Below are 109467 nucleotides of genomic sequence, written 5' to 3' on the forward strand. Positions count from 1 at the left end.
GATCGTAACCGACGGAGTCATAAGCGGAATGGGTGTTCTTCTTCCGACTCCGTCGGTTTGATTTCCACTAGATCGTATCGCTTTACGCTTCTGATTATGACTCCGACTACGACTCCGTCGCTAATGAAAACCAGCCTTAACAGCTTATAGACAAGTAGGCCATTTTTCTTTTATCAACTGGCGTCGTTTTGTCGTTGTCGACCTCTTGATGTTGTCCCAGATAAATTTCGCCTCAGAGCCCGTAACCTTTGTCGCAGCCGCCACATACCGCTGATTTTTAAAGCGGATATAACAGTTATTTACAGGGGTTATTTCCGTCTGCAACGCACGCTACTGGGTCCTGAGAGACAGAACGCTACCAACAGACCCATACCTTAACCCCTCGCAGAGCCCTGGAAAGGAGTTCGGGAAGGAAGAATCCTCTGACTTGAACAAAGTGCAACAGATCAAGGATCCAATGTCCGCAACAGATCAAGGAGCAAGCATATATAGCCCTGGAAAGATCACATGTAGAGTATGCATCAGCTGTGTGAGATCCCCATCCAAAGAAAGATGCGAAGAGCGTGGAAACCATCCAGAGGCGGGCAGCCAGAATACAGAAGGGAAGATGGCATAGTGATACAGTTGTTAAACGATCTTGAATGGCCACCACTTGAATTAAGAAGGAAATGTCACCGCATAGTTTTTTCACGAATCGTTACATGGCAGAAACACTATTTCCATCCCAGGTCACCTGAGGGTGCCTTCAAGTTACAACACAAGATCACAGGCAACCTACATCAACCCACAGATTTACAAGAACAGCTTCTTCCTAAGAACAATGACAGAATACAACAGCCAGCCATCATACGCCCAGTTCAAACCTGGGACCCCTCTCAGACTGTCCCTACGGGCACATTTTAACATTTGACAAATTTGATTTATTTTTTTTTGTAAGAGCACCATGCACAGCCCAGTATTATATTAATTTGCACTATATAATACACTCCTTGGCGGGATGGGCAACCTTTGCCATGTAAAAATCATGTAATAAATGCAGTTGCAAGCATTTTCCTCCGACAGCCTTGCATCTGCACTCTCCTCGACTAGCAGAATTCACCCTCAGTCCTTTCGACCTTCTGTAACTCAGTTTGTTCTCCAGATAATATTGGTGAGAGTTCCTTGCCTAGCTCACGGCTTTCTCCCAGGCCTTCACGTTCAATTGATTTCGGTGACGTATCCGGAAACGATTGACCGCGGAAAAATATTGAGGCCTAGGAACTTGGCAATTGCCTTCCGTGAACGGTGATACAGATATTTTTTAAGGAACTGTTCTCAACTTCACATCGATGGTCTGTCACAGAGGGCAACAAATACACAGACTAAATTGAGTCCCGCACTGATCTATTAAAAAGCTCCGTGCTAAGGCCAATGGTATCTATTTCACAACGCTTGCTAGTGGGGCTGCACGTGGGAAGGAAAGAGGATTGCTCGTTCCATCTTGTTCGTATGCAAAATGTGTGCATGTCACACACATTCCAGAACAGAGCATTACGAAAATCTAAGTAAGCACCATGTACCATGGACTGCCCTCCGCTCGCAGGGTAGGGCTGCCCTCGATCGTCCTCGAGTAAGACGACAGTATCACGCCGACAAGAGAGCAACCTCCTCCCCAGGGTCATCTCTCTCATCTCCCTCAGGCTCATCGTCGAGGAGAAGGCCTTCGAGACGGTGCAGAAAATCAACCCATTAATTTCTACAACTGTCTCACTCGCTGACGTTCGGCCTGTTGCGCAATGCTTTTGGCGTTGTCTAACCACCCAAACAACGGCTGAGAAGGAAGAGGGCGGAAAGCAAGCAAAATTCAAGGATGAAATATTGTTGCCATGTGTCAGAAGAGGGGGGAGATTGAAACGGCTGCTTAACTTGTACCCACAAGACATAGTGACTTGATGGGGGAATTGTTTCCAGTGAGCGGCATACTCCAACAAAAGAAAGATAAATAACTGATGCCCTGGGGATGGGGGACTCCCACATATAAAGGGCGGGGGTACTTGTCGTACCCTTTTCGGGCTTAAAAACATGATTTTGGTACTCTTAGGGTGTTCAGCCTCAAAAGGTCCACACAGCAGGAGCTTTTGCAGTCCCTTTTAGGGTATTGAGCCGAAAAAATGACAGTAGAAAATGTGCTGTTTTAGAAATGGTACCTTTTAGGGGTGAAACCAATTTCAAGCCACGTCCACATAGCAGGATCTTGGTACCTCTTAAGGGCTCTTTTAAAAATAATTTCTGACAAGCACCCCCATCCTTCATATATGGGAGTTCTCCGCCCCCCCCCCCCCTCCAGGAACCGACAAAGTTGAAAGAACAGAGAGTATACTGCCACAATTTTGAAATTTGCATTTAATTGGTCTACTCTACAGTGCACACATTCCCATATCTTTTTAAGGTAACGGATTGGCTGCTTCGCCGGTTATACAAGGAGTTTTACGTACATACCCTTATGGGAGATGCCCTTGTATAAAACGTCATCTAAGAGATACTTTAAAAACTTCAATGATACCATAGATAAAAAATAACATGTAAAACGGTACAATAACAGCATTTTCTTCTACTATTTCCCTCTACTTCTACCTCCAATGCCACACAGAAAATAGATTCAGGTGCAGGCCAAGGAAGAAAAGCAAAATAACATTTCCTATTTCATGCTAGGAATTTGAGCTTGTCTGCAGTTTCCTTGACTTCTCCACATTAACTTGTCAGAAAAATAATCACTGGATGTCAAACTTCCTTGTACCCTGTAAGGGAGCACTACTGCACAGTGTACATTCCCGTATCTTTTTAAAGTAATGAGTTGGCTGCTTTGCAGGTTATACAATGTGTTTTTAGTACATACCCTTTACAACTTGGGTTAATGAGACATGCCCTTGTATACAAAATCATCTAAAAGAGACTTTAAAAACTTCAATGATAACATAGATCAAAAAAACATGAAAAACAATACAATAACAGCATTTTCTTCTACTGGTTAACAGCTGTTCTTGGTTTCAGGCAGGGCTTCATGGAAACTTTGAGTAGGCAGGCCCAACAACACGGATCTGTAAGTGACAATAAATAAATAAATAAATAAATAAATAAATAAATAAATAAATAAATAATAATAATAAGATAGAATTAAAACTAAACTAGACTAGCTAGACTAGATCAGAATAGAACAGAATAAACTAGACTAGACCAGAATAGACTACACTAAATTACACTACACAGTACAAGCCCCTACTAGACTAGATGAGACCAGATTAGACTAGAATGCAATACTCAATACTTTACACCGTATAATCCAATGACTCGTTTGCAGCCAAGGATACTAGTTCCACACAGAAAATAGGTTCAGGTACAGGCCAAGGAAGAAAAGCAAAATAACATTTTCTATTTGATACTAGGAATTTCAGTTGTCTGCAGTTTCCTTGCCCTCTCTACATTAACTTGTCAGAAAAATAATCACTGGATGTCAAACTTCCTAGCACCCTGTAATGAAGCACATGGCAAAAGAAGCACCAGCTGCTGATGCAATGATGGCATAGGGAAAGAAAACTTACATTCAGTATAATCTCAACAAATAAACTCATTTTACTTCCTTTTTCTTGCAGTGTGCTCTAAAAGCACTGGTAATATAAAAAGGTTTTTCATGTGAAAGCTTGGAAGAACTTGAAATGCTCTGGGAACAATCCCCTGTGGCTCATGTTTACACTGACAGCATTTCTTGTTCACCCAAACCCCCCCATTAAACAATTAGATTATGAGTTCAAGATTTCGATCAAACATAGAAATAAAGAACAAATAATCTAAATGTCTTAGTATAAATCTAGTAGTCGTTCTAGACTCTATCTAAATTCTCTTTACAGACACTTTGAAAACACAAAGAAGCTGCTGCCATTTTCTTAACAAGCACTAGCTCACTGCTACTCACCATCTACAACAGAAAAAATAGTGAGTAGCTTAGCTAATCAGAGAACGCCAAATGTTCATGATAGATTCATACTAAATATTGATAAAATCATGGCCAATGTTCTCTATTTGTTAACTAGAAAGTTCAGTAAAAAGCATGCACATGACTGGAAGTGGCAATTGTCTAACAAAATTTGACTTTTAAATTTTGCAGCAAAATAATAACCAAAATATTATCGCATGCCTTACATAGATACCTTGAAGATGGCACTTTATAGTGGCCCCCTTATAATAAGTGAGGAGGTCTACATTAAGTCCATATTTGGCCTTGCATAACTTATAACAGGAAAATTATTTAAATGATGATGGTTACCATGGTATCAGATGGAAACCCAGCTAAACCTCCTGAAGGGTCTTCACGAAGAGCCTCAATGTACGAGAAAACCACGATGATGAAATAGATCTAAGAAATAAAGAGCAATAAACAATTAAAAAATCACCTATAAACTTGATAAAATTCTTCCCCTTAGCTTATAAATATCACACAATCCCCCCCCCCCCCCCGTAAGTAATGATCACTTAAAAGTAAAAATAGATCAGAACTTACCGATAGGACCCATCCAAGGATTGTTCCAATGAAGATATAAGCAAACTAGGAATAACAGAAATTTAGTAAATTTGTAAATAGGGAGCTCAGTCACAGTACTTTGAGTCATTTTGGCCACCTACAAAATTACCTTTAAATTGAAGGAAGCCTGAAAATAAGAGTTTACTATGACAGAAAAACACCAAAAAGATAATAATAATAAAGGAACAAGGACAGTTAAGGATGGAGAAGATTAACATGGATTACAAATGATGAACTTGAAAAATATAGACTGAACTTTTCAAGATGTGCCAACTGTGACATAGCTTTAAATACATTCATACTTGAGTCAGCTGAAGGTGCTTTTTATTCAATAATTTACTAATTGCAAAAACTCACTCCATTCCAGATGGCAAGAAGGAAAATCGTTGTTCCCAAAGTGAACAGAAGTTCAAAGAGACTCCACAACACCCACGGAAAGGCCAAAAATCTGTTCCTCTGCATAACATAAACAAAAATAAGTTGATAATAATTAATAATACACAAAGAAGGAAGGAAATAAAAATAAACAAACAGTATTGGTCACATAAAAAACACTGCTACAGAGACCAAGAGATAGAGAAAGGTAGACATACATTGGACAGTATAAAGTATGCAGTAATAGAGTGTTTCTAGCAGGATGTCTGGAAAACCAAGGGGTATCTGAACTTCTCAAAAATATATGATTTGCATGTAAAATAACTCTAATTAATTTGGAAATGTCAGTTATACATGGCCTTAATTTATTTTTCAAAGTTTACTTTAATACATGTATATGATAGTTTTCTTAAAGGGACTGTGTCACATTTAGTCTCATTTATTTAGTTTTGCCAAATACTTGTGATGAAACTTGATGTTAGCACAGAAATTAGTTCTATGGATCGAAATTGCTGAACCATAGAGGCTCTTCGTTACAAACAATATGTCTCCCTGGAATTATAGTAATTAAAGGTGATAAAGACACAAGATTAACTTTAAAAATTATTCAGCCTAACAATTTTTCAAAAAAAAGTATTTTGCCACCCATAACTTTTAATCTTAATTTCTGACTATCCATAACTAGTGTTATTGAAATATTTATCTACTGTTTAAGTTGGTTACCCTCACTCAATTTGGCAGCCATTTTCTACTGTCTTAATTTGGCCTAAATCTGTGACACAGTCAAGTTTATATTTAACTCTCCTGATTGGATTTATGTGTAACGATTTTGTGCAGAAAATTGCATTGGTGATTGGTGACTTACCATGCCGTAGGATGCCAGTAGGCACAAATTTACCAACAGCGAGATCGCTCCAAAGGCAATGCCAGCATAGCCCAAGTTGATGACAACTTAGAAGACAAAAAACACCTCAGTCAGTAGTTGTTCCTTAGATATTCCATCAGCCACTGGGTGTGTGTGTGTGGGTGTGTGTTGGGCGGGGGAACACTTGCGTAAATTTCGAATAGGTGTGTGCCACAAAGGGTCTTAAATCCTGACCGTACGCTATTTAAGGATTAAGCAAACACTAAATAAATACAAATACAAATACTGGTATTGTTTCTAAGGAACATGCCAGAAAAATGACACGCTGTTCTTAAAAGGAAAAACAAAAACTAAGAATGGCGTGTAGGGGTAAGCTTTGTCTCATTTCTGTAACATTGAAAGTTAAGCATCAAGCATAGGATTTCAGTTGTTTTTTGTTTAGCTGGGCATTTAGGCACTGGAATTTTAGCTTTTACAATTTAGGTACCCTATCTAAGGATCCCACTGGAAACACAATACCAACAGGGGCAAAAATGATACCCCATTTAAGGGTTGGGAACCTCAAATTGCATACCTATCCTGCGGCACAATAATATAGGGGAATAACCCCATATCCCCTGGATTAGCCATCAGTGCCATAAAGAGCTGCATGGCCATTTAGCTCAGCCTGAACAGGATTTAATAAATGTAACATTAGGCAAGAAAAATAAACATACTATTAACATATTTTTCATCCACAGGAAGGTCTGTTGGGTCATCATTAATTTCCTTCTTGTAATCAGAAAGAATCTTATAGGAGCGAAATCCTGAGTACAGAGAATATGCTGATCCAAGCTGTAAAATGGAAATGATACAAATATATCCACAGTTAAGTTTAGTCTTGTATATATAAAAAAGTCCTAAGTTAGAGGAGTGTGGTGTGGGGTGGGGGTGGGGGTGGCGGTGGCAAGGCAGGGGAGGGCAAGGGTAGTGGGTGGGCAGCTGTGTGTGGTAGGGTTTCATGTGAACACTCCACTAGGTTTTCATTGCTATTAAATATGCAAATAGTTGATAACAAATAAGAAGGGATGCTAAAATGAACGTCTAATACGGCAAAGTTATAGCAGGAAACTTGTAAAAGATCTTTACAGTGAAAGCACGGAAAAAAATTCCACCTTGTATGATTCAGAGAGTGATACACTAGACAGAGTTGATTACGTGAATTATGCTCGGAATCAGTCATGCATTTAGAGTAGCTATTTATTACCCGGGAGTTATCAAGCATTTTGTCACGTCCCAACAAACGACAAGAAACCAAACTAGCTGTTATTCAAGAACTACAATCTATAAATGATGATAAAACGGCAAAAAATGAATGTCAAGTGTTTTCAGGGAATGCTGAGAGCAGAATTCTTTTTAACATAGGCATTGAAAGTTGTACATGCAAGCTTACAATGCGTACAAAGTATGGTTAATTTATGAAAGCAGTATCATTCGAAAATGCAAAGAAGACGTACAACACCCAGATAACTGTAAAATTATAAACAGATGGACAAAAGCGTGGTATATCTGGCAACAATATAAATGTATTTTCACGTTTATCAAATTATCAAGGATTGAAACGAGTTGTGGAACGATGTTGATGGAAGAAAATATTTTAACAGCTAACTTCAGCCTGCGCTGTAATGGTTTTCACTCGCATTGTTCATTTCCATTACTGGATCAAAACAGGATGAAGTATCGGTGGACTGTCGAAAGCTAATTCATAATTCCTTCTTTCCTTTTTTGACGAAAAAAGCTTAAAAGCTGAAGGCAGCTAAGGCGACTGTTCGTAAACAATGCTTGAACACGCAAGACCGGCCAACAACCACAAGGCTAAAGTCCGTTAACATCACGGCTTTACAGAGGTTGAGGTCAGAAAACGCTAAGCCTATATAGAATGAATTCACGGAGAAATAGCTTCAGCTTTTTTATTATTGCACACTATATTTATATAAATAAACAGATAAATAACTTCATCAAAAACTCTTGCGAAACGGTATGTGAGAAATATGAGAAGACATATGCACATCTGCATGGCTGTATGAAAACCATGCCGTGTACACGCACATGCATGCAACTTGACACAAATTCATGAAAAACACTCACCAATCCAAATATCCCGATCAGGAGAATGCCTGTTCGCAGATCACAGCCGCAACAACAAGTCCGTACAATAATCGCCATGGCTTATGCGTTGAAGTTACCGTTTGGGCAAGACACAGACAGCAAGAAACCTCTACGTTCACCTTGGGAGGTTTCAATGACGTCTGCAAGTTCGAGAAAATCACGAAATTTACAGTCGTACCATTTGGACCAATCAGATCGTGCGTTAGATTGCGCTTGCTGAAAGAGCTGGGGCGCTTTCTATTCGACCAAAATTTTCCACCAAAAATTCCGAGATTTCCGGTCTGAAATTGAATGGAACGGTAAAAATTCTGGGAAAAGTTTTCGAAAATTTAGGAATACGTTTTGAGTGCACCCTTTTTGATGGAATTTCCGGAATTATCGAAAAGTTTGTGTTCCATTCGCAAGAGAGGTCGGGTTTGCCACCCTCCAAAAGAACAGCAGTATTTGTTTTTCTAGCAAAATTGCGGGCCGCCCAGATGAATTGCCAGTTGCAATCCGCCCAGTGTGCATTATTGGTTGTGTCCTGGTGTACCGGTACACAGAGGGAATCACCATTGTACTCCTTTCTTTACGAACCTTTGTTTAGCTGTTGCTGACATTGTTGGCTCTTTTGTATCGATTCTTGTGAACCGGTACAAGAGGACAGAACCGCATTATTTCTTGTGTCAATAACTGACACGTTTCCTTAGTCATCCGGAAATGGTTTTCGAACTCCCCCGACAAATACGCTGAAATAGTTACTTCGAAGTACCCATTTACACGAGTTAATTCCCTCCGCATAAAGCAGGCAACTGCAGCCAGAAGTATTACGTCGTCGTTGCTATCGAGAACGGTACAACTTATTGTTTCACAGTCATCCTGCTCTAAAGCCGCGAAAATGTTCAAAAAGTCCGCCATCTTCAAACACAACAAAGTTTCACCCAGCATGCCTTGTGTGTGTTGCAGAGCACGTGACCTCGAATTCTGGGAAGTGGTCGGACGCGTTCCATTCGACGAGCGAAAATTCCGAAAATTTGAACCGGTGATTTTTGTTGAAAGGAAAGAGCCCCTGGCCGGCCGGAATCCTGCCAAGACGGGCGCTAAGACGGCTGCGCCGTACCAGAGAAATTCCCGTGCGTGCTTATGCGTACAGTTTTTTTGTATGGCGTGGCTCGATCATTCCACCTACTGAAGAAGGGTCAAGCCCGAAACGTTTAGTTTACAAGCAACTATTGTACACTTTTAAGAGCCTTTTGAGCCTCATATTTATTTTATTGCGTAGTGTCACGCGTCTTATGAGATGTTTGCTCATTCCTACTGACTTTTGAAGGATGTAGTTTGGCTAGAAGACGCTCAGTTAATTTTTCTAATTTTCCATACATTTGTCTGTAAATTTGGCTTGCTAGAGGCGGTTCGCGGGAAAACAATTTACAGACAAATGTACGGAAAATTATGAAAATTAACTGAGCGTCTTCTAGCTAAGCTATATCCTTCAAACTTGGTGAATAAAATCTTGATCAATCCTCCACCTAGTATTTTAACGTTGCGATTTCCAAATTGTATAAAATTAACTTTCTAAATGGAAAAAGTTATTTGCCATCGATTCCCATACGAACACTGTAATTCTGACCGCTTTGCGAACCCGTCAAGACGGCGTATAAACGGTAGGTGATAAAGGGAGCATAAATTATGAAATATTGAAAAGCGTAGGGACATCTTTTAAATCTGTCCTCAAAACATTCTTGTTAATTTTATTTTTGATATATTATATGAGGGACTGTACCTAGCTTCCATGTCACCTAATTTTTAAATTAACTACTTCATTTATTTTACTTATTACTGTTATAAGAAACATTGTGTCAGTTTTAACTAATTTATTTTTTCTTGTATAGTAATGAAAGCGTATTGAGTTTTCTATTTGCGCCCAAAAAACTTTATTAGTATTATTATTAATCAGATCTTAAAACAAAAGTGGTCTGGAACTGAGAAGAGTTTGGACATCAAGGTGGAGCTCCCCCCCCCCCCCTCCGACTTCCAACCCAGGGCAAGACGTTGCGATCTCCCAGGTGAAGTCGTTTTTGGCCGCTAGTGGCCGTCTGGTTTCCCTTATCGCTCATCAATAGAAATGTCTTGAACTCTTTTGATGAGTAACAATGAACTTGGAGCACATCAAAAAACCATACATTCTTGGTATTTCAAGAAACTTTTCGGAAGAATGTCCGACGAACCAGAAGAAAGCACGACAATCACAATTTCTGTTTTTCCTCTTCGCAGGCTGCTGGCAAAGTCAAAGAAGGCTGGATTGATTGACTGAAATTTCGGCGAAGAAAATACAGCTTGTGATTAAACAAGATCAAATCTCCAGAAACTATTTGATGACAACAGCTCCACAAAAAAGCTGTATTCCCGTAATGTATTCATTAGCCAAGATAAAAACTGCGAAATGGTTGATATTTTCATTCATTTCAAGTTTGATTAAGCGAATTACCGGTAACGGCTATCACTAATTAATATCCTCTGCTTGCAGCAGTAAATTTTCCCTTACACAACCCGATTAAGCCTTAAGTTTAATTTCTAATTACAATCAAGAAATTCGCCGTTATAGGAGAGGTGAAGAAGACATATTCCGACCAGCCTTGTTTCGTTTTCCAATGTGTTTTTCAGAGCAGCTTGAGTGCTGTGATTCAGTCCCACGAACTCGTCCCCAGGGTCTCTACCTCATCTTCCCGCCCTCCCGGAGCGAGAGAGGCGGGAAGATAAGAGCTCCTGGGAACGAGGTTGCGTTATTGCATTACAGGATTACGTGTTGCCATGGCAACAGAACAATTACAAGTACTGCTCAGGGGAGCTCAAACGCTTATGGTTGCTAAGCAATATCACAGGCGAGTCCACTGAAAGTTCGTTCTTGAGTTCTTCATTTTCCTTGATTTGTTGGATCAAAGAGAAGGCAACAATGAAACAGGCAATCTGGAAATGGCAAAAAACCGTTCAATTAGATCAGAATAGAAATCAAACCTCTTGTTGCCATTGTAATGTAAAGGAACGAGAGAAAAATCGCGACTCACGGTAAGAACAAGGTCGACCAGCAGAATGATTCCAACAGGAGGCACCTGGGTAAAAAAAAGTAAGACCATGGTAACTAAGTGAATGAATGGATGAATGGACGAACGAACGAACGAACGAATGCATGAATGAAGAAGTTTTTAACGGCTTTTTAATTATTGTTTATTTAAGAGGGAAACAAGTTTATTAATTGTGTAACTATTAGGTGTTATCAAAAGCCTCGTGGTGTTACCATTGCCATTGCCATTATCATTATTATTATTATCATCATTATTATTATTATTATTATTATTATAAATATTGATTGATTGGTTGAATGATTGAATGACTGAATGAATGAATGAATGAATGAATGAATGAATGAATGAATGAATCATCAGTGATTGTGCAACAAATGAATGAATGAATAATGAAATAGTAAATGAATAACTAACACAGGAGAGTAGCATCCATAACTTATGTTAATCTTATTCCATAGTTACAGATTGAAGGGATGCGGTAAATACATCCGTTACGCATGAATACCCGGAGAACAATGGAAAAGAAGGCTTACATTGTACTGTAGGAGAACTATGCACAAATTGAAAGATGCGCAATTTAGTTCAGTTCTTGTTTTCTTTCAGCATGCTGCAGGCGTTCTGTAAGTTGAGGGACAACCTGAAGGACCCCGATATGCAAAGGCTTAGAGAGAGGGAGGTTCCGTGGTCCCCTCTACGTATATTAACCCACGCGGTCCGCATGCAACACGTTGCTTAATAAGTCCTAGGCTTGTCGGATTCCTGAAAAAGGCAAATAAGGTTTTTTCACTTACTTTTTCCCACACAATGAAAAAGAAGACTGCAACTGCGACAAGATGGGCAAACATCAACAATCGCCAAACAATCCAAGACCAGAGTATACAAGGCTTGAGCTGCAGGCGTTTTAAGGAGAAACGAATGAATGAATGCTATGTTGAAACTGAGCATGTCAGAACAATGTGAGTAACCTAATGTCGAATACTTGAAGTATCTGGTGTCTTACAGCTAACATGCAATAAAAGGCTCAAATGGGTTGTGATTTCGCCTTTAAAATTCTGCCAATTCCACCAAAAAATTAGCATATAAAAAATAAGTTTTAAAAGAAAACCATGCAGTTTACAGCTCACCAAATAGCCTCCCTCAAACGGAAGACTAAGATAAGCTCATTCTTGATGATGAAAATTAAGGAGGTCTCCACTGTTGAATTACTGTATTAAACACATAGAGCTATCAAATTTAATAAACGAGAGCGTCTTATAATTACCTGGCATGCTCCACAAACCAGGATCATTGTCATGACAATATCTGCAGCAAAGAATCCTATGCCAGCATATGAAACTTGAATAGTTTCTGAAAGAAAACACTTTTTTGTCTAAAATATAAATTAAACCCCTAAAGTACACGAATCTGGGCATAACCCAAGCTTTATCTGCCCTTTAAAGACGCTAACGACATGATCATCCAATCAGTTGATTTTAGCTATGAAGAAATTCTAACTGACGATTTCACAGGGGCAACTCAAAAAGGTACCTCGGCAACGTTAAGTCTGCATAAGAGCCAAGTGCCCGTCAGACCACACCCTATCTCGGTTTCTGTAGCATGAAGTTACTAGGAATATTTCTACTCCCCCCTGGATGGGATGCTAGTCCATCGCAGGGTTAGCCCCAGCCTTAAATTCTCTGGCACCAATTGGCACACCTGGGCGGAGAGGGGCATTGTGAGAGTTAAGTGTACCTTTACATTGGAGAAAGAGTGGCGTTTTGCCCTAAACGCTGAAATTATGCTAGGATTGGCAATGTACGCCCCTAAACGAGACTAGCCCCGTCTCCATCAAACAAGAGTTATATCCTTTATAGTTTCTACAACCCTTACCTTCTGTCAGATTACTTCGCACCAGAGAAACATCTTCAGCGTGAGCTGTTTCCAGTTCGTGTTGAACGACTTTGATGGCTTGAGCAAATGTCAAGATATTCACTGCAGCTAGAGCCTAAGAGACACGTTAGTGCGTTATCCAAATCGCCTCATTACACGACTAGGTAATGTAAAATTGGCTTATTCGTATAACGTTGTAGAGTGTTTTTCAATTAAATATCTCAAAGCCAAAACCAAACCAGTTACTCACCAATTAGACTACTCAGCCAATCTCAAACCGTTGTAAAATCAAGACAAAAACCAAAGTAATTGTCTGATTACTATCGACTCTCAATTGAAAAACCGCTCTCTCTCTAACTCGTTCTTATGACGTCATCAACACTGGTGAGAACGATTTTTGTTGGATTTGAGTCACTCATTAGAGTATTATAGTAACTTACTTTATCCACGTAATGACAGTAATCAAAGTTGGGAGACAAAACGTATTTAGAGATACACTTGATGAGCAGAATCATTAATAGTAAGTCTGTCTCTTTATAGTCGAATACAAACCGCACAATTCAGAGTTATACAGTTAAGGATCAAAAAGTGTATTGCAATTAATAATCTGTCATGTGCAAACAAGATTGTCGTGAAACAGGAACTCTGATTGAAGGTACAAAAACAGGATCGACTGTTGGTCTTATTCTATGACGAGTTCGTGATATATTATCGGCGAAGACAGGATCTTTGGTCCATGAGCTTTCAGAGACCGGAAGATCATATCGATTCGCAAAACAGTAATAAGCTAAGACGTTCTTTAAGTGTTCTTAAATTAGTTTTTAAGTTCTTCGAATTGAAAAAAAAGGTCTTAACTTACCATGGAAAACACAGCTACAAAATACGTTCCCATTTGCAAATCAAAGCAGAAAAATCTTCGTATAATACACATCCACGCCATCTTTTTTTAACTCTAAGGATTAAAATCAGTTTTCGTCTGGCTGTGAAACCAAAAAAGAAGTTTTCTGGAGTATTGGCTTTTCTCCTTAACTGAAAATCATTTCACAAAACACGAGAACAATACTCGTTTATATTGATTCCATGCAATGCTTAACCACGTTACAGAAACAATCTGAAAACTTCCATCCCTTAACTGATTGCAATGCAATCTCTCTAATATAATGGTAGCTCGGAGAATTTGGCGGTGATCAGGATGATAATGTCTTTTTGACGAATTTCTAAATTCCCACTACTTCTTTGTTTGGCAATGTATCGGTAAAGTAAGGATATAATATAACGGGTTTAGTCTATGAGTTGGATTACAGCCAGAACTGATTTGAAGGTAAATATTCAGGTGAAGGCAACATAATATCGCTCACGCAATTCAATTCACGAAAAATTAAGATCCGGGTAAGCTAACAAAAGTATTTCTCTCTTGCCAGTTGTTTTGTTGTTGGCCTCTATGCAAGCGTTGTTACAATCAGTAGTTGGTAGTTTTTATCTTTTAAACTAATTCTTATCTCATTTTTAAGCATATTGTAAAGTTTATAATTTTTTTTTCAATACTTAGCAGGGCCTCTATTGATAGCAGTATTATTTATAGAGCTCACAGAGTTACCCTGAGAAAACAAAGGTTTACTTTACTTTACTATTGGCTACCGTAAAATGCATGTTAAGGCCTATAATTGTCTGGCCTTCAAACGACTAAAGCCTGTAGCGATTTCACTAATGGTTAATGTGCCAGCAACAACAAAACGTGTCATTTTATTATAAGTTTCATTATGTGACTTATTTTAAGAGAAAGCCGGTAAATATTTTTTCTAGCTTTGGAGTATAACGCAGGCCTACATTTACTGGATGTCTCAAAAATATCTTTAACAACTTTAATATGAGTATGTCATTAAGGTGAAATTATTCAGTAACAGATCTATTTCTTGGCCATGGAGTAGGTGAAAAGCCTGACTTGGCCGTTCGACATGGACCAGATGAAACAAACATGCTTCATTCCCCTTGTAACGCTCAATTTACTCTCATGTGATATAATTACAAGTTTTGGGTTTTTACAATATTATCTACATCTCAACCAACTGTCTACAGAAGCCCAACGTTAATTCTTTCCAGTCTCCCGGTCAAACAGGGCTTTAGTTTGCGTGATCAGTTTTAACCATGTTTCGAATAGCACCCTTTAAAACTCGTTATACAGCTGGAAATCCCTTAAAAGTCTTTGCGTGTTCCATTAAAAAGACAAGACCCGCCCTCCGTGTGTATATTTTTATTGTAGAGTCAGACGATACAATACTTTCAGGCACAATCAGGCACGCGAATTAGCGAAATTACTCGTCGTGCATTGCGTCAAAAGAGAGCGATAACCAACATAGCAGTTTTCCTAGCTTCTTTTCTACGCATTAAGCTAGACTAGAAGTTTCTTTACCGATTGACTATTTCGCTAGAAACATGCACATTTTCATGACCTTCCCTCTTTTCCCAGAATAATGTTATAGCTAGAGAAAAGAGGATACGACTTCATCGGTTAAAAAAACATGAAGTTTGTGATGCCTCTGGGAGTGCATTGCAAGGCAGTTATCACCATCGTAGCATTTTTGATAGTTTCTTTTTCATTTGGTAAGTTCAGAATTAACGGTTCTTCCATTTCTCTCAGCATAACAGTGTTTGTCAAATAATTAGTCTCGCGAAAGAATGCTTCAGTGATTTTGTATTCAAGTTGGCAACACTTCGAAAATTAAGTTCTATCATTAATTGCCTTCTCACTCTGGCGAAGCCCGCTATGAAGAAATAACTGAATTGAATTTTGCGTCGTCAAAAATTTTTTTACAATAATTTAACTGCAAATGATCATTTTAATGCACAGGTTTCCTTTACCTTTTAAGGATGTTTATGGTTGCTGCACAAATGAATATCAATGCTAGAGATACACAACTAAATTAGGAAGCCTGAAAAGATACTTTGTACGTAGGAACGGACCAAAACGAACTATAGTTTCATTTCCTGCTTCGTAAAGAAGGGGAAGACCGTAAATCATAGAATTAGCGCTCCCCCTCGAGTAAGCGCCCCTCTCATCGGCCAAAATTTGAAATAAGCGTCCCCTCCCCCTCGAATAAGCGCCCCTCTCACCTTCGCCCATTTTGTGGACGAGTATTGAGCCGACAAAGGATTTACGGTCTTGGTCGTGTAGTATTAGATTTGTGTATTGTTTCAGTTTGAGAACACGTTAAGTGAACACGTTGAACACGTTTAGTACTAACGATACCGCGTTTTTTAACTTAAGGATCAACCTTTGTTGTTGTTTACACGCAGATGATGTATACAAAAAAATGATCATGTCAGGCCACGATTTGGGAGAAATTAAATAAGCGCCCCCCTCGAATAAGCCTCCCCGGACGCCAGTTCGAAGATTTACAGTACTTCATTTTTTATACACTACTCTCTCTTTATTTCATTTTAAATTTATTAGAAGAACGTTCTTTCAATTCCATCGAGTTTTATTGACACCAACCTCGCTCAAAGTACTCCATGTTGCCACAAGAAAATGCGCGTATTTGTGATCGCAGGAATCGTTGTGTATGACCCCGCCTAACCATTCAAACACAATTTTAGAATTTGTATTACTTCTAAGTACGGAATCCCTTGTCAACCACGTCCTTGTAACGACATTAAGAAACAAATGTTAACCTATTGAGCGATAAATCTCTGGCGTGATATCCCGCATTACCTGAAAGACCTCAGTACATTTTCCTTTATGAAGGAAGTAAAACATTATTTACTGTCAGAACAAAACTTTAAGAAATTTGAATAGTAGTGCTACGTATCATTTATTACAACACTAACAAGAACTATTTTCCAGGTCTGGTTTTCTTTCCTTGTACTCTCCTTTTTATATAAAAATAACTTTAAATAACTAACTAACTAATAGGGGCTAACTTGAAAACCTTATAATAATTACTTTCTTTCTACCTTACTAATTAACTTTTAATGCACTAAATATCCTCCATGAAAAGTTTTTTCGGAGCAATAAAGATTATTGGTTATTGATATTGTTCAAAAATATAAGTCAAAAATAAAATGGAGAACAAGTGCTGAAAAGAAAACGCATTTAATTTGAAGTCCGCTGTAGTGTTCCTACCATCGAACAGGCCACACCCTTTCTGGTCCTCCCCTCCGGTAGGATAGAAGTCAAGATGTCCTAGTGGTTGCTCCAAGTCGCTGCATCACGTGAGTCCAATCGGGCGTCAGGGAGCGCGGCCTCAAAATACTTGCCTGCTGGATCCAGTGCTACAACAAAAATAATACTACTTGTTCAATTTAATGGAACTATTTTCAGATAACAATGAGCCACGCCAAAGCCTATTGTAAGCATTTTCTCCCAGGAGTGTATAGAGGATACCACATGGCCGCGCGGAGGTACGAAATTTATCTTCGAGCGTTGAAAAATATTTCACAAGGTCACACGAACGTTTCCGAACATTTTCCAAAAACCCTCTTTGTCTCGGCTATTGCTATCCGATATAGATATAGTTTCACAAGATAACTTGGACAACAGTTGTGAAAACATGAACAGTCGAAGCTATTAGCGCAGCTGTTTGAAAGCAAATTTTTAAACATGTTGGCTTGAGATATTGATCAGTTCATTAGCTGGCGTGAGCGAATCTGGCTTGATTTTTTTGCGTTCGAAAACATGTTATGTGATTCAAATCCTGTGTCGGAAGTTCATTTTGATGAAAGAGTTCAAAGAAATAAACCTCAACCAATATAGACCTTCAGACACCATTGGTTGTCTCCACAACTGAGTCAACACTAAATAGTTTGAGTGTCAGGTGTCCAACATAACACACTCTCTTTTCGGCAAAAACTATTACACCGCTATTATTTGATCCCACAACCCATCAGTCTCTTGCAGACACTACACTTCACGTGGGGACAAAATATATCAAGGTAATGTCACATATTTGGTGGTTCTTGTCTCCTATAGTCAAAGTGTTTTTGTTTCAGTATGATTTTCTCGCATTTCGCGCTGTAATATTGTCTTTTTTTCTGCGGTTTTCTCGTGGAAACGTGAAGCACGGCAGGTACATAATCGATGCCTGGAAAAAACTTGCATTCTTGTTCTTGCGAAGTGAAACAGTTTTGCTTTTAGAACATTTTAAACGACTAGTAATGGTCTTGATATAAAAGCAAGTGAATTTTGTTATCTAGCTACTGCTTAGGGCAGTTTAACTTCTCACAACCTTTATGTTATTTAAACATTATGTCCAAGTTTACATCGGAAATAAAATAGGCGAAGACGTTTCTTTTTTGTGTTCGGGTAAAAAGGTTTTCAAACCATCGGGGCAAATTCGCATAGAAAAACTGATCCTCGGCAAGTAAACATCAAATTTAATTTTTTTTTAACAATTTACTAGCCGTTCTCCTTGTTAGCGGTGAAATAAATTGTACGCCGCCCACATTTAATTTCTTACTATGAACAAAAGTCGAATGATATGCTTGAAATAGTCTATCTTTTTGTCATTCGAGGGAGGAGCTCAGCCTGACCGTCACATATTTCAAAAAAGGTTCTTAAGCAACCCGAGACCTTGAAACTTTGCACATAGAAAAGGTTCATCATGTATGTTGAACCTACCTCTGACAGAAAACTTTAGTTAGTGAAATTACTAGGCAAACCTTCCCTGTCCTCGTTGGTCACGGCCGGTAGACCAAAAAAATCCTTATTTTATTAATTGCAGGTGAGTGTGTGCTAAAAGCTAATGAGAGCCGGGTCCAGGAATAAAAAGGAACCCCCCGTATAAAGATTCTTAAATGACAGACTCTGGGTAATTGATATAATTATTTGTGATAGTTTACAGAGCTCGAGACATCAAGAAAAAGCCAAACAAGGGAACAATGTTGTCAAATGGAGTGCTTTTCCTGTTGATGACACTAACGATCCGAACATATGGTATAGCTTACATCATATTAATTACAATATACCAATAAACACATGGTATATCTTAGTACATCATATTACTTGGAATATACCTCCGGGAAAAAGGAAATTGCAGAGTAGTGAGAGCGCTCCCATCCCACCCTGGTTCAATTCCCGCACCCGGTGCCATAGGTGGATTGAGTTTTTTGTTGGTTCTTGCCTTGCTCCTTAGGTTTTTCTCCGAGTATTGCGGTTTTCCTCCCTGCACAAGAACTATCATCTCTAAATTCAAATTCGACCAGGATAGAGGACCTGCATGAAAATCAACTAAGGCTGATGTGGCTTCATCTCTAAATATTTTAATTTTTCTAGCAATCCTCCCCCCCCCCCCTACAAAGTTTGAGGAAAACAACTTTCCTACTCCCTTTTTACCTTCTTACCTACCCCACCCACGGGACTAACCACCAACCCAACTACTCACTCACCCACCCACCCTTCCAACCACCCAACCACCCACTCAACCACTCACCCACCCACCTACCCACCTACATAACCCACCCACCCAGCCATTCACCCTCCCACCTAACCTACCTACATAATTGAAGTTGCCACTACGCTTCAACGCAGGGACTGGAGGATATAAGAGAATTATAATATCATTGATATGTACGCGTTTTGGGATCTATTTAGGTTTTTTATTTCCAAAAGAAATCTGCTACGGAAAGTACGGCTGCTTTAAGCGACAACCCGGTTTGTACGCTTTTACCGTTAACTTGCCAAAAAGCCCTTCCGCCGTTGGAACAACGTTTCAAATGTTCACCAGGAGTGGTTCTGGGTTTGTCAATGATGTCGATGTAGCAAAACTTAGAGCTGCAAAGTTCGACATCTCACGGCGAACTATATTCATAATCCATGGTTACCAAGGTAAGTGTCTCTTTGTTCAATTTAACTGAATATTTTGAATTACATTGTTAACATTAGAATGAAGCAACAACAGAAAAGAAGTACACGAGGTAAAAAATGACAGAGACGGGGGGGGGGGGGAAGGGAAGAGGGGCAACAGGTACTCCCTATAATGGCCAATGCGGGGAGGCTCCGCCCAAAAGAGGTACCGGCCTTTTTCAGCCTTCAGGTATAAAAGGGTAGGGATTTTACAAGTTGAGGTATATGAGAGGTAGGGAAAACTGTCATTTAGATATAACGTGAACGGGAACTGAACTTATGAAACCTGTTTTTTGTGGTTAACATTTCTTCTGGTAATGCTTAATGTTGTCCCGTAGTATTGTTCATTAACTTTATTCCGAGGGTTACGAAAAGAAATGTACTGTTCTTAAGTAGGTACGTGAAACGGGTACCTTTTTTCGAAAGGGGTAGCTTTTCTGTCCAAATGGTATACAAAAGGGTAAGCGGTTGGACCGTACAAAACGTTTTAGAGTAACCCCATTCCTGGAGAGAGAGAGCCGTGAAAAATATTCTTGATATAAGGGAACGCTTATTATGGTCAGATAACTTGAAGTGAATGTTGTAGGGCAATCTTTTTCACCGGAAACGAAAAGTCGTCTACACAGATTCTCACGCAGGCTCTTCAACGAGAACGATGGCAGTTTTTGATATGTAAAACATGTTTCGATGTAGCTTATGTAATCATCCATTTAAATTAATGTGTATTATATTACGGAAAGAAAAACTACGTTTTTCTTTGATTAACTCGCCACATTATTTTTTAATATCGCATCTGCTTTTCCCTGTGATCATAATTGTAGGTGCTCTACAGGATTTCGTTAGAAACTTTCTTTCATAGGACATGTTTGTTTTTATTTAGGACGGGACCGCGTACGTACTTATCCTACACGTATGAAAAACGCCTTGCTGAAGCGAGAAGACTGCAATGTAATTGTGGTGAACTGGAATCCAGGAGCGAGGGTTATGTATCCACAAGCTGCTGGAAACACTCGGCTTGTAGGGGTTCAGACAGCAGTGCTTATAAGGTTCCTGATTTCCAGTTCGTCCGGCTTTCCCAGTTTTGCTGATCGATTCTACATTGTGGGATATAGTCTTGGTGCTCACGTGGCAGGATACGCTGGGACTTATCTGAAAGACCGCGGAATGACTCTTGGTTGCATAACAGGTTGGCATTGGTTGATTGATTGATTGATCTATTCATTCATATATTCATTTGGTCAGCAGTCATTCATTCATTCATTCATTCATTCATTCATTCATTCATTCATTCATTCATTCAGCCAGCCAGCCAGCCAGCCAGCCAGCCAGCCAGTCAGTCAGTCAGTCAGTCAGTCAGTCAGTCAGTCAGTTAGTCAGTCAGTTAGTAAGTCATTTCTTTCTTTTTTTTTTTGTGAACAAATACAGTCGAAATCATATGCCAAGAATTAACTAATTGCTTGTACTGTTTACATCAAGCTAGTAGGAGCTTACAGGTCCGATACAGTAATGCCTCTTCATTGTATTTATCAAGCTTTATCAATTTCTTCTTGTTCACAGCGTTAGATCCTGCTGGATCTCTTTTTAGGAAAAATGACCTCCGGTTTCGTTTGGACCCAGGTGACGCCGCGTATGTCGACGTTATACATACCAGTCTGCTGGGCATCGGAAAAAGCCAAACGAACGGGCACACGGAGTTTATCCCAAATGGTGGCAAGAAACAAAACGGTTGCAGCATACTAAGTAAGCGAATCCTTTGTTAGGGCAGAGTACAACGTTTGGAGATGAACTGAACGCCCGCTCATCCAAAAATATGTGGAGGTGCGGTGGCCTAGTGGTTAGGGCGCTGGAATCTGGAGCGCGCGGTCCGGGTTCGAGCCCTGGCTGTGGACACTGTGTTGTGTTCTTCGGCAACACTTAACTCTCACAGTTCTTCTCTCCAGCCAGGTTTTATGCTGGGGGGTAGCCCTAAGATGGATCGAGGACCAACCTGGGGGAGTAGAAATATCCCTTCTCGCCTCATGCTTCAGAAACCGGCATAAGCATCCACCTGATGGGCCGCTTGGCTCGTATGCAGACTTTTTCCTTTTTACCATCCAAATATTTTGTAGTGAAACGCACTTACAATTAGGCTATTTTGCAAGAGCAGCCTGCTTCCAATGCATATTCTCTCATGCATTAATACCGACCTCTTTTTGCCCTGGAATTTGAAATAGCTCCTCGCTGCGTGTTTGACGATCATAAATTACACAGCCCTTGCTAAACGCTTTGCAGAAAGTGCACATTTACATGTTATGTACATTGTTTACTGTTTTCAGTCATACATTTATTGGTCATAAATGACTTTCTCCAGCAGCAGTTGTTCGTCGATTAGCAGTCAGTTCACCTGGTGCAAATGATTTCTTTTCAGTGCTCGTACTGTAATCTGGTACTCGGCCAGGCCGGTGCCAATAATGTCTCACTGCAAGACTATCCCTACCTAGGTATAGGTTAATTCCCTGAGCTTATCCCTACAGGCCCGGGTTCTTCGAAAGGTGGATAACGCTCTCCACCGGATAAATCACTATCCAGCGGATAGTGTAATTTGTTTGGCAACCTACTTTACTTCTCTTAGTGCGCTTGGGTGTGCTTTTTTCGTTTCTTTCGTCCGTTGCTTTTGCGCATTTGCGCGTTTAGTTTTTCTTAACTACTGTTAATCCTAAATTGTGATCAATGACAATGACAGCATTTTTATTCTTTTGTTAAGTCTTAGGTATCTTTAAGGTAGGCCTTTACATAAGCCTCATTAGCTTCCCTGCGCTTCCTTGCCTTTTAAATTGATATGTTGACTTGTTAATATATTTACAGATGGCAAAAATGAAACAAGAACAAGAACAAACACACTTACACACTAGATAGCGATTTATCTGGTGGATAGCGTTATTCAGCCTTCGGACAACTGAGGCTAGGAGGACACCGTTTTTGTTGTGGCAATCATAATTTAAATAGCCAGGAATGAACAATGACCCGTGTTTTTTCACTTTACACAGACTTATCCTGTAGCCACAGAAGAGCTTATGAATTCTACATCGCCTCGGTACAAAACCTTTGTTCCTGGAAAGCATATCCATGCAGAAGCTTCTCTGACTTTGAAGACGGAAAGTGCAAAACGTGTAATGGCGCATGCCCAACTATGGGGTATGGTGCTGACCTCACCAAACGCGTTGGTTATTTTTTTCTGAGAACAAACAGTGCACTTCCATTCTGTGGTGAGTATATTTAACAATTAGATTATTCACTCTCGATTTCTATCGTGTGATAGTTGACAAGGGCGCAGCCCGAGTCAACTATCACACATAGAAATCGAGAGCGAATAATCTAACTGTTTTGGTACAAATCTAAAAGTTGTTTAAAGCTTTATCTAAATTCTCTTTCACAGACACTTTGAAAACGCAAAGAGGTGATTGCCAGTTTGTTAACAAGCGTTCAATGCTACGCTACTCACTATCTTCAAGAGAATAGATAGTGAGCAGCGTAGCCAATCAGAGAGCAGCATTCGTGATAGAACGCTAATAGGTCTACGTTAAATAAGCATGGAGTTTGAGGAGCAGGGATGGCGCACTGGTCAGAGCGCTCCCCTCCCACCAGTGTGGCCCGAGTTCGATTCCGACCCAGTGTCATGTGTGGGTCGAGTTTGTTGTTGGTTCTCGCCTTGCTCCGAGGGTTTTTCTCTGGGTTCACCGGTTTTCCAACCTTCACAAAAACCAACATCTCCAAATTCCAATTCAACCAGGATAGAGGACCAGCATGAAAACCAGGTAAGGGGTGATGCGGCTTTACCTCTAAATATTTTTATTTATTCATTCATTTATTTTTTTCTTTATCTATAAAACAAACAGCGCAGCTCCATTCTGCGGTGAGTGCGCCTTTCGTGTTATGTTGGATGTTCCCTCAAGGACATTTTATTGTGCTTTTTCTTTTTCCCGAATTTTAGTTTTTGTTTTTTTTTTTTTTATCTTGTTTCTATCTAAAGGAATAGCATCTTCGGGCGGCCTTCTCAAACAATGAACGCGTATGGGAGGTTTCCTTGAAAGATTTGAAGAATAGAGAAAGAAGAGAAGAAAAGAGTGTTAAGAATAATTAGTTTGCTGTTTGGTTATGTACAACTTTTTTTCTCTCTTCCGTTATTTTTACTTAGGATCGAGTTAAAGCTCAGTGAGGGATTACTCAGAGTCAAAGTGAGTGAATGACTTCAAGTGGTGTGATGCACTCAAGAGGATGTGTTTCTAGATATCCCTATGATTAAAATATGAAGTCAAAACCTTTCTACCGTCTCATTTTTTGCGTTTTGCCAGTCCTTGAAAACCTGACGTCATTTTGCACCCGTCGATATTCCCAGGCAGAAATATGGTGTTTATATACTGGTGAATATGACTTTCTTTGGAATATTGCACCAATTTGGGATTTAGATTAGGGATATGTTATGAGGGTGCCATACTTGTGACCGGAAAAAAGATTGTAATAGTTTTAACTGTTTTGTCGTTGAAAGAAAAGAAGACCAATGCAAATGATCCTCTATATTCAAAATCTCACACGTCGGCAGAGGAAAAATCCCGGCTTATTTTAGCTCAGATATTTTTTTGGCTGAACTATCAGCAGCCGTCATTATAATGATGGATGGGAACAAATGATTTGAATACTTTCGGATACGTTTTACTGAAACGAAATACGATCCCGATAATTTTTTTTTTTTTGTATTCAAATGTCGCGCTACTTCTGAGGGGAAAAATTTTGCATGCTTGTGAAATTTCTCATGATAACATAACAAAAATGCGCGCTATTGTAATGCACGAGAGAGCGATTTGATCGATCACTAGCCGACCCGTTGATGTTCGAGCCTGTGTCTACTTGCGTAGCTTTCACTTCGTTTGGATTCTAAGGTTGCATTTATCTCTTCCCTCTTTCTTCAGATAGCATGGGACCCCATCTTCTATTTGGTACATTGCTATTGCACAGGGCTTGCAGCTATTCATAAATTTTGTCTTTTTATGGGCGCAACCACTGCCAACGCAAACAAATGTTTATGAAAAACTCTCAATGTTAGGGACGTTTGTACTAACACAACCAAGCAAAAACGGCTAATTAGAATTCAGAAAAAAAGACATAGTTTGCTTTAGTCGGAAAACCCATAACTACTTGTATTTTAATTTTTGTTCATAAAGTAAAAAGAGGCTGTTTACTTTACCTATGTCAAGAAAACTCATTTTATAACCGACTTTTTTATTACACAGAAGCGCTAAAACTGACTATTGTAGTACACAGAAATTTAAAACGTATCTTATTACGAATTATGGGGATTTAAAGTTGTTTGAAACAACAGTTATCTCCTTTTTCCCTTGTTTCGAATTCGGCAGACGAAAGAATACCGACATTTTTGAAGTGATTTCTTCCACTTTTCTTGATATAATTTTGCTGACTTTTTTCAGGTCAGACATTCAATTGCTTGCTATCGTGTAAGGCAGACAGCATTGAAAGGGTGTAAATATTTTTGATAATATTTTTATATATTTAGTGAAGCAAAATTAAAGTTGACCCCCAATGAATTTTCTTTATTGAATTTCCACAGAGAATCATTTTGCATGCTTGTGAAGTTTCTCCTGATTGCATAGTAATACGACTACGATAATTTTTTTACGAAATTGCCAAGTCTTTCGTCGTGCGGGATAATTGAACGAACAAGACCTAAGGTAGGAGCGTACATTAGGAGAATACCTATGGCAGCATTTTCAGTTTCACAGCGGATTGTGGTTTCCTATATTTAACATTCGCAAATCTTGTCTTATCACACTTATAGAAAAGTGATCTCGCTTTAGGGTATTATTAACAGTGTGAGTGCAATAATATAAATTCTGAGATGATTTTTGATTGGTCTGTTCGAAGCACATGATTCGCAAAATCGTCAAAACACCTAGCCACGCAATACGTAATTTAATTATCAACAATATCTTGCCGGACTCAAAGCATCAAGAAGGACAATGTTCAGGAAGGGAGTTATCGCCCTGCTTATGATACTGACTGCCCAAACACGAGGTTTGTATTGCCTCACATCAATTCTTGCGGTATATAGTTGTGGAGCAGTGATGGTGCAGTGGTGAGAGCGCTTGCATCCCACCAGTGCGGCCCGGGACTTGATTCCAATTCCATATGTGGATCGAGTCTGTTGTTGGTTCTCGCCTTGCTCCGAGGGCTTTTCTCCGGATTCTCCGATTTTCCTTCCTCCACAGAAACCAACTTTCTAATTCGACCAGGATATAGAGGAGCAGCGTGAAAACCAGCTACGGCCGCTGTGGCTTTTCCTCTAATTACTGACATTTATTTATTCGTGTAGTTTCAATGAGGTTGTTTCGGCTTAACGTTGCATTTAGGATTCGTTTAAAGTCCCAATAACAAAAGTGTGAATAACTTGAATTCTTAAGACAGACAGTCAGGAAGACGTTGTAAATTTTGGTCTAGTTCAAGTTGCAAATTGGACCAGCTTTAGTTAGAAAATATGTATGATCAGTGACTAAAACAACATCCGTTTCAGGTCCGAAAGTGAGTCCGACTTAAAAAGCGGTTCTATGTGGGGGTTATGGAAATTAAGTTAATCAATTAAATTTTCAGTGATTTCTAAGTTATCAGTGAAAATTTCCGCACGTTTCACAGCCGTTAGTAAGTTTTGCAAATCTCAAATCAGCTAAAAAGCCCATCATTTCTCTGCTGACTAATAATTACAGTTTTGACCGTTCTAAATACCACATTCCATGCACTAATGTATGTATCTATGGTAGCCGGATAATTACATAATAGATCGTTCAGTGAAAATTTTGACCAGTTTTCAGCAATTAGTTAAACCTCGCGATCTAGAAGTTGTATCTTGAACAATGCTGTGCGGAGGCCTATTCAGCAGCTGTTCTGAATGTTCACTTCATCATTAAACAGTTTCGTGTCGGAAAGTTGAAATAAGAAAATTTGTATAACAGTACTAGTTGTGAAAATGCCAACCATCGGCGAAACAGCTGTATGGCAAAGCTTACTTTTTGGACGTCAAACACTTCACGAGCTCGAAATATTGGTCCGCTCAAGACATCAGTGAGTCTGACTAAATTTGTGTGCGTTTGAAAATATTTAATGATCCCAACACTGCCTCCTGAGTTTAATAGCTTAGTATTGGTCTCGTTATTAAGATTTTCGTTAAATTTGCAGATCGCCCTTTTTCACTAGTTTCATTTATTTTTTCTTGCATCCCATCAGTGCGGCCCGAGATTTGATGCCGATTCCATATTCGGATCGAGTCTGTTGTTGGTTCTCGCCTTGCTCCGAGGGCTTTTCTCCGGGTTCTCCGATTTTCCTCCCTCCACAGAAACCAACATTTGCAAATTCTAATTCGACCAGGATATAGAGGAGCAGCGTGAAAACCAGCTACGGCAGCTGCTGTGGCTTTCCCTCTAATTACTGAAATTTATTTATTCGTGTAGTTTCAATGAGGTTGTTTCGGCTTAACGTTGCATTTAGGATTCGTTAAAAGTCCCAATAACAAAAGTGTGAATAACTTGAATTCTAAAGACAGACAGTCAAGAAGACGTTGTAAATTTTGGTCTAGTTCAAGTTGGAAATTGGACCAGCTTTAGTTAGAAAATATGCATGATCAGTGACTAAAACAACATCCGTTTCAGGTCCGAAAGTGAGTCCGACTTAAATAGCGGTTCTATGTGGGGGTTATGGAAATTAAGTTAATCAATTAAATTTTCAGTGATTTCTAAGTTATCAGTGAAAATTTCCGCACGTTTCACAGCCGTTAGTAAGTTTTGCAAATCTCAAATCAGCTAAAAAGCCCATCATTTCTCTGCTGACTAATAATTACAGTTTTGACCGTTCTAAATACCACATTCCATGCACTAATGTATGTATCTATGGTAGCCGGATAATTACATAATAGATCGTTCAGTGAAAATTTTGACCAGTTTTCAGCAATTAGTTAAACCTCGCGATCTAGAAGTTGTATCTTGAACAATGCTGTGCGGAGGCCTATTCAGCAGCTGTTCTGAATGTTCACTTCATCATTAAACAGTTTCGTGTCGGAAAGTTGAAATAAGAAAATTTGTATAACAGTACTAGTTGTGAAAATGCCAACCATCGGCGAAACAGCTGTATGGCAAAGCTTACTTTTTGGACGTCAAACACTTCACGAGCTCGAAATATTGGTCCGCTCAAGACATCAGTGAGTCTGACTAAATTTGTGTGCGTTTGAAAATATTTAATGATCCCAACACTGCCTCCTGAGTTTAATAGCTTAGTATTGGTCTCGTTATTAAGATTTTCGTTAAATTTGCAGATCGCCCTTTTTCACTAGTTTCTTTTATTTTCCGTGATTTATAGTTTTTCTGTATGGATATTACCTTCGTTATTCTCACAAGAAAAGGTATTTTCGTCAGATTTTTCTGGCTATACTGCATTGAATAATTCGCTCAAATCATTTGCATAGAATTGCTATTTGGCCGCGGATGCTCCTAATTTTTTCAGTAAGAATATCGTTTTTCCGACCGAGGCTGAATATTCTTATTTTTCTGCCGATTTTAGGCTGAAAATATTTTTGTGAATATTCTTAGATTATAGCGTTTGACATTTCTGCTTTTGAATGTTTTTGGTGTCTGGATGATGTTAAAGCATTTGGAGCCAGCCTGCAGGCATAGAAGCCTAATATGATGTACATAACTTCTTGCAGAAACGCTACTAGCATCGAACATGCGGCTTAAGTGCTGTTGTTTTTTGCTTTTTGGCTAGTCCTGCCATTTAGGGGAGGGTGGAATTTTATAAGGTTTAGTTAAAAACATATAATTGTGTTGTATTTTCAAAATTTCAACACAAAAAAAGTATATTCTTTTCAAAATCTCAGCCTCGGGTTTATTATTAAAATTTCGCAAATTTCAGCCTCAGTACTTGTTGGTGATTGTCCGCGTTTCTTTAACGAAACTCTAAAAAGCCTTAAAGTGTTTTCTTTTAAAGTTTTAAAACGAGTTTTACTAAAGTATTTAACAACCGAAACTGAAAATATCACGCTTTTTTGTCTGGGATCAGAGCGCGATATTGTCCGAACCTTCTGAACTTACGAACATGCTATAAACTAAATGCGATTTTGGGACGGCATTCATTACCATATTATATTGGCGGCTCCCTGGTCAGTGGGAAATATATTTTCTTCCAACGTATTGTTCCTCCCAGCCCCGGGCCAAGGTTACTCAGACTTGACACAACATTTTGCTTGTGGGAGTGGGGGGTTTCTATAGATTTCACTCGTTTAATTTTACTTGCGAGGGTGCGGTGGGGATTTGACTCGTGCCCAGTTTTCGAGCGATTGGTACAGGACATTGTGACAAGTACAGATTATCACTGAAGTGTTTACAGCCTGAAAGGTATAAATTTTCGCCATTTTGATTTACTTTTTTCCTTGCCCTTTTCTTTTCTTTGTCATTTGGAGTTAATTTTTCTTATCTGTTAATTGTTTGGTTCCATTCAGTGTCGACACTTTTTTTCTCTGAGAAAAATCACTTTCTTGGTATTTTCATGTCAACGAGCAAGTTCTTTTAATGAAAAGAGTTTAATAGAATCGATTTGCTGTTGTTTCTTTGTGAACATTTGGAAGATATGTAAGAAGCTTACGTTTTATGGATATGAATTTGGATATAAACACTGTAGCGTACTGGTAAAATTTTAGTTTTCTTTTCATTGTTCTCGCAATGAAATAACATCTCTATCTACTCGTGTTAAGCCATCTGAATTTTTTCCCTGAATTTTAGTATTTTTTTTTTGATCTTGTTTCTGTCTAAAGGAATAGCATCCTCGGAATGGCCTTCTCAAACAATGTACGCGTATGCGAGGTTTCCTTGAAAGATTTGAAGAATAGAAAAAGGAGAGAAGAAAAGAGTGTTAAGAATAATTAGTTTGCTATTTGGTTATGTATAACTTCTTTTCTCTCTTCCGTTATTTTTACTTAGGATCGAGTTAAAGCTCAGTGAGGGGTTACTCAGAGTCAAAGTGAGTGAATGACTTCAAGTGGTGTGATGCACTCAAGAGGATGTGTTTCTAGATATCCCTATGATTAAAATAAGAAGTCAAAACCTTTCTACCGTCTAATTTTTTGAGTTTGGCAAGTCCTTGAAAACCTGAGGTCATTTTGCACCCGTCAATATTCCCAGGCAGAAATATGGTGTTTTATATACTGGTGAATATGACTTTCTTTGGAATATTACACCCATTCGGGATTTAGATCAGGTATATGTTATGAGGGTGCCATACTTGTGATCGGAAAAAGATTGTAATAGTTTTAACTGTTTCGTTGGTGAAAGAAAAGAAGACCGATGCAAATGACCCTCTGTATTCAAACTGTTACACGTCAGCGGAGGGAAAATCCTGGCTTATTTTAGCTCAGATATTTCTTTGGCTGAACTATCAGCAGCCGTCATCATATTGATGGATGGGAGCAAACAATTTGAATACTTTCGGATACGTTTTACTGAAACGAAATACGATCCCGATAATTTTTTTTTGTATTCGAATGTCGCGCTACTTCTGAGGGGAAAAATTTCGCATGTTTGTGAAATTTCTCATGATAACATAACAAATATGCGCGCTATTGTAATGCGCGAGAAAGCGATTTGGTTGATCACATATCATGACCATTGATGATCGAGTATGTGTCTATTTGCGTAGGTTTCACTCTGTCTGGATTCTAAGGTTGCATTTACCTCTTCCTCTTTCCTCAGAGAATATGGAGCACCATCTTCTATTTGGTAAATACCTACTACATAGGGCTTGCAGCTGTTCACATATTTTGTTATTTTGTGTGCGAAACCACTACCAACGCAAACAAATGTTTATGAAAAACTCTCAATGTTAGGGACGTTTTTACTAATACAACCAAGCAAAAACAGCTAATTAGAATTCAGAAAAAAAGACATAGTTTGCTTTAGTCGGAAAACCCATAACTACGTGTATCTTAATTTTTGTTCATAAAGTAAAAAGAGGCTGTTTACTTTACCTATGTCAAGAAAACTCATTTCATAACCGACCTTTTTTAATATACAAAAGCGCTAAAACCGTGGCTGACTATTGTAGTACACAGAAATGTAAAACGTATCTTATTACGAATTATGGGGATTTAAAGTTGTTTGAAACAACAGTTATCTCCTTTTTCCCTTGTTTCGAATTCGGCAGACGAAAGAATACCGACATTTTTGAAGTGATTTCTTCCACTTTTCTTGATATAATTTTGCTGACTTTTTTCAGGTCAGACATTCAATTGCTTGCTATCGTGTAAGGCAGACAGCATTGAAAGGGTGTAAATATTTTTGATAATATTTTTATATATTTAGTGAAGCAAAATTAAAGTTGACCCCCAATGAATTTTCTTTATTGAATTTCCACAGAGAATCATTTTGCATGCTTGTGAAGTTTCTCCTGATTGCATAGTAATACGACTACGATAATTTTTTTACGAAATTGCCAAGTCTTTCGTCGTGCGGGATAATTGAACGAACAAGACCTAAGGTAGGAGCGTACATTAGGAGAATACCTATGGCAGCATTTTCAGTTTCACAGCGGATTGTGGTTTCCTATATTTAACATTCGCAAATCTTGTCTTATCACACTTATAGAAAAGTGATCTCGCTTTAGGGTATTATTAACAGTGTGAGTGCAATAATATAAATTCTGAGATGATTTTTGATTGGTCTGTTCGAAGCACATGATTCGCAAAATCGTCAAAACACCTAGCCACGCAATACGTAATTTAATTATCAACAATATCTTGCCGGACTCAAAGCATCAAGAAGGACAATGTTCAGGAAGGGAGTTATCGCCCTGCTTATGATACTGACTGCCCAAACACGAGGTTTGTATTGCCTCACATCAATTCTTGCGGTATATAGTTGTGGAGCAGTGATGGTGCAGTGGTGAGAGCGCTTGCATCCCACCAGTGCGGCCCGGGACTTGATTCCAATTCCATATGTGGATCGAGTCTGTTGTTGGTTCTCGCCTTGCTCCGAGGGCTTTTCTCCGGATTCTCCGATTTTCCTTCCTCCACAGAAACCAACTTTCTAATTCGACCAGGATATAGAGGAGCAGCGTGAAAACCAGCTACGGCAGCTGTGGCTTTTCCTCTAATTACTGAAATTTATTTATTCGTGTAGTTTCAATGAGGTTGTTTCGGCTTAACGTTGCATTTAGGATTCGTTAAAAGTCCCAATAACAAAAGTGTGAATAACTTGAATTCTAAAGACAGACAGTCAAGAAGACGTTGTAAATTTTGGTCTAGTTCAAGTTGCAAATTGGACAAGCTTTAGTTAGAAAATATGCATGATCAGTGACTAAAACAACATCCGTTTCAGGTCCGAAAGTGAGTCCGACTTAAATAGCGGTTCTATGTGGGGGTTATGGAAATTAAGTTAATCAATTAAATTTTCAGTGATTTCTAAGTTATCAGTGAAAATTTCCGCACGTTTCACAGCCGTTAGTAAGTTTTGCAAATCTCAAATCAGCTAAAAAGCCCATCATTTCTCTGCTGACTAATAATTACAGTTTTGACCGTTCTAAATACCACATTCCATGCACTAATGTATGTATCTATGGTAGCCGGATAATTACATAATAGATCGTTCAGTGAAAATTTTGACCAGTTTTCAGCAATTAGTTAAACCTCGCGATCTAGAAGTTGTATCTTGAACAATGCTGTGCGGAGGCCTATTCAGCAGCTGTTCTGAATGTTCACTTCATCATTAAACAGTTTCGTGTCGGAAAGTTGAAATAAGAAAATTTGTATAACAGTACTAGTTGTGAAAATGCCAACCATCGGTGAAACAGCTGTATGGCAAAGCTTACTTTTTGGACGTCAAACACTTCACGAGCTCGAAATATTGGTCCGCTCAAGACATCAGTGAGTCTGACTAAATTTGTGTGCGTTTGAAAATATTTAATGATCCCAACACTGCCTCCTGAGTTTAATAGCTTAGTATTGGTCTCGTTATTAAGATTTTCGTTAAATTTGCAGATCGCCCTTTTTCACTAGTTTCGTTTATTTTCCGTGATTTATAGTTTTTCTGTATGGATATTACCTTCGTTATTCTCACAAGAAAAGGTATTTTCGTGAGATTTTTCTGGCTATACTGCATTGAATAATTCGCTCAAATCATTTCCATAGAATTGCTATTTGGCCGCGGATGCTCTTAATTTTTTCAGTAAGAATATCGTTTTTCCGACCGAGGCTGAATATTCTTATTTTTCTGCCGATTTTAGGCGGAAAATATTTTTGTGAATATTCTTAGATTATAGCGTTTGACATTTCTGCTTTTGAATGTTTTTGGTGTCTGGATGATGTTAAAGCATTTGGAGCCAGCCTGCAGGCATAGAAGCCTAATATGATGTACATAACTTCTTGCAGAAACGCTACTAGCATCGAACATGCGGCTTAAGTGCTGTTGTTTTTTGCTTTTTGGCTAGTCCTGCCATTTAGGGGAGGGTGGAATTTTATAAGGTTTAGTTAAAAACATATAATTGTGTTGTATTTTCAAAATTTCAACACAAAAAAAGTATATTCTTTTCAAAATCTCAGCCTCGGGTTTATTATTAAAATTTCGCAAATTTCAGCCTCAGTACTTGTTGGTGATTGTCCGCGTTTCTTTAACGAAACTCTAAAAAGCTTTAAAGTGTTTTCTTTTAAAGTTTTAAAACGAGTTTTACCAAAGTATTTAACAACCGAAACTGAAAATATCACGCTTTTTTGTCTGGGATCAGAGCGCGATATTGTCCGAACCTTCTGAACTTACGAACATGCTATAAACTAAATGCGATTTTGGGACGGCATTCATTACCATATTATATTGGCGGCTCCCTGGTCAGTGGGAAATATATTTTCTTCCAACGTATTGTTCCTCCCAGCCCCGGGCCAAGGTTACTCAGACTTGACACAACATTTTGCTTGTGGGAGTGGGGGGTTTCTATAGATTTCACTCGTTTAATTTTACTTGCGAGGGTGCGGTGGGGATTTGACTCGTGCCCAGTTTTCGAGCGATTGGTACAGGACATTGTGACAAGTACAGATTATCACTGAAGTGTTTACAGCCTGAAAGGTATAAATTTTCGCCATTTTGATTTACTTTTTTCCTTGCCCTTTTCTTTTCTTTGTCATTTGGAGTTAATTTTTCTTATCTGTTAATTGTTTGGTTCCATTCAGTGTCGACACTTTTTTTCTCTGAGAAAAATCACTTTCTTGGTATTTTCATGTCAACGAGCAAGTTCTTTTAATGAAAAGAGTTTAATAGAATCGATTTGCTGTTGTTTCTTTGTGAACATTTGGAAGATATGTAAGAAGCTTACGTTTTATGGATATGAATTTGGATATAAACACTGTAGCGTACTGGTAAAATTTTAGTTTTCTTTTCATTGTTCTCGCAATGAAATAACATCTCTATCTACTCGTGTTAAGCCATCTGAATTTTTTCAGTGCACGTACTTTAATTAAATCTTGGCACCCAGCAAGGGTCACAAAAAAACTATTAACTCCTCCAAGACATCATTAGCTAACATTTGAAGAGAATATCTCAAATTTTCAGAAACGCCTTTTCTCTAGAAATCAATTATCCCAACGCTTTTATACTCATGTGTTAAAGTGTATATGACATGAAAAATATTTTCGCTTATTTGATAGGCCTTTCAAATACACAAGAATGGCGTTTTTCTTTTTGAAATATTTTTTTTCGTTTTAGAGTTACTGACGTTTTTCTTTTACGCAAATTAGATCAGTGCTGACGTCATATTGTTTGCAACTAAAAAGTGGTAAAATACTGAATAAACAATATCTCTAGAAATATTGAAACAGTGTTCTGGAAACTTGGCACAACAAATGTGCGTCACAAAGGAAACAAAATGACACCCTTACTGCTGTTGCCATAGCAACTCTTTCGGCTCCAGTCTCTTTCTGTCAAAAAGCCAAATATCCCGATTTGCAACCTCTTAAGTGAGACAAACGGTCCTACTTGGAACAGACATAGTTCCCATATTGTCTTAACTCCCACCATTAGATTGCGTGGGGTAGATGGTTCTTGGTTTAAGACAAAAACTGGGAATTTCAGTTTTTATTTAGACAGCACCAGCGGCAAAACTGTTGTCATGGTAACAGCACTAAGAGTGTCATTTTGTTTCCTTTGTGATGCACATTTGTGGTGCCAAGTTTCAAGAACACTGCTTCAATATTTTCAGAGATATCGTTTATTCAGTATTTTACCACTTTTTAGTTACAAACAATATGACGTCATCACTGATCTAATTTGCGTAAAAGAAAAACGTCAATATCCCTAAAGCGAAAAAAGATATTTCAAAAAGAAAAACTCCATTCTTCTGTATTTTGAAAGGCCTTTCAAATAAGCAGAAATTATTTTTCATGTCATATGTTAAATTGTCTAACAGGAAATGAAAGAGGAGGTTAAATTCTAAATTCTAAATTTAAAACGTGGTGAGTAACACATTTCAGTGCCGCAATGCCAATTTAAATTTTTGAACCAATCACGCGCAGCAAAGCACTTTTCGAAGGTTTAAAAATAATTCTGAGGTTTCAAGGCAAGATGAATTATCTAAACAGTGTTTCAGTTTTGATTTCTTATCATTCGACTGCATATCGTACTATGTTGACAACACATTATAAGAACGGCCGTATAGCAATATTCGATTGAAGCGTATTGTATTGTGTCCATGGTTTTTATTGGCTCTCTTACACCCTCGTGGATTACGCAAGACAGACGTAAGAGCAAGTAAAAAAAAGGTCGTTCATAATTGCTAGGAGAAGGTTTTGTAAACATTTAAAGCCCTACGCCCGATTCATCATTCAGATCAGCGATACATCTTGCCAAAGGACAATTACCTGTGAAATAGAGAGGCAAAGCAGGATAATGAAGCTGGTGGTACTCTTTTTGTGTATCACCATGTCGGCACTGGCTCAAGGTATGCAGTGAATCACATATTCCGATATAGTCATATCTGTCATAGATGGTAAACGAAATCACTTTCGAAGCTTTAGTTATCACGATGAATCATAAGTTGCTGGTTTAATACTATGCACTGATTTCGCAAACCATTAGCCTGTGAAGCATAACAACGGCTAGCATCATTAGTAAGGAACGGTTTCGTATTTCGCAAGTATCACAGCTTTCTTATGCTCAGTTGCTCATAGGGTCAGCTTGGGTTTTATAGTCAGAAGAAGCTTTGAAAGTTTATGTGAAGATATCTGCTAACCAATCCTCAGCGCACGTAGATATTAGCCTTGTTTTGATATCTTCTCCGAAAAGATATTGCTTCTCTGAAAGAGAGTAAATATGAATCTCTGAAAAAAAATATCGGTGCATATTTTTGGGCTAAAAATAATCCAGTGTTTGCATAAAGTGAAACCATGCATTGAGCAATAAACATAAAATGATGCAAATAATACTTCGTCGAGCGTGAATTTTAGCCACGTTTTCAAGACTGAATCAGCTGGATTCTAACTGGAAAGCCGTAGATGATACTGAATTGACGAAAAGCTACCCCGCGAAACCGGTCAGCTTCACCATCTCGCCAGGACGGCTAATTTCCTTTTATTAACTTCAAGTTGATAAATTGCTAAGTGTTTCACTTGCTCGTCGACGCAGCCTTTCAGTTTCCTTGTAATACTGCAAAATATTTCACAAGATTTGCAAAATTACGACCACGTTGGAAAGAAAATATAGGGTAAAAGGGAGCAACTGGCCTCATTATAGAATAAAATTTAAGAAATGGTTTTGGGAGACAGTCCAAAAGGTTAAAGGGAAACTGATCTACGCATCAGCTATTTTCCTAAAATATTAGTCTGCCAAGTCTGCCTGCCTCCCTACCTACCTCCGTACCTTCCTATCAAGAATATAGCCACCCAACTATCCACTTATCTCCTTCTTTCTCTATCTCCCCCCTCTCTCTCTCCTTCCCTCCCTCCTTATCTACCTACCCACCCACTCACCCCTCCCTCTGTCTCTTCCTACCTCCCTAACCCTACCTTTGAGACAAATAGAAACAATTTCTAACTGTGTTTCTACACGGGGGATACTGACATTATTTGATGACGTCATTAATTTTTTTAAACCTACTTAGGTTGGCTGTTTCCAAAGCCTGAGGTCTGTTTTAACAAGTACGGCTGTTTTAAGAAAACACGTGTCCTCGCAAAGTTGCCACAGGATCCATCCGTCATTCTGACAAAGTTTCATCTGTTTACCAGAGGCTCTTCCCAGTCGACTCTCATTGATGATAACAACCAAGCCAAACTCAGAGCTTCTAATTTTAAAATCGCTAAACGAACGATTTTTGTGATTCATGGGTTTTTAGGCAAGTATCTGTAATATAATTTCAATTTGCTAAAAACTTGTTATTGATGCATAAAATTAACAGTTTGAAATCAGTAAATGGCGGAGTTTTTTTATTAGTATAGGTAAACGTATGAATGGAATGCAATTAATTAAGGATTTACATTACAAGTGATATTTGAAAATTCTCTCAAAATTGCACGAGCCTTAAGAACGAGTGCAATTTTCAAATATCACGAGTAGTGTAAATTTTTAATTGATCAAGCTTTTATACAATTACTCATTCTCATACGACTGAGAAAATTACAAATGCTTGCGCGTTAATGTACACTGCAGTGCAAATTAAGAATTAACGTTGAATTGGCCTGCTCTCGGCCAATCACAACGAAATAATTTTCTCAGTGAAACAATACAATTAATTATTGAAACTTTCAAATCATCATAAAAATTAACATAATCACAATAATTATAATGGTCACAAAAATGAGACATCCTACCTACTTCATTACGAAATTATTTATCAACTATTCCACGTTTATTTTTCATGATTGACAAGGTAACTCTGTAATGTCTACTGAAGGCTTGTTGGTTTTTAATTCATGGTAGGCCAACCAGATAGTCGCCCTGCAGTTTGCTTGCGGTTAGTGTTTATTTACTGCTGTTTGCTTCCGGTTAGCATTTATTAACTGCTGTTTGCTTGCGGTTAGCATTTATTTACTGCTGTTTGCTTCCGATTAGAATTTATTTACTGCTGTTTGCCTCCGCGGTTAGCATTAATTTACTGCTGCTTGCTTGAGGTTAGCATTTAGTTACTGCTGTTTGCTTGCGGTTAGCATTCGTAGGGCGACGGGTAAGGAAACCATATGTGTCCTATATGAAGTTCTTACCGGCTTGTTGTGACCGGGTCAGCTCCTTTGCAGGACTAAATCTTACTACATTTGTTTCTTACTCTCCAGAAAGTATTAAAACTTGGGCTCAACCAATGAAAGATGCTCTTTTGGAGCGAGAAGACTGTAACGTTATACTGGTAGACTGGTCCAAGGGAGCTGGCAGTGGGCCGCTCGATTATGCACAAGCATCTGGTAATGCACGGCTTGTCGGAGCTCAGACAGCAGTGTTGATAAAGTTCTTGATATCCAGTGCTACCGGCTCTTCTGGGTCTAAGAATTTGGGCAAGCGATTCTACATCGTGGGGTTCAGCCTTGGCGCACATGTTGCAGGGTACGCTGGTCGCCATCTGCAGGCTAATAACGGAATAAAGCTCGGAAGAATTACAGGTAACACTTTAAGGTGGCTGAACACAGTTCTTGATACCTGTGTTTCATTCACCTTTTTCTCTATAACCCTTGATCTCTCGGTCGCCAAAAATGGCAGCAAGCAAGCTAACAACACAAACTTTGGTTTTTTGATGTTTAAGCTGACGTATGTGCCGTTGCCATGGCAACACGAATAAAAATAAACAGGCCTTTAAAATCGGTTTTGTTTATTTGTAGAAAATCTAGTGTTTAGATTTTCTTTATAATTTGCATGCAACAAGCTTGTAACAATTCTCACAAGTTAACACCATTTTGCAAATAATGTAAGAGAGAGATCTTTAATTATCCCTTGTTGAAGGTTTACTGGAATATCTAGAGTTTCCTTTGTTAAAGTTCAGTTATTTTCAATACTCCAGTTACTTATTTCCTAAAGTATTTTCGTGCCAAATTTCGTGAAATTCTAATGAGTGGCTCTCGAGAAATAGGCGTATTTCCGAGAGTGCAAATTTTCATTCAATCGCAATTTTCTTACTTATTACGCATGCGCTGCATTTAACTGGATTCTTTCGGTAACAAAGAAAAAGCTGAGAATTGCTGAGTTCTTTGCATCTTTACCTTTTCTAACGTATATTTGTGATAAAAGACTAAAGCCATCAATACACTGCTTTCAATTATAGAGAAAAATAGTACAGATAGTAGGGGTGTTGAGTAAATATTGACGGCATGTTTGTTTTTTGCAATCCTTGTGCGCGCGCTAAATTGTATCAGCAAAAGCGCGCGCGAAAACTGTGTTCGGCCACCTTAAAAGGGGTTCGGAAAGATAAGCCGTTTTCCAAACTCGAGCCAGAGAACATCTCCGAAGTCACTCTTAAATTTATGGTGCCCAGGCTTTAATCATATTCTCAACTTCAATATAAACGTAATACGGTCTTACGTAAATTAAAATCGAAACAGGCAATGATCTGAAGAACTTTGTAATTGTGTGAGCAAATGAGAGGGGCGTCCATTTAAGTGGGCTCTTGTCGGTTCATTTCTGAACGGCTCTTTTTAAACTTTTTTTCCATCTAAGCCTTAGTTCATCTTTCCATCAGCAGCCCGTGGTTTCAGGAGTACTAATTCACCTTCGACAAGACTTGGCAGTTCCTGGTGATCGCTGTTACGCTTTAAGTTCTATTCCCAGATATAAGCTACTGCAGTCAAAGCCCAGCCAGCCCCTCCCCCCCCCCAAAAAAAATGTCCTTGTATGTTACCCAACCCAGCTACCCTATCCTTTGTTTCTCTCATCTACGAGGACCGTATATTTTTACAACGCTTTTTTAAAGGAGTAACGCTCCTTTCGAAGGAGATGCATTATGGTTTGCACATCTCGAAAAATTTAGCCTAAAGTTTTCAAGTTCGTCGTTTGTAATCCGTGCCAATCTTCTCCATCTTTAACCATCCTTGTTCCTTCATGGTTTATTTATATCTCTATGGTGTGTTTCTTTCTTTGTAAATTATCATTTTCAGGTTTCCTTTAATTTTAAAGTAGTTTTGAACGTAGCGCAAATAACTCAAAATACCGTGACTGAGCTTCTTTGATGTAATGTCCTTTTCATAACTGAAACCCTGAAAAATTATTTTACAATTATTTCACGAACGTGCATTGGACATGAGCTGGTAGATAGCTATAATCAACTCATATCCGACAAAAGGTGAGTAGAATATATATATATATATATATTTATTTATTAAAAACGCCCCCAAAATATAGAAGACAAAAATAAAATAAAAAACCACGTATACGCTTACCATATTTGTAGAGCATGGTGTAATGGCTCATTACCATGATGGCTGAGCAAGTGAAAACTCTCGAATTGCTTTATGCAATGATTCATTTTTTTTTTTATAATGTCATTTATCCATGTCCTTTTCAATAACAGGTTTGGATCCTGCTGGTCCACTGCATATAAATGTAGATGCTGATTTGCGATTGGATAAAAACGATGCTGATCAAGTTGACGTCATTCACACAGATACTGCAGGTTTCGGGACGAAACGGGCTGAAACAGTCGGGCACATCGACTTTTTCCCTAACGGTGGTGACAAACAGCCTGGTTGTGATTTTGACATACAGGGTAAGTTAAGTTTCAGACTCGGCAAATGGCGCGTCCATTATACCAGTTACCGTAAAGTGCCGCTTATATAAGCCCCCTCCCCCCTCCCCTCCCCTGGTTATAGGCCCGTCTACCTGAAAACCAAAAATTACAAACATCCGGATATAACCCCTCTCCGTTCGGATTTGAATCTCCACTAGCTTTCCTTGTTTTGAATTCATTTCATTATGATGTTTTAAAAATTAATTGCCAGTAAATAAAAAACCTATTTCAATCAACATGAGCAGCTATAGTTCGTTTCGAAACGGTTTTTTTATTCCGGTTATAAACCCCTTCGGATATAAGCTCCTCCGTTTATGAGCCCATCTAAAAACCCTTACGAAGTTGTATAAGCCAAGGGCTTATGAGCGGCAGTTTGCGGTATTCAGGGCTAGTGTCACATTTAGACTGAGTTATTTCGATCTCTTCGATCGGGGAAGAGAATATTGTCTATTGGTTAGGGGAGTAGATTCCTGGACCTGGGTTTAAATCGTCTTAGCTTTCGGCTACTACTTGATACCACACATGCACACGGCCGGATTTGTGTTTGGTGGTCCCGAATGTTACAGTATCTCCTCACTCTTTATATGCAGTTAACTTGTCGACTTCCGGCTAGTTAAGGTTCCCTAGTAGAAATTTTATTCTTCCAGATAACCTTTGTTTCAGGTATGCGGCCAAGCAAGCGTTTAGCTTTATGCACAATTAACAGTGTAAAAACTTCACTCAACCTATTCATCTGTTGTTGTCTCCATACCAGATGTTGTGTCTTCAGTTTCATGTGACCACATGCGGGCTACTGAATACTACATTGCATCTGTTGGGCAATGCTCATGGAAAACACATCGCTGCAAAAGCTACAAGGATTGTAGAGATGGAAAGACCCTGAACTGCCCTACTGGTGGATGTCCCTCTATGGGTTTCGATGCAGATTCTGCTAAGCACGCTGGGAGATTCTACTTGCAAACAAAATCGAAAGCTCCATTTTGCTGTAGGTTGGATTAGAATACAAAATAGTTCGAAACACTACTGCTCAGCTCTTTTACATCCGTTCCTAATCCATTTTACTATCAGGAGTCCCTTCCGCTTTGTTTTGACCCTTTCGCCTTGTTTGCATACCTTTCCAAACAAAGCAATATTTGACCGCAGACTCAACTGTAATAACAGTTACTCTTGTTGATCTTTTATAGCTATGGAACGCCCCTTGGTAACTGTCTGATCAAGTAGCAGTTGGTATACTACAAAATGCATTTGCTTGTAAAAGCTTGCTTCCTTTCTCTTCCATGACCACCACGTCCTCTTATTTACAGTAAAATTGCGATCTCAGCCTTTAAGATAAGCGTCCCCCTTGAGATTAGCGAGGAGGTGTGACTTCCTTCTGAGGTGCGGTGGTTCAAGTCTCGGTTAGGGTTTTTGTAGTCGTATTCTAACCTCGAACCCAGATCTCGGACCCACGACCAAGCGTCAATCAGAGTGAGATATGGGTACGATATTAATCGTATTCTTGAGGAAGACACTACTTTCGTAATGCCGCTCTTCAAGAGAATAAATTGTTAACGGGTTCAACGTCATGGCAAACTGATGAAATGAGGGCCGTAAATTCATGATTTGCGGGGGGAGAGGGAAGGGGGAGACCGGAGTATAAGCCACCCCACTGTTCCCATCCCGGGGATTTTAATTGAAGTTACTTCCTTGCAGTCTAAAAGAGGACAAAGCAAGGCGGTGGTCTTCTATGAAATCAATAGTTTTAATCCTTTTTCTTGGTCTTTAATAAGTTTATTTAAATTTTTCTTTGCAGGAGAGAGGAATACTCTACTGACGAATCATTGTACTACAGCTCTATAATCTATGTGCATGCAAGTAGTACAGATCTATAATCTAGATGTATGCATGCAAGAGCTAAATTAACTTAACTGAGGTAGAAATGTAACAGTCAATCCTTAAAAGCATTTTACGCACAATAAACTTCCAAGTTTGAAATAGTAAGTCTACTTTTTATGGATTCATTTCAGGAAAGAATATCTAGGCATGCGTGGACGTAAACAACATTATGTACAACATCCATTCTCGTCCCCAGAGGCCGCGCTCTTTTTGGTAAGCACCAAGAATCGCGACCTCTGGGCCGGTCCAACGTCGGAAGTCCGGGATTCACGGACTTCCCGTGAAATCTGGCAAATCTGATCGGCTGAAAATACGAAACGAATACCCTATGCATGCTCAGAAAATCGGGTCAGACCAGAGGTCGCGATTCTTGGTGCTGACGGCCCCTGGGGACGAGAATGTACAACATCATGTACAAAATTATGTGAAAATCAGTCATTGATTGCAACCTGCGTTACTGGAATTCCTTTTCTTATCAAAATTAGCCCAGCAGTAAAGGAGAAAATACTACAAAAAATTGACTCGTCATCGCTGCGTTAGGAAATCAACAAAGTTTTCATCAATTTGAAGTGTTAGTTTTTCGTTCAAGAAAAAAAATCGAACTGGATCGATTGTTTAGCTGGCTTTGTTTCGTGGGAAATGATTACATGATGTAACTTCAACCATAAACTTCCAGTTCCAGTTTTCCGCGCGCCATCCTAAACTGGATAACATGACTGCTTAATTAGCGCTACCCCTAGTAGAAAAAGTTCCCTATGATACGGTTTAAATCACTACAATCATTTTAGCTCGATTATATATATAAAATATATATATATATATATATATATATATATATATATATATATATATATATATATATTTTTTTTTTTTTTTGTATAACGACAAAAGGAAATAACACTCAGATATCAGACCTACTTGTGGGCAGCCCAAGATAAAGCAAATAATTTTATGGGTTGATCTTTCCAAATTTTCGTATGTTTTCTCTTAAGCTGTGTAAATAAGTTACTTTTGTATCTTGTCGTGGGTTTTGTTATTCAACCACGCAAATTACTTGTGCAAAGATTGAACTGACCCGAAGATAAGAACCAGTCTGAAGTTCAAACGACTCCGATAACAAACAAACATAATTAGCAAAGTTTTAATCTGGTGGAAGTCAAAAAACATTAAATGGAGATTGGAATATGTCAGTTTTTACGCAACCCTAAAAGAGATATACAAGTTATAATATTGCTAAAGGAAACAAAAATATATAATGATAACATTGTCTCTCTGGGGTGAAAATTTGAAGATATTTTTAGGGTTCACATTTTTCTACCGAGGGCAGACTCCAAAGTCTTAATTGGGGTTCAATTTGGTGGAAATCTAAAAATCATCAAATGAAGATGAAAGAAGTTCTGTCGAAACATGTCTTATAAACTTAAAAAATTGGTCGTTTTCCTTAAAATCTTTACGTGTCTGCTGTTATCTAGACATGTTAGTAATAATATTGCAAAAAGAAATAAAATTGAATAATGATAACGCTGTTTTCTGTGGTGAAAATTCGAAATTTTTTTTAAAGGTTTGCATTTTTTATCGATCGTGGGAAGACCCAAGCTTTTAGGATGAATAAATGTCCCATTGCACTTTTTACAATGCGCAGAGTAAAGCTAAACGTAAACACTTTTCACCGATTTAAGTGTTTGTTTTATCTTTTCCAAACAATCGATTTTGTTAAATTACTCAGCTGACTCTTTCATGATAATACTGTTGATACCACGATTATTTAACCAGCAAAGTTTATTGTTTCGAAACACAGCAAGCTAGAGCAAGCATCGCATTGGAGTCAAAGTTTGACAAGTAGAGATGATCATCCTAGGTTTACTGGTCTATTTCCTGGCTAGCTTGGCAAACGGTGAGTGTGGAATCTTTCTAATGAGCTGCGGATTACAAAACTCTTTTCCAGATTACTTTCGAGGTGAAATGAAATGGCACAAAAAAAAAATCAAATGTTTTATGAATTAATTCTACGAAAGGTGAAAGCCAATATTTATGAACGTTTTCAGCAAAGCTGATAAATTCAACATTGGTGGCAACTTTGTGTTTTACTCTCCACAAAAGGTGTCGAGTAAATCTACTCTTTGTAACTTCTGATGCCCTTGTCCCAAACCTAGAGAAACATTGATTTAGACCATTCTTTAAAGACTGAAATCAAAAATCATTTCATTTGCGCATCGATGAGTGAATAATATTTAGGCTAAAGAGAAACTCATAATGTAGACAGGATTTGCTTTCTCTCCCCCCCAAAAAACCCCGACAATTTTGAACTGGAGGATGACCACAAATTTCGGGCTGTTTATCTTAAGTTAACAATTTTATCTATAATTACACTCTACCAAAACCGGTGCAAGATCTTTCCTCGCGTTGATGTGTGGGATTTTGCCATAACAAAAAAAATAAGACATCGCAAAAATAACTTAGTCAGTTTGTTAATAATAAAAACGATCGGTTCTATCTACTAGAACACTTTGTGTATTTATTAGCTGAGATGCAAGTCTGTTATGGAAAGTATGGATGTTTCAGTAACAAAGAGCCTTTCAAGAAATTTGTTTTGTTGCCGTTTCCGCCAGCCCTGATTGCTCCAAACTTTCGCCTCTACACCAGGCTCAACCAAGACAAGCCGCAATTTATTGACGATTATGACCTAGCTAAACTTCAAAACTCCAGCTACAACGGTTCAAAAAGGACTGTTATCGTTGTTCATGGATATATTGGTAAGCTGAAAAAATTATACATGGAAAGGAAATTAATGAAATTCTATCATATTCTGATCTTACGTTCACAGGGTTACCCATAAAAAATCGGAACCTCTAGACCGGCATAACAGCTATTGCTTTCTCTACGCATGTTCAGAAACCATTGTCGAGCTTGGACGTATTCACATAATCAAACCGAGACCATGCAGAAATTTCTACTTCCGGGTTTTGATTTTGTCCATAACGAGGGGCGTCCGGTAACTGCTGACCGAGAATGCGCGGGCTCTTAGGGCGAGATTGAGCCTCACTATTATTGGTCTCTTCAACTCAAGCACGTTTTTCCAGAGTCTTCACATGCACTCTGACGGACGACCGTCAGAAGGAAAGTTTTAAAATGCAATATATAATATTTTGCCAATAATGTAAGTTTTAATGGTTTGAAATTGAAACCGTTATTTCCACAGTTTATCAGGATTAAATTTATATGTAGTAGAATAATGGAGTTGCTTTTAATTCACGTCTTTCTTTGTGTTGTTGCAAAAACAGTGAAATTACCGGTGAATGATAAGAAAAAAAATTCGGCACTCTATCTCTTCCAATGGAAGTTTTGTTTCCTAAAACTACCTCTCGTTGAAAACAGATTTCACTCTCATCGACCACATATGTAGCACGAGAATCCTGCCAGTTACTTTTTTGTCCGGGGGGAGGGGGGAATATTTCTAGTGGCTCTTTTTTCAATATATTTCATCATCTGTATAATATAAAAGTATGATTACAGTGATTACCAAATTAAATTGCACTGTTGCTCGGATGATATGTTCGATACGTTTACTTTTACTTTTGAACAAGAGACCATTTTCTCATTTTCTCTTGTTTTAAATCACTGTACATGCAGAAATAAGGCCCGAATGGATGGAACGCATACGAGATGGCTTACTAAGGAACGTTGACTGCAATGTTATTTTAGTGGACTGGTTCAGAGGTGGCTTCCCGCCCTATCTACAAGCGGCAGGGAACACACGCCTTGTGGGGGCCATGATAGCAGAGCTGATTAAGTTCCTCATCTCTCAGACCCGAAGCTCACCGGACTTTTATCACGTCGTGGGGTTTAGTCTTGGCTCTCATATCGCAGGGTACGCTGGGAGCAGACTGCAACAGGACGGACTAATTTTAGGTCGGATCACAGGTAACTGTCACTCGTCTGAGCGCTTTTAAGTTCAGAAAGGTGTCTAACGTAATTTTAATCGCTTTTCTTCTGCTTTGCATGGTGAAACATTCACTGATTAATTAACAGAGTCACCAAATCACTCCAGGCATGTTTTACTGCCCCTTAGCGAAGTGGGTAATGGGCGCATACCACGCCTTCGTGTTCTCGTCCATGGCTCCCGGGCGCTCTCTCGGGCTCGGCGGACTATTGTTTTACTGCGCTTATTTTGCGCACGCTTTCGTCGACTACATTGTTGTTATGTACGCTTTCCCATGCTTGTCTCGTGCCCTTTTCTTGCGTAGATGCTGCGTTTCTGCGTATGTACTTTGGCTTTGCGTTTGCATGCGTGTGTTCTCGCCCTTGGTTCACGCGCGGCCTTTCCGGGCTTGGCTTACTGTCGTTTTTCCGCGCCGTTTCGACACGCGTAGTTTACACGATGATCGTGCGTCTGTACACACGTATATCTTTTTTCACTACCAGCGTTTTATAAACATGTGATAAGTAAGTATAACTAGAGGCTAAATTGTACTTCTTTAGTGATTTTTTTTTCGCATTTTCTATTTCATAAATTCAATAGGACTGGACCCAGCTGGACCACTATTTTCAGCGACAGATCCTGCGGTAAGACTGGACCCAACTGACGCTCAATTTGTAGATGTAATTCACACAGACGCCGATCGCTGGGGAACTTTCCAAGCCTCAGGTCACATTGATTTTTATCCTAACGGAGGATTAGACCAAGTGGGATGCTTAAGTGTCACAGATGGTAAACTTATCCTGCTCTGAGTCCTTATAATTATTATTTGTCATTTCGTCATCAGCAGTTATTTCTTATAACATCACAAGGAAAGTAGATTGCCTATTCTAATCATTAAATAAATTGGGAAATGGAGGCAAGGTAAGAGGCACTGCATGGACACTACATTTGTGTTCTCTACATTCACAGTGTCCCTCTCCACCCAGGGGTAAAAGAGTACCAGTGAACTGGTAGGGCAACCGGATCCAACATGATGCGTGTGGCTAGCATCCCATCACGAGGTGTAGCGACAATCCTAGCTGGCACATGGTTAGGGAATTGGAATAAGAACCGATTATGTGGGTTATCATTTAAGGCCCGACTAAGTGGTCAGTACAGCCGAAGCTTATCCCGGTTTCCATAGCATGAAGCGACTAGGCGTTTTTCTACTTTCCCCTGGATGGGATGCTAGTCCATCGCAGAGTTACCCCCAGCATTAAATTCGCCGGTACCATTTATACACTTGGGTGGAGAGAGGCACTGTGAGAGTAAAGTGTCTTGCCCAAGAACAAAACACAGTGAACCCGTCCAGGCTTCGAGCCTGGACCACTCGATACGGAGTCAGCGCGCTTACCACTGGGACTGTACTCAGTACCTCTCACAAATTAGGATGCAGCCCGGTTAAATTGAGCACTACTGAGAAATTAAAGCTCAAGATAAAATTCGTGTGTGAATCTTTTTGCGGCTTATTGTGGGAAAAACTGAGAAGCCAAGGTTTATGTTATGTACGTCAAGGCCATATCATTAACGCCCGACGCTATACAACGCAATGACGTCTTGGATTATTTTCTTTTTTCACGCGACAGATCTTGGTCCAATAGGTCCTTTGGTGTGCGATCACTTGCGAGCTCCAGCTTATTTCATTGAGTCCTTGTCACCACAGTGTCTGCACAATATGAGAGGTTTCCCTTGCCCTGACTCCAATGAATTTGATCGTGCTCGCTGTCTTGCCAATTGCAAAAATGGAGCATGTCCTGAGATGGGATATACCGCTGTACAAAATGGGAGTCAAATGGTTGGAAAGCACTTCTTGTATACCAGAGCAAGCGCGCCATTTTGTGGTAAATATAACATATGTCCATAAAAAGTATAAAAAATTAGAAATTATTTTTAAATGCATCAAATACACAAGCTGTCTGATCTAGGTTACGAGGTGCATTCTAAGCTTTTAACTAAACTATGTCTTCCACGCTCTTTACGTACCCCATGCATATAAACTAGTTTATGTAAAATATCATCATAGCTTAGGTACGTTCCTTCTCTTTTTTTTTGTGGGCGGGTTTTATTCCATTATGACATATTCGGGAAATTCAGAAAGCCGTGGACTTTGGACTAATTTAGTAAGTGAAGGCAGTTTAGTCTGCAGTTTAATCGGGCAAGGCTGGGAGACAATACTGCCTTCACTTACTAGATTCAGAGCCGGTCCACCTGTGCACGGGGCTTGATGTTGTTAGTGTTTGCAGTTCCCCTTTTTGTGTAATAATTAGTTTCACTGGTTTCATTTCAGTTCCCTACTATACAGCAATCACATTCAAGACTACTTGGTCGTCTCTGGTCGGGCTATTTCGGGCTCAAATTGTGGTCAAGTTGTTTGGGTCTAATGGAGAATCAAATTTTGTTCAGCTTCAAAGGTATTCATGTTTCAGTTTAAATTGCTAGAGCACAAAAATTGATACAACTCCACGTTTCTAAACCGGAAATATGCTTAGACTATATTTGAACCTATATCGGTCCTCCATGACAAAAAGGGAATGGTTTAGTGAAATTAAAGCTAAGAAGGTGGTATATGAATATTACCGTGATGGAAATATGTTCTGGCATGTTCCTTCCCAAAAGCCTTTATGCCAAACCAGAAGACAGAAGACAAAACCCACACACAGTTCTAAGCAAAAATGGTGCAAACAAATCTGACTAATTTTCAGGCCATGTAAAGCACCTTAATACCTATAACCTTGAAGTTGTTCATACCTATAAATAAAGGGAGTATAACCCTCCTGGACTTTGACGCGAAAACACGCGGTACGTTACATTAAAAGCTCTCGAATGATTATATATGTTTGTCTTATTTCCCTTCAAGGCGTAGTCTAAAAGGTGGTAGCTGCGAAACATTTGTGATACCAGGTTCCAAGAACATAGGAACACCGCAGAGAATCCAAGTGCAACAGAAGTACTTATCCTGGCTGCTGAAATGGAAACTAAATAAAGTGTTGATTGAACCCGGATGGACTGGGACACATACAGACGGGAACAACAAAGAGCTGTGAGTTGGAATAAGTGACGTCAAATCAATGAATATCTAATAAGCTTGCCTGACAGAAAAAAAAAATACACGTAGCGATGTAAATATTGCGATTTTTGTTTTTGGAGATGAAAACGTTGCATTTAGTATTTGTATTTAGCGAACAAGCAAGCAAGAAACCAAACAACCAAACAAACAAACCACCAAACAAATATACAAAGTAAAATTTGCGATTTTACTGTTTATTTTGGGATGACAAAATTGTGTTTATTCAAGTTGTCTTTAGAAAACAAGCAAGCAAGCAATAACCAACCAACCAACCAATCAACCAAACCGAAACAAACAAACAAACAAACAAACAAACAAACAGAAAAATAGGTTTCATTTGGTTGGTTGCACTAAAATTAATGAAATTCCCTTCAAACACAGCCAAAAGTTTTGACACTTTGTTGACCTAAAACAGCCTCCGTCTCATCGTTCATTTACAGAGCTTGTGCGTTAAAATTAAAACTCCACCGGGCAGCAAAATGTTATTTCCCTTTACTTTGATAATAACATACAATATAGTTTCACCATTTTTTTCCTTTATTTGTCGCACAGGTATTCAGCTTGTTTCGATGCCTATGTGGGAAGTGAAGGTGTTACCAGAGATCTAAGACAAGGAAGTATTTCTTGCTGATTGTCCTGTCCTTCCAAAGTATTCGCATTATTGCAGTGCAGCTAGAGCCGGCAATCGACACCTGTTAAACGGAAATAGCATTGTTTTGATATAGTATCTGTTCAGCATTGTAGTATCTGTTTAGAAAACGTAAATGGAAGAACAATGTAGAGGGCATACGGTGATAACTGGTGTGAATTTAAAAAAAAATGCAAATACAGAACCTGAGTAGTTTTGAGGCTAAAGAGGTCCTTGTCAATTGCAGTAGACCATATTCGTATTCTCGGTACCTACGTAGCTTGCAACTGAGGCTAACACGGAGAGTCTTTTCAAACGTAAATAGCCGCTTATCTCTTTTTAATGATATTGCCCCACATGAGCGTCCACTACAAGCTAGTTCCAGTCTAATACCGAGAATACGAATATGGTCTATCGAGATTTGTACTTTCACGCAGGAAGTGTATAGTAAAATGAAATCTTTCCACTAGCCTATTTATGCTTCAAATTGAAGAAAGGGGAAAGGGCTATCCTCATAGCCAAGGCTTTAACACTACTACTTACTGAGCCTCACCTTGACTGACTGAAGGTCTCGATGGAAGTCAGCTAGCATCCCCTGAGTTAAACTGTCAATGATTCTCTGCGGTCAGTTAGAATTTTAGACCCGATCTAAGCTATCAATAAGTTTCGCAGATATCAGATCTCAGGAATTGGATAAAACAAGAATCGTTTCTCAGCAGACAGTTTTGGAAAATTCGACCAATCCTCAGTTTTCAGTTTAACCGACATCCAAACCTCTAGAATTAATAAACTTAACAGGTTAGAGTAGAGTGTCTGGAAATGCAAACTAGCCTGTTTCTGAGAGGTTTATCAGTCCAATTTTTTCGCTATTTCTCCATCAGTTCATCTCACAGCTCGCTGCTCGCTATCCCCTCGAGCTACTGCTCTTCATTCTCTTTTTATTGCGATTAATGAGACCCAAAACGGAAACGTGATTGCCGGGCAATTTGAATTATCGACTAATGAAAAATGCGGTTAGCAGAGGAATGTTTCACTAAAAATGCATCCTTTTGTTTAGAGAGTGACTTAATGGCGTAATTTTAAATTTGTGGCATCTGTATCTACTGAACCGATGCTAAATGAAACCTTGGGAGACCATGGGAACGTAAGGCAACGCTTTTGTTTCCGGTTGTTAGTCTCGACAGTTATTGCCTGATCGTGCAGTACGTTAAATATTTTCCTGTGAGGAATGGATTTCGAACCGCGTCCTCGTGTTCTGAGTTTTCAGTCAGTACAGTCATCAACTGATGAAGACTACGGAGGATATAGTGGTTCAGGAAGGCGGACGTCTGAAGCTGGTAGCACGACTTCATCGCGACGAATATCGATTAATCCTCAAGGCAGGAAAGCTTCCAAAGTTCCAGCTTACATCTCTCCGTACCGTCATTGGAAGAATCTTAGCGATTCCGCCCGCGAGAAGTCGGAAAAAGCCGGCCAAGAAGAAGAGAAAAAGCCGGAGGTAGAGAATACTTACCGTACCGAGCCAAAGAGGAAATTTCCTGAGAGAGAAGTGAAAGAAATTATCCAAAACAGTTTGGAAGCTATGCTGGGTGAGCTGACCTACAACGCTACAGAATGTGGCTTTCTGACAAAGCTGCTAAGTTCAAGGATTATGGAGCAAGTTAAGAGTCTCAGTATAGAACGCTATAAACTTGTTTGTTTGGTCAATGTGGGCTCAAAACACGACCAAGGCCTCAGGGTTGCCAGTAGGTGTCTTTGGAACGCGGATTTCGACACACACGTCTCGGCAAACATCGAGAACGGAACTCTATTCGCTGTGGCAACAGTGTATGGGGTATATTTTGAATAACTGAACGAATCTCGGCTGTCATTGATATAGTTTATAGACACCCATTTAAAACTATTTTAATCACAGAGAAACAGCGGGATATCTGCAATTATCTTGGCGATATTTACCCAGAGTGTCGCGATGATGAAACACATACAATTTATCCATGCAATCTTGTTTTTATCCTTTTCAACAAGTAGTTTACATCGCACATGCTAACAGCAACAAAGATTTTACCGAGTGCCAAAGAACAAATGGAAGCCAGAATGACACTGTTACAAAGATACATGAGTTTACGTTATCGTTTGTTTCGCACGCTAGCTCCCTGACAACGAATTTTTTCTAAACGATAGTTACATGTAAACTATCGGAGAATAATTGTCATAGTGTTTCTAGAACAACAAGAACTGAATGCAAAGTTTTAAAGCAACCATAGTGGAATCGACGAAAGTGTGGAACAGAGAAAGAAAATTATAGCGTGACTCGAAATAAACAGTTATGTAAATTTCACTTGTACTGCTCGGTGACAACATATATCATCGATTCGCTTAAATGACTTCAAAGTCGATTTGCAATTTGTTATACGCGCCAGAGTTGTTGAAATCGATATTCGCTAAGTTAGCAAGATTCTTTTATTTTCTATCATAAAACTAAAAGCACCAATCATTACATCAACAGGTTGCAGCCAAGATAGTCTAACTCAAGAACATTAAAAGACAAAACAAATGTATGTCTTTCATTGGTCTTACAACATTTCCTGTCTAATTTTCTTTTTTATGCAGATGACGTGAAAACTTCATTTTCTCTTGATGACGTAGATAACAATTTTTTGAGTCAAAATAAAATTTACGTTACAGAACTAATTACAGTATTTCTGTATTCAGTTGAAATTCTATTTCGAGTGGAAGACTATATCAGTGTTCGTCCCCAGCCCGACAAGATAAAACTTTTAAAAAGAGCTTCTTCACGGTTTTCGCATCTTGAAAAGTTTATCCTTAATTTTTCACGTTCGTCGTTTGTAATCCGTTTTAATCTTCTCCATCCTCAACCATCCTCGTTCCTTTATAGTTAATTATTATCTCTTTTCGACACAGAGGAGACGAGCGCTAGCTGACACGCTCCTTGCGGTCAGTGTTTGAATAGTTAGGAAAGCAAAGTACAGGCTACCTTTCAAGATATAATATTTTTGTGTACGAATTGCTTTCCTCTCGAATTCTCCTTGACCCAAGCTGGAAAACTCTAGCAGTTTAAAATTGATAAGCCACTAAACTGGTGTCTAAAGGTTTAATTTTCTTTTCATTCCTTCCGCCATGTTTTAAGCAATTTAAGTGTAAACTGATGCCGCTCTTTACTTTAATGCATTAATAGAGATCAGGGAATCCATACATGTTTATTCAAATTCAGAAATATGAAAAACTGTACATAAATTCGAAAAGGGAGTTTAGAGGTTAACCCTATTAATAAAATTGCCCTAAAAAAGAGACTAAGGCCCAGTTCAGACGTCGTGCTTCTGCCGTGCCGAACGTAATTGCAATTTGGTTCGACTGTAGCACGGCAAAGAAACAACTCTGATTCAGGCGTCGTGCCAGAGTCGAACCAAATTCAGCATTTAGCGATGCCTCGTAGCAATTCTCCTCCTAACTCCCCGTGGGAACGCAATCTCGCCAAAATACATTAATATAATTTATGAATTTTGTTTAGCGTGGCAAAAGCACGACGTCTGAATCACTGCAGTGCCAGAGTCGTGTAGCACGGCAGAGCTTGTCGAACTTAATTGCTTGCCGAACTTAATGCAAAAGTTTGATTCAGACGCCGTGCTTCTGCCGTGCTTTTGTCGAACTTAAATCCTGAATTTAGTTCGGCACGGCAAAAGCACGACGTCTGAACTGGGCCTAAAAATTACAATTACAGTTACGTTAAAAAATATTGAAAGAAGAAAAAATACATATATTTGGTAAATAGTTACAATTTTAGGATACTACCGACGAATTTCTCGTTTAGATGTTGCAAAGTTTCGTTATAAAAAAACGAAAATAACAACACTCGTACGGCGCTATTTTGTAAAAATGTTCTGCCTAATTTTTAAATTGTAAGAAGTACAATTAGTTTGACATCCTTTAGGTATAGTACTTAGAAGATAATTTTCTGCCCCAAAAGATATCATTGCAAAAAAAATTAAGATATGTTTTGTCAACGCAAATCTTACATTGATCAGTTCAGTAGTGTTAAAACCTGGTTTGGCGATAAGCATTTTCACCATTCCGTCCACACAATCCGCTATCACTCCGACGGGGAAAACGTTTTGGAAGGACCAGATCTTGTCAGTAAAAATCTTACTTTATGATTCACACTTTTAAGCCAGATTAACATTTTTATTCAACATTTCTCTGTTGTGGTTTGATCCTCAAGCCGATCCATTCAAAATGCATCGTGCTGGATTGAAAACTTGTTTCCCGAGAACGATTGATAAAACTAATATAACGCGGCCAGAATTTGCCTTGTAAACCAGATATACAACATATCTCTGTTCTAGATATGCACATCTTTGCTAATTTTAGTTTTGATTTTAACGAGTCGTTCGTTTTTCGTTTATAACAGCTTTTAGTAGATATCACTTCCTTTGTGATGTCCTTGAATTTCGAGTGTTGTTCAGTACTAAATTGGTCTTTGCGGAATTCATGTAATAAACAATCAAAAAACAGACACATGCAGATGTGTTTTCATCCAATCGGCATAAGGCCGATTAAACTTAAAGTCTGTCAACGGATCTTTATTGCTGAAGAGGTATGCTTAGTTCACATGCATAAAAAGTCCAAACTTGTGTGAACAATTCAGCTGCAGTCTCGCACGAACACAGTTTCACCTAGGTATTTGGAAAACTCGCGCAATGTGAGTTTGTCTTACGAACAAATGCCTCAAAATATACTTTTCCCACAGTAATCAACTGCGTAACTTACTGTTTGCTTGCTTTCTTCTTAAGTAACTAGACATTAACGCTTTCCGCAGACATAAAATGGTAAATGTTTCCTACTTCAGGCGAAAAAAAAAAAAGAAATGTACAATAAAATGATTTAGGGGAAAGGGAAATATAATTTGCATATTTAATGGTTCATGCTCGAGATGAAAGGGTAAAAATAATCTGCAAATACTTTTTCTTTTCGGTTTAATCTCTGAAATTACAAAACATTAGTATCATCCATTACGAAAAAAGATAACGCCAAATCCTAACAAATTCACACATTTACTGAAAATGGGTTTTATTCAAGAACAAGGCAGTTACACAAGTTTGTTTTGTCTTTTAACGCCGCTTTTAAACGTTATGTTATTTCCTTCCTCGCAGTTTCAACACTTTCGCCTTCTCGTTATCTTTTTTTTATCTGTTATGCAATCTGTTTTGCATCAAGACAAGATAAAATCGATATCCAGGATCTCAGTAAATAAGTATTTTGACTGAAGTTGCTAGACACAGTCCCTAAAGTGAGTCAGATAACCTTGGACAAAGGTTACCTTGGACAGTTCCTCTCTGAGACAACGATGTCAAGTTATATGTTCAAATTTTTTAAGCTTTTTTTATGACATTGCTGGGTTTTTTAATTTTTTTTTCGGTTTTGCTAAGTTTCGTTTTGTTCCATCCTTTGCGTTGTTCAAAAGTAGCCTGTAAAACGAAAAGAAGCTTGAAGATGCACTTTTATAAAACATATTTAGAGGTTAAAGTTGAACCCCGCGGAGTGGTGTCGTGCAAAAAGCTCAGGCTTAGCTAGACAGAGAGACTGATTAGTTTGGCCTGTGTCCAGCTTCCATCTATTACTACCAAAACGCATTTCGCCTCATCATTCCGGGTATACGGATTAGCTCCCACGGGTTCCTAAAGCTAAGTGGTAGAGCGATAAACAGAAGGTCATACGTCATAGGTTGCACTCCCGTTAAGCGGACAAGGAAACATTTTTCCGCGTAGCTTTTGCCATGTTAAAAAAAAAAAAAGCTCCTCAAAACGTAATTTTTCGGGCAAAAGCCAGAGGAAAGACTTTTTCTTGTAAGATTGTTTTCACTTTTCTTTTTCGAAATTTCTAAAATGTGGAAAAGACATTGAGAAATCTGGAAAGCAAATCAGACCATTTTTCAGGGACCGTTTTAATTTTTTTTAAGTTAGTGTATTTAATCTCAGTCCGTAACTAAATAATAAAAATAAATAGATGTAGAAAGCGCAATTTTAAAATAAAGTGGCCATTCGTTTATTTCCTAAGCTAATTGCGTTGAAAACATTGAAATGGATCCCGCACGCAAGCATGCTCGGCGGATCAGATTTCAAAGGAAACGAGTTTCCCGTAGGATTTCCTGGGCTTTGTCCATGCCACAATTATAAACAGAGATGCAAATAAACGGAGTTCACAAATCGTAGTGTAATTCGGCGTCTCCTCGGATTTTCAACGCTCCGTGACCTTCACAATCTAAGCACAAAACAAAGATCGAAAAATGTGGCGACTCCTAGCGACAGGGCTATATTTCGCTTGTCTTATTCATGAGGTAAGTCAAAAATACCATAAATTATACACCTAGGTCAAAACATTCATCTTGTGCAGACCTGAGGTCATTTTTAACCTCTATTGCTAATACATTTGTGCATTAATTTAATATGCTTGTCGTATTCAGTTCTGCTAACTTGTATAGACTTGTTTAAGCTAGCAGAATAATTTACCTGGAAATTGTACCCTTGAATAGATCCATATGACATTTTCTTATGAAATAACGTTTTGAACGAATCGACTCTGCAATCTCTGTGTCATATTTTGTCCAGGTTAGAACGTCTTTAAAAGCAGAATTTCACACAATGCTGTCCAAAGATGAAAAGAAAAGATATTTACACACAGATTCCCAAGATACCGGTAAGAAAGTAGCCAACCGCGTTCACGTGAAAACATGTCTTCGAGATACAAGGAATGTGTCATTAGTCGAACGTCTTGTGGCAATGCGGATCGCGATGTTGAAAACTTGCTATGATAGTATCAATTTTTCTTCGAGTCTGTTCGCGAAGGGGAAACAACTAAAGGACAAAGAATTGTTTTTATGCCTAAAAGGCGGAATTAAGTGAAACGTGAAAGAGAAAAGCATCACAAAAACAAGGGAAGATAATCGTGTCGAGGGTTCCTGCTGTGCCAGTCCACGTTACCTCATTCACTGTCAGCGGGAAGGTGTTTTCCTTGGTTGATGGGAGAGGTAGAGTGTAAGAAGGAGGGCGGGGAGGCAGGGGAGGGGGCGTTCTAAAGTGCAGCCTGTTCAGCTGGGTGAGGTATTAACTCTGATCCGAGATAGCGATGCAAGAGTTACACTAGTAAGGAGCTCGACGTCTTCTGAAGTCAGTCTAACAATAGACGCTTTGCATAAATGGCGCTTAACTGTGAATAAAAATACCGTTATATATCCTAAGCTTTCCAGACAAAGGTTTGGGATGTATAAGTATTGTTATTCAAATATCGGCGCCATTTCTGCAGTGTGTCTATTAGCTAATTGCTTGTTTACACTGTCACGCCATCAAAAATAAATATCGTAACCATTCAATAAATTCAGTCAAGAATCTGGAAAATGCTAGATGATTGATATATAAACAACCTCGCCAAGATTTAGGTCTGTGTGGTTTTTCATTCTAGCGTTGTACGAAAAAGTGTTTCACCGAAATTTAAAGGACTTTACATATGGAAGTTGGTGTCAAGTAACAGAAACATCTGTCATTGAGTTTTGCTATTGAGACGAGAAATTATTACTCTACAATTCCGCCACATTAAAAGTAATAATTCTTTTAGGGTAAAATTTGATCAGTTGGCAAAAACTTGAGCGATAACTCATCTTTCGACCAACGTGAGAGCCTTCTCGGGCTGCTATTGTAACGTCACGCAACGCGTAAACTTGGAAATTCAAACGTCCTCTATAATATATGTATATATATATAGATAATCCCTTTTCTTTCAAGTTCCAGAGTATGAAATAACCCGAGTCCTTAAGTACAGAAGAAAACGAAGTCCATTGTCGCCTCAACATGAATTCAGTCTGTCTGCATTTGGGAGAAACTTCAACCTAATGTTAGAACCTAATGATGACGTCATTAGCGATGGCGTGCTGCCCATAGAGAGATTGACAGCAGATGGACTGCTGACAAAAGAAATTCATTTACCCCAAGGAAGATTCTATGTAGGTCACGTGACGTCCGATCCTGAATCCCATGTGGCTGTTCGGGAAGCCAGTAACAAGGGCCAACTGGTAAGTACTCTTTTTCCTTGGCCATCGTAGCTTGATAAGAAATAACACACAAACTGCGGTGATAAACATGGCAATAAAACGCATGTTAAAAAACAAAGTTCATTTACTTGACGTTTCGTATGTTTCAACATACATCTTCAGAAGTGACCGTTAGCAATAGAAGCAACAACTAAATTTCAATTTAAAATAAGTAACTAATCTGTAAGAAGCCAATATCCAGTGATGTTCTGTTGAAGCGCGATAGATCCTTCTCGTAATCCCTGACAATTTTCAACGTCTCCTGACCATACCGCACATAAACAATGTCGTAAATACTCTTTTTCTTTGACCATCGTAGCTTGATAAGAAATAACACGCATACTGCCGTAATAAACTGGTAAGACTTGTAACTGCCCTCCACTTCCTTCTCCCCCACCCCCAAAAAAGAAAAACTCCTAGCGCTCCGGTTAGCGTAAATATCACTGATTCGACAGTGCTTAGCTCTCAATAATTGCAAGGATTAATCCTTTACATGTACAGACTACCTTGTCAGTGAGGCAAGCTTCGAACGTTGACACTATTAAGCGTTTAGTTAAGTCTCGTTTGTTCTCTTAGGCCTTTCGTTAAGATTTTTTTGTAAGTCCAATTCTCGAATATATTATAGGATTTTAGGTCTTAAATTTCAAGATGCGTTGGTAGTATTAATCCTCAATGTGTAATTTGTGAGAATTTATCTAATTGTAATGCCCTTTTGACTATTTTTAAAGAAATTAATAAATGGTATTATTATTATCATTATTAATATTATTATTATTATTATTATTGCTTTGATGAACCACACGATGTTTTTGAAGTTCGTTATTTAATGAAGAAAATACATGTTTCGGATGAGACATCATCCATCGTCAGTTGTACAGTGATAAGTAAAATGAAATTATGCAATAAATAGCATGACAAAGTGAGATATTAACAAGGCTAATTAAGGATTAAGATCAGGATTAAGGATTAGATTTCTCATTGCCTCTTACCCGAAGTATTGCTTCGTCATTTCGCCATTTCGTGTTTTAAATACGCCTTTATTTTTTTTTATAACTGCTATTTTTCAGAGCGGCGCCATAATGAGCGATGATCACATGTACGAAATAGAGCCTTTACCAGATCACCTCCTCAAACGCGCGGCATTGAAGGGGAATGGGTACCACGTAATATCCAGAAGAAGTATTAAAGACCTTACGAACAATGAAAAAAAGTCAACTCCTGCAGGAGGTAACAGATGTGTGGTTTTTCTTACTGTCTTTTTAAGGGTGTAGATTGACAGGCGTAAGTGAGTAGCCAGTAGTTGGTCATTTGTAGGGTGCCAATTTCAGCTTGGTAAATTGTTAGTCAATTTTAGCAGGGATACGCGCACTTTTTCACTTAGCTTTCATGCCCTTGATCAAGGTTGGACAGATTGGTTTTGCCTTACCAAACATTGGGCTTAATTAACGAATTGACGGGGAACATTTTTAGCTATGTGAGCAGTCTTGCTTTATCGTTTATCTAGAAGAGTTGTCATTTAACCCGTTACCATGCTGCAACACAACTTTCCTTAGTTCATTTGCATGGCTTATGCACATGGCCTGTGGAAGGTTCGACCCTTCTCCCAGACGATAATTGACAGCCTGTCAATGGAATTCTGAGTGCTGATGGGATCGATTAACATCTCATCGCAGTCTGAGTCTGGAAACAGATTTTACTGATACAATGTAAATGTTATTTTTACTATTCCCCAAATTTCGAAAAATAAAGAAACAGACGACAAACTAAGTGAAGATCAAGGCGAGCTAGACGACACTTCAAGTAGGCGTGTTGACGCCGTGTACCAAGGGAAGATTTACATCGAGGTTATGCTGGCAGCTGACAAAACTACCTGTGATTTCTATGGCAACGGAACCCTGGATTATCTTCTGAACACAGCAAACTTGGTAATAATTGCAATACGTCATTGTGACTTTGTAAATGTTCATCAAAAGACACTACAGTCGAACCCCTATGACTCGTATTAAATTTATGGTGGCCGTTTAACAGTCCTCATCGTCCCTTTGTCACTGGAGAGAACCGTCGTGACATTTAAATGCCTCCTTCGGTTGAATAAGGCAGCCGGGTACCCCCATTATCATTTCCGAGGTTACCCATGTTTTGATTGGATAAACGTTACGGGAAGAGAGCTTGAAATTTGGAATTTATCCTTGGCGAACTTTTGTTTGTTTTTAGATCAGTCGTCTGTACAAGGACAAGTCAATTGGAATGCAAGTGTCCTGGGTGCTGGTGAAAGTTTTCCTGGTGGAAGGATATGATGTAAGTAAAATTTAATTAGCAGGGAGTTGAATATGGCCGGGCGTTTGACACAACAAAGGAGTCATCATCATCATCACAGGAATTTTTAGAAATTTTTCTAACTTTTTATTGTAACTTTTTACATATTGTAACTTTTATTGTTCATACTTTGTACTAACTTTAGATGTGTTATAATTACTCGTAGATTCTTAGCACAGAGGGTCACTACCTAGTTTATCAGTTTATAGTGTCATGTGTCACCCTCTCTAAATAAAGTTGATATATTGATTGATTGATCATCATCATCATTATAATTATTTTCTTCTTCTTCTTCTTCTTCTTCTTCTTCTTTATAAGAGGAAGTGTCCATCACCTGAAGACGTGGTTTTTAGAGAGCACCTCTATAAAATAAAGAAGTACAAAACAAATATTCGAGAAAATAATGAAAGAATTTTTTGTTTGCCGGCCAGAAAACTTGTAGATAAAATGTACAGAAAACAGAATACAGCACCAACCCGAACAATGTCCAATACTGTCTTTCGAATGATTTCTGCTCAAGTTGTCGAAATATGCGTTAGATCAGCAACAGCAGTCTTTCTCAGTTAAGTTAAACTAATTTCTCATCGGGATGATCCTGCTACACTTACTAAATAGTCAAGAAGCAGGCTTGGTTACAACGGCTGAGAGATGTACACTATTTGTGTTGCTTTCCATTACCAGGCCGGCCTTGATTTCACGGCCAACAACATCACAGGTGGTGGCAAGTACCTTAGAAAGTTTGCAAAATGGGCCTCGACACGAAACAAGCCTGAAGGAGAAGCTGAACATTACGATCAAGCCGCCATGTTGACAAGGTTTGTGCCTGTGGGTAATACATGACTTATGTGTAATATGAGGGGTAATGAGATGGGAAGAGGGGATGAGTGGCTCAAATTTTCATCACCTGAAAGGGGTGACATAAGCCTAGCCCGCATGCGGGTTTCCTTTGCTTCATGCTACAGCAGCCCTCATGAGAGCCATTTAAAGTGTCTCCAGGGAAGCCGACTGAGGCGAAGAAACATCCTTTCTCAGGGTAGGCTCAGGGTCTAGCTGTGAATTTTCCTGTGCGCCTGTAAACACCCACTGCTGGAAACTGAGCCCATTCACACGGGCGCAATGCTATAACGTCCAAGTTGTGTTAAAGTACAATACTATGAAGTGTTTATTGTCTTTCTGTAGGAGGCTCTGCGGTCTCAATAGCTGTTATATAGATGGTAAGAGAAATAATTATGTAATGTACGTCTAAATAGTGTAATATTCTACCCTGGATATCGTTATTAATGACATGGTAATAAGTTGGCCTGGGACAAGCCTAAGACCAGGCGAAAATAGAACCGGACAGCTAGAGCAAGCCCGACTAACCCGTTGGGTGAGGTAGTGGGTCGCCAACCTCTTTGCGTTCGCGACCTCAAGTAGAGTGATGGGGTGGAACACTCGTAAGGTACTTTATACTGTCATTTGCATAATCCCTAGGGTATCAATTACCAATGCAAATTAAGTTTGCATAGTCCCTTCATTTAGGACTACTTTTGTTGCATTTTGTTAGCACCTTACTTTTCCAACTAATGAAATCGATGAAACTGTGTCTATTTTTTTTTTTTTCAGGACTGGCGTATTTAAATACGCCATGTGATAGGAAATATGGAGTGAGTGTAAATGACGCCAGTGGTTTGACAGCAGCGTACTCTGTAGCACATGAAATGGGCCACAAGTAAGACTGCGATAGCTTCAATTGTTAGTACGCGCGCTGTTGATTGGTCAATTGCTAAAATTCACTACGTAACTTACAGTACGGACCTCGAACTCGGTTAGTAAGAGGTATTAGTATCACCCAACTAGTGGACTAATGCAAATCCTGCAATTTGATTGGCTACGCTACTAAGGGACTATTAGTAATAGTCATCGAGTAGCGAAATTGGCGCCATCGAGCGTGACGCTTTCTTTCGTTTTATTCCCAAATAAATATGTCTTCAACTTGCATTTGCTAACTTTATTACCTTTTCTGTCCGACTAGTTGGGTGATACTAAAACAATTAGACCCTTCGCCCTCAAGGGCCACGGGTCAATAGCCCATTCGGCTTCACCTCATGGGCTATTGACCCGTAGCCCTTGCGGGCTACGGGTCTAATTGTTAATTAGAAACCCATATGGGTTCCTAGTAGATCGTGGGAAAAACTACCATATAAAAAGGGTGGGGTGCTCTTTGTACCTTTTAGAGGTTAAAAACTCGGTTTTGGTACCGCTTAGGGTGTTCAGCCTCAAAAGGTCCACAGCGGGAGCTTTTTACGTTTTAGGGTAATGAGCTCAAAACATATGACAGGAGATATTTGACACTCAACGTTTTGAGTAGAAGGTATTCGAAGCAATCGTCTTTATCGCTATTTGAAATTACGGAAGTGTCAGTTAATGTGTTGATTTCGACTTGGTGCCTCTAAGGGGTGAAAGACATTTCAAGCCACGCCCACAAAACATGATCTTGGTACCTCTTAGGGTTTTTTTTCAAAATTTCCGACGAGCACCCCCGCCCTTTTTATATGGGCTCTGCCCCCCCCCCCCCCCACCACCCCCGGGCTAGTTCTAGATCTCCTCCAACTATTCACTGAATGCCTTTTGACGAGCAAACAGTAGCTTAATGGCGCTGGATCTACCTATGTGCTCTAACCTAGCTGGAGAGAATAACAAACAAACCCACATAGATTGTTGGAAAAACTTGGAAATTGGAGGAAATAATAGCTGACAATTCGACAATTTTCTTCATGTTTGGAGCAGCCCTATCGCGTCATGAGGGTAGAACGGCCGGGACACATGGAAGATTCAAAACCTTCTGGTTAATACTCTGTCTCATTCAGCAATTTCTTTAAAACACGTGTTCACTTAAATATATGACTATTGACAAATTAACGATAAGTCCTTTTTCTTCGCAATTCCGGAGGTCGCGGGTTCAATTCCCGCTCTGAGCACTTAGCTGGAGTTGTTTCTCGGTAGACCCTAGTTCAACTCCTCGGCCATGCTTGTAAATAGCCAACTGGTCTGTCTCCGGCCAGCTGGGATCTTTAAGCCTATTATGTTTAGTTGATATATTTGTTTCTTTCAGTTTAAGCGGCATACCTGTGAACTAGCTGGATGTAGCTAAGCGCATTGACCACTATAAACAACAGCAGTTTTTTAAAAAAAAAACAACAAACGGTTGGGATTTTTCCCCGGCACAGCTAGCTTACATTATGTTCTCAAACGTTGTTAATTAAGTTCAGTCATCATCAATTTGGTTTTGGTTTCCAAGCTTGTAATCTGCTTTTCCATTCAGCTTGGGTTTGGGACATGACAGAGGAGGTGATTGTGCCAAGGGATATATCATGCAGGGATCCCAGGCCGCAGGTTCCAACGCACATCGTTGGTCTCCCTGTAGCAGAGACAAATTGAGAAAAATATTTACGTAAGTTTATCTACGTTTCTTTTTTCTCCATTGGTTCTTCTCATGGTGAGGCGTTGGCCTCAGGTTTAGTGCGCTCGACTACAGATAGCGAGCGGTATGGGTTCGAGCCCTGGCCGGCGACATTGTGTTGTGTTGGCAAGACATTTTACTCTCACAGTGCCTCTCTCCACCCAGGTGTATAAATGGGTACCGGCGAATTTAATGCTGGGGATAACCCTGCGATGGACTAGCATCCCATCCAGGAAGGAGTAGAAACACTCCTTATCGAAGATGAGCGTCGGCTTGATCAGCCACTTGGCTCCTAAGCAGACTTAAACCTTTATATGAAGAAATGATATAATGTCATGTCTTCATATCGTGTCTTCGTATCTTTCTCCGCAGTTCAAATTTATGATCATTCATATATTCACTTGTATTAAACCTTTATCTTTAACATCTTTCCAGGGAACACACATGTTTCCACAATAAGCCTCCTAAACAGCTTCCCAGTCCCACTCTTCTTCCAGGCTATACCACTGACATAGACAAACAATGCCAGATGGCGCACGGAGAAGAATATAGAGGATGTTCTTCACAGAAAGTAAGTTTATCTAATCCCCATCATTTTTACGGAATTTTTTACTTGAATTATCTCGTTTCAATGTCAATAGCTAAAAGATGCTTACGCCCACATTTTACGTTGGAACTGACATTTTGCGTCATTTAATTGTAAGGATTTGGTCAACACCTTCAACACTAACCTACGTTTGAATGCAAAAAAATAGGAAGTTATTTACAAGCCTGCTTGTAAGTGTCACGCATCCGAACTTATCCCTTGTCCCTGTAAACACTAACGCATAGTATTAGCGGCATATCCGGGGGGGTGGTATTATCCAAGCGGAGCGTGGGAGTAGGGGAAGGCGGAATTTAATTGACCCTGTTACATTAAAAAGGGGGGATCGAGGGCGAAAAATATTCGACTCTCTGAGTTTTTTATCTTATAAACAAAAATGTGGATGATTCATGGTTGGTGCTTGGGGTACCTATTAAATCACGGTGACTTCTGATTTATATTTTATCTTTTTTTTTAACTTTTATTTTTAAGTGGAGCTGCGGCGTCCTTTACTGTACAAAGGGAGGGAGCTGCTACAGCCGAGGAGCCCCTGTTGCTGAGGGAACTGTGTGCGGTATTAGGAAGGTAAGAATACAATTAAAGCAAGAAGGTACCGAGTAAACTATAGTTGAATGCGCGCCTGGAGGCCGCCGTTTGCCTATGGCCAAATGGTCCACGTGCACGTAATCAAAACTTATCCTGGTCCCCTTCCCATGAAACAATTTTCAATATTGCTACTCCCCCCAGGACAAAATGCTGCTAGATCATCGTTGGTTAGCACCTGGCACTTTGTTAGGCTGCCGTGCCTCAAAAAAGAAGAAAGGCAATAGAGAATGAAATGACCTACTCCAAAACACAACGCAATGGTCCTAGCAAGCTAAAATGTTGTAGAACAAAGTCAAACACTGTTTATCTTTGGGCCTAGATTCGAAATAGTGCCGTTTTAAGTTAACCAAGACCGCTGAATAAAAAGACTAAAGACGCATACGTACAGAGTTAGTCTCGATCAGATGTAAAATATTCGCAAATACCATAAGACCATGAACAATGACACTTCTGTGTATTTTTTCAACCTACGTTTCATCATTTTCCTGCCGGTATTTAGTGAATAGTTTACTTCAGATTAACACTGTACACAGATGAGCCTTTCCTCATTTTATTCAGAAACTGGACTATTGAGTTTCTCTTTGTATCTGCGAGTGCGCCTTCGCGCAATGTAAAATAGAACTAAAGTTCATATCATTATTAATCTTGTGCTGTTTTCTTTGTCTCTTTGTTTTGTTTTAAGTGGTGCCGCGCTGGAATCTGCACTGATGTAGGACCAAGTTTGCCGCCACCAGTTGATGGTGGGTGGGGTCGCTGGGGATCCTATGGTGAATGTACCAGAACTTGCGGAGGAGGGGTGAAATATCGAAGTCGACAGTGTAACAATCCCAAGTAAGTCTGTGAAACCCTAAACGTTTTGCAAGAGAAAATGCTCGTGACGAAATTTATAATGGCGCCTTCACATATATCTGCTGTGAGTCCAGGAAGCAGAGGTCAACTTATTGACCAAATGGTTAAAGTCCTGGCCAAACAGACTCGCAAGTAGACTCAAGTTGAAATAAAACTTATATATATGTATGTATATTTGCGAGTTCGTTTGGACAGGCTTACGTGCACTTGCGTTGACTTGCGATGATTTGCGCTCACTTTGATCGACAACAAAGTTGCACTCAAGTCGACGCAAGTTTTTCACCGTTTGGCCACTCAACCCAAGTCAACGCAAGCTGAGTGACCCCCATCCGCGTTGTTATAGCAACCTATTAGCCGGTGAAATACAGGATTTTTGCCGCGCGGAACTAAGCCCGTAATGTACTTGCGAGGAAACTTGCGAGTTCATTTGGCCACCCAACGAAGTCCCTATGCAAGTTCAACTTGCGGCTACTTGCGACTATTGGGAGTCCGTTTGGCCAGGGCTTAATACTTCTACCATTGCAATGTTGACGAAGTGATTCTTTGCTTTTGTTTCTTTCAGACCTCAATACTACGGAAAACCTTGCAAGGGATCTTCAAGAGGACACTTTAGGCTATGCAACCCTAAGGTTTGTCACCCAGATTTCATGTGGAATAAACGTCAATTACCAACGGCCCGTGTTATCTTTTTAAATCCAATGTTATAATGTGCTCTCTAAAATTCTAAACATCTTTTATAGGAGTGCAAAATTGAACGCTTCCGTCTCGAGCAATGCGAAGAACACAACACTAACACCACGAAATACCGTGCTCACTTTTTGGGAGGTATGGTTACTAGTTATGCAATTAATAGTTTGTGTTTTATGCGGTTTTTTCGTTATTTCATACCAGTGGAGTGCGGAGTAAAGTCCACTGTGTGGACCTGTTAAGCCAGAGTGACGCCTTACCTACTTTACTACAAGTACCCTTTTACAGCAGAACTTACAATTAGACCTTTTTTTAAGATAGCAGCTTTCAGCAGGTATCCTGTTTTAGCTTACTGAAATTTATATTCATTCTAAAGTATATGTTGCTTGTAATGAAGTATGGTTTAGCTAGTAGAATCTTGGCCAGGAAAACTTGTCTCTGTTTACAGACAATCGGTGACAACTGTACTAAAACTTCCCTACGGAATTTCGCAAACCTTATGATCTTGAATGGCAAAGGATTATATTAAATAAAAAATATGTTAAACTAATTGATTGTTAAATACCTTTTTGCCTTCTCCTCAGGATCAAGCAAGTGTACGTTAGCCTGTGTAACTGGAAGCACTGGATATTTCTTTGGCCACGTCAAGGATGGAACACGATGTGTAAGCAATCCGTATGTCTATGACGTATGCATTGATGGACAATGCAAGGTATGTACAACAACTTCGTCTCTGTTCGATGTATACTTCTCACACTCATTAATAATTCATCAAATTAAAACAAAGAAAATCACAACCGTGAAGGAGGTTCGGATACCCGGTCTTAATTAGCATGGATTTTGACGATTTTACTTCTCCGTTTATTCCTTAGTTTTTGTTTCGACTGAGAAGATATATCAAACACTCGAGACAGTGTTTCATCGGCTATCCAATCACCTCGAATTTCGTCAAAAATACTCCGCTGCGCTTCGTATTTTTAACTCTCTTCTCGGTGTTTGGATATGCCGATAAAACAATGTCTCTCCCATTTGATATATTACCTGAATCTCTTCGAGTACACTCTGCAAAACCACCTTATCACCAGGCATTGGTGACAAATTTGCACTTCTTTGTTGCTGGGATAGGTCTCCTAAGGGATTATAACTGGTATTGCAGCTTTCTCTATAGAAGTCACGATTTGAAAGTTGAAAAGCGAATCATTGAGTAAATTATCATAAATATAAGTTGAAACTTAGAAAGTTTTTCCCACCCGAGTGTCGAAAGTAAATCCCCTTTTTATTTGATTTTACATTACTACCCTGCGCGTTTGGCATTAAAATATCTCGCGCCACTTCGTCATCCAATCAGAAGTAAAGCCGAAACCAATCGTGACACATTCGCTCACTTTTTTACCGCGCTTTGTACCAGCTAGATGGATTTTTCTGACGCTTTGATGGGTTTACTGGATATTTCCTACGTTCTTTGTGATTGGCCATTTGGTTTTAATCTCACGACACCCGATTGGAAAACATTCCAACACTCAGAATGGTTTGCTTTGTTCCCTTATGCAGGTTGTTGGATGTGATAAGACGTTGAGATCTAAAAAGGTGTTTGATCGATGTTTAAACTGTGGAGGAGATGGTGGCTCTTGTGTTTTGACACGCGGAACATACACAAAGGACTATAAAGTATATGGTAAAGAACAGCTGTAAATTTGTCCTATGTTCTAACTTACCCTGTGTATATCCCTTTCATCTTTCTTCGACGCTATGTTATATTTGTTGTAGGCTCAGTTCGCAACGTGAATGGATATTTTTCGCCAAAATTCTAGATACTTTTCATCCATTAAATTTATGGCGTGTGGTGGTCAACTTTTATAAACGTACTGTACAATTCAGTTGTCATGGTTTATGTGAGATTTTTTTGTGATATTTCCTTATCTGACACTGTGGAAAGAAAAAACGCATACAATAAATAATCATCAGTGAAAAATGGTTTCAATATAGATGTAGCAGTCGTCTTATTCGGCTTTTATACTAACTCTACGAAATTACAATCACTAATTTGTTTGTCTCGATGTATCCGTTAGGTGCCAAGAACGGTGACATCATGTTCACGATTCCAAAAGGAGCTACAAACGTCAGAATTGTCGAGATGAGCAAATCATACAACTTCTTGAGTACGTACGATGTAAAATTAATCATAGAAAAGAACTAGTAAACTAAAATACCAAAGTGGACTGTCAAACCGAGCTACACAAAGCACCTCTAAAAGTAGAATTGCCACTCTTATTACATTTATGTCAGTTAAAGCCCATACCGCTTAAAGGGATCAATGAACAGTGGACACTGGTATGGACGAAAAAAGGCTTATATATTGTCAATATGGGATATGACATGTTATCTAGGTTTACAAAGATACATTACACAAATGACACTTACATCCACAAAGATTTTCCTTGTCCTGATACTTAACTTGGTGATTTGTGTATGAGTGATCTTAGACCTTCTGTCCTACTATCCTTGATGTAATATATCAAACAAGAAAGACTGTGTTTGACCAAATTTCCAATCACTGAGAAGTGAGGTGAAAATACGATACGTAGCGGAGTATTTCTAACGAGTCTCGAAGTGTTTGGATATGTGGTCAAACGCTGTCTTGAGTGTTTGATATATCTTCTAAGTCGAAACTAAACCTATGGAAAAACGGAGAATTAAAATTGTAAAAATCTACGCTAATTAAGGCCAGATATCCAAGTACCGTCACTGTTATGATTTCCTTTGATTAGGCTTGATGAATTAGTAGTGAGGACGTTAATCACTCACATTTTTTTCATCTGCATCACCATTCTTAAGTTTCTGAATATAATCTAGTAATCTTTTCATGTGTAGGTATAGTGTCAAACACGACAGGGACGTACTATGTTCCAGTGCCTAGCTGGACAAACACGTACAAAGCTGCCGGGACATCAATCTACCATTACATGAAAAAGTATAACGACGCGGAGATCATTTTCATCAGAGGGCCAACCAATGAGGCTTTGGATGCCATGGTAATCGCGATTGATCCAAGTTTTACTTCTCCTTAGAATATTTGGTCGGTGCTAAGCCAACATTTGTGAGAATAAAGAAAATCATAACTTTTAAGACATTGTCTTGTTGTACTCACATGAAGTCCTTTCTCTAGATTTTCTCAATGTAGGGAACAATTAATTCCTATTACTAGTAACGTCTTGGGCTCATTTGCACTTTTTTGTTGTTATTTCCACAGTATGTATATTCAGGAATCCACGTCAATAACCCAGGTATTTCGTACAGTTTCTACGTCCCCGGAGTAGGGAAAAGCACAAAATTTCACTGGAAAGCAAGAAATGAGGGTGGCTGCAGCACCACTTGCGCCGGAGGTATAACTGTATTACTTGTTTTAAGGGTGCATCATCTTCCAAGAAACACAACCATATAGCGCCCACAATTGACGTTTAGGTATTCCTCGCTATTCAATAGCCAATCGTGTTGGGTGTGCCAATTTCATAGGTAAAGAAAACAAAAATTGCTTTTTCAGTTTGGCTCATGCACATGACTTCTTGCGTGTTCTGTGAAATAGTCTGATAAATTTCCTTTGTCTTCCTTAAGCTTACAGTTCACAATTTTACCACACAGAAGTTTCTTTAAGAATTAAAAATATACTTATAATGAAACTTCATGGACGCCTTTGGTAGAGATTTAATGTTTGTGGACCTGGCTAATCATGCTAGTCAGAGCTGACTGATGTTTCTTTGGGCTCAGGCCAAAGTCCGTTAGTCCGTTCATCATAGCCATAGCGAACGGAAGCATACTTTTAAAACTCTGAAAGCAAAGCATTTCATCACAAACTAAAGGTACAAAAATCGATGAATTATGCAGTGAGTGACACCGGTGTACTATTAAGGGATTAGGAACTAAATATTAAATGATTTGTCTCACTTGCTTTAAGGCGTGCAGCTAATCAAGGTCACGTGTCACCGCGACGATGATGAAACTGAAGTGACACCTGGTTACTGCAACAAGAGAACCAAGCCGGCGGTATCCAAACCATGCAAGCTGGCCCCCTGCCCTAAAGAGTAAGTATAACCATAGTTAATAGAGGGAAATGGTTAAGAAGGTCGGTAAACATAAAAGAAACAAACAAACAGGCTAAGATGTGTGTTGGAAGGTCCTTGACCCTGCAATTCTTTTGTTTTATACCCATAGACTTATGAATTACATAGTCGCAATGCTTCTGTCGGATAGTTGTATGAGCACACATAACCACCTGTTGTATTTCGCCAGGTTTTGTGCAGGGTTAACCCCTAGAATGGCCGTCAAAAACATAACACAAAGACCTTTGCCAGGTTTTATAACATTTCCCGCTATTAACTTTTTTGTATAACTATCATCTTATGGCTCTATTGACCTTATAAGTATTGATTATTTTTGACTGAATGTTCGTGGAATCTTAGTAACCTTTTGCTTCAGATTTAGCCTGGGAGTCTGGAGCCCGTGTTCAGAGCCTTGTGGAGGTGGTCGGCAGCATCGCAACTTGACCTGCGTTCAAGTAGTTTCCCAAGATGTGACCAAAATTCTCCCCGAATCGGAATGCGTCCACTTGTCGAGACCCGCCAGTACACAAAAATGTAATAACGTAGACTGTTGGCAGAAATGGATCTTAGGGGAGTGGACGCAGGTTAGGCTTAATTACGTAATGTTGCTTCTTATTTGCTATTTTTAATTTAAACTGTCGTGAAGAGTTATTGCAGTTTTACCTCTCATGGACGCAGCGTGGCCGAGTGGTTAGGCCGCCGGACTAGAAATCCGGAGGTCTCGGGTTCTAGTCCCGCTCCTGACCGTTAAGCTGGAGACGTTTCTCGGTAGACCTTAGTTCAACTCCTCAGTCATGCTTGTAAATAGCCATCAACTGGTCTGCCTCCCTAACAGTTGGGATTTTTAAGCCTATTATGTTTATTTTTTCTTTCTTTCAGTTTAAGTGGTATGCTTGAGAACTAGCTAGTTGTAGCTAAGGGCATCGACCACTATAAAGATCTATAAATATTCGACATTTAACATTTGTTTTCAACATACTGTGGTCAAAGTGCACGTTTTGCATATCTCTCCTTGTATACTTCCAGTGTTCCGTTCTTTGCGGTAATGGCACTAAAACACGGAGTGTGGACTGTAAAAAGAAGCTGGCTGATGGCAACTGGACTGTATTGCCAGATGATCAATGCGATGATAAACCATCCTCGATCATGTCATGTAATGAAATGCCTTGTTACACTTGGCGAGTGGAATACCCCTGCGCTTCCTGTGGAAGTAAGAACTTTATTTTGTTTATAGTTAATAGAGGGGATGGTTGAGAAGCCCGGTATACATCAAAGAAGCAAACAAACAGACTAAGATTTATGTTGGAAGGTCCTTGACCCTGCGCATCTTTTGTTTTATGCTCATGCATGGTTCTATTGGTTAGTTGTATGAGCACACATAACCACCTTTTGTATCTTGCCAGGTTTCGTGCAGGGTCAACCCCCAAAATAGCCAACAAAAACCTACAGCAAAAATTTTTGCCAGGTTTCATTACCATTCCCTCTACAGACTATGGTTTGTTGTTTGGCATTAAAACTGGAATGGGTGCTCGTGATTATGATGATGATGTTGTTGCATCAACACACACACGTTATACTCGCATCTTAGGGTCGGATAAGACTTATGTTCCGATCGGCTGCTTCAGAGACAACCAATACGACGGACGACCGCTGCCGGAGATGATCGGAAATCATCGTAAGAACATCAACTGGTATCACATGTCCGAAACAGTAAAGAAGTGCGCGGATGATGCTTGGCAAAAACAGTTCGCCGTCTTTGGAGTGCAGTTCTATGGCGAATGCTGGTCTGGGCCATCAGGCTACGTTACATACGATAAGGATGGTTTTAACTTGCAAGGCTGTTGGGAGGGAGTGGGAAGGAATCGTAACAACTACGTTTACGCTTTCACAAGTAAGTGAATTTGTTGCCATGGTAATTACTCAAGGTTGTGTTAGTGACGGGTAGTAGGATTATTTAACTCATTAGTCCTCATAGTGCATGGGTGCGCATAAGGCCTTTGCCAGACCGTCACCGATTTCGGTCAGCTGCTCGTCGTTATAAGGACCCCATGTCAAGGCTCTGTGCTTCATCTCTCTATTCACTGTCCTCCACAGTCCTCCTCCAGGTTTGTTTCGGTCAGCCTTTCTTTCTGCGGCCATCAGGGGTCCATTAGGGAAAGTCTCTATAGTATTGTTAGTGGCATGTAAAGTTCATGGCCATTGTAGGAATGGCTGTGTTCAAATATTCAGTTCTTAACATCAACACTCTTCCACCTCAGGTTAGGCTTATGATCAAGCTGTACATCCGCTTAAAGAGGAAAGTTTCGTTTTTAGCGCTGCTTAATCGAAATCTTCCACTTAAGACCTGGTACCGGCTGAATCAGGTTCAGATGTATTTGACTGTATTATACGCCATACACCAACCACTCTTAGATATGTGAAGCCTGTTTTTACCACCAGGTTTAGTCTCGCAACCACTCGTAGACTGCATCTACACGGTAACTGACCAGGCAGTAACCGACGAGAAGTGCAGCTCGACAAAGCCTCTCGCCAAGATGAAACAATGCTCCCATGTATGCAAGATGGTAAACACAGGATAAGCAAACACTGGATGCCACAATCAACAGGTACACGATCAAATTTTTCTCAGCTTCTGTCATTGTAATTGTTAATTAGTTACTTATTTTAAATTGAAATTTAGTTGTTACTTCTATTGCTAACGGTCACTTCTGAAGATGTATGTTGAAACATACGAAACGTCAAGTAAATGAACTTTGTTTTTTAACATGCGTTTTATTGCCATGTTTATCGCCGCAGTGTGCGTGTTATAGAAGTTCAGTAAGGATGTCTTAATAGCATCTACAGATTAACCCACATGTTCAGGTGTGCAGTTAGTCTAATAACCTTGTGTAGAGCCCATGACTGTGACCCCTCCTGTCAATACCACATTTTATCCCATGCCATAGAAAATACAGCCAATCAGAGTATAGGAAAGGCGCTGTATAGTCGATGGTATTACACCCAACCTTCCCATCGAGCGCCGTGCATATGTCGCATTGATTGTGTTGGCCACTGTATTTTCTATGGCACAGTATAAAATAGTTATACAACGCCCTCTCGTGATATACCATGGAATATCCCACTTGTCATCTAAAGGCTCGTGTGTATACTGAGAAAATACAGTGACTCGTGAGATATTCTATGGTATACCACTCGAAAGTGTTGTATAACTAGTAGATATCTTATCTGGTATAAGCTGTTGTGAACACTTGGCTAAAACAAGTTTTATTGCTGAGATGTCGGGATAATTTCTGATCCAGTTATTTTGATCATTTCAGACAACTTCATCGCTGAAATCATAACTGCTGCAAGAAGAAGAAGTCTTACTCAGCTCCATTAAGTTTGTCTTTTACTTTTATTTTTGTTGAGGGTGCAAAATGCGCAAGGGATTAAATAAACTTTTCATCACAGCTGAATTATTCTTGATTTCTTAAATCTTACCATAATGTTTGCCAATCTAGCACAGAGCGAATTCGCGACGGGAGTTGAGTCCCGCTACAACACGTAACGTGATTGTTTTAAAAGGAGCTAGTTACGGTATTTTGAATTATTTTGGCGACGTACATAATTGCCCTTCAATCGAAGGAAACCGGAAAACTGAAAATAGTAGTTTAGTAAGATGGAAAAAACACCAAATAGATAATAATAATCCATAAAAGAACAAGGATGGTTAAAGATGGAGAAGATTAACACGGATTACAAACGACGAATCTGAAAGATTTAGGCTTAGCTTTTCAAGATGCACAAAACGCTTCGCAGCTCCTTTGACAGGTTCAACTACAATTTCCACGTCCGTGATGAATTCAGATGTATACGATAACCTCGTTGGGAAATGAGGAAATTAGAGTAATGAGTGAGGAGTAGAAATAAGAAAACGAAAGAAGTGAGGTTACCCAAGACTGACCACCATTATATCAACCACTTCCAAATTCATTTATAGCGAAAACTATTCGTGTGCTAGCCATATCATTTTTAGCAGTTTTGCTATAGAAAAACTCTAAAAGTATTATTAAGCAAGTTTGCTCTGTCCAGACGTAGAGATACGGCCAGACGTTTTGGTTCACAAACACACACAAAAAGATCTAGGTTCATATTGGTCTCTATTTTTCTTTTCTTATTGTACTCCTCGATCAATTTGACCGCCTTTTGTTATATGAACTTAACAAGCGGAAGTTTCGAGTGTTAACCCTTAGCACGAAAACCTTGCCGGCTCATAAACCCCAAACTAATAACAAACTTATTGGCATAACAGGTCATAACAGTTTAACTCGTCCGCTAGAATGGCGTAGCGGTGTATTTACAAAACTGATGTCCCTTCACAAATAAGAGGCTGGCTGAGGGTTTGGACCTATTGAACACTCTAACAAAAAAAAAAATGTTTTCAGCTGGTAATTGTCGCTTCAGTGATCAATTACCTGTCATTTTTTCTACATCGACTAGTTTGGACCAGTTAAAATTCGAGCTCAAGACAAACACTAGGTGACCACACGTCTTTCTGTCAACTACCAATTAATTTGCACCTCTTCCTTTCTTCCAATAGTAACCCCTATCAATGAACGATGACGAGATTAACAAACTCTGAGTAAAACTGAGCTTGGTAGCTCTGTCTGAGTTATCTGCAAAGAAAAACAATGAATGTTGCAGCAAGATATCATTCGCCATGCCCAGGACAAAGGCCATTGTTGACAAAGTATGTTTTCTAAACGTTCTTCGCGACTGTTCGTTAACCTCGTTAAAGCGACTTCTCGACTGCTTCGCTGTCATGGTTCTGGTTATGGTGTCACTAACATTGATGTACAGGCCTTCGACACTGTTTCGTGGTCACAAGAGAATTTACGCAAACGAAAAACTGGTTGCAGACATTGTTCTCTCAAGTGATTTCGCCGATGATGGGTTTATGTTCGTTCCAGTGCACGACAAAGAAAAATACCTGTCTTACGAGCCACCGGTTGGTAGTTGGAGCAAACAACTTCAAGCGTTCGAAAACGCCGTCATAATATCCAAATTGTTGAATAGAACTCTTTTAGCACAACCTCTCGCAAGTGAACTCGAAATTAAACGACTTAAGAAAATCATTAGGAGGACTTTACAACCTGATTCAAAAGTTTATGACTTTCTGGACAAAAAATTCACGGTTCCAATGTCTTCCATTGTGGATCTGAAACACTTATCAAAGCTGGTGAGGGTTCACAGTGTATCACACCGAGAGTTTCTAAACAAATTCAAAAACCTGTCATGGTTTGACGTGTGTCATCGAGATTCAGTCGGATTCTGGGTCGACTTTATACCATCGCCTAACAATCACAATGCGTGGAAAGTGCTAGAGGCGCAAAACTTTGTACCTTTATCCTTCTCTATTCCTGTAGCGGAGCCTGTTTGTGATTATGGATTACAGATCAAAACTGATTCTTACCAGCCAAAGCCTTTTATCCGTGGAATTATCTCCGAACTAAGCCAAGTAAAGGAGGACGTTGTCTATTTTCGTGGAGGATCCTTAGCAACCAGGGATATCCGTTTTCTGTCGAAGAAACGCACTGCACTTGCTCAAAGATGGACTAGTGATTACATTCGCTTTACCCGTTATGTTCAGGAAAAGCTTCAAACAATTATGACCATGATAAAACAGCCATATAATGCGGTGCTAATTTCAACAGAAGATGAGGCGGGAAACGTAACCAATACTGTTAATTACAGACTGAAGCAAATGGAGAGGTTGAAATTTCGAGAAATGACGAATGTTTTGTACATTATAACACATATTAACAACGTAGCAGTTTTTGAACCATTTATAACTGAAGGCTACGAAGTTTACTTATCTAAAAGCCTTATCCCTAATGGTATTAGCTCTTTTGTACGATACGATGTAACAGAACTCCTAGGATTAGTGATTTGTAAATACGCTCGATTGTATGTAGGCTCAAAAGAACCATATCTCATTCGTCGAGGGCGTATTCACGAGGCCAAAAGGAAGGACGGTCTTCTTGTCGATCACGTGACTGTCAGGTGGGCTGTACACACTGTAAACAGAAAGCATCGCTTTATCACACCTCGTAATGTCACTGCTCACGGGCAATTTAACCAGCGGACTCACAAAGCAAATTATATTTTCTGTACCATCTGCAAATTCATGCAGAGAACTCCAAGATACGAACTTTGTTCACCACAAATGAATGGATGTGCAAAGTTACACCTTATTTAATAAACTTTTGTACGTAAATCCGGGTAATATCTGTACATGGGCCAGGATTTTCACACAGATAGCACAAAAATCTGATTTCCATCGAAGCAACTATGAATACTGTTACTCTTTCTGGATGGGATACTAGTCCATTGCAGCGTCACCCAAAATTTTGTCTCAGGTTCCACAACAGTTTGCAAGTTCCCATTACACTCTTAGTTTTTCTTTCTTAGACTTGTGAGAATAAGCTGCCTCACAGGTTGAGGGCGGCGGGCAGACTGACAGACCCCACGTAAAATCTAGGTAATGTCTGCACATGGGTCAAGATTGTTACAAAGTTAGCCGTTAATTAAATCTGGGTTCCAGAGCAAGTACGAAGCAACCAGATTGGCACTCGCCCAGGAAGGAATTGCAAGGTACCTAGTAGCCCCACAAGTACCCATCTACACTCTTAGAAGGCGAAGTAACAACACAACACAACAACCAACGCACTCAGTAGCCAATGCAAGAGGACGCTGAACCCCTTAAAATATTATAAAGTGAAATCATTATTTTTCCAACAACCCAGAGGAAAGTTAATTTGTTCCAAGAATCTGGAGGTTCAAATCCCGGGTAAATTTCTCGCAATTTTCTTACAAAGCAACCAAACAATCTGCCTCGAATAATCGGAAGCTTGAGCTCGGAAGTTCAATGGTGTGTAAGTTGGCAAATCTTTCCCGCATCCTAGTAAGGAGGGAGGGACGGAGGGTTGTGCATGTGTTCGGCTGACGTTTTACCCACCGATGAAGAGCATACTTTTAATAAAGCAAAGGGACATAACATTATAGTTATTTTGCTTCCACTACGTGCAGAATCTTCAAGAATACGGCAGTTGCTCGGCCACGACTCAGCTCTCCGAAAGATCTCGGAGATCCAGATCATCCCTTGACAATTGCATTCTAAATTCACTACGATTCTTTCGAATTCAGCGTATTTCAGGATGTATTTCTCTTCTCAAGTGCGATCCTGTGGAGCACGCACTTGACTGGTTTATAGTGATTTTCATTTCTCAACCTCGATAAGACGTTAGGCGCTATGTCATAACATTTAAACTGCTACCATTATTTTCCTTACCTAAACTAAACATGACAACTGGTTATAGAAAAAAATATTGTTTATTGGTATTCACGCCTTACCAGCCTGTGTAGCAGACGTGTCCTGTCCTAGAAAGTTAGAGGTATTCTATTATATTCCAGTCATTTCCAAAGCTTTCATGCGCTTTTCGCTTTCTCAGAAATTAAGATAACTGATGCTACGAAGATACCCGCTAACCTTCCTCTAAGAGGACAAGTTTCTCGTGAGAGTTCCAGCGGCAAAAACATCACACTGGTCACTTGCAATCGTCAGTCAGCGAAATTGCAGTTAATCTGTGTGACGGAAAGGCATTGAAAAGCCCTTGATTTCTTGCCCTGGTCCTTTGCCTACAGGCCAGGAGTAAAGGCCTGTCTATTGTCCTTTAATTTCCCATTCGTTCAACTTGTTCGATATTAAAATTAAATGTTTTAGTGGTCAGTTTTTACAATTAATATTTGCGGCCATTATTTTTTAAACAAGCTAAGCGCAGCTATTGTAGGCTGACTTTTGAGTCAGGTTGCCAAGTAGACACGTGTTCGTTACATGTATCCAGTTTTCTGTGTATATATACTTTAGCCACCTTTTTTACCGTTGAAATGGAATCACTACACTTAATTTCACGGGTGTTCAAAGCATTTACTCACTGCCAGATCGAGTTATCCACAGACCTAGCAGTGAACAACTGCTCCGTCCTACTTGGGGCTCACAGCACTGCGCAAGGCACAGTAAATACACCCTTTGCAGGATCCGGTCACATGGTACGGAATTAATTACGCTGGGACGCAAGTTACGCAGTGGGACTTCCAAAACAAAGGAACTCGTACCAGTCCAGCCCGACTTTCCTTTGTTTTGGAAGTCCCACTGCGTAACTTGCGTCCCAGCGTAATTAATTCCGTACCATGTGACCGGATCCTGCAAAGGGCCTATTCTCCCTCTCATCGTATTATCTAGACATCTCTGCCACACTTCAAATCATACCTAACTAATATCAAAACTATATTCTTTGTAGTTAAGTCTTGTGAGTTTGGTTTCAGCTGGAAATGTTGATACAATTGAAGTCCGGCACGAGAAAGATAATTAGGCTAAATGCGAGAAGGATTCTCGAAATTATTAAATAGTAGAGTTCTACCGAGGACTTCGTTAAACTCTGTGCAGTATTTTTATGATCTGGTCTCTCCCCTTCTACAAACGCAATTCCTGTTGAAAGGCTTTTAACTTCTTGAGGGCATCCTTTGTGAGCGCCGCAGAATTCTTCGCATGAAGGACAAATCAGTGATCCATTTATCTTCCAGTCGTTCAGTGAACCAGAGATGTCAAGATGTTGTCCCTTATGATGACAAGTGTAAAACTCTCCTGCGACTTCCACTTGTAACCCTCCATCGCAATGATATTTGTAGCACCCGCTTCCCCAATCTACCATTGTTCTTGTTAAATAGCCTTTCTTTGCCAGCCATTCCCGCCCTTGCTCGATACACTTCGTGCCAGGACCGTAATGTTCCAAAGCGTAGTTATCAAGCATGGCGGGAGCGTTTTCTTCCATCGTGCAGGTAGTCTCGCGTCTCGCGCCGTCCGTCCCTGTTAACGTGAACTTCTGGTAAAATGGACAGTAATCCGCTAAAGGAACAGCACCGCCATAAGATGCTGTGTCTCGAATAACTAAACCAACTGGTTCATCTTCATCTGGGTTCGTTTCACTGATTGGCAGATGATTGAAGTATTGGTACTCCTCAGGGAGAGCCCTGCCGTACTTACGAAGATTACACAAAGCTACTGACAGCTTGCTGTGCGTACAACGCATATGAAGTGGAGTTTTCTTTATGGCGTAGCAGAAAGGCACCGCAGATTTCTTTTTCCGTAGGTGCTTTTCCATCCACGTTTTACAGCTTGCCTTAGTAAAAAGACAGCCGAGTTCTTTCCCCCAGTCAAGTTCATCCGCCAAGCTGTAGTTAGCTTTATACCATCCCGTGTCCTCCATCAGGGCAAACGTAATCCTTGAGAAAACTGGATTCTGTGTGTACGTGCCAGTCATTGCTTCGTTTTCGAACAAACGCTTTTCCCAATGCGTATATTCTGTTCCCACCCCTCCTTGGTTCTCGATCTCTGCTCCTTCTAAACTCGGGCAGTTAAAATGCTTTCGTACCTCCCTTTTTACTCGAGGAGTGACAATCATGTGCACTTGATGCGTGATATCTCCGTGTCGTGTTGCCCAGTTTTTTCGCTCCACCTTTTTCACGATCTTTGAATTCCATTGATACAGCCCGTACCTTTCGTTATACGGAGGCAAGCCATGCTTCTCTCTCGGCGTGTAAGGCACGCCGTTCTCATTTCTGTAAAATGCGAAAAGTCCCGCGCTAAATCCCAGCGCATGAAATATTTCGTGCTTCACAGTTGACAAAAGATTCGGGTAGTGTCTCGGATCTGTGTCGAGGCGATTGGGGCAAATGTTCGCAAATCCAGCAACAGGTCGATCAAGAGCATGCTCCTGCTGGCAGTAGGAGGCATATGCAACAGCATTGGCAAGATTACAGTGATCCGTTTGAATACAAGACACATACAGTATAAAATCCCGTGAGTCCACACCAATTCCAGACTCCCACTCTTCACCCGGGACATTAAAACACTTGATACCTTCTTCGTCACACACGCGACACTGATCCAAGTGGTCAGCAGGCACATTTACAGGTCCGCACTGCGTGTTAACACAATCTAGCTTACAAAACTGAACATCTCCCGCCTTGTCGCCTTTGATGTCCTTCAGAAAGTACGCATTGTTTTTACAAGTTCTTTGTAGTTTTATGGGGAGTCTGGCAGGGTTTACGCTAAAAACTTCATGGAAGTAATCTACTGCCTCGGGTATGAGTTTTCCTGTGATTAAACCATATTTCTCTTCATCTAAATCGCCGATGCTGTCGTCATAAACCACTTCAAAGCGCATTTTCTGTGAAAACGGTTGACCTCTTACGATGTATGGCAGTCCAACATGGACGTTGTGATTCATTTCGTGTTTCTTCGGTATCCAGTGGTGCGCATGCGCCACAGGCTTTATCCAGCACAGTGCATACAATATACAAAGGACAATAAGTCTATTGGATGAAGATCTTCGCTTCGACTGTTTGGTGTTCAATGGAAGGCTAGGAACTGTACTTGGTCTTAGAAAGTGAGAGCAACCTATACAGGAAAAAAATTGAGAACTTTTAACTAGGCTTTCAACACATGACACCTTGCCAGTGAATATATGAAATATCATATGTTTGATCCCGTGAAGAAAGATACGAAGACACATCAATGATCAACGCAGTTATATCCACAACTTAAGCAGTTGTGATACTAAAGCCTGAAAATTTTTTTCCGCAGGCTTTAGTTTCACAACTTTTTAAGTTGTGTATATAACTGTGATGATCATTGATGTCTTCGCATGAAACCGTGCTAATATGATTTGCATCGGAAGTACTAATTTAGAATAAGCAGTTTCCATTGTTCTTATCAGTGGTATTCGGTCACGATTAAGCCGGGCACTATAAACGTTTGTGCCATCTTGGCAAATATCTCTCTGTCACTTTTGTGTTCATAAGGTAAACAAGACATGCCTTGACAAAGCTACTTGCTTTAAATTATAACACATTAGACTTTTAAACAATTCAACCCGTTAACCATTAAGACAACTATATTGATTTGACAGTTGTCAAGCAAAAATAAACTTTTTCAAGGCTAGATAAGTAACGAGACTATACTGCATTTTATGACAAAAGAAAATCTTTTTTTTTGTACCAATTTCTTCACACTAAACAACATCGTTTTCAAAAGTAAACACGATAGTTACACGCAGGTTTCTTCATGCACTTAACAAAGCTAACAAAGTGTAGTGGCAATTTAATTTCTGTGACGCAAATTAATATAAAATGTTAGTTCTGCGGGAGGAAATTGAGATTGTTGTTCACATGATTTAAATATAAATTACGTTGAATTTTGCAAAAGAAAAGTTATCATGGAATACAACACAACTTTGTGGATTGTTATTGTGATAACTAATACAACGACTCCTTGATAACCGAACTAACGTAGTTAATGAAAAACACAGTGAATGAATGTGGCTAATGGCCAGCCACAAACACAATGATTAAGCAAAAAAGTAATAAGAAAAAAGTCAAATGACCACTCTATTTCACACACCTTTTCTTGCCTTCATGTTCGCGGATAACTCAATGGACTCTCGAAAATATGTAAACCTGGTTTGCCTTTTGTTACTGCCATTCGAGCGAGTGTTCTATTTCTGTTGTACGTGGTAGCGTGTTATCTTTTAACAGGTGGGGTCAGTTTGTCTCGATAGGTGGTCACTCTGTTTCCACTCTCAGATATGATGAAATAAATTGACTATTCTAAGAATAACAACTCAGGCCTCAAAAGCTTTCTTTAACTTAATTTATGTTTGATTTTCATAAAAAAAAGCTTCGACCTGGTAACTGGAAAATGAAATTCTCGTTCATGTAAAATGGAAAATGTTGTTTGCAAACTCGTATCCTTGAGCCAAATCTCGATATATATCCAATTCTATAGTCTAATTCTAGAAATAAAAAAAATTAACCTCTTGAAAGCGTAAGTTGACATTATACAATCAGTGACCTTTCTTATCCAAACAAACAAGTCTTCGAACTGAAGTCCTTTGAGATAAAATTCAATTAGCACCAATTCCATGGGATTTTAATTTTTATTCGAAATAAGGTGACATATTTTTACCAACCCTTTCATCAACTTGCGCGCATGTGGTATGTTGAATCTTCACTATAGTTTGTAAGAAAATCATGGTTGGCGGGTAAGTTGTAGCTATATGTGAATTGAGATAGATGAATTTAATTGCACTGCCTGTTTTGAAAACAGAATTTTGTTTCTCATCTACTTTGCTTAAACTAGTGATGGTACACCGTGCCCCTCGCTGATTTGTCGCTTCAAGGTATCGACAACAGAAACATTTGTCGATTGAAGGTAAAAACCTTCACTGAAATACTGTGGTTATAATTTTACATCTGTTTATAAAGTCTTATTGTGTGACCCATTTCAATTTCTTGGAGATATTTTCATGCATGAAATGAATCAAAACTATTGAACAAATCCTTAGTGAGAGGCCAAAATTATTTTCCATAATAATCCACTTCGAATTTTGGGGGGATGTTAGACTTAAGCGCCTTTGTGAGAGACAGGGGTAAGATCCAGCTTAGTTAGAATCTCAGTTATACTCTACTTTCTTTGTGGTACAGATTGAAATTAATCATTTATTTATTTCAGGCTAATTGCCCGATTCTCGCAACCGCTAGAAACTGCCAAATTTACGAATACGATTGGCTTAAAACGATATTGATAAGTATTTTATCCATCGAATTCCAGATTTCTCCCACCTTATCCGGCAGCTAAATCATTCTAACTGGAGCATTTGCCGCGTAAAAGTTACAATATTTACAAACACTGTGGCTATATGCAGTGGCTTCTAAAAGCCATAGATGGAACATCTACTATACTGACTCAATCTGAAAGGCCGTAAAGTGGCCAAGCAAACTTTGGCAAATCGAAGGTTAGCTCTTGCAAAACACCAGGCACGGATAGTTAGAAAGGTGGATAACAGTATCCACCGGATAAATCGTTGTCCAGTGGATAGCGTGGTTTGATTTGTTAACACTTATCCGCTGGATAGCGATTTGTCCGCTGGATAGCGTTACCCAAACTTCGAACACAATTAACAGATTTTTGCGAGCCTTGCAGTAAGAAAACACAAAACTATAAGAGCGACTTAAACGGGTAGACAAAATGAAAATTTGTATATACACTTGCCATTAGGGCTGGCCTTTTTCAGTGTTCGAGTTCTTGAGCAAAATGTAACGTTTTCTTGTTTGGCGATATAAAATAATTACAATCTATCAACATCATGTAAATCTCGAGTCTGGTTGGTCTATAGGAGAGAATCTTGAATACAGACCTCGTTGCGTTCACACTGTACTAGGAACTCCATCGAGATTCTCCCTTACAAATCTATCGCTCGATAATAACAACAAAATAAACCGCAGAACCCTTTTCAGACTGCTCCTAGACTTTCTGTCATAAACAAAGGTGGAATAAAACGCGCAAAGCGATAGGTTTGCTCTCATGTAGCAGGTTGCAAAAAGCAAGTCCTTTTATAGCTTAGTGTATGGGTCTATGGCAGGTTTTGTCTCATTCCCAGAAACACTGATGTTAACACTCCTGATCGCTCACCCATGAACGTAAGATAATCCTCACGGAATATAGTTCTCACAAGGCTTTTGAGAACTTTCAAAGAGAAATGCGGCATAAAACAAGAACTGGGACTCAAGAAACAACTCCAGTGATCGTGATTTTAAAATAGTTTTTTTCAATTGGCCCAAAAAATCGCCCTTACCTGACAAGTTACAAGATTAGCATGACACTCACCCAGAGGGAAAAAAAATTGTTACCTGTTAAGTATTTTCCTTCTTGGCTAATCTTTTTGTTCACTTGGAAATGGGCTTCACGTTGTCGTCTTCTATTTGTATTTGGCTGCAAGATTGAAAGCGAATAATCTTGTTATTATGGTATTTCGATCTAGACTAGTGGTCTCGGCGCTTTGATTTTATATTTGTAAACGAAGCCTTCCGTGCTTACCAATTCTCGTTGTCTTTGCTTCGCTCCACCACTGTCATAGAGTAGTAATCAAACCAACATGAACAGCATCCTAGAGTGATAATAATGGTAAAGAACAACACAAAAAGCGCAAAGCAAAGATTTAGCGAGGCGCAAAAGACCATTTCTTTGCGCCGCGCGTTCTCATGTTACCCGGTTAGACCAGGCCATGAGATCATAGAAACATCTTTCCAGCTGTTTACATTGGATGACGTAATTAGACAGCCAACCCGCTAGACCTGGATTGCAGGCAAACAACTGCTGCTAAGCGATCGCACCACTGCTCGGCCAACCTTTTTATCTTTTAACCCACCCACTATTGTTGATGAATTCCCTAAGTAAAGAAGACAAACGGTCGTGGCCATCTGTGTTCTGGTCTCGACCATTGTGTATGCGAAAGCACGCTTTTCGTTTCTTTGCATAAAAACAAGAATCTCTGTGGCATCAAATATGGCTTAAAAATAATTTGGCAAGTGTAGATCTTTTGCGAATCAGCGTTGAGGATCCCGACAAATTTGCTCATTAGTAATATACATTTTTGAATGTGAAGCGGTCAAATAATTGTCGTTAAAAGTAGAGTACGATTTCGAAGAACTCTCCGATTCTGACTAATCAAATGTTGTTTTTTTCGGGCACCTGGATGCGCAACATAGGATATTTAATACATTTTCTAGTTTGGAGACAACTGAAAACTCCCGCCTAAGTAAATTTTTGCATAACTTTCGGAAAAGAGGTGGAAAATGATTGATATCCACTAGTACTCGACGTTTCCACTAGGAATATTTTGTGTTGTTTTGTTTTGTTTTTGATTTATTTTTGTTTTTGTTTTGTTTTGTTTTTGTTATGATGGTCGCCTGTGAATAAAAACCGCCACAAAATCGCGCAAATTTACGCCTTGCTATAAAATTAAACCAAAAAAACAGGGTAATAGTCATTTACAAAGAAAAGCAAGCCTAGTCTCGTGGAGGATCGAGATAGACGGTCACTGTCTACTGTTCTTGCAGTCTCATTAATTCTTGACTTCATCAGCAAGAGTGGGCGGGTTAGTGAAACAAAGTGGGTGGGGCAATTAGCGTTACAAAAAAGTCGGGCAATTCCAGACAGTTGGTCACAGACCAGCCGTCTGCTTTCCTCGCAGTTTCATGTCTTTCACGAATTGTTGAATGCATCGACAAAAGGGGGTGGGCTGGGGGAACCAAAGTGGGTAGGGCAGCGTTTCCAAAATTCGGGCCCAGTCCACCGATAGTTGGTTTTCGTTGTGAGAAATAAGATCAACAATTGCGTAACCATATGTTTAAACTAAATTTCCAAACGTAAATCAGTTAAAATAATACAAAAACACGGAAGAAAAACGCCTCGTAGAGGTACTTCTCAGAAGCTTTCATTTGAATGTCGACACACTGCAATTTCACCAGAAAGCTAAAAGTACATGACAGAACTGCTTAGTAGCTTTCATCTGAATGATCACAGACTAGGATTTCGTCCAAAGACTTAAAAGCTAAAACCAACTTGTACAGCATAATAAACAGTACCACATTAAAGTATTGCTCAATAGCTTTCATCTCAATGGTCACGCAAGCTAGGGTTTCATTTATAGACCGGCACTCAGAGTGAAAATTTGATATGACGTCATTTGATGTGGAAATTACGTCTGATTTCCGAAGTCAACAGCCGCCATCTTGCATTCACCATCTGGCAACCTCGTTCCCATGAATTTTTAAAGAAAAAGCCCTGGGAACGACGCTGGCCGCGATCTTGGATTTCTAAAAATCTTTGATTTCAGAAAATCACCAAGATTGGCTGAAAAATACTCAAACCCAACAAAAAGATATTTAATTCCTAACCTGAAAAACTCGAAGCGTCACCTATCGAGATTCTTGACAGCGGTGAGTTTTATTAACCTCAAGTTGATAAAAAAAAAAAAAAAAATTCAAGAGTTGACAGAGATCAGTCCCGGGCTTTGAAAGCAAAAGTCCCTTAGTGTGTAAAACACCTGTGTGTGTTCTCTTTAACCACAAACTGTACCGTCTAGTTATTCATAAACAACAATTTCACCACAAGGAAAAGCCCGGCAGCCGGGACAAACTCTGTGATGAAGTCATGGATGAGTTAATTTTTTTTATGGTTGACCTATTTTCTTCCGGTTATAACTCTCCAAAACCCACGAAGCATTTGAACCAGAAAAATGGACAGGAAACCTTCTAGGCCTCGTTATTTGCCGTTGTATATGAACCGAAACAACTTGGCCCATTCGCTCAAGAACAACGCAAGCAGGTATTACATCGCTTGGTTTATTTCAATGCTTCGAATCATCATGTGGAAACTGAAATGTGTTGCCTTCAAAGGTCAACAGCGTGTTGTGATGGTTATGCTATTGAAGAAAAGAGTCCTGTGTTTTATCTTTACTTGCTCAATTTTCGTGACTGTATACACGATGATGAAATTTACCCACAAATCTTCGAATCTATGGACTGCATCCCTGAGCGAAATGTTTTGTTTATCTGAACAGAAAATTTATATTGACGGGCGACTGTTATGTGAAAACAACCAAGAAATGAAATACCTGTCTTATCAACCACCTGGTGGGGGATGGAATAACCAACGTGTTGCCTTCGAAAACGCGGTTGTTTTGGCCAAGTTGTTGAATAGAACTCTTATTGTTCACCCTTTAGCACCTCACCAGGAAATACTTCGACTGAAAAGAAAGCGTAAAATGTCTGCAGGTTATGAAATATACAACATGCTTCCTGAAGTCAATCTTCTGCCATTATCTAAAGTAATTGACTTAAAAGAATTGTCGAGACTTACTCCTGTCAAAGAGGTCACTTCAAGTCATGTGGAGTTTCTAGAGAAATACAAACATTTGAGATGGCATCGAGTTTGTCACAACGGGCTGGTAGGAATATGGGTTGATACCATTCCTAAGGAGACAGAGGGAGAAAAATCGAAACTCCTTCAGCGACATATGGAAACAAATCTACCCATTCATGGAGACTTGCCACTCTATCGCCGCATTTGCAAAACAGAATTGAAACATTATGGCAACACAAGTTTTAGGCCTGTGTGGGGAATCTGGAATGAGTTGTCAAACAGAACGGAAGATATGCTGTATTTCTCTGAAGGATCTTTGTATATTAGAGAGCTTCTTTTCTTTGATAAGACAACCGTTTTAAACACGCATGCGTGGATAATGCGATACATTCGTTTCGCGCCGGACATTCGACAACGTGTCGCGGATGTCCTGAAAATGATGGGTCACCCTTTTAATGCATTGCACGTGCGCAGAACCGATCATCCGACAAGTTTTCACATGAAACAGGAGTATTGGTTACAGCAACTAAACATGCGAGATGCAGTGAATCTAACAAAAACTCTTTACATTGCCACCGACGAAGAAGACAAAACTTGGTTTAAACCTTTTAGTGAAGCAGGGTACAATTTATTCTTCGCTGAAGACTTCAGTGATCAGTTGCGACTTGGAAACGTAAACCCTGCTGTCACTCAGGACATGTTAGGCTTGTGTGAGCAGCTCATTTGCGCGCATGCTGACCATTTCGTGGGATCGTATTATTCAACATTTACCATGTACATTAAGCGGCTAAGAAAACAACTGACTTGGAAAAAAGGAATGATGCGAAAGCCTTACACCTCTATCGTATGGGCTGGAATGACTGATGACCGAAACTAATGTCATCACACTTCCCTGTTTGGTGACAAACTCCCATCAAACTTTGAAATCAGTTTTCTTCTTCCACAAGACGTCTTATTTTATGGTTAGCTCCGTGAGTGGGTAAGATGAACCGAATCCTGCGCTGAGATTGGCTACCTGAGCGTGCAAGATAGCACTATCTTGTCACCTCGGGATTTTCGATTCCGCTGTATCCCGCAAGAAAATAGTGTTCTTTTTTCCATATATGGATACATCCTTTATTGACCAAGCTTGTTCTTTTCTTTTGCGTGTTTATGGACTTCGACTCTGTCTTGGCCATAAACAAGCCAAACAAGAACTTGGCCAAAATCCGATCCAGCCATCTTGACCTAACGGTAGGTCAACAACCCATGCAGCTTACAGTTTTTCACTAGATATAGTTTCAGGTGCTCAAGATGTGCCTCACCCCACGCCCAACATACTTTTCAGTGTTTTTTTGTTTTTTTGTTTTTTAACTCAATTACCTTGCCCAAGTAGGTAAAATGGTCAATATCGAGAGAGTACTTTAATGTTAGTAAAATGGCAAAGATTGCGAGACATAGCTTCCCAAAGGCGAAGAGTTTTACAGATCTTTGTATGTTGTGGGGAGGGTGCGGGCAAATTTGTGCCAAATGTACACAATGTCTGGTAACATTTCATGACTCCTTATAACCACATTTTCCTTATTTGGCAGCATGACAATAGGAAGCGTGGCCAGTTTACAATATTGCAAGGTGCTCTTGCCAGCCTTGTCGCTAACTTACACACCAAATTTAAAAAAAAATGTAGTTGGAAGAACTGTGGAATGGTCTTTTCCAAACACCTTTTTGACGACTTAAAGCTTAAACATGACCGCCTCTTTTAAGGGGAAACTTTAAGATACGTGGCTTTTGCTATGTTAATCGTCTAGCTATCATATCTTTGAAACATTCATGAGATTTCTTGTGACATTGTTCATTTAATTTAGCTGACGACGAATAACAGTGTTTCCGAAATAAGATTCATTACAAAAAGTTGTAATTATGTGCAAAAAATTGAAACACTTATCCATATATACAGTGTAAATAAAGCTGAATAAAAGCTTAATTGTCGAGATAAAGTTGACATTCGTCTTCTTCCCTAGTTCAAGACACGTCTGACACTGGACTCTAAAAATTCCATTCTGATTACGTAGCTCTAAGGAGATCCGTGTAGCGTCTCTGATTGTTTGTTCTCGAGTTTGAATTTTCGCGCGCAAGTAACAACCAATCGGATACAGCTCTTGCATCTCTGTAGAGCTTTGTGGAAAAAGGGTTTCGAATAACAGACTGGGTCTCTCAGAACGTGGGCTAGCTCACTAAAATTCTTAGATCTTTGTCGATCTGAGACGAACTGAACAACTTATAGTTATTGTACAGAAGTTTAAGAACTCAAGTCTAGCCAGCCTAAAAATCAGATCGGACCTCCCATACGCGGATTTGCTGGCGACAAAGGAAAGTGTCCACTAGCGCTTGCAGAGATGTGGGACCCGACTAGGGAAGGTTATAAATGCAGTACTTTTATCTGGCTGGGACCATGAATAAGTGTCCGTGTACAGTACAGGAGCTGACCGTTGGCGAATGTTCCGCTGTGGTTGAGAAGCGGCCGTTCCTGCACATAGACTGTTACATTTTGTTTCCATTCCTTATGGCTTTATCACTATCTATGCTGAACCGTTTCTCCATGAATGCCCTTGTAGCAGGTTTGTATTTTTCGCTTCTGTCGAGGGAGTGCGTGCGCGTTCTCTTGCCTTTACCAGTCAAAACTTGTCTGAATCCTGCTGACCGCATGGGATCGCTGTAATTTGTAAAATGAGGCGCTTTGTGTTGCTGTGTTTCAAACTCATATCCACTTAAACTTGCTAAGCTGGATTGAAGATCGGTTTCGGACATGTTGGACATCGAGTTCTTGATCTGACGCATGCGCTTTATTGACGGAGTTGCTATGTACTTCTTCCGTTGTTTGTCGGTATATTCAGCTTCAAATCGAACTTTCGTGCTGTCGACGTATTTTCGTCTAGCTCTAGATGCTTCTTCGTCTTGTTTTCTGATTGTAGAATGCCTCCTTATTGGCGCAAACTCAGTAGTTATCGGTCTTTTCTCTTTGACGATAGCTCTCTGTGGGAGCGAAACGTCATCAATTGCGGCATTCGTAGAAAAGTCCGTAGATACACCAGTGAATCGAACAAATCTTTCACGCCCAGCGTAGTCGAGATCTTTTCCTCCTTTGAGCTCATCGCATGACTGACCTGCCAGCTGAATAACAAAGGATCCTTCTTTTGTTCCCATACGGTAACAGCCCTCGCCCATTTTCTCTCGTGTTCTTTTTTTCCGTGGCTGGCCTTGAATCATAAAGGTTTTCTGATAACAGCAACACTTGAACGCCAGACGAACTTCTCTGTTTGTGAGCCCATAGAGAATGGCAGACATCACGCAATACGCTTGAGCGAGACAAGTAAACAAAAATTTCAAAGCTTCAGGCATTATGTGTGGAACGAAAGACGCTAAAATGTTTTCCACAGAAATTGGGACAATGCAAAGAACAAAAGCAATTATTTGAAGAATCGTCACCCATTTTGCTTCACCTTCTCTTCTCCTAGGCTCGTATTTCATTCTTCCAAGTCCAAGACAACGGGGTCCAGTCTCTCTCCTTGCACGCCGTTCATAAGTTCGAACACGAGAAAATAGCTTGTAATTTGTAAAACAAATTATCAACAATGGTCCTAAGCTCAAACAGCATCCAGCAAACACTGCATAAGATATAGAGATACTTAATGGATATTTGGACACCAAAATAGGCGACCCCCATCCGAGAAATGGGGGTACGGCCACACCTACTCCTATAAACAACGTAATCACCACCAAGATATAAGATCTCCGACTCCCTGATAAATAAGATGGACATCGATTCACCCACTGTGTTTTAAACAAAGTCACTAGCGATATCACAGGAATACATAACACAGAACAGCTGAAAAAGACGTTTAACAAACAAACTAGAGCGTTGCCATTGCTTGGCCAGGAGAAAAACACCATCGCTGTTAACGTTAGAAAAGTGTTGGCGACGTAATGAGTGATGAGAAAAATGTTTTTAGAACGACGAAGTCTCTTGCAACAAGCATGAAGGAGGCATAAAGTGAAATTCGCCAGAAAGGCAGTCACTGCAATGCTGATGCAAAACACGTGATAAATTTTTAAATCATATTTTCCTCCCGGTTTAGTGATTTCATCGAGAATGCTGGATCTGTTTGCCGAGTTGTTTATGGTCATATGCATGTTTTCCAACCTGTACTGGAACCGCTAAGATGTTTTGAAGGCCACCGGATATTTTGCAATTTTCTTTTCTTTTTCCAACACAATAGCAAAGCACAATGAAAACTGCCGATCACCCAATTTCCTTTAGAGAGTTAACCTACACAATGGGAAATAGAAGAATAAAAACAATGTAAAAAGAAATGTAAATATTTATTGCAAATTTTATCAAGCCCTTAAAACTAGGTATTTATCAAACGGAAATTTTGAACCTTTGCTGATCTATTCTGAATTCAGTTTCAACTGAACTTCAGTCTTTCACATGTTTAAACAGTGTCACCCTCGAGTGAAGTTAATATCGAGTTTAGAAACACCACATTGTAAAGCATGTATACACATTACGAGCCAATAAGAGATATTGGAATCGTATTCAAAATCATCTCTTTCTGAATTTTCCGCAAATACAAGCTAATTTCTCTTAATGTTTGCCTAATCACACTATTGATCAAAACAAATTTTAACACTTAATACCCCGGCTGCATTTCCAAGCAAACTAATCTATCACACACTTAGGTAAATTCTATAATCATCAACAATGAACTGCTGAATGAACAAGCAAGGCGACAATAATTCAGGAAATCAACTGAGGATATCGCAATGGACAAAATGATATCAAATTAAACTAAATAATAAAAACTTTGAGTTTGGGAAAGAAAGACTTTAATGCTGTTTTTTACTGGAGCCGTGGTACACCTTTTCGATGCAATGGTTTGTCGCGTTGAAAATTAACGATTGAAAGTTATTCAGTTCCCTAATGTAACTAACTAACTGTTCTACAGAATTTTTGACGCATCAACTTTCTAGTACCCCAAGAAATATCGCAAGTCCAATTAATTACAGTCATTTTTGGAGAACAAAACAAATTGTACACCCCGTGTTAAATACCAAAGCGAGAATTAATTCAGGAAGTGTTTTTCAGCTCTCGTTATATCCCCCAAAAGAATTACTTCGGACGGGAGTAAAATAACGCTGCCAGAAGAGTAAAAAGCGATAAATATTACTTCATATTTATATAAAAATAGGGCCTTACCTTTCCTCTTGTCCAAAAGCAGACACTGAAAGGCCTAAATCACATTCGAACAACAGAAAAAGACGACGTAGGAGCAATTTTTTTTGTGCCAAGTCAAGTGAATGTGGTTTTTGTTAATATATTACACTCCTCTGGAGTAATTGTCTTTGATCTTTGCGTCAAACATTTACGTCAGAAACTGGTGCGTAAAGGCGGCTAATGTCAGAAATGTAAATAGGAATCCTACATGGTGGCCAATTTCATTACTGGGACAGTTTGGATCTTCAATGAAGTAAACAATCTTATTTCTCGGTATTTTGACAGATGATGAAGAGGTATACATTTTAACAGCTAAGGGACCGTTCGCTTTTATGTGACGAAAAAATGGTGGGGATTGCAGGATTTTTTTGAGGGAGCGGGCATGACAAAAAGTATGGCGTCGTAAATGAATAGGAATAAATCGAATGAATGAGTGTAGGCAAGTGCAATTTGAAAGAATTTTCAAATATCACGAGTAGTGCAAATCCTTAATTGCTCATTTATTATCTGACGGATGAAGTTACGAACGTGCGCCCGTTAATTAATTAGCAAAGCCCGGTGCAAACTGTTAATTAACGATAAATTGGATTACTCGTATATTAAGGCTTTTAAAGGGGGGCTACTGAAAATTTTCACATCTCAGAAATGTAATGGCAGAATCAATGATACATGTAGTTCGAAAATTCTGCCAGAGCGCCTAAGTAGCGTTTCTGAGGTTCCCCAATATAAACCTCTACAGACCTTGAAAGACGAAAGCCTGATACTTGTATCATCTAAATTGGATCAAATCAGAAAACAGAATCATGAACAAATATTGAAAAAATATTGAAGTATTTAATCGAGATATTCCACGTCCAAGATACAATTAGTTCTTATGAGGGTGAGTTAAATGCTGCACATTAAAGCACAGGTAGAGTCTCGACGTTATAGTTGGGGACACTTCTGATAATCTGAAGAAACAAATGAGACAATGGGTTTATATTCACTAGTGTCAGTAGCAAATGCAGCAAAATGTGACTTGACAACTAATATTGATGTGATTGGTGGACTTATTAATGGTGCAGAGTATGTCATTGAAAGCATAGACTACAGAGTTAAAAATTCCACCAGACCAAGTATTATTTGGGTATCATTTCCACATCCTGACATAGGCAGATTAACCAGCGCATAGAAAATGCTCATTTGTACAAGGAGGGGGGTGAATAGGGGTATGCAAATCCGCCGATCCGTGCATTTTTCCCCCCAAATCCGTCGATCCGCCAAAATATTTGTTCAAATCCGAAACGACAACCACATCCGGAAACAGAAGTGTAAAAGTTCAAAGGTAAACTGGTAAATGTGAATGCCAGTGTTAATTTCGCACAAACAGTAAAGAAGGCAAAATGCTTGATGACTATAACACAGTACAATTCCAATAACAGTCTCATACTTGAGTTTAAATGAGCTTTGTTCGAAAGAACAAATAATTTGGATGAACTCATTAACATACCGGACCAAGGCTGAAGAAAGATCTATGATCCAAATTTCATATAGGACCCAAGATTCGAACAATCAATACAGGCACAATCCGGAATCCGTGCCAAAGTTCACAGCTGCTCCACGATCCACTGTGTTTTCAAAATCAGCCAATCCGCTTGATTTACCGCAAAAATCCACAATCCGTGCGCTTTTTAAGGCCAAATCCATCGATCCGAAAATCTATTCACCCCCCTATACATGGCAAACATAAATAGAAATTGGACACCAGTGTTAAAGGTATAAACAAGACAAGTTAGAATCAATAAAAAAGAGTCACTGTGCAAATTTTCCGGCGACAATTTCCACAGACCTGCTGCTGCTAAGGCAAAGGCTACAGACTGGACACGATTTTGCTACGTCATCGGATTCGAAAATATGCGGATTCACCGTCCACACGTTATCGGCTCATCTTTTAAAGAAAACTTATTATTCTTAGCGATTTTTACTTTGTATTACTTTCTTAAATGCACGTTTTTAATTATTAAGATTAGTACAGCTCATTTTGGCGAATTGTGCAGCGCCTAGAGCAAGCATGGATAGGCGCTATATAAATATTTATTTATTATTATTATTATTATTATTATTATTATTATTATTCACCGTTTTCAAGGTGACACATTAAGGCCCCGTCCACACGCATCCGGACATTTTTGACCGCAACTTTTTCTTTCCGGATTCAAACACGTGGCGTATTCAAATCGAATTCGCCTGTCCACATGCATCCGATGGTATCCGGATCCACTCTAGAGAAACTAAGCTTACACGTTGTGCCGCCATATTGGTTTATTGTTCGGGAAGAGACTGGACACGATTTTGCTACGTCATCGGATTAGAAAATATGCGGAGTCCACACGTTATCGGATCCGCTGTGGATTTAGTTTTTTTCAATTTGGAAAGCGGATTCAAAAATATCCGGATTCGATGCCGAATTTGCCGGATGCGTGTGGACGGAAGCCGTATCCGGAAAGAAAAAGTTGCGGATTAAAAAATATCTGGATACATGTGGACAGAGCCAACTTTATGTATAGGGAGGTTATAGCTAACTCACTTCTGTTAATTATGAGGTCAAAAGGGTCTTCCCTTGGCGAATCCAAATTACCTGATTTGAGGCGAAATTAAAACATAAAAACCAGGATAATTTTACTCAGGAAGACACGCTCGCTTGTTGCAAACCTGGCGAAACAAATGATTTCAGAGTGGCCATTTACTGAAGACTTCTAAGTTATCGAGTTTATTTCGCTTTTATTTTGTTTTTTTGGTTTTTTTTTTTTCAGCTATCGCTTTCAAAACGGATGACGCGTGGCACACGTACATGACATCTGTTTCTCTATGTCTACAGATGTGAAGACACGGAATTAGGCCAAAGTCGGAGTGCGCAATCGAGGATGAGGGTCCACGATGAGAGAGCAATGCGGGGGGTAATTGTGAGCAGGCCCAAAGGAGAGTAGACGAGACCTGTAATCAGACTGAGTTTGGCGCCCTCGGGAAGAAGAAATTGCCTAGGGACGAGTTTGTTAGGTTCTTGATACAGTTTTACTACAAAACACCTCTAAATCTGATTGGCTGGTTGAGTAATGGAGCCTGCCGAAAATAACAGCAAATACGAGAATTTTGCCATGTTGGGAAAGTCTGCATGCTTATTTGAATTCTTAGCCACAGTTTCACTATCATTGTACTTTTTCTGCCACGCAGCGAATTGGAAGAAAATGGAAGAAACAATAGGTGCAAACTTGTATGACAGATCACTTTTTCTGCTCAAAGCCAACAGGTTCCTTCGGCATTTTGCCCCAGTTGTCTCAACTGACGTTGTACAACTCTCCGGTTTCTGTTTATTGGAGAACTCACCACAGTTTCTAAAGCATGAAAGGAAATGTCGCGAATAGTATGGTATAAATTCAATAAATTACATTAATTTCGCAATCTATGATTAAGACGTCGGTACATACAGTTCTTAGGGTCATATTTTTTGATATGTATTTCTTTTTACTATTCTAGCCTTTTGTTTGCTGACCAATTTATTGAAATTGGAGAGAGAATTTTAATATTGACTAGATACTTTGATGAATAAGAAGATTAAGACTAATAATCACAGTTTTCCCCGGTGCGTTTGATCACTGTTATTGAAAGTGGGAATTAGAAATGATTAACTCACTCTGAAAAACATTTTCAGTGGTTGTTAGCCGTTGCTCACTTTGTGGTTATACTGTTCCATGAAAAACTGTATCTTCCCTTACGACCTATCTTTAGCTTGGCCCAGTTAAAGAAATTTTGGTTTACAGCTGTTTGAGAATGACAAATAAAAGTCGCGGTAATCTCGTCCATGTAGTTTGATATATTTCACAACACAACTCAGTGAAAATTTGTTTTAGGATCGTTCTATCTCATGGAAATACAATACTTAAGAAAAATTCCAAACAAGAACAATTTTCTCTCTCGAGATACAGGAGAAAATATAAATATATATATTTTTTTCAGTTTTGTTTCCAGCTGTTTTTTTTTTTTAATGATCAATGCTTAATTCAGTCCCAAATATCGTCTTGATCCAAGAACAATGGTTCCGTGCAAGATTGATCGAACTTTTTAAATTAAAACGTTATACTATATTTTTAGAATAAGATTAAAACTTGTACGTACTTGTAAGGTGACTCGAGCTTCTTTCCATAAGTTTTCCACTCAGGCGGAGCAAGATCATAACTTTACTCCTCGACGAAAAGAACTGAGATCAGAGTTCTCGAAATGAATCGATCCATTTCAAACAATGGCTATTTATTACCAGTCGCCCCGGGCACAGCCGTCGCTAGTGTCACGATGCTATCGATCGCCAGTTTGGTCGGTTTCTCGGCAAACGCGCGCGTTTGCCTTCTGATTAGAAAGCATTCAAATTTACGCAAGGTTCCACACTATTTGTTCGGTAGTCTTGCTGTGAATGGAATTTTCAATTCTCTGCTGAATTTGCCTTCTCGTTTAGCCTTGACAGTGATTCGTCTCTTGGATATTCCGGTGTCCGTTGATCCTGCTTGTTCTGTTCTTGTGCCAAGCGGTTTTGCCTGTAACATACTCAATGCTGTGACCTTGTCGTTAATGGCGATCGATCGACAGGATTGCGTTTTACGTCCATTCAAGCGACGCATGGACAGAAACAATATCCCCAAAGTCATAGTTCTTTCATGGATTGGAGCTCTGGTTTTAACCTCTCCCATAATCTTCAAATCAGCTCGCCAACGATTCCACGGATGTGACGTTATTCCGAGGATGAAAAAAGCTAGAGATCCCATTTTAGTTTACGTCACTATTTTATCGAACTTCTTCAACATTGTTTCGGTGCTGATCATTGTTGTCACAGCACTACGCATTATAAAAAGGCTGCGTTCGTCACCCCTGCCAAAATCAAACAGCCATAACAGGCGCCAAGAAAACCAACTAATATGGTTAACTTATAAGATCTGTGGTGTTTTTCTAGTTTGCAAGTTACCCATTTTTGTTTATTTTCCCTTAGCGGTATTTCTTGGAAACTCCGTCCCCATACTGCCAAATGTTCTGGCCATAGTGTTGTTAATATCTAATTTTTCCTATGTAGTTAATCCATTCCTTTTTCAGAATATGTTGAGGCCTCTGCAAGCTATTCCAAGAGCAGCCAGTGACGAGTGACCGAGAGTGAACCATTAAGAAAATATCTAAATGAATACCGCTAAAGTCTTAAGACGAAATCCGATAGGAAACCGAGCAATTTCAGTTTTAGTGGAAAAAAATCTTGTATCAAAAATAATTGTAAGTGTATTACTGTCTTTTTTGTATTTTTTAAAAACTTAAGATATATACAATTGCCTGAAATAACACCAAACACAGTTTCCCATGAGAACTCGAGAAAATAAGTTTCACAGCACAGAGAAATTGTGCAAACCGGCAGGTAAAATTCATTTCACCAGTACTTTAAAGTATTTCACATGAATTTCCAAATTTGTTTTCGACATTTGGTGTTGATAGAAATGAATTTTTTTGCTAAATATAGTTGAAACAGTCGCACAGAATTTTGTAATACAGTGTAAATAAACTCGGTACAAAGCTCTTGTCCACTTGTTACTCCAACTTACGGTGGATTCATTCTTAATTTAATACACAGTTCTTTGGACTATTTTTAATATTGCATTTTTTTTATCGTACTGTTAGTAACTTATTTTTGTTGACCAGTTTATTGCAATTGGAGAGAAAATTTGAATAATAACTGATCGCTTAGAAGAACAGCAGGAGGAAGACTTTGTCACGTTATTTTTTGCCGGCGTGTTTGATCGGTGTTATTACAAGTACCAATATGTTACTCTTTATTTCTTCACTCTCAGCAACATTTACAGTCGTTGTTAGCCGTTTCTTTCTGTGCAGCTACATTATTCCATGGAGAACTGTATCTTCTCTCACGTCTTCCGTTTTTTTCGTGACATGATTTTAGCTTGTCCGCTGTAAAGAGCTTTTGGCTTTCGGCTGTTTGAGAACAAGAAAGATAAGTTGAGATAATTTCGTCATGTTATATATTTCTTAACAGAACTAAAATGTCGTTTTAGCAAGAATAGATAAGCGGAAAATTATATCCAAATAAGAGCACCTTTCTGTCTAAAGTTACAGGAGAAAATATGTATATAAATTTTTTGTTTACCTTTTTTTTCTTTTTTATTGATCGAAATGATTCCAAATATTGCCGACAAAGAATCGCCTTGATCCATGGACAATAATTCCGTGCACGGTTTATCGAACTTTCTAAATTAAAAATCAATCCTCTGAGCTTTTTTTGAGAATACAAATAAAACAAGTACTTAGGGCGAAATGTGCTTCTTTCCAGGGCAGACTAATAAATATCCCCTTAAGCGGTTTCTTATTTAGGCGAAGTGAGATCGTAAATTTCAGTCCTCGACGAAAGGTACTGACTCAGCATCTTTCGTCGAGGTCTGAAATTTCGAACGGAGCGATCCACTTCAAACAGTGGCCATTCATTACCAGTCCCCCCTAGCACAGCGGTAGTATCACGGTGTTATCGATCGCCAGTTTGGTCGGCTTTTTTGCAAACGCGCACGTTTGCGTTTTACTGAGAAAGCGTTCAGATTTACGCAAGGTTCCACACTATTTGTTCGGCAGTCTTGCTGTGAATGGAATTTTCAATTCTCTGCTGAATTGGCCTCGTTTAGCCTTGACAGTGATTCGTCTCTTGGATATTCCGGTGTCTGCTGAACCTGCTTGTTCTGTTCTTGTGCCAAGCGGATTTGCCTGTAACATACTCAATACTGTGACCATGTAATTAATGACGATCGACCGGCGGGATTGCGTTTTACTTCCATTCAAGCGATGCATGGGCAGAAACAATATCCCCAAAGTCATAGCTCTCTCATGGATTGGAACTCTGGTTTTAACCTCTTCCATAATCTTCAAATCAGTTCGCCAATAGTTCGAAGACGTGACGTTATTTCGAAGATCAAAGGAGCTGGAGATCCCATTTTCGTTTACGTCGGTATTCTATCGAACTCCTTTAACCGTGGATAGCGTTTGTGCTGATAATTGTCGTCACAGCACTACGCATTATAAAAAGGCTGCGTTCGTCAACCTGCCAGAATCAAAACTCCATCACGGGCGCCAAGAAAACAAACTAACATGGTGGACTAATAAGATCTGTGGTGTTTTTCTAGTTTTCAAGTTGCCTATTTTTGTTTATTTCCCCGTCGCGATATTTCTTGAAACAAAACGACTACACACTGGTTAACATTTAAGCCATAGCGTTGACGATGTTAAATTTTCACTATGTCGTAAATCCCTTTCCTTATTATAACATGCTGAGGCCAGCGGACAGACGAGCGAGAGACATTGAAATAAACTAGTGAGAAAATGCTCAAGAAATTGTGAAAAAATGTCGAAGTCTATGACAGCGACTAAGAGAGCATGAGGAGTAAGTAAGCCTTATTCCCAAGATAATCCTTCTCTAGTTATTTTTGGACAAAGGACCTAGTTTTCCCTTGGTCAATGTTAGCCCTCTTCGAATGAGCGTTTTCATGGAGGTCTACAGACGCAATTAAAGACGCCTGGACTATCCACATATGAGTACTATTCGGGAGTGATCTAAAAAAAATCGATAGGAATTACCGGGACGAACGGGGCTTCTACTGCAAGTACTGCAGGGAAATGGTAGGAAATTTTCCTAGCATTCCTTACATACTCTCACTAGGGTTCTTCGTCTTGCGGCCAGGGAAGGCGTCATAATCTGTTTCAGTGACATGTCGATGATATTAAATAAAAAATAAACCAGAAAGGGCCGATGGCATATGAGACAAGCTTTAAAATGAAGTCACGATATTAATAGTGCTTTAAAAGTAAATAGTGCGTTCGAGTCATTCGCGATGCTTTTAAATGATGGCGGACTCCACCGACGCCAATAATCTGGAACAAAACAAGGTCATTATATATCGGTTCACGTCTAAACACACGTGAAGACTTGGGCAGGAAAAAAACGTGAGCGGACAAAACCGGGGAATGCCGATAAATCAAGTAATCCCGCAATGATGAACGAATTACACAACACTCCTTCCTCTGCTTCTTCTCTTGAACCAAGTTCACATCTACGAACTGAGCTTAAAGATACCAAAGTGCCTACGAATGGATGTTGAGCGCGGCGAACAGGCCCAAATGTCTTGTTTACCTAATGAAAGCCATCACAATAAACGCTGAGCTTGCATCGAGATGCTTGTCCAGGCGTAAAGGAGTGTTTGATTAATCAATCTAAAACAGATCTTAAGGAATAAAAAACCCAGATCATCTGGAATACTTGTTTGAGTATGTCGCTGGCAGTGGGAGCCACGTGCAGTATTATCATGCTCGGCAATTGAAGTTATTGTGTAGAAAATATCGCACGAGGAGAAACTTAGTACATGGAGCTAAGATAGATTGTCAGTGCTTTAGGTGACCATGCGCGGCTACCAATGGCTTGGCCAATCGCTTGGTCAATGGCTCGTAGACGCAACAAATCGTAAAAGTCCGTAAGTAACTACTTCCGAAAGAAGTGAGCCCACCCCCCATCCCCTGAAAAGAGAGGAACTAAGGTTCAAAAGTATAATTATTTTTCCAATCAATAACCTGAATAACGTACCATAAACTGATGACGATTCAACTAGGGAAGGTATAACTTATTCCAGGAGACGTCATGAAGCGCCCTGGTAAAACAAACCCCGCAAAATTTTCATCAAGTAACAAGAAGGTACTAACAGGACCTTTTCTTCAAATTGAAATTACTAAAATTGACAACTTTGCATCATTTTTAACAGGAGCGCGTAAAAAGAACGTTTAATCATATTGAAATTAAAAACTCGACCAGAGCAGTTAAATGTTTATAACGTAGACTAACGTAGCAGTGCAGTTAGGGACAAAAGACAAAATACGCACTCTCCCGTTTGACAGGAATTTTATTTTTTAATAAATATTTTATTTAAGTGCGAAATACGATACATTGTGACAAAAGAACAACAATACAATACTGCTTCTTCGCATTTCACTGACTGATAAACTTTCCTCTAAATTCTAATCTTATAGTTACTGGTTATATATGTTTTGGAAGGCTTAAAGACGATTTCAAGTCCGTGGTGCGCACCCTTGAGGGTTTGTTTAATTTTATTCACACAAACGGATTATCTTTTCCTAACAACTAGTAGCATAAAAGATCATTATTGTATATTCATCGCACTACTTCTGTTGCTAACCAGAGTTTTTCACTTGTGTTAAACTTATACTTAAAATTATACAATACAGCTCCACTGGTGAGTAATAAACACTTAATGTTACCAGAAACTATTACCCGGTGAGAAACCCAATTTTAATCGAATAAACACATAGTTAACTTGATTATGAACAAATTCTTTGCTGTTCTACGAAACAGTAGACAAGAGACAACGCCCAAGTTGACATAACAATCCTGAACTAAAAATGGATTGATATATCTAGAGGTTACATCAGAACTTGATTTCTTTGAGTTCTTTAGGTAAAGCATTTAATGGGATTTGAAAAATTAACTAAAAGGATATTCGTAAGTATCAATGTCAAAGTAGAGCGAGGATGTCCCAAAATCGACAAAAATGGACGGAGAAAATACATTAGTTCCATTCTCAGTAAATACTGATCACAGAGAAATTCACTGCACTTCAAAAGGACTTTTCCCTAAAACCCAAAATTCATCAAAAGTAACTAGAAACAAGTCTCTCATGTTATTGAATATGAATTTCGTCATAATATTGTCCACGGTAGCTGCGGATCCACATCTACTTTGACAATGTTATGACGAAATTCATGTTCAATAACCGGAATGACGCACGAAGTACATTTGTATTGGTTTCGCGCGTATTTGGACGATATCCGCTGCAGTTGAATAATAAAGTGGTGTACTGTAATTTAATTCAATGTGACTATTTCTATTTTCATTATTATTATTATTATTATTATTGTTCTACAACAGTACTACAACTACTAATTACAGAAGTGATAACTATTTACAACACTAATACAACTACTAACACTACTTACTCTAATTAACAATACGATGCAATTACACATGCTACAATACTAAAATTTGCATAATTTACTCTACAAAACAATACATTTACCCTTTTTTAGTTACCATTACTGATGCTTCTTACATTCATATTATAACAATAGTAGTAAAACACTAATAACTGATTTTGCCACTGAGACTGATTATATAATGTAAATTGAATCAATTAATTTAAATTTCGCATTTTTCAGCTTTCCATTGCAAAGATAGCGCTGACTTCAATTCGGGAACATTGAAAGTTTTTTTCCAACATTTTGCAATAATAATAATATTTTTGAGTTTGCACTACTAAAATCCCAAACTTCCGGGTGAGGTTTGGGCTTGTATTTGGGGGAAGATCATAGTCCTTAAATAGTAGCTGTATTTTAGATGGTGTAAAGTTAACTCTGTGCTCATTATTGAACCATGTAAGAACTTTTTGAAAGAAGTCTAGACCAGCAGGATACTCCAGAAATGCATGTTCCAAGGAATCAGAGGAGTTACAGAAAAAAACAATCTTCACTTTCAGATGTTTTGAACCTCTTAAGCTCCAATGTGACTATTTCGATACACAAAAGCCGGGGGAGACTTCCACATAAAAAGAACGAGGTGCTCGTCATGCCTTTTAGGAGTTAAAAAGCGCTTTTGGTACCTCTTAGAGTGTTCAGCTTCAAAAAGTCGAAAGCAGGAGCTTTCTCGGTACCTTTTAGGGTATTGATATAGATTTATGACTATGCTTTCATAAACTTTACTAGTAGAAAGATCTTGGTACCTCTTAGGGGTTCATTTCAAAATTTCTGAAGAGCACCCCTGTCCTTTTTACATGGGAGTGCCCTCCCACCCCCCGGGAAATAAAAGCCTTTATTCTTCAAAACCGCGTCGTGAATCAGCTCGCTGCTGTCGCTTCAACCGGGATGGTGATGGCTGTTTGCACCGTTTCAGTCTCCTGGTTGTCTTTTCTTGTACGTTTTGACGACTGTTGGCAAGTAGTTTCAGTAAGGCTCCAGCTAGCGTCCCAGGATTTGGATCTTGACATAAGTTTCGAGTGGGGTGTAATGCCCTTTGAGACAAGCTCGCAAGGTTGCCTCAGCTGGAAATTATCGAAAGAGTTACAGCGTTTATTTAGTTTCGGGGCTGACTTTGTTCTTTTCAAGAATGTTTCATGACGCTTAGCAAGCGGAGGAACACAATCTGAAGAAGTGACTGGGTCGGATTGAGCTGATCTTTTCATGCTGGGTCGCTGCAAGTTTAGTTGTTCTGCCGCCCCATGCCGATCATTGCTTTTGACAAATCGCGCGGCAACAACTGCTGGCTTGATTGCTTCAGGTTTCTTTATCCCTAATAGTTCTAACAAACCCTTCCGAAACTGGCGGTCTCTGTAAAAGTACAAGATAGGACTTGCTAAGGAGTTAAACAGCCCCACTGCCTCCGCAAAACGGAAAGACGAATTTATTCCAAATGCTGGGTAAACTTTTCCCAAGGTACCAAGTCCGATCAAAGGCAAAAACGAGAAAATCAATGTAGCAGTTAGCATGCCAGTCGTCCTGGCGACTTTAGATTCGAGTTTCGCTTGCATCAGAGCGTCGACTTGGCTGATTTCGTTTATTTTACGTTTGCGTACTCCTAGGTACACCATGATGTAGAAGTAGGAAATGGCTATTAAACAAGCTAATGTCAGAAAACTTGCATTGACGTGCCTAATTTGCACGAGCTTGGAGTCCACTGGGACCACTGCCATTACAAAGACTGGAGCCTGCGTAAACACGGCTATAGACCAGGCGCCTATCGCGAGTTTTTGGAGGAGACCTTTTGTTACAATAACTTTGTAGCGCATGGTTTTTTGTATCGCCATGTACCTCTCCCAAGCAATCGCAGTTAATTGATAAAGAGAAGAGAAGCTAAGAAAAATCGTTAAGGGTTTGTTTACCGCTGACTCTAATGTACAGACATGCTGAAACGAAACCTGGCGGAGAATTAATGCTTCAACTGTGGCAGTTAACGGCATTGATATGACGCCCACAAGAAGATCCGCGACAGCCAGACTAGACAACAGAATATTGACCGGTTTTTGCAGATCTTTCCTTCGCTTGACTGCAACGATTATTAATGAATTCAAGAGGATAGTAACGGGTGAGGCGATAGATATAACGACCACTAAGATCCAAGGAAAAGTTGTATTTTTTAAGTCCCAGGTAAAGTGTGGTAGTTGCGGGCAAAAGAACACTGACCTGGTATTTGTAGAGGGATCAATGTCGGTTGTTTCTGGGTTATTGATAGTTGTATTAACATCCATGCTGCAATGGCCTCACAAAAAAAAAACGAACTAGTTGGCTTCTGCGAAATTCAGTCGTTGATTTCCAACTGCTGCTTGCTTGTGAGCTTGTGTAACTGAAGATATATACACTTTTAACTGTTTTTATTGAAGGTTGCGCTTTTGTTCTTTACTTCAAAAGCGTAGACCAGTTGAAGATAAACCGCAGGAAAACTCTAATTGCTATACGCTCATTTCAAAGCAAACAGTTGTTGAGAGGAAATTTTTCACACGACCGTTACAAAGAAAGCAAAAGGTGGCAAATAAGAGGGGAACATGAGGCTTTGCGGTGTTGATCGTTTTTCTGATGCGGTGATGCGGTGAATTAAGTCCAACCTGGCGGTGTTGCGGTGATTTCAAACCCGATATGCTCATTTCAAAGCAAACAGTTGTTGCAGGGAAATTTTTCACAGGACAGTTACAAACAAAACAAAAGGTTGCAAATCACTAATGGGCTAATTGCATGTTTAAGTTTTTCGACCATAATAAGCAGAGCCATGAACATTAATATTAGACCGATTTGCTCTGGCTGATATTCAAGCAAATTAAATGTTTTGATTATTAGTATTTTCTTTCCTGAAAGGTACATGAATAGAATAAATATTTATAGAAATAGATAAAACTGAAAATTTTTCCTCAATCGTGCGAACAGACACAGCTGTTTTGAGAAATTTCGCAACTGTATTAAAACACTACGGAGAATATCCGCAAAGCTTCCGCGCACTTGTATACTGTTTAAGATTAGCATATACGGCCGGTACAGTTCAACAATAGATTTCCCCAACCACCTGTTCGCAATGACGTCTGTCTTCATATCCCACAAGTTGTAATTAAGTGTTTTTTGGCGGCTAGGGGTACTGTCCTTGCCGGACGAGCCAACGGCCTCGTTTTGGAACTGGAGTGCTTGACTCATTAGTGTTTAATTACGTTGCAACTCGCGCTAATGAACGATTATCGCCGAAGTATCTGCTTAATGAAGCTTTCAGCACTCCACGATCAATTTTTTCTAGATTATACATATGGCGCGTTTGGTTCAAGTACTCGACAGTGGCTAGCGATACATCACAGGCCCGCAAATGATCCCGGACAGTAAATGATCCCCAAATTGTACCGCAAATGATCTCAGGACCGGAAATGATCCCCAGATTGTACCGTAAATGATCCCCGGACCGGAAATGGTCGATGGAAATGTTTGGACTCAGAAATTTGGACAGTGGATTTAAAATTTATATAGTCGATTTTTTTTTTTTTTTTTTTTTTTCATTATTGTGAAACTCGGAAAACCGTGATCACTTTGATTTGATTCTGAAAGGTTAATTGTGTACTGAAGCAATCACAATAAAGTTCAAGACACGCAAGAAAACCTCAAAACCACAACTAAACCGCTGCTGTTTGCGGTTTAGTTTTCTCTCGCTTAATTGGCTTTTTCCTTGCTACACACTAAGAGGAGACGGGGACATTGGGGGTTCTGAACACTGCAATACCGCAAAAATAAAATCGACAAATATTGCAATATCTCAAAAAAAAAAATCGCCAAATACCGCATTACTCTAATACCGAGTCGAAACACAATACCATACCAAAACCACTACTCTGTATGTTAAGTTTAGAGTAGATATACCAAATAAGAATTTGTTGATGAACGTTTAGTCAGGAAATTTTCAATTTACACAAAATAATCAAAATAAGCAACATCTATTGGCCCGTTGGCTAATGATTAACAAAACATAGCCTTACCCTTTTCTGATTGCGACATAAGGAATTACAGTTTTCCGTTGCCACGAAAGCCAAGTTTCATTGGGAATGTCCAATCGGAAACTGGAAAGGGCTCAGAAAACGTTGGTGGGCTTGGAGGATATTTTCTGATATCGTCCAAAATGCTAAAAAAAAAAAAAACGCATACTGCAAGTTCGGGGAATACTGCAATACCGCATTTTCAAATTAAATTTACCGAAATACCGCAAGAAAAATTGTCCAATACCGCAATACCGCAAATCCCAATGTCCCCCATTATTAATAATTTCACGTTTCCATGAGTTTCACAGTAATAAATTATTTGATACAACAGGTACAAAATATCCAGCATCACGAGATCCTGTATTTGAAATTTCCAGTTTAGTGTTTTCCTTCCCTGAAATACTTTATTGGGAACGGGCCTGAGATGTATCTTAACACAGGATGTTCACTGTATCCTCAAATTTGGAGACAACTAAGAATTCCCAACTGGATTGACTACATTTTCGCGTAGCTTTCGGCACAGAGGAGATTATTGACAGTAAAAAAAAAATTGCACGAACAAAAGTGATGTTGATCTGTACTCGTACGGCATGTAAATAAATCTATCTAAAGAACACTTCGGTAACTCGCAAGAAGAGATCTGATATTGGACACCTGTGCCTATAAAGGACGCAGGTAAAAGTGTACAGGGTAAAGTTACTGAGTTTCTAAAAGTCCTTTCCAATAATATTTCATTTCCAATTGTTAGTTTTGCCGTTGGAAAGGTCGACCTCTCGCGACATCTGCCTCTCGCTTCGCTTGAGGGCGGCGGATTAAGAGAAGGGATGACTAAGCGAAGGTCGACTTGTAATCTAGGAAAAGTTCTAAGCGGCTAATTAGATAGCGGAGGCATCTCCGAAGATTCATGTTTATTTTTGCGGTGCGTCGTTCGAATTCCTAAACGAAAAATTTATACTGTCGACACGGTTAATTTTGTATTTTGCGCAAAATGTTTAACGTTTGTCATTGCTGCTTTTATGCTTGAGGTACTTGTCGTTTCTTCACCTGGGATAATTAAAAATATATATAGGTCCATCCATAGACTTTTCATGGAGTCCACGCCATTCCTAACTTTTTGCGGTGGAATCAGTTCCGGTCCTAAGATCATTTGCGGTACAATTTGGGGATCGTGTGCGGTCTGGGGGTCATTTGCGGACCAGGATCACTTGCGGACCTGTACAGATCTAAAATAATTTAAGAGTTCAGTTTAGGTATTGGAAATCCATTGTTACTCAATGATTGGCATGAATTTTCATAACAACTCTAACACATCGCCTGATTTCAATTGCACAGTGATTATTTCCGAGTGTCCTCTTGCCTTCATTTTAAAATGAAGCCTGATCCCAAACCCGAGCGTTTGATTCGTGTGAAGATAAGATGAGAGTGCTTTCGAAGACTTTCCAAAAATGAAGCAGTTGTGCAACATTACGCTCGAAACTGAAAAATAGATGGATCAGAATTATTTCTCTAAAACATAGAGTATGAATTATGAACAGCGAGCGATTGACAATTGTTTTCAAAAATAAAATATTGATTATTACAAAGTCGGTTTTTTGAACACCAAACATAATTGAGTCCTAGAAACTGACCATGAAAAGCTGAAATTTGCATTTATTTAGTTTTAATTTTGACGGAACAGAAATCGATATGTGGGCACGGTATCCGCCACTTATCGTCAAGCTGAAAGAATCAAACTCTGGCGGAAAGTAGTGATAAATTTTGTTTTAAAAATCGCATGAAGTTGCCTTACGTCGTACAGTGCTATAGAGGCTTACGCCAAAGTTTGTCCTAAATGTGGTCCAGAAAATAGTCCACTACGCATTGCTGACTGATGTGATGATTTGGGGTTTCGGCTCCTTTGGTTTTAACACGCTTTCGATTTTTCGGCTTAGGAACACGGGTTGTAAACGTATTCCGACTTTGTTGCTAAGGGACTGAAGTTGCTGCCTCTTGCGGTCGGCAGATCTCAACTAGATCTCTGATTTTTTTAAACAGAATGGTGATGATAATGCCTTCATCGTTTTCACTACAATTCCCTTTTGACTCGCTGGATCTGCTGTCAATGGCTTGATTTTTGTTATTCTTCATTTGGATTTCTTCATAGCTTCTCCCAAGACATCGGGCACAGCTCTAAACTGGGTTTGAGGTAACCATCTTCAATTGCTGTTAGTTTCAAACTAATCGGTTGCTTTCTTCTTCGAGGGCATGTGGAAGACGAGTTGGGAGAAAAACAGCAAAATAATCATCAAACTCGCTATCTTTCCATAATTTTATTAAAGCAGCAAACACCTCCTTTGAAGTGAAATGACAGCGAAGACAAATTATAGTCAAGAAAATCTTATCTAAGACTGCGAAAACTAAATGCAACCTGAAGATGAAACTTAGGCCACTTCAAACTAATCGCTAGATTACAGTAATACAACCAAAATTTAAACTTCGAACATGATTACAAAGTATCCTTCAAGGTCATAAAACAACGGCCTATTTTTGCATGTCAAATTTTCTTGTCTTACAGCAAAACTTGAAACAAGGAAAATCGAACAGACCAGGGAAATTTCTCCCACCATGGTAC

The 109467-nt window shown here is 39.3% G+C and overlaps 9 protein-coding genes across 10 annotated transcripts; 6 read left to right on the plus strand and 3 right to left on the minus strand.

Moving 5' to 3' along the window:
• Positions 1–2366: 2366 nt before the first annotated feature.
• On the minus strand, positions 2367–8097 carry LOC145467143 (uncharacterized). Its single transcript, XM_081450682.1, has 7 exons — positions 7923–8097; positions 6512–6629; positions 5796–5881; positions 4913–5011; positions 4535–4579; positions 4301–4390; positions 2367–3077 (listed from the first exon to the last, which is right to left on the minus strand). The coding sequence occupies exons 1-7, from the start codon at positions 7998–8000 to the stop codon at positions 3039–3041; spliced, it is 555 nt and encodes a 184-aa protein (XP_081306808.1). The 5' UTR covers positions 8001–8097; the 3' UTR covers positions 2367–3038.
• A 1882-nt stretch (positions 8098–9979) lies between these two features.
• Positions 9980–13806, minus strand: LOC145468238 (uncharacterized). 2 transcript variants are annotated; one of them, XM_081451909.1, is made up of 5 exons: positions 13734–13806; positions 12267–12352; positions 11797–11895; positions 10988–11032; positions 9980–10889 (listed from the first exon to the last, which is right to left on the minus strand). In XM_081451909.1, the coding sequence occupies exons 2-5, from the start codon at positions 12297–12299 to the stop codon at positions 10749–10751; spliced, it is 318 nt and encodes a 105-aa protein (XP_081308035.1). In that variant the 5' UTR covers positions 12300–12352; positions 13734–13806; the 3' UTR covers positions 9980–10748. The 2 variants fall into 2 exon arrangements, with proteins under 2 accessions (XP_081308035.1, XP_081308034.1); XM_081451908.1 differs by lacking the exon at positions 13734–13806 and adding an exon at positions 12875–13162.
• On the plus strand, positions 13241–24185 carry LOC145467307 (pancreatic lipase-related protein 2-like). The gene is made up of 6 exons (XM_081450848.1): positions 13241–13258; positions 19376–19694; positions 20593–20898; positions 21270–21452; positions 22739–22957; positions 23887–24185. The coding sequence occupies exons 1-6, from the start codon at positions 13241–13243 to the stop codon at positions 23895–23897; spliced, it is 1056 nt and encodes a 351-aa protein (XP_081306974.1). The 3' UTR covers positions 23898–24185.
• A 7045-nt stretch (positions 24186–31230) lies between these two features.
• LOC145467308 (uncharacterized) lies at positions 31231–50665 on the plus strand. Its single transcript, XM_081450849.1, has 14 exons — positions 31231–31617; positions 36876–37110; positions 38045–38361; positions 40260–40454; positions 41230–41471; positions 41660–41676; positions 42482–42563; positions 44815–45103; positions 45981–46271; positions 46870–47058; positions 47895–48149; positions 48596–48719; positions 49166–49348; positions 49928–50665. The coding sequence occupies exons 1-14, from the start codon at positions 31563–31565 to the stop codon at positions 50004–50006; spliced, it is 2553 nt and encodes an 850-aa protein (XP_081306975.1). The 5' UTR covers positions 31231–31562; the 3' UTR covers positions 50007–50665.
• Positions 50666–51155: 490 nt separating this feature from the next.
• Positions 51156–52694, plus strand: LOC145468220 (dynein light chain Tctex-type 5-B-like). Its single transcript, XM_081451889.1, has one exon. The coding sequence runs from the start codon at positions 51232–51234 to the stop codon at positions 51850–51852; it is 621 nt and encodes a 206-aa protein (XP_081308015.1). The 5' UTR covers positions 51156–51231; the 3' UTR covers positions 51853–52694.
• Positions 52695–56105: 3411 nt separating this feature from the next.
• On the plus strand, positions 56106–74130 carry LOC145467647 (A disintegrin and metalloproteinase with thrombospondin motifs 1-like). Its single transcript, XM_081451227.1, has 26 exons — positions 56106–56355; positions 56627–56714; positions 57797–58083; positions 59169–59328; positions 59851–60026; positions 60316–60399; positions 61099–61232; positions 61597–61631; positions 62023–62128; positions 63722–63850; positions 64295–64430; positions 64935–65027; positions 65731–65879; positions 66460–66526; positions 66638–66722; positions 67169–67296; positions 68136–68259; positions 68654–68743; positions 69456–69616; positions 69835–69967; positions 70537–70663; positions 71058–71265; positions 71708–71891; positions 72270–72572; positions 73121–73287; positions 73999–74130. The coding sequence occupies exons 1-25, from the start codon at positions 56305–56307 to the stop codon at positions 73258–73260; spliced, it is 3378 nt and encodes a 1125-aa protein (XP_081307353.1). The 5' UTR covers positions 56106–56304; the 3' UTR covers positions 73261–73287; positions 73999–74130.
• A 375-nt stretch (positions 74131–74505) lies between these two features.
• Positions 74506–76938, plus strand: LOC145468386 (uncharacterized). The gene has a single exon (XM_081452081.1). The coding sequence runs from the start codon at positions 75381–75383 to the stop codon at positions 76917–76919; it is 1539 nt and encodes a 512-aa protein (XP_081308207.1). The 5' UTR covers positions 74506–75380; the 3' UTR covers positions 76920–76938.
• Positions 76939–79040: 2102 nt separating this feature from the next.
• On the minus strand, positions 79041–81087 carry LOC145468385 (leishmanolysin-like peptidase). The gene has a single exon (XM_081452080.1). The coding sequence runs from the start codon at positions 81007–81009 to the stop codon at positions 79042–79044; it is 1968 nt and encodes a 655-aa protein (XP_081308206.1). The 5' UTR covers positions 81010–81087; the 3' UTR covers position 79041.
• A 5736-nt stretch (positions 81088–86823) lies between these two features.
• Positions 86824–90482, plus strand: LOC145467869 (uncharacterized). The gene has a single exon (XM_081451477.1). It carries the CDS (start codon positions 86860–86862, stop codon positions 88360–88362), a length of 1503 nt encoding a protein of 500 aa, XP_081307603.1. The 5' UTR covers positions 86824–86859; the 3' UTR covers positions 88363–90482.
• The last annotated feature ends 18985 nt before the right edge of the window (positions 90483–109467 follow it).

The sequence above is a fragment of the Orbicella franksi genome, chromosome 14 (assembly GCF_964199315.1).
Source record: "Orbicella franksi chromosome 14, jaOrbFran1.1, whole genome shotgun sequence".
Classification (NCBI taxonomy): domain Eukaryota; kingdom Metazoa; phylum Cnidaria; class Anthozoa; order Scleractinia; family Merulinidae; genus Orbicella; species Orbicella franksi.

Coding starts and splice junctions, on each gene's coding strand:
- LOC145467143 (XM_081450682.1), bottom strand. CDS start 8,000: ATGGCGATTATTGTACGGACTTGTTGTTGCGGCTGTGATCTGCGAACA. Junction 4,580..4,912: donor TTCTTGCCATCTGGAATGGA/GTGAGTTTTTGC, acceptor TGTTATTCCTAG/TTTGCTTATATCTTCATTGG. Junction 3,078..4,300: donor GGTTTCCATCTGATACCATG/GTAACCATCATC, acceptor TGTCACTTACAG/ATCCGTGTTGTTGGGCCTGC.
- LOC145468238 (XM_081451909.1), bottom strand. CDS start 12,299: ATGACAATGATCCTGGTTTGTGGAGCATGCCAG. Junction 11,896..12,266: donor TGGTTTGTGGAGCATGCCAG/GTAATTATAAGA, acceptor AAACGCCTGCAG/CTCAAGCCTTGTATACTCTG. Junction 10,890..10,987: donor TGGTCGACCTTGTTCTTACC/GTGAGTCGCGAT, acceptor TGCCATTTCCAG/ATTGCCTGTTTCATTGTTGC.
- LOC145467307 (XM_081450848.1), top strand. Junction 20,899..21,269: donor GACTCTTGGTTGCATAACAG/GTTGGCATTGGT, acceptor TCTTGTTCACAG/CGTTAGATCCTGCTGGATCT. Junction 21,453..22,738: donor AAACGGTTGCAGCATACTAA/GTAAGCGAATCC, acceptor CACTTTACACAG/ACTTATCCTGTAGCCACAGA.
- LOC145467308 (XM_081450849.1), top strand. CDS start 31,563: ATGTTCAGGAAGGGAGTTATCGCCCTGCTTATGATACTGACTGCCCAA. Junction 47,059..47,894: donor ATGCTTAAGTGTCACAGATG/GTAAACTTATCC, acceptor TTCACGCGACAG/ATCTTGGTCCAATAGGTCCT. Junction 49,349..49,927: donor GACGGGAACAACAAAGAGCT/GTGAGTTGGAAT, acceptor TTTGTCGCACAG/GTATTCAGCTTGTTTCGATG.
- LOC145468220 (XM_081451889.1), top strand. CDS start 51,232: ATGGATTTCGAACCGCGTCCTCGTGTTCTGAGTTTTCAGTCAGTACAG.
- LOC145467647 (XM_081451227.1), top strand. CDS start 56,305: ATGTGGCGACTCCTAGCGACAGGGCTATATTTCGCTTGTCTTATTCAT. Junction 56,356..56,626: donor TCGCTTGTCTTATTCATGAG/GTAAGTCAAAAA, acceptor TATTTTGTCCAG/GTTAGAACGTCTTTAAAAGC. Junction 63,851..64,294: donor AAATTGAGAAAAATATTTAC/GTAAGTTTATCT, acceptor ACATCTTTCCAG/GGAACACACATGTTTCCACA.
- LOC145468386 (XM_081452081.1), top strand. CDS start 75,381: ATGCCCAGGACAAAGGCCATTGTTGACAAAGTATGTTTTCTAAACGTT.
- LOC145468385 (XM_081452080.1), bottom strand. CDS start 81,009: ATGAATCACAACGTCCATGTTGGACTGCCATACATCGTAAGAGGTCAA.
- LOC145467869 (XM_081451477.1), top strand. CDS start 86,860: ATGGACAGGAAACCTTCTAGGCCTCGTTATTTGCCGTTGTATATGAAC.